This window comes from Schistocerca americana, chromosome 2 (assembly GCF_021461395.2).
Source record: "Schistocerca americana isolate TAMUIC-IGC-003095 chromosome 2, iqSchAmer2.1, whole genome shotgun sequence".
Classification (NCBI taxonomy): domain Eukaryota; kingdom Metazoa; phylum Arthropoda; class Insecta; order Orthoptera; family Acrididae; genus Schistocerca; species Schistocerca americana.
Window position 1 is genome coordinate 366,613,262 of NC_060120.1, and position 139,726 is coordinate 366,752,987.

The 139,726-nt window shown below is 43.1% G+C and overlaps 2 protein-coding genes across 2 annotated transcripts; both read right to left on the minus strand.

Annotated features, from left to right (window-relative positions):
• Positions 1-8,776: 8,776 nt before the first annotated feature.
• LOC124595684 (cuticle protein 19.8-like) lies at positions 8,777-12,152 on the minus strand. The gene is made up of 2 exons (XM_047134542.1): positions 12,116-12,152; positions 8,777-9,574 (listed from the first exon to the last, which is right to left on the minus strand). Exons 1-2 carry the CDS (start codon positions 12,125-12,127, stop codon positions 8,876-8,878), a joined length of 711 nt encoding a protein of 236 aa, XP_046990498.1. The 5' UTR covers positions 12,128-12,152; the 3' UTR covers positions 8,777-8,875.
• A 43,120-nt stretch (positions 12,153-55,272) lies between these two features.
• On the minus strand, positions 55,273-121,370 carry LOC124594017. The gene is made up of 7 exons (XM_047132369.1): positions 121,356-121,370; positions 119,988-120,489; positions 93,502-93,745; positions 91,314-91,544; positions 90,886-90,997; positions 55,582-56,160; positions 55,273-55,536 (listed from the first exon to the last, which is right to left on the minus strand). The coding sequence occupies exons 1-7, from the start codon at positions 121,368-121,370 to the stop codon at positions 55,381-55,383; spliced, it is 1,839 nt and encodes a 612-aa protein (XP_046988325.1). The 3' UTR covers positions 55,273-55,380.
• Positions 121,371-139,726: the final 18,356 nt, after the last annotated feature.

Genomic DNA, 139,726 nt, shown 5'->3' on the forward strand with positions numbered 1-139,726 from the left:
CGGTGTTCTTATTTCAATTTCCAGGAGTGTATTTGTTGCCATTGTGTTATCGTGCCAATTGACCTTCTGGTGTTCCTAGGCAGCTTCTTCTCGCATGAAAGTTATTTTAGGTACGCCGTGCTGTTGCCTTATAGGTCAGCTAATGTTTCTACAGTCCATGCATTCAATTATCCCAACCTGAGAAGGGTGAGCACACTGGCAGTACGATATTTCTGACCAGCATTTGTGATTCACTGCGCTGTTAGCTTGTTTGAAGAAGCTCTATAGCACAGTGACTGTGCTTAAGTTAAGCTTTATCCTCACTGGTTCGCGTCGGCCTAGATCTTTTCAGAATTTGCAACTTTTTGTCTTTTAGCTTGGATCCCTTTTGGTAAAATGCCCTTTCTGTATCAAGTTTTCCGTAGTCACCTGGATGATTTTATGGCCCTTGTACTGCGTATATTTGTCAGCTCTCTGAAAGGATCATGAAAAATTTTGGCTTGTAATTTAAAAAATTCTTTTGGCTTTGATATTTAAACTTGTTTAAACAATTCACCCATTACTAAATTTTTGATAGTCGTCGTTACAATTGACCTTCAAAATTTGGTCTCTAATTTAAAAACCATTCTGTTAACTTGGGACATTTAAATTTGTTTAAACATTTTAGCTGTCACTAAATTTGTGTTAGTCATTGTTAGATTGACTCCTCAAAAATTTAGCTTTAAATTTTTCAGGTCTCTTAAAAGACCGTGTTGAATCTTAAGTATGCAATTTAAAACATTGTGTGAGACTAGTGTACCTGTGGTATGGATGTTAAATAAGTTACGCCGTTGTGCTCCTTTGAATTCAAAACATTCCACTTATTGTTTTAAGAACTGCTGATTTCTAAAAGATTATTTCATTCTGTTGTACTATTGCAATTTTGTTAAAAATTGTTTAATAAATATGAATCACTTGGAAAATAATAAATAATGTCATAACCTGGGGCCTAGATCTTCCAAGCATTCCTCTTAACCTGGCTTGTGGGACCTCAGTTGGTAGCAGAGAGTGTTTTGGATCCACAGACTTCTGGGTTAAGGGCCCAGGACATATCCCCGACTTACCATTTAACGAAGGTATTAAAGTTATATTGATTTAGGTATGGAACAAATTTGACAATACGTTTGATTGGACACAAGTGCAGAAACCCAAGGAATATGGCAGCAACGTCAGACTCCCATGGGGGAATGGAGTCATAACAAATTTATGTCAAACAGAAGCAATGTTACAGAAATATCAATAACCTGCTTGCAAGCAGTGGCTGGAATTCGAAAAATGCTATTGAGAAATTTTGGAAAATAGGGGTAATGTTAAAACTACTTGGAAAAAAGAAGATGGCAACATCCAAGCACACTCTACATAACTTCAGCCATTGATTTAGCCGACTTAAAGAAACTTGAAATAGGAAACTCAAGAGCGATAGAAAAAGTTAGTCTCACCTGCTCACTCAGATATTGCTCATGAGTTTCGAGATATTGCAGCTTGCAATGTTTATCAGTTTTTCATTGAGATGTCTGTTTGCACCTTCACATTGCTAGATTTGACAGTGTATCCTGAAGACTCCTGTACATTTTTGGAGAAGGATCTGATTGAAACATCAAGCCTACTGGCTTTGGAATCTGCTGGTGGACTTAATTGGTGGGTTGAGCTCAGAGCATGTCAGAGTCTGCAGCAACTCGCTATGTCTGGAGATGGGAATTGTTTGTTGCATGCTGCATCTCTTGTAATGTTATCCAGGCAGGCTCAGGGAGGATGAAAGGTCTTGTTACAGCCTCCTTTGACAACCCAGAATTTGAAGGTCTTATCTGGAAGACCCAGGGAAAATTAAGTGTCTTGTCACAACCTCCACTGACAGTTCAGAATTTGAAGAGCAATAATCATTGCAGTAGAATTGCCATAATGAGCAAAATTCCATTGATCCATCTTTCATAAGCTGTGAAATCTTGTGATACTCAACATAGTGCCATAGTTAATTGCATGAAGCCATCCAGCATACTCTGTCCATTAAGTACTGAGTGTGCATATTAATCAAGATTGTCCCCCATGTGCACCCAGAATACATGAACTGAACTTACAAAGGAAATAGATAACTAGTTATGTACATCTTAATACCATAATGATTTGTCCAGAAAAACATATAATTCCATCTGCATGTGCCTTATCCAAAATGCTTATGTGATATACAGTCAGTAGAAATGGTTATCCCCTAATGTGTAACGCTTCTCAGTAAAGTTATGGTCTCATTTCAATCAGTTGCTTAAACAAATAAATAGTTAATCGTAATTCTGGTAGCAATTGTCCATGTTACGTATCCATCCCGATCTTAAAGCACATCGCATAAATGAAAGATTTGTATCCAGTTTTCTAGTTACATCCATGTATCTGTCTGGCAAGAATGCTGTAACCACATATACCACATATTGCAGCATTATGAATAACCAAGATCACTACCATACTTATACTAACTACAATCACTTCCTATGAATGTTAATGAAAACAGAAAAATACCACTGACAGAATTCACTGAACAGATGCAAATCCAAGCTTATGAGAATATCAAAGAAATACCTACACTACAGTAAAGAAAGCGAAGTAGTACCTGCCATAAAACATCACCGTCTCCCTGACCACATAACACTTCAAGATTCAATAGACAAGATTACTTTAAATGGTGTATATCATTACCAATGGCAAAGATCAATGGCAAAAATCACTTATTCTAAGTACGATATAACACCTCAAATGCCTAAAAATGAAAGTCTCTCAGTTGCACTACACTCTACAAAATACTTGTTACAAGCCAGTATTCAGAATTGCAGAAAATACACAAAAATATATTCCTCCACAAGCAAACTTTAACTCTTCTCCAGAAAATTTTCTATATTGTTTGATTTTATGATAAACTGCATGAAAACTTACAAGACAGCACTTTTCTGAAATCTTTTACTTATATAAAGTCTCTGAACTGATAGTTTCACAAATACATTCCGACAATCACTGCACCTTACGGTGGACGTGAATATTGGCAATTAAATTTGTTGTCCTACGTTTGCGCAAGGAACGCTCGAAAAATCGTCTGTTCTGCAAGCTGTTACTATTAAGATAATAATGAAACTGTCAAAAATAAAATTATATTTACCGTACTTGTGATGTGCAATGCAAGTGGTATCTTATCAATTTTCAAAAAATGCTTCTACAGCACACAACTTTCGATGTACAGTGCTAGTATACAAACACACTGATAAAGGTAAAGACTGAAGAACGAGGAAATAAACTTAACGACTGATAAATGAGAACAAAGACTCCAAGTATAACTATGCTCCCTTAACAACAATTCACCCTTTCATGAAGTTCTCACAACTAGAACCGTTAGCAAAAATCTATCTTAATTGTTTTCCTGTATAAAATTACTTTCCTTGACACGTATTTCAATTATAAGACAAATCCATATGCTTCACTATAAAACTTTTTACAGTAAACTTTAACCATACGCAATGCTCTAACAACAAGAAACTACACAATTACGAATATATAAAAAAAAGCTGGATTATCTTAGAAAACTTCCCTTCTGACGTTCTTGCGTTCATATCATCTCATTTCCACAAAATTTTTCCTCAGAGTAAATTAATGCAAAATACTTTTCAAATAATGCCGCCTCCACTACACAGCAGGTCAGCTTCCATCCTTCTCAAAGCAAGTACATAGCAAGACTGTCTGGCGCACACTAACTGCTACTCCGACAAAGTAAAACTAACCTCCCTGACCAAGATCTATGACCCCAAGAACAGACTTACAAAGAATTTGGTTATATCGATATGACAGATGTTAGGTACATTTATTAGATTCGCAATTTCATTCACATTTATGGCCAAACTACCTGAAAATTGATATGGCAAATAGAACAGTATCCTTTTAACTTATACTGAGTCAGGGGGAAAACTAAATCTAACTGTCCGTAAAAACAGCGTGATAACGACGGTGACGGTTGCACAATTGTAGCAAATCATTTCCAGCCTCTGTTCGTAGTATTCGTTAACGGCTACAGTGGAGGTGGTTATCGGTATCCAGGGAAAGGAGGCTTTCTTCAGGTTGGGGATGATGTGCTGGTCTTTCCCTGATCGAAAAGTGTAGAGTGTGGGAATGCTAGGCTGATTTCAAGAGCGAGTAATTTTTCTTGACGACCGAAGTTTTCCAGCACCTGGTGGAAATAACTTCTGAAGGTCTTGGCAGGAATTAGAACATTATAGCGACGATCTATCAGCGGGAGTAGGAATTCACTAACGTTGGTCCACAACTGAAACCCCTGAAGATCACAGCAGTTTTGTGAAGCAGACTGTAGGTTGCGAAATCGGGGAAACGACTGGCAGCCCTCGTCTAATGTGCGAGTATAAGACGTGAAACCTGCGGGGAGATGCTGGTGTTTTGCTGTTGTACTTCTGAACTGAGGAAGTGCTGATTCTTCATGATCAATCAAGCTATTTCTTGCAGTTTCAAAACCTGTGAAAATCCGAGAATGCGTTCGCGCACGCAGGCGTGAATTTGTGGATGAGTCGTATCAGTTTTTTATAGGTAAGTGCTGCTGTTTAGGGAATGAGTTCATGCTCAGTAGACGGAGTCCTTGAACTATGTTGAGAAGACAAACAACTAGCTGGACCGAGCTGTTCAGTGAGCAAGATGCACTTTAGTTGAAGAAACCATATTCGTTTCCATAGCAATTTGAGCACGCTGTTTTTGTGTGATTTGTAGTGGCAACTTCTGCCACCGAATGTAACAGCAGCACCAAATGTAGTGGGAAGAGGTAGAAGGCTCCATATTAAAATTTGTCAGAGGTTTCCAAGTGATTTATTGTTTCCAACTACAGTGCCACTTTCCGCTCTGTCTGTGTTACCGGGACCCGCAATGCTGAGGACACAACTTTGCTGACTCCAAAACGGCTTGGCATGGAATGACTGCCTCAGCGACCCATGCACACACTGCTGTGTGTCGCCTTGTACATCCTCGACGTCAGGATGTGCCAACAGTCGACTCAGCGGTCTTCGCCCCTGCTGCCTCAGCGCCGCTCGCTGGGAGCCGCAACTGGTTCACTGCACGCTTCTTTGCCGTCATGGTTCAGATCACGGGCGACAACAAGTGCCTATGATCCAGGGTCCGAATCTGCGGCCCTCGCCCTGGATGTCTCCAGTGCAGGTTGGGAGCCAACAAGTCTGCCCGCAGTAGCGAGCAGTGGAGTGGCCTGTCGCTGGCTGGCTACGGACCCTGCGTCAGCCTCAGAGGGCTGAACCAGCGACCCACCAGGGACTGGAATGCTGGCGCCCCATCTGCTGCAGCGTGTAGCCGGTGGTGAGACACGCCCCGCCATCCAGGAGAGCTGCCACGCTTGAATGCCTTGTTAGAAAACCAGCACCTATTTACACGCAGCTGTGCACCTCTGTTTTGCTAACGCACCACTTCGAGTCACGTACTTACAAAACCTGTGTTGCACCAGTGGGCCCCTTCTGCCTGTAACTTGCGACATGCAAACTGCTGTGTTTACTCTTTTCAGTGGTTTGACGGCCCTGTGGCCTCCATTCTGCTTCGCAATCGCTGGTCAGTGTAACTTACTGTCAACAGGCCCGCACCTGGCTGTAACTTGTGTGCTCAGAAACGTTGCACCAAATCTAACTTTCCTATCTTATACTGTGGTGCCACTACAGATTTTTCCCAATTGCCTTTAAGTTGTATTTTACGGACTTTTTTGTGGAATTAGCGAGCAGAAGTTGCTACGACTCAACTGGAGTAGGTTTATGACCTGATAGCGATATACATACAGCATTCCATTCCAGTGGTCGGATTTCGGAATCTTCCTTAGAGCTGTTAGACAGCTCTAGGGCTTCAACTATTGACGTTGGAGTATTGAGAAGTGTCACCCTTCTCGTGCGTCAAAACGAGTTTGGCGACCCTTATTTAAATTGGCTATAATGGTATAGTAGTACAGAGAATAAATGCAAGTCCACCGATAATTTTTTCCGCTTAAATCAGTGGAGTAGTACATGGCATAACTTGTCCTGCGCGCTGCACATACTCGTACATAGGGGGTCAAAACTTAAGGACGGAAGTAACTTTCACATGATGTCTCAAATGAAGTGTGACACATCTCAATGAAACTTGTGCCATACACAGAAAGAACTGCTGCAGTATAGCACGGAATGTAGCCAAAAGAAATACGCAGTGAGACAAACAGAAATGCCACTTTTATTCAAAGACGGTAACTACACTGGTCATCACGGTTTATGATGGCTCCCAGAGACATGGTTCTCATGGTGGCCCCCTGATACATGGTTCTTAATAAGGTGCATGATCATCACGGATGGCAGTGCATGTTCTGCAATTTGCTCCCTTGTCGGACACAAGGCTGATAAGGAGTTCTTATTGTGGGGTGTTGTGTTATGTCACCAGTGCGGTTGACAACTGCTGGATGGTTCGTAGTGCATGTGGACGTTCTGCAATACGGCTCCCCAACTTCTCGGTGGGATTTAAGTCCAGGGAACGATCAGGCCTGTCCATTCGCCAAATATCCTCTCGTTCTAAGAGCTTCTTCACCTGCACAATTCGATATCGTCGCGCATTGTCGCCCATAACATGAAGTCAGGGCCAAATGTACCACTCAGAAGACACTTGTGGGAAAGCAGTACAGTATTATAACAGCGTTGACCGATGAATGTTCCTTGTTAATAGATTTGGAGATCAGTACGTCTCTGCAACATTATGTATCTCCACACTGTTTCACCTAGAACGTCAAAGCGATCATGTTCGAAAATGAATCTGGATACCTTATGTGTTCCCACCTCTCGCCATACGAGGGTACTTCGAGAATCACAACTCAGACAATCTGCTCTCATCCGAGAAGAAGACACGACTCTACTCCTCATTGGTTCAGAGCCTATGATGTTGGCACCATTTGCAAACGGTGCCGCATGGGCGTCCACGGAACACAATGCACTGGTCACCAGGCAAAGAGACCATACCCGCTGCTTGTCACTTTGGAGCGTGGGATTGCGTGTCTTGCAATCTTGTTAAATGTGGTTCCAATTGCACCCTCTGTTTGACGTAGATCCCGTCTTGTCTGTTGCACAATGTTGTGGTCATATGCCAGTGTAGTTTATTGTGGTCGATCACATCTCGGGCAACAGTGCCTGTGGTTCTTAACGCCTGCCATAGATGTGGAAAAATGCTGTGAGCAATACCAAAGTCCTACGCTAACCTTCGTCCTTTTTCCAGTTACCCGCTGATGTTTCCCCTTGCGAAGTCATCCAAATGTTGTCTCCGGACCATGTTGTAACGGAGAACACCACCGCAGTGCGTCGAAACTTCTCACTGATTGACACATGCTGTCTTTTCCGACTTCTTCATCTGCCTCGCGTTGCGCCATTTGGCGCTATAGTAACCATAACGTCATGCCACGTGACGTCCAGCTTTCTGTGCACGACTGGGAGACCTCTGGCAACATTCTCTCGCGCTTTTAGTCATTTTTAACGAATAGTTGATATGTTATGGTACTTTATCTAATAAATACTTAAATCTTGCAGAGCAGTGTAGGTATGAGTGTGTAGATTCTAGATGCCGTTGCGTATAGGTATTCGCGTGACGCCACAGAAGCTCCGAGGAAAAATGAACAGAACGTTTCACAGTCTCATTACTTTTTCGAGACACTTTCCATATTGACACTCATATGATAGAACATTCAGTGTCGTGTATTCTCGCCAGTGGAAATGACGGTTCATTCCATTTGTAAATTGTAAAATATATGCTGCTGCTGTGGCTGTAACTGCATCGGATTTTTTTATTGTGCAATATCTTTACTTGTTATGAGTAAATACTGATAGTGCTCGCCCGGTTGACCGTGCGGTCTAACGCACGGCTTTCCGGACTGGGAAGGAGCGCCTTGACCCCGGCACGAATCCGCCCGGCGGGTTTGTGTCGAGGTCCGGTGAACCGGCCAGTCTGTGGATGGTTTTTAGGCGGTTTTCCATTTGCCTCGACGAATGCGGGTTCCCCTTATTCCGCCTCAGCTACACTATGTCGGCGATTGCTGCGCAAACAAGTTCTCCACGTACACGTACACCACCATTACCCTACCACGCAAACATAGGGGTTACACTCGTCTGGTGTGAGACGTTCTCTGGGGGGGGCACCGGGGACCGAACCGCACAATAACCATGGGTTCGGTGTGGGGTGGCGGAGGGGTGAAGTGGACTGCGGTAGTCGTCGTGGGGTTGTGGACCACTGCGGCTGCGGCGCGTACGCAGCCTCTCGGTCGCTCCTAGGTCCCCGGTAACATACAATATAAATACTGACAGTAAGAGATAGTTCTATTTCGGATTAGGTACCAAGCATAGTTGGATTATAAAATATTGACCAAAGTACCTACTGTAAAAGACGAGATTCAAATTATAAACGTTTTATGGTAGGTAACACAACCATTATATTCGGCTGCCATAGCATGGTACTGAAGAAGTGGTGAGAGAAAACTGAACCTCTGTTTCCCGTCTCCACCGTTGCCACATCGTTTACACAAACAGATCGCTGACCTTCCAGAAGGAGAGTGGTTTCACATTTGACAAAGGATATTGACGTTTTAAACCTGAAACCACTTCGCATTGTGTGGTATAATATATATTCTGGTTACTAAAATGAATATAAAACAGACGTAAGCTGGTCACTGGTAAAGGAGTTTGTGAATAGGACTGAGGACAATTACCAATGCTGTACACAAGTAAAATATGAGTCAACGCCTTTATTTACACGACATAAATACAGATATGGCCAGCAGATTTCCACAGAAGCAGCTACAATATGTGATTGATAGCCATAAAATGATTTAGCGGAGGTAAGTTCTAGCATAGGGGTAGATAGGAGCAGCGTATGCAGCCCTGGCGAAGGGGGCGGCGGCGTAGGTGGCGTAGGCGGGGACTGCGATGGCTGGCCTGGCGATGGGGGCTGCTGCGATGGCGGGGGCGGCGACGGCGGTCCTAACCACAGGGGCGGTTGCCACGGCGGGGGCGGCAATGGCAGCCCTTGCTACGGTGGGGGCGACCACGGCGACGGGAGCGGGCGCGGGGGCGGCGACTGGCGGGTGGACTCCGCCCTCCTTGTGCACGACGGCGTTGAAGCCGTTGACGGGGTCTGCGGTGTAGTCGACGGTGCGCACGGAGCCGTCAGGCTCGACCAGGCTGTAGCTGCCCTGGACGACGTCTCCGTCGCGGCTCTCCTGGTGGGTCTTGGAGTCGCCGGTGAGCGCGTCGGACACGCTGTAGCCGTAGCTGTACTGCGGGTGCGGGTCGTACTCGGCGGCGGCCACGGCTGCGGGGGCGGCGGCAGCTACCGGCACTGCGGCGGTTCTCACGGCGGGGGCGGCGACGGCCACAGGGGCAGCGCGGACGGCGGGGGCGGCGACGACGGCGGGGGCGGCGGCGTAAGCGGGAGCGGTGTAAGCGCGGGCGGCGTACGGGGCGTACACCGCGGGAGCGTCCAGGTAGATGGCGCGGGCCACAGCCACCACCGCCGCGAAGATGATCACCTGCACAGTAATTTGGCAGTTGGTGTATGCTACTTAATCCGCTTGTAGAGAACATTGCTGTTTATTCTAAGTGATATCATACATCCATTGCATTTTACTGAAAGTAAGATCTTCAAATTTTCTTTCAAATCGTAATTAAAGTCTAAAACTATTGTTTTTGGCAAGTGTGACGATCGTTTGCGTGAAAGGGTGAAAAGTGAAGCCCATCACAAGGGCGACAAGTGTAGTTGTAAAAGCAACAGGCCTTCCCATATGGTCAGAAATTGTGAAAAAACAACTTATCAGCAAGTGGCCCTGTCATGCTTCACATAGGTCAACCAATGAAGAAAGTAGTTGGCTATGGTTGTTATGATACGATATCTATGTTTATGGTTGAGACATGGAGATATACCATTGTTGAAAATATGTGCCAGCTCCAGAGAGTTTTCCCACATCCATCAACAGTAGGATGCACCCAGTGTCCACCCATTAAGAATACTGTTTCATGTCGCATAGTTCTCCCTCAGTCGAAGTAATGACTCTACATGTACTGTTAAGGTAGGGGTGTATTATAACAGCTGTAATACGCCCACATACTATTTATCGATTTATGTTTGGTCATTCCTTACTATAGTGAGGCTGGTTACAAAGTTAGGCATCGGGCAATCATAAGTAGCCAGTTTTTGAGGGCGAACGTACTCCTAACATGCGCCGGTAACTGAAGTTCTGACAGAGAGCCTACAGCACATGCCCTATATATTCTTCCACATTCTTCTATGATTCATTCGCTTCCAAATTGTCGTAGTAATAAAGAGGTTGTAATACGCTAACACTTTTGTATGACACAGTTCCAATTTAAATTCAAGTATCAAGTCCCTACTTGTTCTGATCGCACTCACACTACAATTACAGCCACATCTATCACCAGCTTATATGAGTTTACTATCGCTGCTTCATTACTGTACGATTGCCCGACACGAAATTAATCCTGAGCTTCAAAATTCCCAAATTTCTCACACACATAAGTGTCCTACTCGCGTGATGGCTCTGATGCGATTGAGTATAACCTTTCCTTCAGATACTTAACTTTTCTACGAAATCCCGAAACTTTTCTACGAGATCACGGAAAGCGCGGGCATTTGAGATCCGCCCTGCAAGTATGTTCTAGCTCGACTGAGTCACTCCTTCCCGCCAAACGATCTCCAAGAGTCTATTTGACCTGCTAGAACCATGGGGCATCTCCACCAGCGACACTGCTGCGCTATAGCAAAGTAAGGTAAGTTGTAGATTCGATCCTTCAAGTGTAGGATCAGTATTTCTACCCGTACGCTGGTTGGACGGTTCAATATTAACGGGCACACTAAGCGACGTCCTATCCTTGTGCGCATCAGAGGTAGTTTTTTAACTGAACCTATAGTGCGGTCTCGAACGGTCGTTAGTATGACAATATTGTACATAAGTTTGAAAATTCTTTACTGTTTTTCGTCCTCTACTATGCAGTTTTAGTCGTTGTCTTCTTGATTGTAAAAGAGAAACAGTGGGTTACAAATCACTGGCAATATCAAGAAATCAGTCAGAGACCCAAATGTTGAAAGATGTTTAAAATAGCTTATACCATTCTAAGGCGAGAGCATGAACGAACAGAGCGGTAGAGAAGCAATTATATGGAGATAGGTAAGGAATCTAGTATGTAAGCCAGCTAGGTGGCCGAGCGGCTCTAGGCGCTACAGTCTGCAACCGCGCGACCTCTACGGTCGCAGGTTCGAATCCTGCCTCGGGCAGGATGTGTGTGATGTCCTTAGGTTAGTTAGGTTTAAGTAGTTCGAAGTTCTGTGGGACTGATGACGTCAGAAGTTAAGTCCCATAGGGCGCAGAGCCATTTAAACCATCTAGTGTGTAAAGGTAGACTTACTGTGTGCAAGAGAAGTCTAGATTCTAAGAAATCATTGCTCAGTAACGTGGAAGATACAAGAGCTGATACAATTCACAGACTATTTCTGACCTGTCCAAGAGAGGCAGTGGGACAGATTGCGATTTACAGGTAAATATATAATAAAGACTGTAATCTCCTTGAACTTCAAATGCAAATCACCATACATTTTGAACACTGACTGACACAGACATAGACATAATTGTGAAATGTAAAGTGACACCGCATACGGCTCCTTTTCGATACAACAGCGTACGAGCACCAGAGAACTATCTAAGTTGTTTTCCTCTAGCTTTCACTTCCAAACATGCGAGGACTAAAAATTCAAAAATATTTGATTTGACTCTAGCGTCACTAGTGATGGAAAATGAAGCACTAATATGCCATTTGAGTTTCCATGAATAATGACCTAAGTGTTGGCGTATGCGCACTAATATAGTCGGCCCAAGCACGTTAGACGGTTACGGACACGTATTGATGCTAATGGATGCCAACCGCATGATTAAAAATTAACAGTCACTGTAAACAGTGAGAAGTACCGCCGCTGCTTCCTCGGTTTGGTGCATCACACAGCACTTAAGTTTTCGAACCACAGAAGATGGATTTGCAGAGCCACTGATGCGCTGGCCTACCTTGCAAGCCATGTCGTTGTCCAGACGCTCGACGAACTCTGCTGCTGTGTCCTCGACGGCTGGCTTTTATAGCGCGCACCGCTCGAACAGATGGCCGAGTAGCCTGCCTCCTTAAATTTTCCATCAGGCACCTGCCACGGTACACAGCCGCCTGTGCCATAACTTCAGAGGACGACCAGCTAGTGCGCCTTATGGTCGTAACACGCCCATTGTGGTTGCAATACTCACTTCAGCATCTGCAGGCTTCGATGCAGCTACAGCAGTGGAAGTCAGTTTAAAGGGAGGATTCCAACAAAAGTAGTTAACACTGTCTGAAAAAGACGTATCGAATTTATTATGAAAGTAGTAGATAGATATAAGACATATACAATCAATATATATTTACATAGATTCTTTCGTATCATGAGTAACAAAATAAGAAGTTCGCATTTCCCGGATGAATTTCCATCCATAAACACACTGACTGTCCTGCTGTGTTACTGCATTGTTAAGTAAGTACTTTTTCCAATCTCCATGTTTCCTAATTACATCAAAAATTCTTTTTGGCATTGATTTTGTTATTGTTGTTGTTGTGGCTTTCAGTCTTGAGACTGGTTTGATGCAGCTCTCCATGCTACTCTATCCTGTGCAAGCTGCTTCATCTCCCAGTATCTACTGCAGCCTACATCATCCTGAATCTGCTTAGTGTATTCATCTCTTGGTCTCCCTCTACGATTTTTACCCTCTACGCTGCCCTCCAATACTAAATTGGTGATCCTTTGATGCCTCAGAACATGTCCTACCAACCGATCCCTTCTTCTAGTCAAGTTGTGCCACAAACTCCTCTTCTCCCCAATTCTATTCAACACATCCTCATTAGTTATGTGATCTACCCATCTAATCTTCAGCATTCTTCTGTAGCACCACATTTCGAATGCTTCTATTCTCTTCATTTCCAAATTATTTATCGTCCATGTTTCACTTCCATACATGGCTACACTCCATACAAATACTTTCAGAAACGACTTCCTGATACTTAAATCTATACTCGATGTTAACAAATTTCTCACCTTCAGAAGAGTCTGCATTTCATATCCTCTCTACTTCGACCATCATCAGTTATTTTGCTCCCCAAATAGCAAAACTCCTTTACTACTTCAAGTGTCCCATTTCCTAATCTAATTCCTTCAGCGTCACCCGACTTAATTCGACTACATTCCATTATCCTCGTTTTGCTTGTGTTGATGTTCATCTTATATCCTTCTTTCAAGACACTGTCCATTCCGATCAACTGCTCTTCCAAGTCCTTTGCTGTCTCTGACAGAATTACAATGTCATCATACAGTGCATTTTGTTACGGTTTGTAATTCTTGCAGGGAAACTGTCGCCCACTCTTCTCATATCGCTCTTTGCAGCTCACATACAGCCTCAGATTGCCTTCCATTGTGATAAACATGCCAAAGGTTTTCCCAGTGTATCAAATCCGGGCTACGTGCAGTCAAGAGAAATACATGTATATCTTTATCTTCAAACCACTTTTGGTCGAAACAGAGTCATATACAAATGCATTTTCTTGTTGAAACATTTAGCTTTCGTTCCCTAGATCCTAGTTCTGTATCTAGCACTTCAATGAACATGTTAAGAGTTCATTCTAGTGTTCAGGCAAACAATGGGTGATTTATCTTTAGTGCAGAAGGCTGCCAAAATCATAACTCTTCCACGACAAAAATTTCTACTCATTCTTACCTGCTGTTCTGTTCTTGGATTCATGCCAGTCTCACTGAAATCCACACAGTCCATCTAAATTAAACTTCTTTTCATCACTGACAATCATTTCATCCCATTCCGAACTCCTTGAGATATGTTTTTCAGCAAAATGTTTATGCTTGGTTGTTAGAGCAGATATTTGTCATGTTAAAAAATTTGTCGTACATGTCTGGCAGTTACTGGCAACTGTAAATCAGCAACAAATCGAGAAGAACAAGTTGTATCCCTTGTTTTGTCCAAAAGTAACCATTTCTATGCGTCAGATGATTTTCTACTTTGCCCGTACTTTCCGTTCAGCACAGAATAACTAAATTATCAATCAATGTACTTGAATGGTTCAAATTCTTTGCGATTTGACAATTAGAGTTTACATTTAGTTTTAAGCAATGATTTTTGGTTTTTCTGCAAATGACGAACGTTTTCCGTTTGGCATGTCACAGTCGTGGTTTATGTACACAACACACACTGTCACTATTAGTGCGTTTCCTATATGCAGTAAAGGCAAGTAATCACCCACTAACACCACACGCAGACGACTGCCTTATACCAACTTCTACCCTCTACCACCTGAATCGCTGAGTCTTGTTGTATACTGTAGTGCTGATACCAAATACAATTTGTCTGAATTGTCGATATACTGGTTCTCATACTGCTGCAGATACTTCGTAAACTGTGCACAAGTATTCCAACCAACAACGCTATTTTTTCTACAAATACCCATGCCTCTATACTGATTCCCTGTACTGTACAGTGCAACGCTTCCCGTTACTTTTTGATAACACCCTTACATGCCTTGTGCCTCAGACATTCCAGTAATACGTGTTCTTCATTCAGTTAAATCTGTTAGGCATACCTGTACATTGATATTTTGCGGATTCGCATTCTCCCATAGTTCATAACGCCAATGCAAATGTGAAATTTTTCCGAAATATAGTACTGTTTTAAAGACTATGTGCTTTTCTTTAAAGAAATCGATAGGGACTTCATTTGCAAAAAGCAATGAGGACTTGCTTAAAGGCATTATTTAATTTTTCTTCTTCTAGTGTTATACACCTGGTGCCCCAGAAGGAATGCTCAACACACAGGGATATGACAGGAACGGCCATTCGAAGAAAAAATCTGGTTAACATGGGCTCTAAAATCGGTACCTTAAAAGCTACGAGCACTTCTCTATCGTCGATACTGTGAAATAAACCTCTTCTACTGCAAGCTCTTTGTTTTCTACATTTTCGGAGACGGTAGTATGGATCAAAATAGGAAATAATGTACTGAATATGGTCTCTAAAATCCCTACCCTAAGAATTATGAACGCTTGTTCAGTAGTATATATGTGCTTCACAGAAGCGAAGATGAACAAGTGCTCATAGATCGTAAGGTACGCATTTTAAAGCCCTCGTTTTCTAGAATTTTTTCTTCGAGTGACCGTTCCTGTCATGTCCCTAAATATTGACCTTTCCGCTTAGTACAGTCTGTACTGGGACTGACAATATTACTCGGGTCATCTTTCAGAATCATTAGCTATTTTCGCTTGAAGTGTCATTAACATACAACAGAAATAAGATAACTTCAGAGGTGAGACAGTTAGCGCTCTGCAAGATAAAAATCTTCAGGATTTTACGAACTGTCTCTCCCCTGACCGAAAAGTCTCTCCTTTCTGTTCCAATACGTAGCAAAACTGTTTGTAAAAACGTTTCTCTATGCTTAACTGTGAACCAAAAATCTAGCTACTTCCTGTGGAAAAAGAAACTGCACTTCATTATTTGGAGGTACTGTTTCCAGGAAAAAGGTAAAAATAAAAGCTTTGGTTTTGTATTTGCTAGCACACTTACTTCATTTCTTGTCAGCTGATGGCAACCTGACGTGTCAAATAGAATTTTTTGCGCTTTATCTATCGTTGACAGAGGTAGTCTCTTTCACGTAGTGTAAAAAATGGACTGAACTTACTTAGAACTTTATAATGAGATGGTAATCACCTTGTAGCAAAAATAAAACAAATCCTCTGTGCTTTTCTACATAAGCATAATGAAGAAATTACATGAAATATCATTAATGCCAACTACAGTAAAAAATATCAATAATGTTAAACGAAACAGTAGCACTAAAGCAGAGAAAAAGTAACGGCTTAAGCAAGAATGGAAAAGCTGAAAGTTATATATTATAATAGGAAAACAATAATGAGATTAATGAGTCGCTTTTAAAACTGACACGTTCTTAAGGCGTGTAGTTCAGTCTTATGGAAACTTCGAGATAGTTGATTTCATATGACTACAGTGGATAAAAATTCCATGTATTTCTTGATTCTACTAACAGTTAGAATACCAAACTTATATTATTCTTCACTGTTACAGCCATGGCACGTAAACACATAGAAGGATACACAGTGGCATGTTGGTCAGCAAACCAGTAATAAAGCGCTTGTCGTAGTCACATCGCATGTCTCTTAGTCTTGGATGCAATGAAACTTACGAGGCTTCAACATAGTCCTATAGTTGCAAGTTGCGCAAATGAATTGCTGTCCAAAATTAAAGCAGCGAACCGCAATTTCTCCGTCTTGTGTCTAATTCATTGTATAATCACACAAACTGTCAACATATGTCCATAAAATCGTGTTCTGCATGGAAAATGGCATTCCGGTCAACGGACAACCACATGAACGGTGACGTCAGGGCACTTATCAAACGGGATAGTGTTTACCAGGTAGTCCCACATCCACAATCGCTGTGTATACAGTCACCGACGATGCAGTGTGGCACAAAGAAGACGCCCACCAGACTCTTTGCCGTGGAGGCCGATAAGCAGAATGGAAGCAGGATAGTTGAAAACTGATGAGGCCCAATGGCTCAACTGAATCGTTCTGTTGTTTCTAGCATGTGGCAACAGTTTATAGAGACCGAAACAGTACGCCAGAGACCAGGACAGGGCCCACCACGTGTGATATCAGAAACAGAGGACCGTTATTTGGATGTAAGGGCACCACAGCACAGCCTTAGTACTGCACGGCAGTTGGCATCTCTTCTCGCAGCGTCCACTGAACGTGTTGTATCCAGACAGACGGTGTACAGAAGATATCGGCAGAGTGGCCTTTATTGTTGCAGACCAGCTGTATGTGTACCTCACATGAGTCTTCACAGATGGGAACGTCTAGATTGGAGTCGTCAACATGCCACCTGGGCGGCCGAACTTTGGGCCAGTGTTCTTTTGACAGATGAGTCTCGATTTGGTCTGGAGAGTGATTCTCGACGCATTCGTATCTGGAGGGAACGTGGAACACGATTTCGGGACCCAAACATTATGGAAAGAGAACGATATCGAGAAGGATTCCTAATGTTGTGGCCAGCGATTACGTTGACGACATCAACATCTCCTCATAAAATTGTGTAGGTGAATCGTCAAGATTTATCTATTGTCAGGTATCGTGACGAGATCTTGGGACCTCATGTGCGCTTTTGCGAGGTGGTGAAGGCCCATACTTCGTACTGATGGACGACAATGACCGACCTCATAGAGCAAGAACGGTTGGTGTTTTCTTTGAAACGGAAGATATTGCACACACCGTGTGGCCTGCTCGCTCTCCCGATTTGAATCCCACAGAGCATGTCTAGGGTGCACTAGGGAGATAGGTTATATCACGTCAGCATCCACCAACCATTCTCCAAGATTTGAGAGAATGGGCGTTATTACCTCAACATGAGATTGACGATATCATTCACAGCATGCCCCGTCGTTGTCAGACCTTGGGTGCAGCCAGAGGTGGTCACACCCTGTACTGCGCACTTTAACCAGTTGTAGGAATGTGTGTGCAAATACGTCAAGTTGGAAAAAACGAAAAAAATTTGTCATTTTTAGGCAAATTGCAGTTGTCTCTGTTCTATATTCGTTATATTGTTTCTACTTGACTATCCCCTGTTTATAGTGTTTTGTGTCAAAACAAACACAACCCTGCAAAATTTCCGTTTGTTGCTTTAATTTTGGACACCAGTGTATCTTATGTGAGCTGGGTTGGTAAGAAATTTCTAGTAGTTGTGACTTAAATCATAGCAGTAACATTTGGATCAGATGATGTTTCCATGGATTTAACATCAGTGTTGTATCATATCAAGAGTATCGCGAGTTATATGGTCTTATCTTCAATTTTATTGTTTATTTTATTTGGTTCAGTAGAGGTAGGGGTGGCAAAAAGTGATAGGAGGTTGGAGTTCAGGAGAATGATGTCTGATTTGTTTGTGAATGAAATACTGCTTAATATTTTCTTGGGTTCAGTTTAAAGCCCAGATTCTGCACTCACCCGGGTACTGTACATACTCTATCAGTTATGCGTGTAGCGCCAGAGGTGTTCTATGTACGTTTGGTGCTTGAACAACGCTGATGATCGTCGGCAAAGAAGATAATTATAGGAGGACAAAGGAAACAGGATAATACCCTTCACAGAATCCCAACATGTCAGAGCCCTATGACATTCCTGAAATATCTCGATTTCTACAATATCCTTCGAATCCACTGTAACATATTCCAAGCTCGGTGAGAACAAACCTTAAAACAGCACTCTGCATGGAATTTTTGTGCCAGTCACTCGAGAAAAGTTACCCCGTAATGTGGTCGAACAATTAAGCAGGATCATTCGTAGCTGGGATTTTATATTGTTCTTCAATAGTTAGATGAGCTTCGGATTTCTAATGTTTTTCATTGTGGGATGCAGGTAGGCTCCAATTACTTTGTGAGTGGTCCTGCAGGAATTATTGGGTTAGCTTGTTTGTCCAAGAATATTGCAGTACTTCAAGAGGATATTATGAATATTAATATCATAAATGATAGGGTAAGAATAAATCTTGAAGGTAACAACCTGCAGAGAGCTCCAGTTAATGGATGAGGGGGCTTTAATCAATGGGGATGTCACTGATTCACGTAAATTCCAATAAAGCTGCGTTTACTACACTGATTGGTTGAAAGGAAAGAATTGTAAACGTTTTAGTGGCGTGGATCTGGTCTAAATTTGGTTTATATTCGAGCGCGAGTTTCCAGAGATGAACTGTGAGTTTCTGGGCGTGTAAAGGGAGACCTGCAGTGAGAGTATTGACTTTAATGTGGTATTTAAGAGTCGTAGTCGTCGTTCAATCTGGAAGAAGTACGATCCAAGTATGTAGAGGGAGCGTGAAGTTGTTTTTACGATTCCTTTTGCGGATGCCTAATGTGGAATCGGCATCCAGAGTGATTGCTCGTGCCTAGCGTAAAGGTGCGGGACGTTTTATTGACAGACACTAATAGTACGTTGCTAATCAGCTTGAAGAAGCTACAGTCGAAAACAGTGGACTTGACAAGATTGAGCTGAAGTGAATGAAATATGCTGTCTCTATGGAAACAAATTATTGTTTCGACATGACCGACTTGTTCAGATATGTTTTAACTATTTCTAAAACGTCACCTCCAGAAGTTTGAAGACCATTTTACGGGACACGATTAGGTGGCTAGGTGCAGCTGGTAAGAGGCCTTATATCTTAACGTCCGATAGTCGGATCTGAGGGTTTTATGGAGAGCAATTGGTGTGCTACAGGATATTTCCCAGTAGACAACGAGTTGTGGTCTGTAACCCCAACCTCGCGAATCAAAGCGTGGCGGGCGAGACTTCTAAAAACCGTTTCACAAATTGAGAGCTGATCTACGTCTGTCAATCATTATTTGGTTCACAGACAGAGATGTAATTACGGCATGCGTCCCTTCCGCAGCAGCGGAGAAACGTTGCTTGTCGAGAAATTTTTACGAGTGACTGAAAAAAGCAGGATGTCAGACTTTATTAAACACTTTGCCAGCATCAATGCTGCATTTATCTAGACAGCGCAATTTGCAACTCTTTTTTCTTTTGGGGGGGAGGGAGAAGTAGTTGTGTTATGGCTTTCAGGAAACCTGATTTGTTTTCGCTAGCAGAAAAGTGTCCGAAATCGAAGTGCACCAAGTTGAAAAAGCATTTTATAAACGTGACGTATTATCTGAGTCACAGATCCCATGAATTCTGGGTGTCATTAATTGCACAATTTACCAAATTCTACGAGAGAATCAACTATAGCACAGAATATTGGAAATAATTGTTATTTACATTATTTTTATCTAGAAAGCCAGTGTTGTTTTCAGAATGTGACCAGTTGTTAATGAGAAACTTCATATGCTGTTGTCAAATCCTCGTGGTTAATATGATGTTCAAATGGACTTATTTTCGTTGAGACATTGCGATCATTAGGCAGGTCTTTATGTACCTTGTATCGCCAGTCACTCAGAACAATGGAAAGGCTTCATGCAAAGGGCATGGACGACGACTCAACGGTTTGGTTTCCTCGATATAGGATCTTCCCCCTGACTTAATAGATGATAGCTCGCAGGCGACATAAGATTAATTACAGGGCAAAGAAGCTTTTTGGTATTTTTTTCTTAATGCCCAATCTTCGCACAAATATAAAAATCCGTACCAGCTATCCTGAGTTGCAGCCTACAGGACGGCGTTTGGAGTTAATGTTCCTGGCCCTTAAACTGAGCGTCCAATGTCTCTACGAATGCCAGCTGTCTTTCTTCTTCTGTTCTGGTGATGAAGTTTCTCAGGATGAAATGAAAAAAAGTTATCCTTTACTGTTTTAGCCTGTTAATCGTGAACTAGGAAAAACAGTGAGAAAATCTATGGTACCTTGCTTTGCTCTGTTGTATGTAAAAGTCACGACAGACACCTCTTCGTATCCCTGTGTTTCTGTTCGACGTCAGAGTATCGCTATCCAGTGAATATTTTCCTTAAAATGTTATTAAAGCGTTCTTTGAAGGCATTTGTCTATAGGGGTTGGTAGGTGTCACTCTGTGGACGCTGTTGCATCGTGAAATTACTCCAGGCATCGGCCGCGATGGAAACAGTTTATTACGACTAGAGATCATTAAACTTTGGAGCTATATATTTCAAAACTGTGTCTACTACAAGATACGTGCCGACTTCCAGAACTTTGTAGTCGGTACAGTTCTGAGGTGTGGGGTTGATCTGTTATTCTGCGCAACGGATTTATCTGAGATGTACTCTTTACCCTGTGGCTCCTGCAAGATGGAATTTCCACCCCCACACTATACAGAAGTCAGACAGACGCTCCTAACGTTCTAAAGAGAAATGCCTGAAAAACTTTCAGCAATAAATATCTTCTGGAGTCGTCTGCTGTCAGGAAATGACACAAAAATTCACAAAATTTCTTACGTAACTAGTGGGATACTTGGGTACTGGAGTAGTGCTAGTTAGTGTAAGAAAAACATGAAACTAACGAAAGTTATTATTTATTTTGCAAAAATTCTGAGAAATCACAATGGTACTTTTAGTTATGAAGTGAACAAGTTATATCCTGGTTCTTTTCGTAATGTGAAGTTATCTCTCAAGGATAGGATTCGCTAATGAAATTTCTATACAAAGTTTCAGATGGTTGTTGACTTGGCAAAATGGTTGAGAGGCACGCCTACTCAACTTGAATAATTATCCTTTAGAATGTTGCTAGGTACTGTTGAGGCTGTCGCGTGTGAAATGCAGTGAAGTGTACTGTTGTGGAGGAAATATGAGGCTCGCAATAGCTGTAGCTCACAATACCGTAAGCTGCGATGACTGCTGTCTGCGCCGCTCGTTGCTGACAAATAAGGTAACTCTCATTCTATCTGGATTGATCTTCGCCAATCAAACTCTCCCTATGCTTTGATGAAGTCAAGGATTCCTATTCGCCCTTAGTCTAACTATTGGCGTGGTACACCGGTCAGATAACCAGTCCACCGTGATGCCACTCAGAACTCGCTCACAGGCATTTAACTATAACTCTGTCCGTTCACACTGCACAATAAGTGTGTCGGCCAACACAGTGAACAACGCTTAATCGCAAGGACTCAATATAGACTAGCACTTCGATTCGCTCTCGACAGAGGTGCTCTCCCAGTGAAGTACTGAGGAGAGACTTGTTCCTCGCTCGTCAAGTACACGTACGAGCGCACACGCTCTCGTTACGTGTTCTCGCTCCAAGAGCGACAACAGAACGGCCTCTCCACGCTAGACGTGAAGGGGTATATCTTTTGGTCTCTTCCATTATTCCTTCAGCTCAAGGCGTCAGAAATATCGTCTGCCAATCAGCATTGATCTTCTAAAACGGGAGAATGACGTTTCGTTCAAGGCGACCAATCTGGAAACCTGTAGCATTGGCGTTTGGCGTTTGCTGTCTCCCTGTGAAAATCTCTGAAACTGCGTCCTATGTGTAAAGAATGCATAGGCTGGCCGCTCCCACACAATGTAGCGGAATTTGCTTTTAAGCCGAACACGGGGTTGTTCCCTCCTTTCACTCGGGCCCACACTGTCTGCTACACGGGCGGTCAAGAAGCATGAAGAAGGTTGTATACATGGAAGAGGCTTGGAGATACTGTATGGTTTCAGATAGATTATATAATGGTAAGACAGAGACTCATGAACCAGGTTTTAAATTGTAATCCATGTCCAGGGGCAGATGTGGACTCTGACCACAATCTATTGGTTATGAACTGTAGATTAAAACTGAAGAAACTGCGAAAAGGTGGGAATTTAAGGAGATGGGACCTGGATAATCTGACAGAACCAGAGGTTGTAGAGTTTCAGGGAGAGCATAAGGGAACAATTGATAAGAATTGGGGAAAGAAATATAGTAGAAGAAGAATGGGTAGCTTCGAGGGATGAAATACTAAAGGCAGCAGAGGATCAAGTAGTTAAAAAGACGAGGGCTAGTAAAAATCCTCGGGTAGCAGAAGAAAAATTGAATTTAACTGATGAAAGGAGACAATATAAAAATGCATAAAATGCAGCAAATGAAGCAGGCAAAAAGGAATACAAACGTCTCAAAAGTGATATCGACAGGAACTGCAAAATGGCTAACCAGGAATGGCTAGAGGACAAATGTAAGGATGCAGAGGCATATCTCATTAGGGTAAGATAGAGCCTGCCTACAGGAAAATTAAAGGGACCTTTGGAGAAAAGAGAAGCACTTGTATGAATATGAAGAGCTCAGATGGAAACCCAGTTCTAAGTAAAGAAGGCAAAGCAGAAAGGTGGAAGGAGTATATAGAGAGTCTATACAAGGGCGATGTACTTTAGGACAATATTATAGAAATTGAAGAGGATCCTAAGTCGAAACAAGTCCCCAGGAGTAGACAACATTCCTTTAGAACTACTGACAGCCTTGGGAGAGCCAGCTCTGACAAAACTCTACCATCTGGTGAGCAAGATGTGTGAGACAGGCGAAATACCGTCAGACTTCAAGAAGAATATAATAATTCCAATCCGAAAGAAAGCAAGGGTTGACAGATGTGAAAATTGCCGAACTATCAGTTTAATAAGTCACGGCTCCAAAATACTAACGTGAATTCTTTACAGACGAATGGAAAAACTGGTAGAAGCAGACCGAGGCAATACAGACCCTACGACTTGTCTTAGAAGATAGATTAAGGAAGTAAAACCTACGTTTCTAGCATTTTTAGACTTACAAGGGGAGGCCACGACGCTTGGAACGCGGATTTACTGCAAACTTCGTATACTCGTAGTACTCCATGAGGACAACAAAATGTGTAAGCAATAGCGCGTACTTCTCAAGCGTTATTGAGAAAATCGCAAGATAATTTCGGTCGTCAAATATGCATCTGTACGTGGCCATTTTTACCATGAAGCGGCGACAGCCGAGTGGCTGTCGGCACGGTAGCTCAGCGTGTTCGGTCAGAGGGTTTAGTTACCCTCTGTAATAAAAAATTAAGTAGAAGGATCAACAAACGAACTTGAATGGACGCCATGTACCGTCCACAATGACCAAACGCAACGATCAGCAATTAACAAAATGGAAAAAAAGTGGTTAGCGTTCAATCCCTGTAATCGCTGGATCGAGTCTTGTTCGTCAGTTTTTCTTTCATTTTCACCACAGTCATTTTCTTTGCTATTTATATTAAAATTGATATTATGGGAAAAATACGTGTAATCGGATGAACTTCTATTAAATTTACGATGTTATTTGGTAGTCTACAATTTTTTTATCACAAATAATATCGATTAGTAAACGACCAAACGCATAAAGTGATACTGAAAATGTGTGCTTGTCCGTGTCTTCAAAATTGTTCGTATTGAATCGCAAGAGAACGAGAAACTGCTTCTCGTGAAGACGCTATTAAAAAACACTCGATACCGCATGATCAATTATCAGCGCCGATATTTAAGGAAATACTGCGTTATGCATGGTTTGCTTTCAAATTATCGGCTGAAAGAGAGGTTTTTGAAAATGTTCAAAATGGTTCAAATGGCTCTGAGCACTATGGGACTTAACTGCTGTGGTCATCAGTCCCCTAGAACTTAGAACTACTTAAACCTAACTAACCTAAGGACATCACACACATCCATGCCCGAGGCAGGATTCGAACCTGCGACCGTAGCGGTCACGCGGCTCCAGACTGTAGCGCCCAGAACCGCACGGCCACTCCGGCCGGCTTTGAAAATGTTAACGAGGTTTGTTTTTCCAAGGAAAACCTCAAAAGACCTTGCGTATGCGGAAACATAGCATTTATTCAATGCAGCTGGTGCCGTTTAACTTTATGTTTTTCATGTTTTTACGAAAAATCCACCCTGAAAATTGTACCCGTAATGTGGATAGCGACGATTAATTGTACATCTTAGAAAGCCGTCTGTTGCGGTCAAAACTTGCAGGTAACAAGTAGTTTCGGGCTCCTTCCGGACATAAGGGATTTCTCAAATCACGGAAAAGCATACATTTTCAGTATCACTTGATGCGTTTGGTCGCTTATTAGTCGATAGTTATGAATATTATATTATTTGTGGTAATAAAAATTTGTAGACTGCCAAATAACATTGTAAATTTAATAAAAGTTCATCCGATTACACGTATTTCTCCCATTATATCAATTGTAATATAAATAGTAAAGAAAATGACTGTGTTGAAAATGAAAGAAAAAAAAAACTAACGAATGGAACTCGATCCAGTGATTACGGGACTTGAATGCTAACCTCTTTTTTTTGTTGTTCATCTCATTCGTGGCGGACGTCCGATGACACTCGCTCAGGTTGCTCGTTGATCCGTTCACTCAGTTTTTTATTACAGAGGGTAGCTAAACCCTCCGACCGAACACGCCGAGCTACCGTGCCGGCAGCCACTCGGCTGTCGCCGCTTCATGGTAAAAGTAGCCACGCGCAGGTATATATTTGACGACCGAAAGTATCTTGCGATTTTCTCAATAACGCTTGAGAACTACGCGCTACTGCTTACACATTTTGTTGTCCTCATGGAGTACTACGAGTGTAAGAAATATACAGTAAATCCGCGTCCCCAAACGTTGTGGCCTCCCCTTGTCAGAGAAAGCTTTTGACAATGATGACTGGAATACTCTCTTCCAAATTCTGAGGGTGACAGGAGTATAATACAGGGAGCGAAAGGCTATTTACAATTTGTACAGAAACCAGAAGGCAGTTATAAGAGTCGAGGGGAATGAAAGGGAAGCAGTGGTTGGGAAGGGAGTGAGACAGGGATCGGTATATTGAGCAAGCATTAATGGAAACAAAAGAAAAAATCGGAGTAGATATTAAAATCTATGGAGAAGAAATAAAAACTTTGAGGTTTGCCAATGACATTGTCATTCTGTCAGAGACAGCAAAGGACTTGGAAGAGCAGTTGAACAGAATGGACAGAGTCTTGGAAGGACAATATAAGATGAACATCAACAAAAGCAAAACGAGGATAATGGAATGTAGTCGAATTAAGTCGGGTGATGCTGAAGGAATTAGATTAGGAAATGGAACACTTAAAGTAGTAAAGGAGTTTTGCTATTTGGGGAGCAAAATAACTGATGATGGTCGAAGTACAGAAGATATAAAATGTAGACTGGCAATGGCAAGGAAAGCGTTTCTGAAGAAGAGATATTTGTTAACATCGAGTATAGATTTAAGTGTCAGGAAGTCGTTTCTGAAAGTTTTTGTATGGAGTGTAGCCATGTATGGAAGTGAAACATGGACGATAAATAGTATGGACAAGAAGAGAATAGAAGCTTTCAAAATGTGGTGCTACAGAAATAAAAACTTTGAGGTTCACCAAGATCGCTGAAGATTAGATGGGTAAATCACATAACTAATGAGAAGGTACTGAATAGAATTGGGGAGAACAGAAATTTGTGGCACAACTTGACTAGAAGAAGGGATCGGTTGGTAGGACATGTTCTAAGGCATCAAGGGCTCACCAATTTAGTTCACATGGTTCAAATGGCTCTGAGCACTATGGGACTTAACTGCTGTGGTCATCAGTCCTCTAGAACTCACAACTACTTAAACCTAACTAACCTAAGGACATCACACACATCCATGCCCGAGGCAGGATTCGAACCTGGGACCGTAGCGGTCGCTCGGTTCCAGACTGTAGCGCCTAGAACCGCTCGGCCACTCCAGCGGGCACCAATTTTGTATTGGAGGGCAGCGTGAAGGGTAAAAATCTTTAAAAAAATGGTTCAAACGGCTCTGAGCACTATGGGACTTACCATCTATTGTCATCAGTCCCCTAGAACTTAGAACTACTTAAACCTAACTAACCTAAGGATAGCACACAACACCCAGTCATCACGAGGCAGAGAAAATCCCTGACCCTGCCGGGAATCGAACCCGGGAACCCGGGCGTAGGAAGCGAGAACGCGACCGCAAGACCACGAGCTGCGGACTAAAATTCTTAGAGGGAGACTAAGAGATGAATACACTAAGCAGATTCAGGAGGATGCATTTTGCAGTAGGTACTGGGAGATGAAGAAGCTTGCACAAGATAGAGTAGCATGGAGAACTGCATTAAACCAGTCTCTGGACTGAAGACCACAACACATATTACTAAAATATTTCATAAACAAGAAAGTCCCAGAAACTTGAAAAAACCATACATGATAATCTTTAAATAATTCTAGGATGCGGGAATGGAAACGGTGAGCCAGACGTCGCCTGCCAGTGACTATAATAGTTATAACAAGAGCGATACACCTAGCATGCGGCAAGATATAATCACCTGTGCGCAATGCATCTCTTATATTTAAATGGAAAATTGCGTTATTTTATTAGTCATTTTGCACTAAAAGAAAGTTAGATACAAACATCTATCTATTAAACGGGGAACAAAACTTTTAAAAGCATATCCTAAGACACAAAAAACGATACACCACGAAGGAATTATCCGAAAGGGACGGAAATCGTTAGACGTGATGTACATGTACAGACTAATAAATGGCCCCTTACGGCACAGCGGCATGTCGACGACATTCTACACCAGATTTTGTTGCTCTTCATGTCACCGCTAGCTGAGTGGACAGTGCTGTGCTGCGAGGCGGCCACGCGCCAGAGCGCTGCAGCCGAGGCGCGCAGCGTGTGTTTGTGTTTACTTCGGCCGCTGTAAGTGCTGTTTCTCTTCTAGACCACCATGGCGCACAAGTATCGCAAAAAGACATTACCTTTCAACTTTTGTTTAGACTTCTCCCGACCCAAGGCAGTGGAGGTAGAATGATTTACTGGCGATGAAGATGAAATACCACCAACGGATCTAATTGGTATCCACTTGTCATAGTTAGCAGTACCGTATACGCCAAAATGATCAACGATACGGCCTGCGACAAGGTGCTTCAAGAGGCAAAACGTGGACTGCGCCTCTGTCATTCCGACGACAACGTCCGACCCGTTACTGTCGATCACGCAGGTCTCGGCTCACGAACGATAAGCATCTTCGAACTGCCGTTCGCACTACCTACAGACGTCGTCATCGCGGCGCTCCGTACCTGTGGCAACGTTCTGGAGCATGTCGCTGAACGATGGGTACAATTTCAAACCCATCCCGTTTTAAACTGTGTCAGACAGGTCCGCATCGAGTTGCAGAAACACGTGCCTTCCTATCTACGTATCGGAGGCTGCCGTGCCATTATAATGTACGACGGCCAATATCGGACCTGTTCAGGTTGCGGGAAAGAAGGTCATCTACGGTCTGAATGCATTCAACGACGTGCCGCGCAGCTCCCGTTGTCGGAAGCGTCCGTCACACCCACGATGACCGCCCTACCGGTCACTTACACAGCGGCTCTTGCCACGTCTACAGTTTCGTCCAGTCGGTCGCCCGGTCTCTCCAATCGGCACGTCCCACCGTCCCAGACACCTACGGACGGTGCAGACGTCCCACCTGACAACCTTGCCACCGAACAGGCTCCCGCACCGGACGCTGAGACCAGTACTTCTTCACAACACCTGTTTGACAATTTCATTGTACCCACCGACGCCTTCGAACCAGGTCGACGCTCCTCCTTGCCGTCGTCCGACACTGGGGAACACGTGCGCAAACAAGCTCTCAAACAAGCTCTCACCGCGTCGCTACCAAAGACGACGAAGACGACACCCAACCAGCCGACATTTCCACCCAGAGGTCGGCGAACAGCTTTCACGATGAACAAGACGTTTGGCAGGACGGGACCACCATGCAGGTCGCCACGCACAATGAAACGATCGGTGTGCAGGTTGAGACGCCTGTCTCCTCGCCGATAGCTCCAGGTCTCTCTGACCACGATGCAATTCCCATGGACGTTGGACAGACCTACAGCACAGGAGCATGGGTCGACGACGTTGAGGAAGGTACGCCCCCTCCTCCGGATGAGTTACCTCCCCCGGACGAGGCTGCCTGTTAACATCAAAAGCGAGGCACTGCAGCAGATGGGACAGGGCTTCCTGTCGGTGCCCTCCTCATACTTCCCTTGGTGATGGTAGATGCGCGTCCACAACCACTGAAACAAACGTACCGCTTCGCCACACTGAACATCAACATGATAGGCACTGCACCCAAGCTGCAGCTCCTATGTCAAATGCTTCGGACCGCTGACGTCGACGTCGCCCTTCTTCAGGAAGTACGCGTTGCCACGCTACCACCGGTCTACGCTACGACTCATACACTTCCACATGTGGTCAATCAGGGCGTGGAGTGGCTTTCTATACATGCGAAGGAATCCCACTCACGGACACGACAACCCTTCCCTCTGGTAGGGACATGGCTGTTACCATCTTCGACACGCGCGTCATCAATACCTACACTCCGTCTGGCTCCACGAACCGTCGGCAGCGGTCTACTTTTTTCGGACATGACGTGGCCGCCCTATTTTCTGGGCACTATGATCACCTTATCATGGGAGGCGATTTCAACTGCGTCCTCCATCCGCAGGACCAAATGCCTGGTTATTCGCCAAGCCCGGCGGTGACTTAATCGAAAATTTTCATCTAATGGACGTTTGGGAGAACATTCATGGCAATACCCCAGGTTTTACCCATTATACAGTACATTCTGCGAGCAGACTGGACCCGTTTTATGTCTCTGCCCACATTGGCAACAAAGTCTCCCAAGCAGAACGATGGCCCCTTGCATTTTCGGACCATTGCGCCGTCATTTGCTCCCTGGCTTTGCCACCTCAGTCAGTATGGCGCATCAGAGGTTACTGGAACCTTAATACCTCCCTCCTTAATGATCCACACTGCCGACAATGTATTGCCACTACATGGGCGTCTTGCGAAAGACGATTCCCGCAGTACACATCCACGTTCCATTGGTGGCTCAAATGTGCCAAAGCTGCGATCAGAAAGGCGTTCATGCAGTGTGGCAAGGAAGCAGCAGCATGGCATCGAGACACCACAAATTTTCACTACGCCGTCCTCCGTAAACTCGATGCGCGCCCTCCATCACCTGAAACCCATAGTGAACGACAGCGTACTAAAGCTCGTCTCCACCCTCTCCAACGTGTACGACTGTATGGTGTCGTGGTGCCTTCCCGACGACAGGACTTCCTCCACGACGAAACCCCATCCACAATCCATGCCGTATCCGACTGTCGTCGTCGACGTCGACTTTTCGACCCCAGCATCACGACCTCCGACGGTGTTCACCACACAACACAGGCGACAGTGGTGTCTGCCTTTGCTGAACATAAGCGCCAATTTTATGACGACGAACGGATGGCAACGCCAATTCCTGATGACCTTCGTCCTTCCCCTGATCGGACCCTCACCGTCGCTGAGTCAACGTCCATGATGTCTGCAATCACCGCAGATGAGGTGGTAGATGCGATCAACAAGGGGGCCAAGAACTTACCACCAGGACCGGATGGTCTCCCTGTGGAGTTTTACCGGGCGTTCACCACGTTAATGCTTCCTCGCTGGACGGAAATGATCCAGGAACACCTTACTCCGTCCTTCCCATTTCCCCCTGAATTCGTCTCTGGCAGACCTCTGCCTGTGCCTAAACCGAAGGGAGGGTCTCATGTCTCTGCGTATCGCCCCCTTACATTAATGAATACAGACTATAAAATCTATGCACGCCTCTTAGCGGCGCGCATACGCATCGTCTTACCTACGGTCCTTTCACCAGAGCAAACTGCAAACAGCCCTAGGAGAATGCCGTGACCTCATCACATTGGCGGCAGTTTGTCGTCGCTTTCGTGCAGCACTGGTATCCATCGATTTCACGAGTGCTTTTGATCGCGTTCGACACCCATTCCTCATGGTGGCGACACGTATGGGGTTCCCATTACTCTTTGTCGATGCCATTCGCCGGTTACTACTTCCCGCGGACTCGATGGAACAAGACAATGGGAGGCTTGTAGGACCGATTCCTATACGCCGCTCTGTGCGTCAAGGATGCCCTATGTCTACTTTATGCCATTGCACTGGTCTTACCTCTAGACTGCAGGGTCTCACTTTACGTGACTGCACCTTTCACTGCAGGGCGTATGCGGACGACCTCCTCTTTCTCACCTACTCCTCCACGGAACTCTGTGACGCCATTCAATGGATCCACCAGTATGGACGTCTTTCTGGTAGCATTCTTAATGTCCGTAAATCGACTATGATGCACATTGGGCGTTATGGTGCCGACCCCGCTCCCTGTCAGTACCACCCTTCATTTTAAGAGCTCCACACACCGCACAGTGGCCCTCGCTTACCGGCTACTTTTGCAGTCGATTAGGCACCATATCCGCGGTCAAGTGCACCGTAACTTAAACCAATTCCATCGTGTGTCCTATGTCAACATGTATGTCGCCCCTAAACGTTGCCCAGATCCAATGCCGTTCCTCCTTGGCCGCCGCATCCAGTCAGCCTTTGGATATTTCGTGTCAGCAGGGGCACTTTTCAAAGTCCGCTACAACACTCTAACACTGCTTCCTGCAAAAGGTGGCCTCGGACTCGTCAACGTGCGGGTACGATCTTGTGCACTCTTTGTCCATATCATGTTGCGGCACTGGCGGGGGCCGGTCCCGTCCTTAAAACGCAGTCTCTTAGATATTCTCCTACCAGCTTCTCTCGATCCACCTGTCAATGTGGCACCTATTTCTCCATTATTTTACCATGTCGCCAATTGTTTCATAGAACTCAGCTACGTTCGGGCCCATCTTCCAGTCACCCGTCCTCCCCGTACAAAAGACTACTATCGTTTGTTCATGCTGTCCAACCCTTGCGACCCCATGGTGCTACAGCACCCTGGCATTAACTGGAAAACGGTTTGGGGGTGTGTGCATGCACCCTTTTTACCGTCGTCTGTGTCTGCACTCTGGTATGTTTTAGTCTATGGCAAATTCCCGACTAATAGTCGACTTTATCGCGTAGGACTTCCCACCTCCCCAGTCTGCCCTGACTGTCCGCTCGAAGACACCGACGAGCACCGTCTTACGTGCCCCCTCAAACGAAACGTTTGGCTCCTCATCCAACGAATCGTGGGCTTTTACCTTAGTGCCCCGCCAACGACGGTAACCCCAGATTTCTTGTCGTTGCCCCAAATATTTCACTACCCTCTTGCTAAGCACCATATACTCATCTGGTTTCGAGGACAGGCTTTAGAATACCTCTTTCAGAGTGGTCAGCATACAGTCCTCGACTTCTGGTACAAAGTTGTGACCGCGCATAGCACCCTCACCCGAAAACCATCTTACCGACAAACTTTTGCCGGTTATCTCCGCAGCATCTTCCTTGACCCCCCTCAAAGTTGGGGTGTGCGATGCCTATCCGTCACGTAATGAAACACCCTTATCCACGTTCTCATGCATCTAAAAAAAAAGCAAGAAGACAGAATATGTTATATTTTGTTGTATTTAATGTTTTCCTAATATTTTTGTTCAACTTATCATTTGTATATGTTTAAATGGTACCTTGAAGGACTGTTGCATTATATATATATATATATATATATATATATATATATATATATATATATATATTTGTGTGTGTGTGTGTGTGTGTGTGTGTGAGGTGTGTGTGTGTGTGTGTGTGTGTGTGTACTGTTAGTATTTTTCAATAAAGACTACAGAAAAAAAAAGCGGTCAGAATGACGGATGGCTGTCCTACGAGCCCGGATTCCATCCCGGCTGGGTCGGGGATTTTCTCCACTCAGGGACTGGGTGTTGGGTTGTCTTCATCATCATTTCATCCCCATCCGGTGCGCAGGTCGCCCAATGCGGCGTCGAATGTAACAAGACCTGCACCAAGGCGGCCGGAACCGCTCCGTGAAGGGCCTCCCGGCCAATGACGCCAAACGCTCATTTCCATTTCTTCCATGGCAAGCAATGCTATGCTTCATTTCAACAATATAATGCCCCTCTGCACACGGAGAGAGTTTCTACCACTTGCCAAGCCCTTCCTTGGCTAGCAAGGTCGCCGGATCTCTCCCCAGTTCAGGGCATTTGGAGCATTATGGGCAGGGCCCTCCAAGAAGCTCGGGATTTTGAAGATCTAAAGCGCCAATTGCGCAGAATTTGGCACGATGTCCCTGAGGAGGACATCCAACAATTCTGTCAGGATAACTGCCTGTTTTAAGTGGAGGTACCGGTGAAATTTCAACCCGGTCGTAATAAAATCGCAAGAGGCTGAAAATTTATTTCATAATGTGTTTTGGCATGCTGAATTAAATAAGTAAATCCAATTTTCGGAACGAAATTGTTTTCATCACTTTCGAAGTTTTAGTTATCGAGAAATTTTTTTATTGTGACCATTTTGTCTTAAAAATCTTAAGAATATTTAGTTTTCTATCACTAGGTAGATATGTACAGTGCAGAAATTTAATTGAAACATTAATGTTACGTATGTCAGTATACAGGGTGAGTCACCTAACGTTAGCGCTGGATATATTTCGTAGACCACATCAAATACTGACGAACCGATTCCACAGACCGAACGTGAGGAGAGAGGCTAGTGTAATTGGTTAATACAAACCATACAAAAATGCACGGAAGTATGTTTTTTAACACAAACCTTCGTTTTTTAAAATGGAACCACGTTAGTTTTGTTAGCACATCTGAACATATAAACAAATACGTAATCAGTGCCGTTTGTTGCATTGTAAAATGTTAATTACATCCGGAGATAATGTAACCCAAAGTTGACGCTTGAAACCTCCGACGTTCAGTTGCGTGTTGTAACAAACACGGGCCACGGTCGGCGAGCAGCATCTGCAGGGACATGTTTACGATGACGACCGTGTTTACGAGTGTGGCTGTAGTGCACTGTTGTGGTTTGGTCTACCTGTCGCAGTGTCCGCATGTAGCGCTTGCTGCTATTGTTATTCTGCATTCGTCTCCGCACGCAGACCAACTGTAGTACACCGTGTTACCAGACGTCTGTGATAGTGTAGTGTTGTAGGAACTGTGACCATGGTGTATTCGAACTCTGAAAAGGCGGAGATGATACTCATCTATGGCGAGTGTCGACGCAATGCAGCTGAAGCCTGCAGGGTGTATGCAGTACCCGGACAGAGAGCATCCAACGTGCCGCACATTGCAAAACATCTACCGCCAACTGTATGCAACAGGTATGGTCGTAGCACGCAAACGGGTCCGTAACAGGCCCGTCATAGGAGAAGCCGTCGGGGTCAGGGATTTTCTCTGCCTCGTGATGACTGGGTGTTGTGTGGTGTCCTTAGGTTAGTTAGGTTTAAGTAGTTCTAAGTTCTAGGGGACTGATGACCATAGATGTTAAGTCCCATAGTGCTCAGAGCAATTTGAACCATTTTTGAACAGGAGAAGCGGGTGCAGTTGGTGTGTTAGCTGCTGTTGCCATGAACCCACACATGAGTACACGGGACACTGCGAGAGCCGGTGGACTGAGTCAAAGTAGTGTCATGCGCATACTGCATCGTCACCGTTTTCACCAGTTTCATGTGTCGCTACATCAGCAATTACATGGTGATGACTTTAATCATCGAGTGCGATTCTGTCAATGGGCATTAACAGAGAATGCGTTGCAGTTCTACCTGTTTACCGATGAAGCGGGTTTCACGAACCACGGGGCAGTGAATCTACGGAACATGCATTACTGGTCCGTGGACAATCCTCGCTGGCTCAGACAGATAGAGCGACAGCGACCGTGGACTGTAAATGTATGGTGCGGAATCATTGGCGACCACCTCATTGGTCCTCACTTCATTGCAGGGGCCCAAACAGCTGCAACATATATCGCGTTTCTACAGAATGATCTGCCAACGTTGCTCGAAAATGTCCCACTGGAAACGCGTCGACGTATGTGGTATCAGCATGATTGTGCACCTGCACATTCCGCAATTAACACTAGGCTGACCCTTGACAGGATGTTCGACGGGCGTTTCATAGGACGTGGAGGACACATAAATTGGCCAGCCCGTTCACCTGATCTTACATCTCTGGACTTCTTTCTGTGGGGTACGTTAAAGGAGAATGTGTACCGTGATGTGCCTACAACCCAGAGGATATGAAACAACGTATTCTGGCAGCCTGCGGCGACATTACACCAGATGTACTGCGGCGTGTACGACATTCATTACGCCAGAGATTGCAATTGTGTGCAGCAAATGATGGCGACCACATTGAACATCTATTGGCCTGACATGTCGGGACACACTCTATTCCACTCCGTAATTGAAAACGGAAACCACGTGTGTACGTGTGCCTCACCCCTCATGGTAATGTACATGTGCGTCAGTGAAAAAGACCAATAAAAAGGTGTTAGCATGCGGACGTAATGTGCTGTTCCAGTCTCTTCTGTACCTAAGGTCCATCACCGTTCACTTTGGATCCCTTAGTAATTCGGTGCTCTCCGATACACACGATCGAACATCGGAGGAGTGGTACTCAAGCGTCAACTTTAGGTTACAAAATCTCCGGATGTAATTAACGTTTTACAATGCAACAAACGTCACTGATTGCGTATTTGTTTATATGTTCAGATGTGCTAACAAAACTAGCGGGGTTCTATTTTTAAAAGAACGTAGGTTTGTGTTAAAAAACATACTTCCGTGCATTTTTTTTGTGGTTTGTGTTAACCAATTACACTAGCCCCTCTCCTCACATTTGGTCTGTGGAATCGATTCGTCAGTATTTGATGTGGTTTACGAAATATATCCAGCGGTAATGTTAGGTGACCCACTCTGTATATGCGTTAACTGTACGAACATCCGTAATCGTTTGTGTATATGTGCCTAATGTATATTTACATCCGAAATCAACTTAAATAAATAAGTGTAAGTATAGTTTACCTTTTTCTTTTTGTAATTTCCAGACTCGCGATTTACGTTCCCGGGGGATTCAGTTGTGAACTGGAAAGTAAATATTTACAAAGGTTTCTGGTCCAGAATGGAGGCAGCAGGGTGTGAGGTTTATAGGTGACTGAAGTTCTAACACAGAGCAGTTACTCTACATAATTCCATTCATATCACGATACAAACATACATACAATCTGGCAGTAACGCCCCTGCAGTCTACCTACTCTACTCTGGGTGGCCAGCTTTACCGCAGGTGACGTCCCGCCGATGTCGACACAGCGGAAGCGGAAATGTGTGATGTAATACGTCAACTGAAAGTGAAGAATACAATTTTCAGATGTATCAAATTTTCTTTTATTTATTTTGCCTTCACACTGGTCCAAAAGTTGTATAATGTAGTAGTAATCCTATTTTATGCTAAATTCTTGACACACAACATAAACGAAAAATTTTTGAAATTGATTTAACTTTTCGTATGAATATACTGTCAAAAAGGCAATTGTACTTCAATTTCTTTGAAAAAATAGAAATGATCGAAACGGAAAAATGCTACTCCTCGCCGGCCGGAGTGGCCGTGCGGTTCTAGGCGCTACAGTCTGGAACCGAGCGACCCCTACGTCGCAGGTTCGAATCCTGCCTCGGGCATGGATGTGTGTGATGTCCTTAGGTTAGTTAGGTTTAATTAGTTCTAAGTTCTAGGCGACTGATGACCTCAGAAGTTAAGTCGCATAGTGCTCAGAGCCATTTGAACCATTTTTTTCCTACTCCTCTGGCAGTTTAAAAAAAAAATTAGCTCGAAGCATTGTTGTGAATACATTCTGTGATAAACAAAAACTACACGTATGGCTTTGTAAAAATGATTTTTTCAAAATTCAAAAATTGAAAAGTGACGAAAAAATTTTGCTTAGGGAATTGGATTTACCAAATGAATTCAGCACGTCAATGTAAGTTGTGAATTAAATTTTCAGTCCCCTGCGATTTATTAATTTTTTTTCTACAGGGATGAAATTTCACCGTTAGCTCCCCTTAAGGGCCACAGGTGGACCAATGTGCTATTTACTTGCTCAATTTGTGAGGGTCTTCGTCTTGAACAAATTGGACATCTTTTCTGAAACTGCCTGCCGTTGTGGCCGAGCGGTTCTAGGTGCTTCAATCCGGAACTGCGCTGCTACGACGCTCGCAGATTCGAGTCCTGTCTCGGGCATGGATGTGTGTGATATCCTTAGGTTAGTTAGGTTTAAGAGTTCTAAGTCTAGGGGACTGATGACTTCAGATGTTAAGTCCCATAGTGATTGGAGCCTTTTTTTTCTGAAACTGTAATCATTTGTTTGTCTGTATATGCATGTTACATCTATCGATTTCCGTCACATTCTGATAATTTCATCGTGGTGCGTTATTTCCTTATGTCTTGAAGCGTATCTAATTATGAACTGTGAGTCCACCTACCGAAAACTGACAAATAATTTTAATGAAATTGTCATTTCACATTCCTTCTGGTGGACTCGTTAATAATAGTTGTGTAATCAGCAAAGAGAATTTTTTCTTCTTTACTAGTGTAAGATAACACGTCATTTACAGGGTGTATCACAATTACTGGCGCAATCAAGTACATTTAGAAGTAAAATACATCCCTTAAACGCTATAACCACATCCTCATCTTCGAAGCTGTGAAACAAATCTCTTTTATTGTAAGCTCTTTGCTTTCCATTGATAGGTGATAGTACGGACTAAAACGGGAAGAAAAATCCAGTAGATATGGGTTCTAAAGTGCATGCCTTAAGAGCAGTGTGCGCTCGTTCAGTAAAAGATATGTGTTCACAATAGCGAATATGAACAAGTGCTCATAGCTCTTAAGGTGTACACTTTAGAGCTAATGTTTAATAGACATTTTTTCTTGTTTTGGTCAATACTACCGCTTCTCAAAATATGGAAAGCAAAGAGGCTGCAGTAGTAGAGTTTTGTTTCACCGCATCGAAGACGAAGTGCCCAAAGCTTGAAACGTCCCGTTAGAATTATTAGTGAATTACTGTGGTGATAAACCTCTTACGTTATTTGATTTTCAAATAGCTGAGCAAAACTGAACCTACTCAGACATTTCTCTCTTTTCTTACTCTGATCATCACTAAACTGACATACAACATTTTTTAGCGCAACGAAATCTGATTTTCAATCTCCCTACAAAAGAATGGCCCTGACTAACAATAACCCATACCTTCCATGAATCACTTACCTCACAAAAATCTTCGTTACTCGAACTACTGCAATACAGTGAGCGCCACTACTGCCAGCTAAATAAATGATTCTAACTACTTAAGGCACTAACTACTGATAGACATAGATAGCAAATGAAAGATTTTGATAAAGAACAAAAAATGTATTTACCTTAATAATGTTCAAACTTCGTAATATATATATATATATATCAGTTCATGACATACAGTCTTACAAATTTACTGTCTCTGATGGACACACGTCCAGATCATCCGCTCTCAAAACTCCACCATCTCACTTCCCCACATCCACCACTGCTGGCGGCTCACCTCCAACTGCGCGACGCTACGCGCTGTTCACATCCAACTGCCCAACACTACAATAGCAAATTGCAACAATGCAAACCAGCCACAGACTGCACATAGCACAGTCAGTGATTTTCATATAGAGCGCTACGTGGCGTTACCAACATAAAAACCTAAACAGCCTACTCTCATAGCCCCCATGCTCCCCACAAAAATGTTACAAATTGTTTTGGACACTGGCCCATACATATTTGTTAAGAAATTTTTAATTTAACGCTAACAAATATATCAAATGCACACACTTATCGATACAATGTTGGTCAAAAGCTAAAATTTTCTCACAGTCCATAAAGACAGTTCTGATCATTAATCACAGTATGAATTACAATTTTATGCACAAATTCTGTGCAGTAAAAGAAAATGCACACGGAAGTAGTGGATTTCTAAGCAGTCTTTAAGAAGTAGTGTTGTCCTTCCAACAGAAAGATAATACTGACTCGTGGCATGCAGACAGGTAATGGTCCACAGCAGAGCAAACCCACAGCAAAGTCAGTCGAAGTTGAAGAATATTGGTAGGCAGGTCATCACAGAGCAGACCCACTGTAGCCCTGGTATAGATTATGGTATTGGTGGGCCATCAAAGATGCAGACCCACTGTAGTCCTTGTAGTGATGGCCAGCAGCCATCTGTTGCGACTGTACGGGTGCACAGACACCATTAAAGAGTCGTGCAGACAATATAGCAAGTCCTTAAACCACCACTTGTACACTCACAAAATTTTGGAATTGTCCTTATGCTCGGTTTACACTAGCAAGTTATTGCAGCAACTTACTTGCGCGGAGGAACTTGGCGCGTGATTTGCGAGTGCAAACATATCGCCAAGTCGACTTGCGACCGTAGCAATTTATTGCGGAAGTGACTTGCTGCACGTTTTCCGCTTCCAGTGTGAACAGCACGCAAGAAGTATCTGCAAGTAACTTGCAGCTTTTAGGATTTATTTCTATTTCCTGCAAGTAGGAAGCCCAAGTTATAGTAAGTATGTCGTCTGCATAACACTCATATTGTAAGTAGGCTGTTTAGGTTTTTTTATTGGTAACGCCACCTCTGTATGAAAATCACTGGCTGTGCTGTGTGCAGTCTGTGGCTGCTTTGCATTGTTGTAATACTCGCCATTGTAGTGTTAGGCAGCTGGCTGCGAACAGCGCGTAGCGTTGCGCAGTTGGAGGTGAGCCGCCAGCAGTGGTGGATGTGGGGAGAGAGATGGCGGAGTTTTGAAATTTGTCATGAACTGCTATATTTATATATGATGATATCAAGATAAATACATTGTTTGTTCTCTATTAATATCTTTCATTTGCTAACTATCCCTATCAGTAGTTAGTGCCTTCCATAGTTTGAATCTTTTATTTAGCTGGCAGTAGTGGCGCTTGCTGTATTGCAGTAGCTTGAGCAGCGAAGATTTTTGTGAGGTAAGTGATTTGTGTAAGGTATAGTTTAATGTTAGTCAGGGCCATTCTTTTGTAGGGAATTTTGAAAGTCAGATTGCGTTGCGCTAACAAAATATTGTGTGTCAGTTTAAGGACAGTCATGTATAAATTGTTCAAAGGGGACGTTTCAATATTTAACATTTTACTTAATGTGGTGACTTAATTTTATGCTAGCATCTTACATATTATATGCAAACCAATTTCAGAAATGGAGGAGAAACAGGAGTGGATGAGGCAGGATACAGAACATTTTATTGAAGCGGGGGAGAGCTACCCCGAAATACGGAACGCGCATAACCGAGACTTTAACGATAGAGTGAAGAAGATGGGCGTATTAAATGAAATCCCGTCGATATTCGACACATCTATAAAAGAAGTACATAGAAAGTAGCATAACTTGAAGACACAACTCCTTTGCCACCTGCATCCACCCGCTTCTTGTTTTAGGAGTCTAGAAAAAGACGATGTGTATTTATTACATGTTCTATTTACTTAGCTTGTCACTTTCCATTTTACGAGCATTAGAAAAAAAAAAACATTTTTATAAGCATATCATTTTGTAAAATGCAGTTTATTTCAATAAAAATTTAATTTCATTGTTGTTTTTTCACATATCTTAAAATAATTTTCCCATTTGAAGACGTTAAAAATGGCTCTACATACATCGGATACGATCAGAGAAATCGTGCTGACAGGAATATGAAACAAGTACATTAGGGATTTGTATGAGTCTCCTACAAAGAAAAGATTTCAAAATTCAAACTTTTTTTGGTTGTATGTTTCACATAAATAAATGAATGGCCTATTTTATTCGTAGCTAACAGGTAGCTATAAATCAGAGTGACTAGTAAACGTTCCTTTGATGAAATGGCAGTACCGAAGTTTGTGTCTCGTTTTGATATGACGGGCGCTATTAACATCAACAAATTTGAGAGTATTCTGCAAAAGTTTTCAAAAGTATCCATGCTCTCGATACTAAGTTCTTGCAAAAGATTATTACAGGCACCATTTTGCGATCTTCTCATTATCTACTCTCTAACCCAAATACTTCTCTTTTTCTTTTTCACGTTTTGCATTACAATTACAAGAGCTGCAGCATATCTCACCCGCCTACTTGTCATTTTACACTTTGGCTGACACTCGTAGTGGTACTGAAAGCATATGTAAACAGTATCAGCAAGTTGTTGACGCAAGTTTCTTGCCAAAGAACTTGCGGAAGAATCTTGCTTAATTCTGGCGCTGCTGTGTAAACACAGCTGCAAGCGAGCAATAACTTCTGCAAGCGACTTGCTAGTGTAAAACCAGCTTTAGAACCAGCAATGCTGTTAACCAGTCCCTTACTGAATTATTAACACACGTGCAAACACTAACAGCCCCAACTTCTCACATATTGTGCATATACTATGACCAACAGAAATGTGTGCAGTGAAATGAAACTTAATTTGAAGAACTGGTGTCTATACAATTATAAATTTACAATATAAGAATACAATTACAAAGGTGCAAAATACATCATTAAAGAACACAACAATACAGATAACATATGTAGTGGTACAAGCTTTACAAAAGAATATAAATAAACATATACATCAGTGTTACAGGAATTATGACTTAAGTAAATAAATGAACTAAATATAAACATTAATTTCACACATGAGCATTAAAACCGAACAGAATAAATAATGTCCAAACATCTTTACAAAGTAAATAACGTAGTATTAATGTAAATTATATTTGAGGAAACAGTACTCCTCATCATAGTGAATGTAGCTTAGTATTAGAAGAGAAAAAAATTCTATGAAACAGTACACAGAGACAGGAAGAACACAAGGGTACACAAACACATAGCGGGATAACACAAAAGGAAAGGACATGGTTTGTTTTTCTGCAGTGTTTTGCAAACAAAACTTTCTTTACTTCTTGGAGATCCCCCTTCGTTCATCATTATTCCAAAAAAGCCCTATCTATACCTGCTTTCTGTAATCTATTCGTATCCTCTTCCAAAATAATTATACTTCATTAAAAAAAAACTTTTTTCGTCATGGTTTGAGAGCCAATCTTCAAATTTCAAAGCAATTGACTTATCTTCCTTCTCTAAACTTATTTCAGCATCGTGAAAGTTTAAGATTGCTTTGTATTCATTCAAAAAGTCTACTCCCAGTATAATTTCTGTTGACAATAATGGAACGATAAGGAAGTTCATAGAGAAACTGTGGCTTTGACAAAAGAATTCTAAGTTGGTTATTGGACGTACATCTACACTTTTCCAACGATTTCACCTTGTAATTTAATCTTACGTAACGGAAGTGTGGGGCAATCGTTCGATTTGTTGCATTTGCTAAAGGCTCTATCACTAATTACTGAAATGGGACTGCCAGAGTCAAGTACTGCCGTAAATTTTACGTCAGTTACTGTAATGTGAATTACAGGATATGCAATGTTGTTATGTTTTACGTCGTGTTCCTGGAGTAAGATGTCCCTAATGTCTTCCATTTTTACGTAATTACTAGCCACGGCAGCTACGTCGTCAGCTTCATAAGTACGTTTTGTGGCTGCCAGAGGTGTGCGTCATTGCCTACTGTCTCTTTGTTGGCGCACATCGTTATTGGGATTAGGTGCCCTAACTTCTACAAACTCACCTTGCCGAGAGGGTCCTGCCCTGTCTGAATCCCTCCAGTTCTGATGAAATTCAGGTCTGTCGTTTTGTCGGTAGTTTCCATAGTTTCTTGCTTGTCGGTCATGTGGTGGAGAATTTCTCCCGGAATCGTAACTGTGCGGTGGCCCGTTGCATCTGAAGTTATTCTGTCTCCCTTGATAATAATTATTTTGGTTCCCATATTGTCTGTTTCTCTGATTGTCTCTGTCATAGTCATTAATGCGGAGAGGTGTTCTTTCTCTGTAGTTATTACTACTCTGCCAACGGTTGTCATACGTGTGGTGTCTGTTTTGGTCACGATTTACGTTGTAAGAATAGCCTTGTCGTGTCCAGTTATTATTTCTGTCATCGCGGAATTGTGATGGATGTGACCTTTAATTGATGTGCTCCTGTTTTCGCGTTCCGCGATTGTCAGTGTCAATTTCCAATTCTTCCAACAGTCCCTGAAAAGCTTCAATGTCGTCTTTACAACGTCCTGCCAAAATAATATGTCGTAAATGTTCAGGCAATTTGATTAAGCAAATGTGGATAAGTTCTGTGGGGCTGTATGGGTTTGACAGGTACTGATTCTTGTGCAACATGTCTTCAAAATATTTCACAAGACTGGAAAATTCAGATTGTTCGAAATGTTTCATCATTATGATGCTATGTTTTACTCGGTCTTGTGTAGCTTGAGACCAATATGCTGAGATGAGGCACGATAAAATTCTATTTCACTGTGACAATTGTGAATGACCGATCGCATTCTTACAGCTGGTTCATTCTCTAAGTAGCCACACATAAATTCTAACCCTGTGGTCCAATGACCAGTTGGGAGGAAAACAATGAGAGAATTGATGAAGCCACACTTGTGGATGAATGTTGAAAGGTGGCTACACTGAGCCACTGCGCCAGAGATTGCGCCAAAGAGTATTATTAAGCCGCCTCCACAGTGCTTGTTAAGAACTCGTAGTAGTCAGTGCTTGTCGAGAGCTCGTAGAAGTCAGTGCTTGTCGAGAGCTCGTAGGAGTCAGTGCGTGGGCAGAGCTCGTAGAAGACAGTTCGTGTTGAGATGTGCTAGTGGGCAAGGCTTGTCTAGATGTTGTAGTAAGGAGTGTTTGTTCCATGTTTTATCCAGTTATTTGATGTGAGAGATAGCAGATGTTATTGTAATGATCAGAGTGCATTTCGTCAATATATATGAAGGTAAAAACCACAATGTTCTTTTATTATTTGTGTGTCTGAAATAATGCGCCATTACAGGTTCAGTCAACAAAGCATCTGGCTTGTGTTCTTGTATTAGAGTGAATTCTGGTTTTCTTGCGTAATTATAGTTTTTCTAATTTTCTATTATCACGTCAGTATAATTGGTATTTAAATTTCTTGTCTTGTTGGAGAAGAACCGTGCCAGATGTGTACGTTGAGTCACACTCCCACATACAGGACAGTTACTCTTGTGCTTATTGGTTTTGTAGGTTTTATAGTTGCTGGGGACTTAATTAATTAACTGTGTTTACGAAAATTTTCTTTCATTGTTTGTTGCAGTCAGATTGCGTAATAATTATAGTCAGGGCCAACCGTTTACGAGACTTGCGTAATCGGACAGACAGCGACTAAAAACTAAAAATATTTTCAATCATATTTAATTAAGCCCCCATGCACATGGATGTATGTCATTCTTAGAGTTGCGGAAGATCTTAAATTTCCGAACAGTCAAAAAGTGTTTATAGTCAAAACTCTCGCCTCGTGGCGACAAAGACCTACCGCGTCTGTCCCAGTCCGAATGTCGATTATTGTAAAGTTCGCGCGCCTGGCGCTCTCTTGTTGCATCCCGTAAATGAAACAAATTATTTTCTTCAAACCCCTCTGCTACCTGTGATTCTAAATTTCTTCTGCTATCTTTTCCTACAATTTCGCCTTCGATCTGTTTGACTTGCTTTCGTAATGCCTCAACTTCCCTTTTAACGCGTTCATTAAATTTTCCCTGATTTTCAACATGTTTATTTATGCTCTGGTACTCTTCGGTTTCTGCGAATGGTAATGGAGCTGTATCATCCGAATCTCTGTCCCCATGTAAACTAAGATTTGTCAATTTATCTGAAATTTCCTCAACTCTTTCCGATAAGTCACCTATTTTTTCTTTCTGTTTGTTTACGTCTTCCGTAAGTGTTGCGACTCGGGTTTCAGTATTGACACATTTGGTAGTTAACTGTTCATATTGTCGTGTTAGATTATTTATTCTGTCATTTGGTTCGGAATCCTCGATTCTTTCAAATATTTCTTTCTTATCGTTTGCACGTTGTAAATTTAACCCTGAAAATTTTTGTACTATCACGCGATCTCTTTCTTCCTGTTCTCTATCCTGTTCCCTTTGTCTAATTTCTACTGCAATTAATCTATTATTGTGAGAATTCAAAATCGGTTGTACTTCTTCTCTGATTTCTTTCTTTAACTCATCTTTCATATTTTTGAAACATGTCCCTATTCGTGAGTCTAACCGTGTTTCCATTGTTTCCATTTGTGTTTTCAATTCAGATCGAAACTGTGTTTCCATTGTTCCCATATCAGTTTTTAATTCAGATCCCAAAGTTTCCATTCATGTTTCCATTGTTCCCATGTCATTTTTTATTTCAGATCCCAAAGTTTCCATTCGTGTTTCCATTGTTCCCATGTCATTTTTTATTTCAGATCCCATTGTTTCCATTCGTGTTTCCATTGTCCCCATTCTTGATCCCACTGTTTTTAATTCAGATCCAAACCGTGTTTCCATTTTTAATATAGCACTCATCAACTGCCCCATGGTAACTGATTCGAAACTCCTTTCGCCCCTAACATTTCCCGCAAAACCAGTTTCCTTCGTCATAGCTGTAAAGCTATCTGTGTTCGATACTATTTCAGAATCTTCTATCGTTAATCTCGTATCCTGTGAATTTTCTTATTGAGAAAAATTTTGAAATGGTTCCGGACTATTTTCCCGACTTATTACATTGTTTTCCACTTCATTATTCATCGCACTGTTTTCCTCTGTTGGCGAGTTCGCCATGTTAACAATTTCGTCATTCTCACTATTCATCATTTTTGCCTTTTTCATTGATCGCGTAATCATTTACAAAACATAAAAAAAAAATTCGTCACTGTACTAAAATTACACACAATGACTCCTTATCTCCAACAATACCATTCACATGAAATGTTTCCCTCAAACACGATTAACAAACAATTGACATAATTGCACTAGATAGTCAAACGCGTAAACAAGACAACAAATCAAATTCTGAGAAAAAAAAATACCATTAGAAGAATGACAATCACCAAATCTACACATGCAAAATAGACTACAATTACTAACTACAAATTACTACAACAATACTACCATCTACTATTTTTACAAGCAGTAGGATCCAAGGGACGATCCTGGCAGGGCCGCCACGTGCATGGGGGCTTAATTAAATATGATTGAAAATATTTTTAGTTTTTAGTCGCTGTCTGTCCGATTACGCAAGTCTCGTAAACGGTTGGCCCTGACTATAATTATTACGCAATCTGACTGCAACAAACAATGAAAGAAAATTTTCGTAAACACAGTTAATTAATTAAGTCCCCAGCAACTATAAAACCTACAAAACCAATAAGCACAAGAGTAACTGTTCTGTATGTGGGAGTGTGACTCAACGTACACATCTGGCACGGTTCTTCTCCAACAAGACAAGAAATTTAAATACCAATTATACTGACGTGATAAAAGAAAATTAGAAAAACTATAATTACGCAAGAAAACCAGAATTCACTCTAATACAAGAACACAAGCCAGATGCTTTGTTGACTGAACCTGTGATGACGCATTATTTCAGACACACAAATAATAAAAGAACATTGTGGTTTTTACCTTCATATATATTGACGAAATGCACTCTGATCATTACAATAACATCTGCTATCTCTCACATCAAATAACTGGATAAAACATGGAACAAACACTCCTTACTACAACATCTAGACAAGCCTTGCCCACTAGCACATCTCAACACGAACTGTCTACTACGAGCTCTGCCCACGCACTGACTCCTACGAGCTCTCGACAAGCACTGACTTCTACGTGCTCTCGACAAGCACTGACTACTACGAGTTCTTAACAAGCACTGTGGAGGCGGCTTAATAATACTCTTTGGCGCAATCTCTGGCGCAGTGGCTCAGTGTAGCCACCTTTCAATGTCGTTGCCAGAATTCTTAAATGTTTTGAATTTACGTGTACTAATGAACAGCTTATAGTCAAAGTCATCGTGTCGGCGAGTAGCATATCGGTAATTGTTACGTCTTGTCGGCGGTTCCATCTCAAAATTCGGTGCACCTTGCCAATTTATTTGATAATTCCCGAAATGCCCTGTGTTATTATTTTGTGGCTTTTCCGTATTTCTAAGTCCCTCTTCCCGTGTTGGAGCGCGAGTCTCCTCTGAAATATGTAATTCTTGTATTACAAGTGCCAACTGATCTTGTACTTCCCGGATTTCTCTTTTGTGTTGCGTATTAATTTGATTCTGATTTTGTTTGAATTTCCTAATTCGTTCGTATTTTTCTGTGTCATTAAATACTACCGGTCTTGTATCATTCAGATTATCATCTACCTTCGTAGATAAATTATTTAGCTGATCCGAAAGCTCGACTACTTTCTCTGATAATGAACTAATTTCTTCCATGTGTCTTTCTGAACCAATTTTCAGAGTATCTGCTGTGTCCATTAAGTTTTCCTGAGTTTTTGCAAGTTACGTAACCTTATCGGTAGATGGAACTGAGTCAGTTTTAGCCCGCAAGGTCTCGTGATTTTCATGAACAATGGTTTGCAGTTCTTTTATGGCTGCTTCATGATTCTGAAATGCATTTTCATGACGCGAAAAAATAGGTTGAAAATGCTCACAAATTTGTGTTTTTACGTCATTACAGACTTTTTGACAATTCGATTCGATTTTAAGTAACTCAGCAGTTAAACCTTCACGTGTTTGTTCAAGCGTTTGTTCCATTGAGTCTAACTTTCGAAGCTGTTGCTGTGTTTGTTTTTGATTTTGTTCCATTGCGGCTAACTGTTGCTGTGTTTGTCTCTGGTGTTGTTTCACTGTGTCTAACTTTTGAAGATTTTGTTCTATTGTGTCTAACTGTTGGTGTGTTTGTCTCTGATTTTGTTTCATTTGTTGCATTACTTGCAATAATAATGTATTAGTGTCTGGAATCTGTTCCTCTATGCTTTTCGGCAGTGCATTTGCACCGGCAACATTCACATTTTGACAAGCAGAAAATGTGTCTTGACTTATTTGAGAAAACTGTGAGGACCCAAAACCTGAATCTATAGTATTTGCAAGATTGTGTCCTGTCATTTCGGATTCCTGAGGCGAGTTATTGCCGACCGATCGATCGATAATGCTTCCCTGTTCACTAATTGTTTCACTGTGTACGCCATTATTTGCCGCCCGCTCCATTTCCCTATGCACAATTACGGAATTACTACTTCGAATGTCTGTTAATTCATTACACAGTGGTGCTGATAAGCTACAATCGTCGTCACTATCATTTCTCAATTTACTTTGGAGCCTAGTGTTACGTTTTTCACATGCCATAATTATCACGTATTTCACACGATAACAAGAAAAGCACAATTTGAAGAGCAAAAATAAGAAAACACATGAACATAGCACTGAAAATAATATCTCGTTAATTGCAAGCGCAGCTGCGAAATACTTGGTGCAAATCTACATGCATGCGACAACTGTTTTACTGCACAACAATGAAAAACTACAACTACAAAGGAATTTCTCTCTATAATTACGCGCTAGCACTAAACAATATCTACACTAATTACACAAACTACAAGAAAAAAATCAGAAGATTCCAGTGGGGTATCCTTGGCTATGGGTTGACGTATGAAACGTCCCCTTAGAAAAATTAGTGAAGTACTGTGCTGATAAACGTCTTACGTTATTTGATTTTCAAACAGCTGAGCAAAACTGAACCTACTCAGACATTTCTCTCTTTGCTTATTCTGATCATCACTAAACTGACATATAATATTTTTTAGCGCAACACAATCTGACTTTCAATCATCCCTACAAAAGAACCTTTCATGAACCACTTACCTCACAAAAAATCTTCGTTACTCGAACTACTGCAATACAGCGAGCGCCACTACTGCCAGCTAAATAAACGATTCTAACTACTGAAGGCACTAACTACTGATAGGCATAGATAGCAAATGAAAGATTTTGATAAAGAACAAACAATGTATTTACCTTATTATTGTTAAAGGTCATAATATATATGTATATCAGTTCATGACATCCAGTCTTACAAATTTACTGTCTCTAATGGACACACGTCCAGATCATCCGCTCTCAAAACTCCGCCATCTCTCTCCCCACATCCACCACTGCTGGCGGCTCACCTCGAATTGCGTAACGCTACGCGCTGTTAACAGACAACTGCCCAACACTACAATGGCAAATTCCAACAATGCAAACCAGCCACAGACTGCACACAGCACCGTCAGTGATATTCATATAGAGTGCTACGTGGCGTTACCAACATAAAAACCTAAACAGCCTACTTACAAGTTCTTCAGGTATACGTTTAAGAGCGATGCTTACTAGAATTTTTGCTTCCAGTACCGCGCACTTTCAACTGTAAGCGTTCATGCCATTAATTACGATATACCATGTATTTGCAATTAGGTGGGGCGCCTCTTTTTGAACCACTTAATATTTCAAGAAACACTAATTCTACCTGTACACCATGAAAGTGAGTGTAGCCTACAGTGATATGATTTACACACAGTTCCATGTTCGTCTAAGAGGAACAACACAGTAAGGAGCCAGCGCTCTTTTTTGTTTCTTTTCTCATGTTGTGTGACTAATTACGACAATGAATAGTCCACTTCCTCTTGCAACAACAATAATCAAAGGCAACTTGTTTAATTTTCCGTACGTAATTTCCCACCCTTTTTTTATCCTGAGGAGTTGAAGTTAAATGTGACCATTGCAACTGTACTAGTGGAAGCTAGTGTGGATTTGCGTGTCACTATTAAATTGTTTTAATGTTTAATAGCAATTTATATTTTTCAGACGCACACACAAGCCGAAACTGTTCAGTCACTTTGGCTTGAGCAGAGAATCAGTGCGTTTTAAGAAAGAGAGGTATTCAATCAAGATGCGTGTGAAACAGTTATTTACATGCAATCCGTTAATAATGCAATGCTTAAGTCAGAGATGTCATTGAATTAAGATGAGCATTTTCTCAGTTACGACAAACTGATAACTGTTCCTCACGAAATATAGGGGTAAGCAAATAAAATAAAGATTTCATTAACTTCTTTTTATAAAATTAAGCCAAATATCAACAGACATCAGTTATAGAGGACAGAACTGAGTTTCCATCTGAGCTCTTGATATACATACAAGTGGTTCTCTTTCCTCCAAAGGTCTCTTTAATTTTCCTGTAGGCAGTATCTATCTTTCCCCTAGTGAGATAAGCCTCTACATCCTTACATTTGTTCTCTAGCCTTCCCTGCTTAGCCATTTTGCACATCCTGTCAATCTCATTTTTGAGACATTTGTATTCCTTTTTGCCTACTTCATTTACTGCATTTTTATACTTTCTCCTTTCATCAGTTACATTCAATATTTCTTCTGTTACGCAAGGATTTGTACTAGCACTCGTCTTTTTACCTACTTGATCCTCTGCTGCCTTCACTACTTCATCCCTCACAGCTACCCATTCTTCTTCTACTGTATTTCTTTCCTCCATTCCTGCCAATTGTTCCCTTATGCTCTCCCTGAAACTCTGTACAACCTCTGGTTTAGTGAGTTTATCCAGGTCCCATCTTCTTAAATTCTCACCTTTTTACAGTTTCTTCAGTTTTAATTTACAGTTCATAACCAATAGATTGTGGCCACAGTCCACATCTGCCCCTGGAAACGTCTTACAATTTAAAACCTGGTTCCTAAATCTCTGTCTTACCATTATATAATATATCTGATAACTTCTAGTATCTCCAGGCTTCTTCCATGTATACAACCTTCTTTCGTGATTCTTGAACCAAGTCTTAGCTATGACTAAGTTATGCTCTGTGCAAAATTCTACCAGGCGGGTTCCTCTTTCATTCCTTACCCCCAATCCATAATCACCTTCTACGTTTCCTTCTCTTCCTTTCCGTACTGTCGAATTCCAGTCACCCATCACTATTAAATTCTCGTTTCCCATCACTATCTAAATAATTTCCTTTATCTCATCAATTTCTTCGTCATCTACGGAGCTAGTTGGCATATAAACCTGTACTAATGTAGTAGGCGTGGGCTTCGTGTCTATCTTGACCACAATAATGCATTCACTATGCTATTTGTTGTAGCTTACCCGCACTCCTAATTTTTTTATTCATTATTAAACCTACTCCTCCATTACCCCTATTTGATTTTGTATTTATAACCCTGTATTCACTTGACCAAAAGTCTTGTTCCTCCTGCCACCGAACTTCACTAATTCCCACTATATCTAACTTAAACATATCCATTTCCCTTTTTAAATTTTCTAACCTACCTGCCCGATTAAGGGATCTGACATTCTACACTCCGATCCGTAGAACGACAGTTTTCTTTCTCCTGATAACGACGTCCTCTTGAGGAGCCCCACCCGGAGATCCGAATGGGAGACTATTTTACCTCCGGAATATTTTACCCAAGGGGACGCCATCATCATTTAACCATACAGTAAAGCTGCATGCCCTCGGGAAAAATTAAGGCCTTAGTTTCCCCTTCCTTTCAGCCGTTCGCAGTACCAGCACAGCAAGGCCGTTTTGCTTAGTGTTACAAGGCCAGATCAGTCTATTATCCAGACAGTTGCCCCAGCGACTACTGAAAAGGCTACTGCCCCTCTTCAGGAAACACAAGTTTGTCTGGCCTCTCAACAGATACCCCTCCGTTGTGGTTTCACCTACGGTACGACTATCTGTATCGTTGAGGCGCGCAACGGCAAGGTCCATGGTTCAGAGGGGGGAGGAGGGGGATAAGAGTACTAACAACAACTATTCAATACATCAGCCTTTTATTTTGAAACAATGTCACATTCACAAATGCTTTCAAGGCAGTGAATAGTGATGTTAAAATTCTTATTAGAAGTCTTAGTTCTGCAAGAACTTATGTGGTAATTCATATCCATATCCCACACTGTTTCCCTCCATATGAACATGAATGAATGAAACTGTGGGCAATACAGGAACAGATCTCTCACAGATTGATTACCCAGTGAAGCGGTGTAGTGGCTAAGATTGCAGTGTAGGAATTTGGAGCAACTTAGGTCATACCGCAGTCCTGTTCCCGTGTTTCTGTGGACTACAATATTTTTCCCTGACTATTTCTGAAGAGCTGTTAGTATCTCTCTCTAATGACTCGCACGCCACTGAGTCATTATACGCTGTCAAGTGACATTAAGTGGCCATCTGGCAAACAAGGGAGTCAATGAGTATCTGGAAAGTGTTAACAGGAATATGGAGCCAAGACAACACAATAGTCATGGTCCGCTGCGCTTGGTTTTCCCGTTGAAGATCAACGGTGCGAACTGCCCGATCGAGGTGGTCTCACAGGTTCTCTATTGGGTTTAAATCCGGGGAATTTGGTGGCCAAGTGACTACGCTAAACTCCTCCCTGTGCTCTTCCAACCACGCACGTACACTACGAGCTGTGTGACGATTTACATTGTCCTACAGGTAGATGATGAGGAAAACAAACTATACTACTGGCCATTGAAATTGCTACACCAAGAAGAAATGCAGCTGATTAACGGGTATTCATTGGACAAATATATCATACTAGAACTGACATGTGATTACATTTTCACGTAATTTGGGTGCATAGATCCTGAGAAATCAGTACCCAGAACAACCACCTCTGGCCGTAATAATGACCTTGATACGCCTGGGCATTGAGTCAAACAGAGCTTGGATGGCGTGTACGGGTACAGCTGCCCATGCAACTTCAACACGATACCACAATTCATCAAGAGTAGTGACTGGCGTATTGTGACGAGCAAGTTGCTCAACCACCATTGACCAGACGTTTTCAGTTGGTGGGAGATCTGGAGAATGTGCTGGCCAGGGCAGCAGTCGAACATTTTCTGCATCCAGAAAGGCCCGTACAGGACCTGCAACATGCGGTCGTGCATTATCCTGCTGAAATGTAGGGTTTCGCAGGGATCGAGTGAAGGGTAGAAAATGGTTCAAATGGCTCTGCGCACTATGCAACTTAACTTCACATCTGTTGACTCAGGGATCGAGATGTGGCTGCACGATCCGTTACAGCCATGCAGATAAGATGCCTGTCATCTCGACTACTATTAATACGGGGCCGTTGGGATCGAGCACGGCGTTCCGTATTACCCTCCTGAACCCACCGATTCCATATTCTGCTAAAAGTCATCGGATCTCAACCAACGCGAGCAGCAATGTCGCGATACGATAAACCCCAATCGCGATAGGCTACAATGCGACCTTTATCAAAGTCGAAAACGTGGAGGTACGCATTTCTCCTCCTTACACGAGGCATCACAACGACGTTTCACCAGGCAACGCCGGTCAATTGCTGTTTGTGTATGAGAAATCGGTTGGAAACTTCCCTCATGTCAGCACGTTGCAGGCGTCTCCACCGGCGCCAACCTTGTGTGAGTGCTCTGAAAAGCTAATCATTTGCATATCACAGCATCTTCTTCCCGTCGGTTAAATTTCGCGTCTGTAGCACGTCATCTTCGTGGTGTAGCAATTTTAATGGCCAGTAGTGTACATGGTCCCCAAGGATAGATTCATATGTCTGTTGATCAGTTGTTCCTTTGAGAATGACGAGATCACCCAGGTAATTCTAAGAAAAAGGTTCCTCAGACCATTACGCTCCTTACTCCGGCCTGGGCCGTCCGGACGACTGTTGTACGTTTTTGTTTGCAGACGATTCGCGTCTATTGAGCATAAAACGTGATTCATCAGAAAAGACCAAATTTCACTACTCAGTGGACGTTCAGTTGCGCTATTGGTGTGCTAATTGAAGCCTTCGTCGTAGAATGAACAGTCAGTGTGGGGGCATGGTCCAGGCACGTGCGGCAACGTTCGGTGAACGGTCGCTGAGGAGACATTGTTGGTAGCCCTCGGTTCATCTGGACGCTCAGCTAGTTAACATGTGCACGTCTATTCGCACGTAAACATCTCCGCAGTCGTCACTTACCGCCCGTGCTGCACCAAAGTTGCCCAGGCGCTGTCTTCGCATAGAGCCATTTGGCATATAACGTTAACGACGGGGCGGCACGCGAACAGTTTACAGACTTCAGGGTTTCGGAAGTACTTCCACTCTTGGTCCTAAATCCATTGATCTTGACCTATTGAAAGCTACGTAAACTGCTCCATTTAGGCATCACGACAACGGCTGGAGTGTTTTCCGCGTAACCCGGACACGTTTTATGTACCCTCCACTGCTAGTGCTACCATCTGCCGTCTGTCAATGGTTATTGCACGCTGACATCGAACATAGGTGGTGATCATATTTATGTGATTGAACCGTGTACAAGAAATCCCTGAAATAAATAAGGTATAAGAAATAGACTGAGTGTAGACATCTGTGATCATGTCGGAAACATTTTTACTTGTTTGCTACTGCTAGATCCCTAAGCCAAATAGTATATGTATGTGTATTTTGAGGTTATAGAATGTTTGGTTACAATAATCTTAGAATGCAGTGTTACAATTTTTTTTCAGCACAGCAATGCTAGTGCTTGTTCTGTAAGTGATTATAATAAATACACTTATACCATTTGAAGTTGAGGAACAATGCATTCCCAACTCTATGGTTTTTATGTGTATTACTGTTAATTTGTAAATTAACAATGAGAATATTACGCACCAGTCGTCTAAAGTGCGTAATTTATTTACCAAAACATGTTTCGGGACTACATAATTTCCGTAGCAAGTTCTATGACACATGGAAATACAAATCATTGCTTGCATTACTAGACATACTGACACACATGCAGATTTATCTACTTTGGTCTATAGCATCCCATACATAAAGTTAATATGCCATTCGTCACCATGAAAAGTAGAAAGCAAGTAGTAAATATGCAACGTCAAGCATATAAAACTTTTTCTTGCACATCTCATATTGGCGCATAACACTCCAACAAAAACACGTTCTTGTGTTATGGATTACACTATCATTTTGTGTATAGATCGTACCCCCCACAACTATACTGCTGTCTACAGTTAATTTATGTCTGAAGGCATAGCTAATTCTGAAAAACAATGTTTCACCTATTTCGCATTGTCAGCATCCACTGAGGATAACCAACAACTTAACGGCTGCTAGGGAGATTAGGTTGGTGGCTGGTTCTCACGATGACGTCACTGCAGTGGGCTCAAAAATGCCCCTTGGACACTCCTGTATCTTCTAATGGGCAAAATAATCTCTGTTTCCCCAAATTTAACAGTGAACCATCTTTTCTCCCGCGTACCATAAATTGATACTGTCTGTGACGGTTCCCAACAAATCGTGATCAATCTTGAGGTACTTTGCTACCATCGATGAACCATTATCTTTATTATTATGCTCTTCAAACCAACAAAGCAATGTAAATCCACAGAAATATAGAGTCATGCCATATTGGGTAATTATCTCATTTAAAACGGCAAGATTGTTCAACAACAAAGGTGTTGAAATTGCATTCCAGACGGACAACGAAATGAAGCAGAAGATGAAGTGTAAGACTGACATAGGTGTCAGGATTGTGAGATGAAGTATGTGGTCAAGTACGAAGAGTCTTTAAAATAAAATTTAAATCTTCATTGCAAAAAACAGATGACTAAGAAATTATCATTACCAAAAACATTTAATGTGTACCATCACTATAATAGCATGTGTAATGGAGTATTAAGGTGATAAATACAAGCTTGAGACTGAATACTGCTTCATTGTTACCGTTTGGTTGGCTGTGCTGCATGACGGTGGCATAGAGGCAATCTTTGCTAAGGGCTTAACGCTGCTGTTATACTTCTCTCTCTCTCTCTCTGTCTCTCTCCATCTATCTATCTATCTATCTGTCTTTCTCTCTCTGTCTTCTCCCTATCACTCAGTCTCGCTCTCTCTCACTAGGGACGGCCAGATCTGATTCTCTGATCAAGCAGGAAGGATGATCTCCTAGGAATGAAACTATATTATGAGTCAGCGCCTTTATTTACATGGCATAAATACACAGATGATCAGCGAATTCCAGGGCAAGAGTTTATGTAATAGTCATACGTCAGTGGATGTCTAAAAAAGGTTCAGCGGAGGTAAGCTCTACCGTACGGGTAGAGAGGGGCAGCGTAAGCAGCCCTGGCGAAGGGTGCGGCGGCGTAGGTGGCGTAGGCTGGAGCTGCGATGGCTGCCCTGGCGATGGGGGCGGCTGCGATGGCGGGGGCGGCGACGGCGGTCCTCACCACAGGGGCGGCGGCCACAGCAGGGGCGGCGATGGCTGTCCTAACCACAGGGGCGGCGGCCACAGCAGGGGCGGCGATGGCTGTCCTAACCACAGGGGCGGCGGCCACAGCTGGGGCGGCGATGGCAGCCCTGGCTACGGCGGGGGCGGCCACGGCCACAGGGGCGGGGGCGGCGACCGGCGGGTGGACTCCACCCTCCTTGTGAACGACGGCGTTGAAGCCGTTGACGGGGTCTGCGGTGTAGTCGACGGTGCGCACGGAGCCGTCAGGCTCGACCAGGCTGTAGCTGCCCTGGACGACGTCTCCGTCGCGGCTCTCCTGATGGGTCTTGGAGTCGCCGGTGAGGGCGTCGGACACGCTGTAGCCGTAGCTGTACTGCGGGTGCGGGTCGTACTCGGCGGCGGCCACGGCTGCGGGGGCGGCGGCAGCTACCGGCACTGCGGCGGCTCTCACGGCGGGGGCGGCGACGGCCACAGGGGCAGCGCGGACGGCGGGGGCGGCGACGACAGTCGGGGCGGCGTAAGCGGGAGCAGCATAGGCGCGGGCGGCGTACGGGGAGTACACCGCGGGGGCGTCCAGGTAGATGGCGCGAGCCACAGCCACTACCGCCGCGAAGATGATCACCTGGATGGAGAATAAGAATAAGTATCATTGTTGACAGAATAAGTATCATTGATGTCTCCTATAAACACTGGTTTGGGGTAACTAATCCGGCATATGGAATGAAACTTCTTTTACGTTGTGGCTACTAGAATACTCTGATCATATTATAGTTTCTATCACTGCTTGAATGTGCACTAGGAAAAAAAATGGCTCTGAGCACTATGGGACTCAACTGCTGAGGTCATTAGTCCCCTAGAACTTAGAACTAGTTAAACCTAACTAACCTAAGGACATCACACATATCCATGCCCGAGACAGGATTCGAACCTGCGACCGTAGCGGTCTCGCGGCTCCAGACTGCAGCGCCAGAACCGCGCGGCCACTTCGGCCGGCCGGGCACTAGGACATTTAAAAATGATCTACCTAGGGGATACTAGAGTGCGAGTGCCGCATTACTAGCAGTCATAGCTTTACATACGAAAAACATCACTAAGTAGTATGTGGCTGTGTCCAATCAATACATGGACTCCTCTTCGACGAAATATGTTAGCTGTGTGGCTAATGACGCTGTATGTCTTAGGAGGGGGAACGTGGAAATAGTGATAGAAGGGGACCACTCTGGATATTTTCCAACTAATTCCCTATAGTCACGGGCTTAAAAGTGAGCTCAGTTACTGGCTCTTTGTTTCCTGTGCAACGCCAGCTGAGATTTGATGAATATTTGATAGCATCTGGTGGTAGGATGACATCGATGCTCACCAATGAGCGTTCGTGACATTTATCGTCACTGAATGAAGTATTTTAAGCCCCTGGCATAAAATGTGATTGCTCTTAAGGAATGTAAGTTAACTGTATATACCAGGCGAGGTGGCGCATTAATTAAGACACTGGATTCGTGGTTCAAATCCCCGTCTTGTCCCAATATTAGTTTGTACTTCTCCTCTAATGACTTCGTAGCCCACGGAACGTTAAGCTCCTATGTTCTTTTTTCAACTCTTTGTAAAAGAAAGTAATAATCCTCGTAAACATGCATGTAGTGAGAGGGAGCGGATCTGGGTGGTAGAAACATGGAGGGCATCTCGAACCAATGACATGAAAGTGTTACTAGTTGCAGAATGATAGCAGAGTCCTCCATCCATCAACCCACGAAGCTGATGAAAATGGTACGCACTGAAACACAGAAAAAAAGCATGTCGACGAGGTGTTTATTACTGTCAGGTGAAGAATCAAAATTCTTGTCTCATAGCAAAAGTCCATTTTTTGTGAACATTTGTGAAGTTTTAGCTATAAAAATAGCCAAACGTGACACCTAAGGAAGGAGTGATAGTTTTGTTTGTGAATGGAAAGTGACGACAAAAGATAGGAATTGTTTTATTCTGTAAATGAAATAAGCTTAGATTCGTAGAGTATAGGTTTAGATAGTGAGACGAAAACATCGTCTGACTGAGTATTCTTTTCACAACTAACTGTAAGTTTTACAGCATTCATTCGTCAGATTTTAATGATAATTTATATGCTTCTAGTTCCCCTTTGTGTTCCATAATTTTAACAAGCAGGAAAGAAATCAGTGGTTGATAAATTTTGGGCTTCCTGCATTCCACATATTTGAAATTATAACCAGGAATTAAGCTAGTGATTTCGATCGAACATAGAACAAAGTCAGTTAAATGAAAGACAAATTAACAGACGCTCGGAACGTAAACCAATACACAGTACACGTGCCACCACAAGCTTCAATTTATTTTTGTCTTTTGTGGCTCTCATTCACTCTGTCGTCACTGATAAGCTAAAAAAAAGCCATTTCTTCGTAGTAAAGCTAAACGTAAAGTGATATAGGCGATGATGGTAACGCTCTATTTCTCTCGCGGTTTCAGGAACACTGATAATGAATCATGTTTCTCTTACAATGATATTGGCATTGAAACGTCCCCTTAGAAAAGTTTATGAATTACTGTGCTGATAAACCCCTTACGTTATTTGATTTTCGAACAGCTGAAAAAACTGAACGTACTCAGACATTTCTCTCTTTACTTATTCTGATCACCACCAAACTGACACACAATATTTTTTGCGCAACGCAATCTGACTTTCAACAATCCCTACAAAAGAATGGCCCTGACTAACAATGACTTATAACTTTCATGAATCACTTACCTCACAAAAATCTTCGTTACTCCAACTACTGCAATACAAACAGCGCCAATACTGGTAGCTAAATAAAAGATTCTAACTACTGAAGGCCGTAACTACTGATAGGCATAGTTAGCGAATGAAAGATTTTGATAGAGAACAAACAATGTATTTACCTTAATAGTGTTCAAAAGTCATAATACATATATCAGTTCATGACATACAGTCTTACAAATTTACTCTCTCTGATGGACACACGTCCAGATCATCCGCTCTCAAAACTCCGCCATCTCACTCCCCACATCCGCCACTGCTGGCGGCTCACCTCCAACTGCGCAACGCTACGCGCTGTTTACATCCAACTGCCCAACACTACAGTAGAGAATATTTCAACAATGCCAACCAGCCACAGACTGCACACAGCACAGTCAGTGATTTTCATATAGAGCGCTACGTGGCGTTATCAACATAAAAACCTTAACAGCCTACTTACAGTATCATTGTAAAATTGTTCGAGTACCATCCTGTTAGGTCCACTATGCTCCACTATGGGAAACAAAACTCCCTGCTATTTCATGTTCAAAACAGATTATTGCTTAGGTCAAAACAGAGTATTGCTTACGGCTGGAAACACCTCTGTTCTCAGACAACGAACAGTGGAGGTAAGTCCTAGCAACAGCTTCCCGAATTCGTAGAAAAAGAATACGCCTGTTTCCTCGAGACACAGAAGGTGGGTGCAGTGAAGAGACAAAGCGCGCGCTCGCCTACCTTGTAAGCCATGCTGCTGCCCGGATGCTTTGCGAACTGTGCTGGGCTCCCCTCGCCGACTGGCTTTTATAGCGCTCAGTGCGGGAACAGATGGCCGGGCACCCAAATTCTACATCATGCACCTGACACGTTACAGAATCGACTGTGCAGCAGCGCCGTAACTTCAAAGTCGAGCCAGATATCCTTCTGTGTTGTTCGTAACGTTGTCCATTGTGGGTGCTAGAGTCACTATAGGAGCTAGGAGTTCAGAACAAAGAAATGGCGCAAGTTTGGGCGCGTCTTTTTCACGAATGCATTACGAGACTAGTGCTTCAGACTCTTCAACAGCTGTTAGCTATCTTCCAGTAAGGTACGTTGGAAGTCGATTTTTGTCTTCCTCTGAGGGACGCTCGGGCAATAGCAATACATTGAAAATAAACACGGCCAAGGAATCTCCAAAAGGTAGAAATTATTGTACTTAATATCAATTTAGGAAGTCAATAACGTAGCAAAACTTTAGACTGTTTTGCACTTCTAAAACACCGCAAGACAGATTGTCCCGTTGGTTTTTCTAGCTTGTAAGGCATTCATTAACATTTTAAAAAATCAGTTTTATGTCTTCGTTTACTGTTTTTGTCTGCATGCTGAGTGAATAAGTTTTCGTAACACAATAATGGTTAAAGTCTAAAGTCTCTTTCTTTCTTCTGTCAAACCGAATAAATGTTGTAAAACTGACATCAAATAACTGTTTCAATAATTAAAAGTACGACATGCGTCGTCGTTCAGAATCTCGTTGATAAGTTTTGATAAACGGATCGCCGTACAAAGGGTTGTCATTTTTTTTTTGAGGTTCATATACTTATGACCCTTATTCGTCAGTTACGAGGTGCATTTGTAATGATATACAATGAACGACAGCTCTATGGCAGTTATTTTATTTTTTGTTTTGCCACTTCTATATTTTATATGTGTTAATGTGTCACATTTCTTTCAATTTATTTATATTTATGTGTGGTTAAAAAACAAAATAAAATTAGTAGTGTACTAATGATTTGTACGAGGCTCTTAGGCAGTTTTCTATGTTGTAGGAGGTTCTGTAAGAGGTTCTTATACCATTCGTATTTAAAATGGCAATAACTGAGTTAAGTCATGGAAGTATAATTAGACAGTGCCTTGTGTATTTCGTGTCTTTCAGCTTTGTTAGCTAGTGTGCAGCAAAAAGCGTATCCCATTTCTTCAAGAGTCTTGGAGCCGTCCTTGTAAATTTGGACGTAATTCGTGCAGCCGTGTTTCATAAGGGTAATTTTGCACTAACTGTCGATGAGGACATACAATATAAAATGATATCCGAGAAACTTGCTCGCTGTTTTACTGCTGAACTGCAAGTGACGTAGTTCGGATCGGATGCTGTTTGTTTTTAGAAGAGTCGTCTATAAACATGACTCTTGGTTTTGTGGCGCATAAGTACATGTAACAACCGTATCGTACTGACCATCACCCTGTTCGAATTTCTTTGTCTATGTAGTATGAAAGTCTTTGCTAACAACTGTTGTCATCCGTAGATTTTTTTTTTCTGCAACGCGTTAGTCGGTTATTTATCATTACGCTCAAAAATATTCACAGTACACAGTAGTGTAGCTTTCACAAGTTTTCTAGTAAATAAAACTGAGTGTCTCTGAACTATATGCTCCCGTAATCCATTACAGAACATATTAATTAGAGCTAGAAAGGGATCCCGTTTCCCATCAAGTGTGTAAGAGAGATCGAAGGGTCGAAGGATATTGTACGGCTTCATTAACTTTCAATGTGGCCTATTCGAAATGTGGATGCCATTATAATCTGTAGGTCAGATGTATTCTTAGGAAGCTGACTGAGGATTTATTAGGAAAAAAGAAGGGAGATGAGGGTTTCACGTCCCTTCTATGACGAATGAGGTAAAACAAAAGCTCTGTCTGAGGACGATTAGGAAAGAAAATCAGTCGTGCCCTTTCAAAGCAACAGTCCCGGCATCTGTCTTACGCGCTTTAGGGAACCACAGAAAAAGTAAATGCGAATCTTATCACTGTGCCGCTTCGCTCAGTATTTTTAATTGTTAAAAGTATAACTTATTTTGTCATTAACACATTTTTACCACTTAGGATGCAAGAGTATTATGACAACTCTGAAGCATATCTTCTTCTTGTTTTCGTTACCGCTTACCTTGTCTTAGGTGCCCGCTCCATTGTTCTTAAGTTTAGGCTGTTTTATTTTTTGTTTTATTTAACTTTGTGGTCTGATGCTCTTCTTGTCGCCACAGTCGTCAGTCATCTGGGGGAGCGAAGTCGTGTTCGCCTCCTGTCTGAGAATTTTGCGAACTTTGACTATGTGTCATCGTATCTTAAGTGTTAGAGCAACGTCCTGTCTGAGGCGGAAAGTGGAGACCAGTACAACATTTGCCTAAACGAGCGTGCGAAACCACCTCAAACCACAATAACGCTGGCTGGTGCTGTAGCCACTGTCGTCAATCCGCCGCGCGGATTCTATCCCGGTGTGGGTCACCTTGGCGTCCCGTAAGCACGCACACTGCACACTGCGCTACACGAGGAATTATTCTGAAGCACTTGTGTACTAAATGATTTCGACTGGTTTCCGGGCAGGTCAAAAGTCGGTGTAACATTACTAACTATTACATTCAAAGTCTGTCTATATACTTTAAGAAAAATAACGATGTACCGCGAACGAAATATGCGAATGGGATGGAAATCGGTAGAAGTGACGTGCATGTACAGACGAACAAATGATTAAAATTTCGGAGATATTCGATGATTCGTTCAAGAGAAAGAGCATTAGAAATTGAGCAAGTCAAAAACGCGTTAGTCTAGCTCTGGCCCTTATACAAGCAGTTATTCGGCTTGGCACTGATTGACAGAATTGTTGGATGTCCCTCTGAAGGCCGGCCGTTGTGGCCGAGCAGTTCTAGGCGCTTCAGTCTGGAACCGCGCTGCTGCTACGGTCGCAGGTTCGAATCCTGCCTCGGGCACGGATGTGTGTGATGTCCTTAGGTTAGCTACTTTCAAGTAGTTTCTAAGTCTAGGGGATTGATGACCTCAGATGTCAAGTCCCATAGTGTTTAGAGCCATTTGAACCATTTTTCCCCCTGAAGGATATCATGCAAAATCCCCAGCTGCCTCGAGAGCCCTGCCCCATAATACCCCATACCTTCTCAGTTGAGGAGAAATGAGCAAACATGCTGGCTAAGATATGGTTTGGCAAACGCGAAGACAAGCAATAGACACTCTCATCGTGTGCGGGCGAGAATTACCTTGCTGAAATGTAAACCTAGAATTGCTGCAAAACAGATAGTGGAATATCGTGAAATAACACTGTGTTGTAAGAGTAACTCAAGTAGAATTCAGTGATAAGTCCCGCTTCGAATTAAGCCCCGATGACCAACGAAGACATGTGTGAAGACGTCCCAGAAAGCGGTAGGATACGTAACGCATTGTCGCCCACCACACAGCCCGACAATCAAGAGTGGTGGTCTGGGGTGCCGTTTATTTTCATAACAGAACCTCTTTGGTAATCATCCGGGGCACCCTTACATCACAGCGCTACGTCAACGATAATCTACTCCCAGTTTTCTTGCTCTTCGTGGTAAACCATCATGGGCTTATACACTGGTGTCCAAAACTAAAGCAGCAAACAGAAATTTTGCAAAATTGCGTTTATTTTGCTACAAAACTGTAAAAACAGGGATAGTAAAATGAAAACGATCTAAAGAATACAGAACATAAATAACTGCAATATGCATAACGGTAGACAAAGATGTTTTTCGGTTTTTCCAACTTATAAGATTTGCACACACATCCCGACAACTGGTTGATCTGCTCAGTATAGAGTGTGACCGCCTCTGGCAGCAATACAGGCTTGACAACGATGTAGAATGCAGTGAATGATGTCATTAATCTCATGTTGAGGCAATAACACCCATTCTTCCTGCAGAGCTGATCTTAAGTCTTGGAGAGTGGCTGATGGGTGCTGACTTATGCAACCCGTCTCCCTAATGCGTCCCAGACACGCTCTATGGGATTCAAATCAGGAGAGCGAGTAAGCCACATCTTGCGTGCAATATTTTCCGTTTCCAAGAAAACGAGCATTATCGTCCATCGATACGAAATGCTGAGCGGTTGCTCCCGCGGAGGTTCGAGTCCTCCCTCGGGCATGGGTGTGTGTGTGTTTGTCCTTAGGACAATTTAGGTTAAGTAGTGTGTAAGCTTAGGGACTGATGAACTTAGCAGTTAAGTCCCATAAGATTTCACACACATTTTTTTGATACTAAATGTGGGCCAACAGCACCTCGTAAAACCCCCCATGAGGTCCTAAGATCTCGTCCCGATATCTGAGAGCAGTTAAACCTTGCCGAGTCACCTGTACAGTTTCATGAATAGGTGTTCGAGTGGTAAAAATAATCCCTGCCCATAACGTTAGGGATGCTCCTCTATATCGGTCTCTTTCCATAGCGTTTGAGTCCACAAATAGTGTTCCATGTTCCCTCGAGATACGAATCCGTGAAGAATCACTCTCCAGCCCGAATCGGGTCTCAAGAACAATGCCCACAGTTCGACCGTGCAGGTGTCATGTTGACGACTCCACGCTACACGTTCCCTTCTGTGAAGACGCGTCAGAGATACACATACAACAGGTCTCCCACAACAAAGGCTACTCTGCCAAAGCCTTCTTTCACCGTTTGCCTCGATACAGCACATCCAGTGCATGTTGCCAGGTGAGATGCCAGTTGCCGTGCTGTACTAAGGCGGTACTGTCGTGCTCTTGCAGCCAAATAACGGTCCTCCCTTTCTAGTGACACACGTGGTGGACCCTGCTCTGGTTTCTTGGATACAGTTTCTATCTTTACAAACTGTCGCCACATCCGCGAAACAACAAAGTGGTTCACTTAAGCCGTCGGGTCACATCAGTTTGCGTCTCTCCTGCTTCCATTCTTCCTATGGCTCTCCACTGCAGAGACACTGGTAGACGTCTTCTTTGTACCATAATGCACCGTCTGTGACTGCGTCTACAGCGATTGTGGATGTAGAACTACCCGGCGAAGACTACCTCGTTTTAGAGATACTGTGACGTCATCGCTGGCGTGGGTGTCCGTTGACTGGAATGCCATCTTCCGTGTAGAACACGATTGTACGGATATCTGTTGAGAGTTTGTATGATTATATCGTGAAGTGGACACAGGACTGGGAAATTGCGATTTGTTCAAAATGGCTCTGAGTACTATGGGACTTAACTGCTGTGGTCATCAGTCCCCCAGAACTTAGAACAACTTAAACGTAACTAACCTAAGGACACCACATACATCCATGCCCGAGGCAGGATTCGAACCTGCGACCGTAGCAGTCGCGCGGTTCCAGACAGTAGCGCCTAGAACCGCTCGGCCACTCCGGACGCCTGCGGTTTGTTGCTTTAATTTTGTTCACCAGTGTATTTCAGCAACATAATGCCGCCCGCACATGGTGAAAGTTTCTCCTACTTGTCTTCGTGCTTGCTAAACCCTACCTTGGCTAGCAAGGTCGCCGCATCTCTCTCCGACTGAGAAAGTCTGGAGTATCTTGGGCAGGGTCCTCTACCAACTCGGGATTTTGACGATACAAATCGCCAACTTGCACGACAATCCTCATCACGACATCCAACAACACTATCAATCAAAGCCAAGCCGAATAACTGCTTGTGTAAGGGCCAGAGGTGGACCAACGCGCCGGCCTGTGTGGCCGTGCGGTTCTAGGCGCTACAGTCTGGAACCGAGCAACCTCTACGGTCACAGGTTCGAATCCTGCCTTGGGCATGGATGTGTGTAATGTCCTTAGGTTAGTTAGGTTTAATTAGTTCTAAGTTCTAGGCGACTGATGGCCTCAGAAGTTAAGTCGCATAGTGCTGAGAGCCATTTGAACCATTTGGACCAACGCGTTGTTCTCAAGTTGTGAAGCATTTTCTCTTGAATAAATCAGCCATTTTTTCTGAAATTGTGGTCATTTGTTTGTCTGTACATGTACATCAAATGTGCCGATTGCTGAACTATTCGCATAGTTCCTTCGTGGTGCGTCGTTTATCTCTGTCTTTTTCTTTTTTTTTTTCAGAGTGTACAAGGTTTACTAGTGGTGTATGTTTCTCAATATTTCTACGGTCATATCGAAAACGCTGCACGTTTTAATTCCTGTCTGTGTCTGTGTGAGTTCCATGACGCGAGTTGTAGGCCGCTACCGTAGTAAATAAACAAGGTAGTTTTGTTAGCATTCAAACATTTTTTACACTGATTGCAGTCCGCAGCGCCAACTGCATCTAGACGCGTGGAGAACAAATCATAAATAATTACTGCATTCTATAACTGGAGAAATACACTCCTGGAAATTGAAATAAGAACACCATGAATTCATTGTCCCAGGAAGGGGAAACTTTATTGACACATTCCTGGGGTCAGATACATCACATGATCACACTGACAGAACCACAGGCACATAGACAGGCAACAGAGCATGCACAATGTCGGCACTAGTACAGTGTATATCCACCTTTCGCAGCAGTGCGGGCTGCTATTCTCCCATGGAGACGATCGTAGAGATGCTGGATGTAGTCCTGTGGAACGGCTTGCCATGCCATTTCCACCTGGCGCCTCAGTTGGACCAGCGTTCGTGCTGGACGTGCAGACCGCGTGAGACGACGCTTCATCCAGTCCCAAACATGCTCAATGGGGGACAGATCCGGAGATCTTGCTAACCAGGGTAGTTGACTTACACCTTCTAGAGCACGTTGGGTGGCACGAGATACATGCGGACGTGCATTGTCCTGTTGGAACAGCAAGTTCCCTTGCCGGTCTAGGAATGGTAGAACGATGGGTTCGATGACGGTTTGGATGTACCGTGCACTATTCAGTGTCCCCTCGACGATCACCAGTGGTGTACAGCCAGTGTAGGAGATCGCTCCCCACACCGTGATGCCGGGTGTTGGCCCTGTGTGCCTCGGTCGTATGCAGTCCTGATTGTGGCGCTCACTGCACGGCGCCAAACACGCATACGACCATCATTGGCACCAAGGCAGAAGCGACTCTCATCGCTGAAGACGACACGTCTCCATTCGTCCCTCCATTCACGCCTGTCGCGACACCACTGGAGGCGGGCTGCACGATGTTGGGGCGTGAGCGGAAGACGGCCTAACGGTGTGCGGGACCGTAGCCCAGCTTCATTGAGACGGTTGCGAATGGTCCTCGCCGATACCCCAGGAGCAACAGTGTACCTAATTTGCTGGGAAGTGGCGGTGCGGTCCCTTACGGCACTGCGTAGGATCCTACGGTCTTGGCGTGCATCCGTGCGTCGCTGCGGTCCGGTCCCAGGTCGACGGGCACGTGCACCTTACGCCGACCACTGGCGACAACATCGATGTACTGTGGAGACCTCACGCCCCACGTGTTGAGCAATTTGGCGGTACGTCCACCCGGCCTCCCGCATGCCCACTATACGCCCTCGCTCAAAGTCCGTCAACTGCACATACGGTTCACGTCCACGCTGTCGCGGCATGCTACCAGTGTTAAAGACTGCGATGGAGCTCCGTATGCCACGGCAAACTGGCTGACACTGACGGCGGCGGTGCACAAATGCTGCGCAGCTAGCGCCATTCGACGGCCAACACCGCGGTTCCTGGTGTGTCCGCTGTGCCGTGCGTGTGATCATTGCTTGTACAGCCCTCTCGCAGTGTCCGGAGCAAGTATGGTGGGTCTGACACACCGGTGTCAATGTGTTCTTTTTTCCATTTCCAGGAGTGTATATAGCTTTATTAGGTACCTCGTGCCCAAGACAGCAACGTAGTAGGACGGTATATGTGTCTCACATGCAATCAAAGAGGCCACTAACTTCACAACTCTTCCTGGTTTTCTAGCAGCTCTTCGCGTGAATAACGCTTATGTTCAAATGTGTGTGAATTCCCAAGAGACCAAACTGCTGAAGTCAACTAGACTTACACACTACTTAAACTAACTTGAACTAACTTATGCTAAGAACAACACACACATCCATGCCCGAGGGAGGACTCGACCTCCGGTGGGAGGGGCCGCGCAATCCGTGACATGGCGCCTTTAATTGTGCGGCCACTGCGAGCGCCAGCTCCGTGTGGCAGTAACGCTAATCACATTTCTTTAGTTCCATATATATTTCTTTGGCTTTGTATTCACTTACTTATTTGATAGAGCTGTGAGAACGTTATATACGTCCTACAATTCTGTAGCAAGACACTGCAGTCATACAGATCCATCTTTTTGTGTTTAATTATACACGGTTGAGTCACATTAATGTGACCAGCGCCTATATTCGACGTCAGTGTGCAATAACTACTCAGAACGGCAGGTGGAAGCACAGTGAATGGTATATAAAGCGTGTCGTGGCGGTGGAGGCGGGCAGGCGCGGGGAGGGGGGGGGGGTTGTGGTAAACGGTGCAATCATTGTCACAGTGCAGCAATGCAGAAACGGAGCAATTTATCTGACGTTCAGTAGCCCATGATCATTGGTTCTCGAGCCGTGGGTGAAATGATTTCTGAAATGGCTCAGTATGCAAATTGTTCGAGTGCCATAGTGGTTAAAGTACATCGGACACGCCCAAATGGCGCTATCCAAATCCGGCGGCGAGGCAACTGAGGAGCACCATGAGCTGCAAATATCAGAGTGAACGATGGCTGCGGAGATGTGTACTGGTGAATAGACGTGCAACTGCTGAATTATGTTTAAAGCCGGCGGCAGGCATAAAACATCATCCGAAATTGTACTGAATGCTTTCTCATAAAATTATTTTGAACAATTAGATCATGAGTCCTCTCGAAGCGTAAATCGTTGCGAAAGCATACTTGACCTTTTAGCAACAAATAATCCTGGACAAATAGTGAGTGTTGTTACGAATACAGGGATTAGCGACCACAAGGCAGTTGCTGCTAGGCTGAATGCCGTAACACCTACAACCATCAAAAAGAAACGCAAAGCACATCTATTTAAAAAAAGCTGATAAAAATGCTCTTAATGCCTTTTTAAGAGACAGTCTTCCCTCCTTCCGATCTGATCATGTAAATGTAGAAAAGTTGAGTTTTGCAGAAGTTCGAAATATAGCGCGTATTCAATGCGAGATGCTTTTAATAATTTCCACAGCGAAATTCTGACTCGAAATCTGGCAGAAAACCCAAAGAGATTCTGGTCATACATGAAGCACACCAGTGACAAGACGCAATCAATACCTTCACTGCGTGATAACAACGCTGAAGTCACTGATGATGCTACTAAAGCAGAGTTATTAAACACGGTTTTCTGAAACTCCTTCACCAAAGAAGACGAAGTAAATATTCCTGAATTCCATTCAAGGACAACTGCCGAGATGAGAAACATAGAAGTAGATATCCTCGGTGTAACAAAGCAGCTTAAATCACTTAATAAAGGCAAGGCCACCGATCCAGATTGTATACCAGTCCGGTTCCTCTCAGAGTAAATAATTCCATATTTAGCAATTATACACAACCACTCGCTCACAGAAAGATCCGTACCTAAAGACTGGAAAAGTCACACCAATATCCAAAAAGGAAAGTAGGAGTAATCCGCTGAATTACAGGCCTATATTACTAACATCGATTTGCAATAGGGTTTTAGAACATACACTGTATTCGAATATTAGGAAGTACCTCGAAGAAAACGATTTATTGACATATAGTCAGCACGGATTCAGAAAATATCGTTCTTGTGAAACACAACTAGCTCTTTATTCTCATGAAGTAATAAGTGCTATCGACAGGGGATGTCAAATTGATTCCATATTTTTAGATTTCCAGAAGGCTTTCGACACCGTCCCTCACAAGCGTCTTCTAACCAAACTGCATGCCTACGGAGTATCACCTCAGCTGTGCGACTGGATTCGTGATTTCCTGTCACAGTTCGTAGTAATAGACGAAAAGTCATCGAGTGAAACAGAAGTAATATCCGGCGTTCCCCAAGAAATTACAATTACAAATAACCTAAATTGGAACGATCACATAGATAATATTGTGGATAGAGCAAACCAAAGACTGCGATTCATTGGCAGAACACTTAGAAGGTGCAACAGGTCTACTAAAGAGACTGCTTACACCAGGCTTGTCCGCCCTATTCTGGAGTACAGCTGTGCGGTGTGGGATCCGCATCAGGTGGGACTGACGAATGACATCGAAAAAGTACAAAGAAGGCAGCTCGTTTTGTATTATCGCGAAATAGGGGAGATAGTTTCACAGACATGATACGTGAGTTGGAGTGCCAATCATTAAAACAAAGGCGTTTTTCGTTGCGACGAGATCTTCTCATGAAATTTCAATCACCAGTTTTCTCCTCCGATTGCGAAAACATTCTGTTGGCACCCACCTACGTAGGGAGAAATGATCATCACGATAAAATAAGAGAAATCAGGGCTCGCATAGAAAAATTTAAGTGCTCGTTTTTCCCGCGTGCCGTTCGAGAGTGGAACGGTAGAGAGATAGCTTGTAGGTGGTTCATTTAACCCAGGCACTTTATTGTGAACAGCAGAGTAATCACGTAGATGTAGATGGAGATGAAAACTGATCGCCCAGGTAAACCAAGGGGTAACAACACTGTCTCCTCGACGACTGTTCAGTGAACGTTCCTGCGTATGGGTGTCCACAGCAGGTGTCTGGTTCTCGCAGCATTGCTGACTGCTGTTCATCGGAGACGAAGGTTGAAATTTGCACGCAAGTATCGAAACTGTCAGTCCACAGGGCAGCAGTTGGTGGCCTTTTCATATGAATCACAGTTTATGCTCCATCGGACCGACGGCCGTTGGCGTGTACGTCGTTAAACGTCTGAAAGCGAACACCCTGCGACAGTTGTCGGAAGACACTAGGCCACAGGAGGGAGCGTTGTGCTCTGGGGAATACAGGGTGATTCAAAAAGAATACCACAACTTTAAAAATGTGTATTTAATGAAAGAAACATAATATAACCTTCTGTTATACATCATTACAAAGAGTATTTAAAAAGGCTTTTTTTCACTCAAAAACAAGTTCAGAGATGTTCAATATGGCCCCCTCCAGACACTCGAGCAATATCAACCCGATACTCCAACTCGTTCCACACTCTCTGTAGCATATCAGGCGTAACAGTTTGGATAGCTGCTGTTATTTCTCGTTTCAAATCATCAATGGTGGCTGGGAGAGGTGGCCGAAACACCATATCCTTAGCATACCCCCATAAGAAAAAATCGCAGGGGGTAAGATCAGGGCTTCTTGGAGGCCAGTGATGAAGTGCTCTGTCACGGGCTGCCTGGCGGCCGATCCATCGCCTCGGGTAGTTGACGTTCAGGTAGTTACGGACAGATAAGTGCCAATGTGGTGGCGCTCCATCCTGCTGAAATATGAATTGTTGTGCTTCTTGTTCGAGCTGAGGGAACAGCCAATTCTCTAACATCTCCAGATACTGTAGCCCAGTTACAGTAGCACCTTCGAAGAAAAAGGGACCAAAAACCTTATTGGTTGAAATGGCACAGAAAACTGTTTATACCAACGTTTAATACACCACCTATCAGGAGGTTTAACACCATACTTCGTTCGAAATGCACGCTGAACAACTGTCGTCGATTCACTTCTGCCGTACTCAATAAGACAAAAAGCTTTCTGTTGAGCGGTCGCCATCTTAGCATCAACTGACGCTGACGCCTAGTCAACAGCGCCTCAAGCGAACAAATGTACAACTAAATGAAACTTTATAGCTCCCTTAATTCGCCGACAGATAGTGCTTAGCTCTGCCTTTTGTCGTTGCAGAGTTTTAAATTCCTAAAGTTGTGGTATTCTTTTTGAATCACCCTGTATATTGGTGTCACTCGTTGGGTGATCTCATCATTCTGGAAGGCACACTGCATCAACACAGGTAAGCGTCTATCCGTGGGGATTATATTCAAGCTTATGAAAGGTGGTCACATTAATATGGCTGGACAGTGTAGATAACCCTGTTTGAATGACTGCTGCTGTCGCTGGTTTCATCTGAACTCTAATTCTCTTACCCTTACCATTTATATTCTTTCTAAGATGGGCGCTGTACGGATACATCTATCTGCCGGTGCTTTTAGGGTGTAAACAGCTGCTACTTTTATCGAAAAATTAAATAAATTGCTCAAGTTCCGTTCTGCTATTTATTTCCACACGCAAAATTATTCTTAGAAGAGGTTGGTAGTCTCTGAACTGATTGTTCACTCCATGATTTGCAGCTTTACTGAGCTACTCTCTCCAGTATGTGAAAATATTGTCTGTACCACGTCAACGACCACTTGAAATCATGTGTTCGATTCAGCAGAAAGACGTTTGTCATGTGATCCATATTCTCTTGCTACGTGATAGTTGTTATAGTTGAATTTACATTTCTCAATAAGCTATTTGACTTCCTGATGTTCACATGCATTGTGTTTCAAAATATTTGCGACAAACGTCGAGGAGTAATAAATCACCTCGTGGGGAACAACTTCTGTTCGAGACAAAATATTCGCTGACATTTCCCAGCGGTACTAGGTGTCCTATAGTATTCGTCGATCCTGGGACGACGACATTTCACAGAAGTAGTAGGATCCACTAACCAGCTGCGCAACATACTACCTACTTCAGTAAACTGATAGTTTATTTTGAACAAGAAAAAGGTAAGAATGACTGCCTCTAAGCGGAGGAAGACGTTTTAGAAACGAATAAGGAACTCCAATTTTGTGCGGCCTACCGCATTCCACACGGAACAAATGACTTGAGTGACAGGAAACAGACAATGCGCCACAGAGTGCCTATGCGCTGCCACCTCTCAGTAGATCAGTCAACTAAGTCCAGGAATGATCGCATAGGGGGAAAAATACTGTAGTCGCTAACTTTGTTGCTTTGGTAGGAATGAGTGACATGAACAAAAACTAAAAACCGCCACCGGTGGGATGTGAGCGTGGGGAGGGAGGGCGGTTTAAGGTCACAAGATTCAGAAAACTATGGGTTTCGGATTCTAGATGTAGATAACCGAATAATTCTTTCAATAAATGCAGAAGTACGACTATTAACAAGAGCATCAGACGTTCTTCGCTCATGAGCAGTACCTGCTTTAGGGGTTAAAATTGACATCACACCAGGTCGACTAAATCAAGGAACATTTAGAATACACCTGCTCAGAAATTTGTGGAGCAAACCGCAGATTTATACCAATTGAAATTGAAAGAACTTCAGTAAATTTATTTATCAAGTGATTATCTAAGATAATCTAAGGAGTTAGTTAAAATGTATAACATTAGAGTGTCAATCTAAAATAACTATGGTCGTATTATTATTAATTACAATAATTGTAGGTTATGCCGTAAGTTATATATTATTTATTGCCTATACAAACCGAAACATACTTCATGGACATTTAATTGAAACCATCTGAACAGCATTACCAGTAATTACCCTAATTTTTATTGCTCTCCCATACAAATGATCGCATAGGAGGGAAAATACTGTTGTCGCTAACTTTGTTACTTTGGTAGGAAAGAGTGACATCAACAACAACTAAAAATCGCCACCGGCGGGATGTGACCGCGGGGAGGGAGGGCGGGTTAAGGTCACATTTGTATGTTTTTTTTGGATAACTCGCAAACCGCTGCTTATAGAAAAAGCGTTTCCAAGTTCGAAATTGAACTACATTTAAATTTCGTGTAAGAAATGTCATATTCATTTTTGTCAAGGACTTATAATTTCCCTGTTACAGGGGATAGAAAAATTGCAGATTATCAAAAATAATGTTTTAATCGTATAAAATTAATGTTACCCGTTAAATGAAGTGGGTTAAGAACAAATGTGTGTACTCAAAAATGGTTCAAATGGCTCTGAGCACTATGGGACTTAACATCTGAGGTCATCAGTCCCCTAGAACTTAGAACTACGTAAACCTAACTAACCTAAGGACATCACACACAACCATCCCCGGGGCAGGATTCGAACCTCCGACCGTAGCGGTCGCGCGGTTCCAGACTGAAGCGCATAGAACCGCTCGGCCACTGTGTGTACCCTTCTCATTGTTTATAGGAACGTATTATACTTAAAAGCTCACTTAATAACTTGAAATAAGTACTCATTTAATAAGCTGAAAATAACTCCACTGTATAAACATGAGCTCAGTCATTTGGTCTATTCACATACGAGAATTGGTCATGAAATGCTAGAGAGGTATAGCTTCTCTGCAAAATAAAAGGCAAGCAGCACTCGCATTGAAGAAAATCTCCTTCCCTGAACGGATGTTAGAGTTGCCGTACGGGGAGACTAAGAATCAGTCTCTCTCCCTAGCAGTGTACAACAGTGGGCAGAGATTTACGTAGAGTCTGTCCATACGCGTTTCTTGTGTTCGTATTATTAGTAACTCGTATCTGTACTCCACCTAGTGTTAACGCACTCTGTGGAAAATACACAACATCCGGCCATGTCTAACCATTGTATCGTCAGTGATTCCTAAGGCGCCCTGCAGAGGGTGGCTGTAACTTCGTGGAACGCCCTGTAGTTGCTTCGTGTGACATATTAAGTTAGGTCGAGTGGAGAATACCTGCTCACTTTGCAGTTTGCAGATATTTGAAGCAGGGAACTGCATGACCACACTCTGACGACCTACCTTTCCTGGCAATTCATGGTCCAACTGCCCTGCCCTCTCCACGCAGTCAGACCCGAGAGCACAGTTTATCTTTTAACACGGGTCTGTAACACTTAGACGTGATACACACATTTAATTTTGTATTAGTCCACTTATTGAGCAATAAACTCTAATTTTATACCACTACAACCCTATTTTTATTGATCTGTGATTTTTCCACCCCGTGCCACGCGCAAACGAGTAGACCTACAGAAAAAATGAATACGATCATTTTTGTAGAAAATATTATGTAGTTTATTTTTGTACTGGGAAACATTTTCGTTGGAAGTCGTGGTTTTTGAGCTATTCAGTAAAAACATACAAAACGGGCCCTTAAACGTTGACCCCCCCCCCCCCACCCCCGCCCATACACTCACGCTCACACCCCAACTGCGGGGCATTTTATTATCTTGTACATGACACTTCCTCCTACCATTGTACAAAAATTTGCAATTACAGGAATTTTCTCCTGAGTTCATTTGTCTTTTTTCACTTTTCTGCTGTTTTCATTTCATAATGTTGCAGCAGAACACTGAAAAAGATAGATGAACTCGTAGCACAAATATAAGACTTACACATCCCAGAGCTGGGTGTTGTGTGCTGTCCTTAGGTTAGTTAGGTTTAAGTAGTTCTAAGTTCTAGGGGACTTATGACCACAGCAGTTGAGTCCCATAGTGCTCAGAGCCATTTGAACCATACACATCCCAGAAACCTCATCACTCATCTTTTTCGACATAGAGAACATGTACACCTCCGTACTCACTGCAGGCACAATAAAACTAATTGAAGAAAACTAACAGACGTACAACAAACTACCTGCAGACAATATTAATGAAATAACTAAAACCCTTGAAGCAATCACATCCCAAAATTACTTCAAATTTGAAAAGGAATTTTATTTACAAGAAGATGGGCTTCCAGTGGGATCCCCAATATCAGGAACACTGGAAAACATGTTCTGTCTTTAATTGCATAGACTGAACATACTTCCATGAGCTATCTATCTACGGGTGGCAAGAGACCGCGACAGGACAGGTGTTTCGCATATTTTGTGTATAAAGATACTGCTCATCGGGACATTTCATGTGCTTTCACGTCGCTAAAAATTGCTGTCGACGTGGAACAACGATTGGGATGGATTTCATGACGAGCAAGAATATGAGCGCAAATGTTAACCAGTAGTATCAAAAAGGGCGGAAGTGTCAGACCATTGCAGAAGCCAAGAAGTTGTGGTGTTGCTCCTAACTTACCAGTCAGCTCCTCTAACGAGTGAAACGAAGGAAACAAACCGTCTTCCGTGTGGGCTCGGAAACAACGCGTTTGATTGTGAATCGAGCAGTGAATGATGCGCTGATTAATTAAGGGAATATGAGTGACCTGGAACGACCGTACCACAGTAGTAATAGCGGAAAGAAGCCAAATTTTACTCGACGAATAAAATGTTTTGTGCAGTTAATTAAGCAAACAAATAACTGATGTGAATTCATAGTGTTACCAAGTCTCTAGCACAGGTTTTCCCAAATTGTGTCCCGCGTAACACTGGTGTTCCGCAGGAAGTGAATAAGAGCTCTGCGAAAACTATTAATAACGTGCCGATTTTTTCCGACATTTTGACGATACTAATTGTTTTTAAAGATTTTATTATGATTTCTGCGTTATTAGTTATAATTTGAAATTGAATTAATCAGAAGCTAAAACAATTTTTTCAAATTTTTTAAAATTTTCTTAACCTTTAAAATAAACAAGCAGTTCGTTCAGATCACAGATGCAGTACCAGGATTCTCAGACTATTCAGTCAGAGAAAAAGTGAGGGAACCCCTGCCCCACCTTACAATAGAGAAAATCATGAAGATACTTCAGACCTCATGAACGGTAAATGTTACTATCTGTATTAGGTGCACTTAGTATTCCTGTATGTACGTCTGCTCTCAGTACAATTTACTCGCCAAAAAGACACTTAGGAAGGGGTCCAGTGCGGTGGACACTAACAACCCGATGTAGACGTTAGAATTCAGAAGAATGTCAGAAGAGTGACAGAACGGAGACCTTGCTAGGACTCATTAAAGGAACCTGTCTCAGCAAGAAAACACGATTTTACGGCGTTTGACACTAGTTTCTACTAATACAAGATAACATTAGAATCCAGTAAGCTGCCTCACAGCTTAAAATCCAGCAATGACAAATTTTTGAACCTAGATTTAAATGCTTTTAAGAACAACACCCCCAATAAAGCTGCCCTAATTAACGGTGCATGACATGCTTTGAAAACACAGATAATAATCTAACATTGCTTCGTAAACTAAAAAATGGACACAAATTGCACCTCTATGAAGAATTTGAAATTTTTATTCACAAGTGAAAATAGACAGAACACGCTCAATGACAAAGTTGAGAAAGTGGCAGAGAAGGTTTTTATAAGCTTCTCAAGCATACTAGACGATACACAATAACTTTTGTAACTATATATTTTTGAATGTCCTAAATCATAAATCACTCCCAAATTCCCAAACCGAAGTAAATAAATTTCATATTCTTATTTTTTGCGACAGTCGTTTTCTTAAGATAAAAGGTAGGAAAGAATTAAACACTTATATATTTGTTACTGGTGCCTTTGACTCTCAATATATGCTAGTAATGAGTACCCTTTGAGGTACAAGGCACTGTATGTCTACATCTGTACAATCTCTGGGCTGTTGATTTTCTTGTTTCGTGCATTTGTGACATCTAAAGTTGAAAATCTATATTCATGACGAATCTCAAGGTTTTAGTAGCGAAATGATACTCAAAAGAGACAATTGGCTACGTCCAGCAAACAAAAATGTGATGTAATCCATTTATCCACTTGAAGATGAATGTGTAAGACCTTGAAGCGCGCCTTGGTAGAAAATAAAAAGTGATTGACTCATATAATTGTTTTAAGTTACCTGTTGTTGTCGTAAACAGTAGCAGTTTCCTAAGAAAAGTTCAAAATGGATGACATAAGGTAATTTTCTACTGCCATCTTGAAAGAGCGTTCCTGGAAATAACTAGTTAACTTTCACAAGAGCATTCTGAGGGAACTCCGCTGATTTGTTACATTGCAGTTATCTGGCTGGTAAAACCGCTAAGGCTCCCGAGATTATTAAAGGTACTTAAATTTTGTCCTTGATGTTTACAGCGCCATTACCGATATTATACGGAAAAAATGATCTCATTCTTTGTCACGTTATGAGGACTCCAAAACCAGGTTATCGAGAAAAAACACAGGGAAAATTTGGAACATGACGCAACAAGTGGGGCGGATAAAGGAAATCAGGGAGGATACGAAAGAGCTAGAATTAGCCATGGGCGATTTGCAAAACAAAACATACAATTTATAGGAGCTGAAAACATCGAAATGTAATTTATACCAAAAGCAGACAAATGTCAAACAAAAGAATGTTTACAGATGAGGAACGACAAAAACAAAAATGTGACATAAGAATCGAGTACTTGATATGCAAAACAGCAGTGTATTTTGTTGATTAGATTATCGCTCTCAGAAATAAACAAGATCTAGAACATGAACAAATAGGAATAGAGATGGATGAGTAATACCAACTGTTAGAGAATCAGTGATTAGTAGTAAAAAAAATAGATTCAATGAGGCAGATAAATGTGGTACTTTTAAAAATAGAAATCAAAAACATTTGCAAAACGTGATAAAAGTTCAGAGTAATGAAATGAGAAAAGAAACTGGAATTTGAAGGGACTACGGCACAGACTAAAATTAGGACAGGATCACGTGCATGCAGCACTCAGAGACTTTCATCCAATAAAAAATCTGATAATGAAGAGTTCGTGCACCCCACTGTTTCGCCTGATTTGTGCTTCAATCCGTTCCGCGACGAATGTACGGTGCCAAAATGATCACAGCTCCCTGGCTGCTGAAGTGGTACAGCCTAGGCAACAACGCGTCGCTTCACAAAATGAAAATGTCATGTAGAGCGTGAGTTACTATTAATTAAAAACTGTCAGATCTTAATGCTGAATCCTGTATTATTCAAATTCCTCTTGCATTAGTTACTCCCAAACAAAATGTATAACGTAAAATCTTTCACGTTGTGACATACATTAAATGATTTTTGCTCTCTGTTCGCACATTCCGACTAGAGTAGTTCTAGCTGTCTGATTTCTAAAACTCCTGTCATTGTGAATCTGTTTGTGAGTCACCCAAAGATGGAAATTTTGTGCTGCTGTCACCGATATTCAAGAAAGGTAGTAGGAGTAATCCACCGAATTACTGGCCCCTATCATTAACGTCGATTTGCGGCAGGATTTTGGAACAAATATTGTGTTCGAACGTAATGAATTACCTCGAAGAGAACTGTCTATTGACACACAGTCAACACCGATTTAGAAAACAGCGCTCTTGTCACATATAACTGGCTCCTTACTCACACGAGGTGATGAGTGCTATTGACAAGGGATTTTATATTGAATCTGTATTTATAGATTTCCAGAAGGCTTTTGATGCTGTACCAGGCAAGCGATTTATAGTGAAATTGCCTGCTTATGGAGTATCGTCTCAGTTATGTGGCTGGATCCGCGATTTCCCGTCAGAGAGGTCATTGTTTGTAGTAACTGACGGATAGACACCGAGTAAAACAGAAGTTATTTCTAGTATTCCCCAAGGTAGTGTTACAAGTCCTTTGCTTTTCCTTATCTATCTAAACAATTTACGAGACAATCTGAGCAGCCGTCTTAGGTTTTTTGCAGATGATTCTGTCGTTTATCGTCTAGTGAAGTCATCAGAAGATCAAAACAAATTTGCAAAACGATTTAGAAACGGTGTCTTCATGGTGCGAAAATTTGAAATTGACCCTAAGTAGTGAAAAATGTGCGGTCATCCAAACGTGTGCTAAAAGGAATCCGTTATACTTTGGTTACACGATAAATCAGTCAATTAAATGGACGTAAATTCAACTAAATACCTAGGAATTACAATTTCGAACATCGTAAACTGGGAAGAACACATAAAAAAAATGTTGTGGGGAAGGCGAACGAAAGACTGCGTTTTATTGGTGGAAGATGCAACCGATCTACTTCAGAGACTGCCCACACTACGCTTGCCCGTCCTCTTTTATAATTCTACTGCGACTCCTTACCTGATAGGATTAACAGAGTACATCGAGAAAGTTAAAAAAAAAAGCAGCACATTTTGTATTAGCGAGAAATAGGGCAGAGAACGTCACTGACATGATACAGGAACAATCAAAACAAAGGCGTTTTTCGTTGAGACGGAATCTTCTCACGAAATTCCAACCACCAACTTTTTCCTCTGTATGCGGAAATATTTTGTTGACGCCGACATACATGGGAAGGAACGATCATAATAATAAAATAAGGGAAATCAGAGATCGCACGGAAAGATATAGGTGTTCGTTTGTTCTGTGCGCGGTCCGAGATTGGATTACTAGAGAGTTATCGTTAAGGGGGTTCGATGAACCCTCTGCCAGGCACTAAAATATGATTCGCAGAGTATCCATGTGGATGTGAATTTGCTGTAGCACTACGGCATTTTCACGTGTAAATTTTCACGTAGTGTATGCTTTTAGCTTTTGATCAGTCGCACTTTTCTCGAGTCTTTAATATTAATTTCCCACGAATACATTACATTGTGCTCACATGTAGAGCAATAATTACAATCAAAATAATATTTTCACTCAATTACGTTTAGATATAGTATAGATATAGTTAAATTATACTATAATTCTACCTTTCTGCCTTACAGTCAAGGACAAGTTTCCTCATCCCTATGGTCATATCTGTGCACAATCCGAACATTCTGTATCCCACAGATAAATTAATTGACTTACTTCCATCCATTGTTTCCAGAATGAGATTTTCACTCTGCAGCGGAGTATGCGCTGATGTGAAACTTCCTGGCAGATTAAAACTGTGTGCCGGACCGAGACTCGAACTCGGGACCTTTGCCTTTCGCGGGCAAGTGCTCTACCAACTAAGCTACCCAAGCACGACTCACGCCCCGTCCTCGCAGCTTTACATCTGCCGGTACCTCGTATCCTACCTTCCAAACTTTACAGAAGCTCTCCTGCGAACCTTGCAGAACTAGCACTCCTGAAAGAAAGGATGTTGCGGAGACATGGCTTAGCCACAGCCTAGGGGATATTTCCAGAATGAGATTTTCACTCTGCAGCGGAGTGTGCGCTGATATGAAACTTCCTGGCAGATTAAAACTGTGTGCCGGACCGAGACTCAAACTCGGGAGAGCTTCTGTAAAGTTTGGAAGGTAGGAGACGAGGTACTGGCAGATGTAAAGCTGTGAGGACGGGGCGTGACTCGTGCTTGGGTAGCTCAGTTGGTAGAGCACTTGTCCGCGAAAGGCAAAGGTCACGAGTTCGAGTCTCGGTCCGGCACACAGTTTTAATCTGCCAGGAAGTTTGCATCCATTGTATTTAACTACGGAGCATTCATAAGTTCAGCATATGAGACTACATACCACAGAGATCAAGAAGAATAGAAACAATTACCATTCGCGACGGTGAATAAAACTTTTTCACCACAATTGTCAACACGTCGCTCCTGGAGGCTTTTCATTATCTCGCTGCATCCATATGAGGATTCAATAGTACGTTTTGTTATTGTGTATTATTATGTGTCGTATAATGATGTGTGACATAAACATTTTCTTGTATGTTTCAAGTGTTTTCACCAAGAGCAGCTGAGACAGTTTGAGACAACGACTTATATTCACTTCATTTTATAATCTTCTCATAAAATTGTATAAGATTCATGTATACGGGTGTAATCGCATTCATGCATATGAGGAGGTACGTAGAGTTTGAGTACATTTGTAGCTGACATGGTGTTTTGTGTTCCTTCAAGGCTAAGGTAAAACATTCTTCCTTCCGCTCCCAACAGCCGTATACCAAGTTCCCGTATGGAACTAATTATTACTCTTTGATGTACCGATTCGTCTAGCAAATGTCCGAAACAGTACTGAGACATGGCATTGTCGATGTGTTGAGTGTTTTCAGCAAGTGTAGCTGAGACAGTCTGGGACAACGACTTATATTCACTTCATTTTACAACTTCTTCTCATAAAATTGTATAAGATTCATGTTCGTGGGTGTAATCGCATTCGTGCATATGTGGAGGTACGTAGAGTTTGAGTACATTAGTAACTGACGTAGTGTTTTGTGTTCCTTCAAGGCTAAGGTAAAATATTCTTCCTTCCTCTCCCAGCAGCCGTATTTGTTTTTCCTGCGCGAATCATCATTTCTATCGCCTTTATCATATATAATATCAGTTAGTTAGTAATCAGTTAGTTAGATTCTGGTTCCCACTGATCTACCAGGTTGTTCATACATTCATACTCATTTACACAAATGGTTCCTAACGAAGAATATCTACCAACAAACTAACATGTAGATATTTTTATACTTTCGGATTACAGGTATTTCAATTAAGTTTATACTTCTTTCCTGTTGTCGACTCAGCGTAACTTTGCTGTCTGATGTTTTTCTCCTCCTTTCCTTGGAAGTAGTTCGTTTTTAGTATCATACGGTATACTAGATAATAGCTTTAGGTTTAATATTTACTTCAGTTTTAGTGTAGATGTTAGCTTAGACTTAGTGTACATATGTATTTAACTAGACATGGTTAGTTTGTAGATCGTTGCGTTGTTATAGCTGTATACACTGATAAGCCCCGCGACGCTGGAAGCCGCCTGGTGAATAGATGGTGATCTGTGCCATCTCTGCCGAAAGAGCACAATGCTGGTGCACGCACAAGTGTTCAGGAGCACACCGTTCATCGCACATTGTTGAACATGGAGCTCCGCAGCAGACCACTCCTACGTGTGCACATGTTGACCCAACGACATCGACAACTGCGATTGCAGTGGGCACGGGACCATCAGGATTCGACCGTCGATCAATGGAAACGTATCGGCTCTTTGGGTGAATCACATTTTTGCTACACTAGGTCGATGGGCGTCTCCAAAAACGCCATCATCGAAATAAACAGCGGCTCGAAGCGTGCAGTTCGCCTTGGACGCTGGCTGGTGGGAGCAGTATTATGTTAAAGGAGAAATTCTCCTGCGCTTTCATGGGACCTGTGGTAGTAAAAATGGTTCAAATTGCTCTGAGCACAATGGGACTTAACATCTGAGGTCATCAATCCCCTAGAACTTAGAACTACTTAAACCTAACTAACCTAAGGACATCACACACATCCATGCCCGAGGCAGGATTTAAACCTGCGACCTTAGCGGTCGCGCGGTCCCAGACTGAAGCGCCTAGAGCCGCTCGGCCACAACGGCCGGCCCTGTGGTAGTTATCGAAGACGTGCTGGAAGTTGCGAACTACCCTTCATGCTCGATGTCTTCCCCGACACTGATGTCATCTTTCAGCAGTGTAATTGTGGTGTCACCGCCAGACAGCACACTTGCTAGGTGGTAGCCTTTAAATCGGCCGCGGTCCGTTAGTATACGTCGGACCCGCGTGTCGCCACTGTCAGTGATTGCAGACCGAACGCCGCCACATGGTAGGTCTAGAGAGACGTCCTAGCACTCGCCACAGTTGTACAGCCGACTTTGTTAGGAAAGGTTCACTGACAAAATACGCTCTCATTTGCCGAGACGATAGTTAGCATAGCCTTCAGCTACGTCATTTGCTACGACCTAGCAAGGCGCCATTACCAGTTTATATTGAGATTGTTATTAATGTATCAACAAGAGCGATGTTCTCCAATTATGGATTAAAGTTAAGTACTACATCAACTACGTACTTTATTTGCTACTATAAATTCCCTTAACTGTTCTAGACCTCACGCCAGTCTGCGTGAGCTTAACGCGTGCCTTTCGGCATCCTCGCATAGTGACTTGGCTGTCTTGCCAAGTCACAACAGTAATTGTCCATAACTCGCAGCCAGAACCGTACTTCGATGGTTTGAGGAGCATTATATGAATTCTCGTTAATGTATCGGTGACCAAATTCGCTTAATGTAAGTCCTATGGTTCCCACCTGGGTCGCTTTCTGGTGCCACCACTAAGTACGCAATCAGCGGCCCACTATATGATCTGTGCGTAGTCATCTAATGCCACATACCTCCACAAAACTACCAACAAACTGTTGGATCCATGATACGCAGAATCAGTGATGTATTTCGTTCCAAAGACGGACAAACAAGCTATTAAGCAGGCGGTTATAATGTTTTGGGGGTTCTCAGTGTATATTCACGTATACTTACACATATCTTTTAGCTTAACATATGTGGTTCCACTGTATCATATGCCAAAAATATGCCACACAATTTATGTGCATCGATTGTCCTCCATAAAATATTCAAAACTCTCTTACGTACGTCATTTTCAGGTGTCTTCCCAAGTAGAGAGGCAAAATGGATCTTTATCCATGTGCCTTCCTGCAGGACAATGCTCATAATTTAAACTTATTACTAACTATATTTTAACTTATTACTATTTATATATTTACACCATCCGACCTTTTATCCTGTGTTCGTATGTTTACCGAATAAACTTCTTCATATCTTTGTGTGCATACAGTCGTTTCATCTTTCCGAATTTGGGATAAGGTAACAAATAGCATCGTTTATGTGGAATGTTACCAGGAAAGGTTCTGAATATAGTATTTTCCACTTCTTGTTTGCCTTTTAACTCTACTAGATTTCTGATGTATTCATAACACAAGGTCTTCTATCAAGAGGGTACAGATCTAGCTTAAATTCCTGTCATGTTGGGTTTCTTTTTGTGCCTGTTCACTCAGAATAATTGCAGCTTATATTATTTTCTCTTTGAGTGAAGGTTCTTGTACTGGTATACATGGCAAATGTTTTGACCACTTGTAAAGTTAGTTTTTCCGTATCATTAATTCAGTACGAATAAATCCTATAGATGGATGTGGTAAATTATTAACTGTGTGTTGAAAGAGAGCAATGTGCTCTACCCATATCGTTTACTTACTTGGTATATAAATCCTATCAAAGCTATTACACTCTTTAAATATACGTTTAACTGGACTTGCTTCTTCGTGAAATCGGGCTACTAAAATGTGTTTTACTTGTTCTTTGAGAAAGATTTTCCATTTAGGATTTGTAAAATATGATTCATTGTAAGTTAATATAGCCTTAGGTTTACCTGTTCTAGGAAAATATTCCTCTACTATCCTCCTCATAATTGTACTAGTTACAATGGTTCTCATAGCATACATAGGTGACAGTTATTGAACTACATGAAAAAAAGAAACGTAAATTAGTTACAAACTACCGCGAGCATACACTTTATTCAACATGTAAACGTCGCTACAGATATTCGGATTTAGGTTATGACATGTTCGACTGGGCGATGATGTAGCGCAGACGAATAGCGAAATTTTTATGACTCGCTGAAGTGTCGGAACATCGATGCTGTCGATGACCTCGTAAATGGCTGTTTTCAGCTCAGTAATGGCTTGGCGATTATTTCTGTACACCTTGTCTTTAATACAGCCCCACAAACAGGAGTCGCATGTATACAGATCCGGAGAATATGGTGGCTAATCGAAGCCCATACAAGTGGCCTCTGGGCACCCCAGAGCCAGAATGCGATCCCCAAAGTGTTCCTCCAGGACATCACTCTCCTGCTTCGATGGGGTCGGGCTCCGTCTTGCAAGAACCACATCTTGTCGAAACCTAGGTCACTTTGGATAATGGGGATTAGATCATCTTCCAGAATCTTCATGTACGGTTCGGTAGTCACTGTGCCATCAAGGAATATCGCATCGACTTTTCCGTGACTGGACACTTCACACCACAGTCACCTGCTGAGGGTGAAGGGACTTCTCGATCGCGAAATGTGGATTCTCAGTCCCCCAAATGCGCCATCTTTATTTATTGACAAACCCATCCCAATGAAAGTGGATTTCGTAGCTAAACCAAACCATATTCACATCAAAGTCCTATTCGTCAATTCTGTGAACAATCGTGTTGGCGAAACACAACCGCTGTTCCACGGCCCTGGGGCTTAGTGGCTGATCGGTCTGAATTTTATGTGGGAAGAGATGCAGGTCTTCAACGACAATTTGTCGCAGTCTCTTCCAGTTGATTCCCATCTGTTGTGCAGCTCGTCTGATCGATTTCATACGGCAAGCTTTCATCGTTTTTGGACGACCGACATTGCCAACACTGTAATCGTGAAAACTACCCATTCTCTCAAACATGCGAATCAAATGCCTGATTGTTAGCATACTTGGACCGGTTGTCTTCAGCTTGAACTCGGTCGTAAACTTCCTTTGAGCCGCAGTTGGGCAATTATTGCTCGCATAGTAGGCCTTCAAAAGCGCTATATGCTCAGGCATTTTCATGTGCAAATGGCTGACAGCAACAAGGTGCGTGCGCATGTGCATACTAATTCCTATCACTCCCCGCGGCAAACAGTGCAATTCGAACGTTCTAACGCAAATCGTTCAGAAGTTATAACGATTTTACTTCATGTAGTTCAATAACGGTCTCCCTGTACATACGTATTTTATAAGACATTGTACGCAGCACCTCTTCTTCTCCAAGGAAATGGTCCAGCAGTGTTAAGTAAGGCCATTTCTAGTGCTTTCGTTGTAATGATAAGATGTAATTCATTCATGCAGAACAGATTCGAATGTCAGGCCTTCTGACATATGATACACATTTTTATTACTCTTTGCACCTTGCGTAGCAAATTTGGACAGTAACAATACGACATAAATTTCTCACTACACTTCTTTAGTCCACAATGACACCACGTGTGGTGTGTAAACCTAACAACATCAGTTACGTAGTCTTCACGTATTCAGACGCACCAGTAGTTTAATTCCGGCGCTCGTCCATTAAATAGCACACCCCTTTGTAAATTATGTAATACGTACATACCTAGATTTTCAACTTTCTTTTTATTAAGTTTCTCTTTTACCTTCCTTCAAGGAGGGTCCCTTTCTCCTAATTTCCCAGTTCCTGACACAGTTTTAAGTAACAAAGTGTAATTTTTATTTTGCATTAATAAGATTTTAAAATCTGAAATCTGTTCATTTAGTTCTGTAAATTCCTTTAATACTTGTGGGAATCTCGAATGTGCTATATGTTTTGTACCCCTTTCATATGTATTACTTCAGAATTGATTTCTTGTAAAAATAAGGACCAACTTGTGTAACAACTTACAAGTAAACAAAAAAGATAAAGCTTGGCGGACACAATAAACTTTAGTGTCTTTTCCCCACAAATAGTATTGAAACTTCCGAAAGGTCCACACTGTGGTTAATGTTTTGAGTGCGGTAGCCGAGTGTGATCTTTCTCACTCGGTGAGTGTTCAGCTAGCAAAACTAATTACACGACTTGTGCTCTTTCTGTCTGTTTCTCTAATCTGAAACAGACAAGCACCGAGACCCTGTAAAGATGGACCTGTGCTTAAACAAAAATCTTGTGTCATGTCTGGATGGTGTCAAATATTTTCATTAACTAAAATTTCCTTTATGGCCCCGAAGTCTCTTTGACATTCTTCAGTCCATACCCAGGTATTACTTTTTCTTAACAGGTTCAGGAGCGGATCACTATTTAACAGTTGTTTAGGTACAAACTTTCTAAGTAACGTAGGTAGTCGTAGAAAAGCGTTTGTTTCCTGTTCTGTGATGTAGAAATGTTTTTGAAGCCGCATTCTTGCCGGGATCAGGTAAAATATCTGTGAGAGAGATAAAGTGGTCAAAAATTTTATTTTTTCTTCCAAATTTGAATGAACAGTAGCAAAATATTCAAGAGTTTTCTTAAGTACCTTCTCATATATGAGGTAAAAGGCATCAATGACGGATAGAAAATACTCTAAATGTTTTTCTGGTATAGTGACTAATTTCTCCTTGATGTGTACAGGTAGCCTTTAAAATTATAAGAACATTTACATGTGGCATAGGTTTACTCCAATAACGAGTAGTACTCAGATATTTCTCAAAATACTTCCTTAGTGATTTTGTCTATTATTAAATGGTTCCGGGTCAAAACCTTATCGTCTTAGTTGTTCTTGTACTCCATGTGACCAAAAATTAGCAAGACAAGCCTGTTCAAATTGATTATAAGCTTCAGAATCCTCAGCAGCTAATAACAAAGCGTCCCGTTGTGTGTATTGCATTACGTAACGAATCTTCTGCTGTTCATTCCAACAATGCGATATAATATTTCTAAAAGATCTAAGGAGTACTATGACATGTACATTCTTTGTTTCAGTGAAAATACCTGAAATTATGTTTTAATAGGCTTTCGTCAGTCAAGATTGTCGACAGGGAAGATATATTACCATGTGTAGGCCTACAGCTGGCGGCGTCACGTATCGATAATTTCCTAGCTGTACACAATGTACTGATCACTTTTGTCTTTTCGTTATTAATGACAAAAGGTTCACTTGAACCCAAGATTCCTCCGCCTGTTTCATTACATATTTGTTTAATGGCAGTCTTCAGTCGCTATCGAGTTTGTTAACAATCTTATCCTCGTGATTCTTGAGTTTCTCCCGGCGTATTTGATAATCAAAATATCCACGGGTGTGCTGCCGGTCTACTGGTATAGTGTCCAACGGGCACAATATTTCGGCGATCATACATGTCGCCATCATCAGGTGAACTGACGGACTGAGCTCCTGTGAACGTGCCGGCACGGAGATCCGTACGTTATGGCTGCTCAGAGGGAACTGGGTTCGGTCGCGGAGGCGGCCGATTTAAATACCCTCCGCCCGCGGCGCGCTCCCTCCGCCGTCCGCGCCCCGCGCCACGGTCGCGCGGTGGAACAGATTGCGACGGCGTCTGAGATGACGTCGGTGTGATGGCTCTGTCCGCCGTGGTCGTCACAACTATACGTTTGCTCGATTTACTCTTGTTAACCCAATCGCTGGTTCCCAAGCCTTGCTAAGATTATAGCCACAGTCACGGTTTATGAGGTCGTCATTGGTGCGAATTTCGATGGCCTCTCTAACAACGCTGTCCCAGTATCTCGACATCTGTACCAGAATCCTCGTGCGGTCATACTCCATGGCGTGATTTTCCGACAAACAATGTTCAGCGACCGCCGACTTGCTCGGATACATCAGTCGAGTGTGCCTCTGGTGTTCACGGCATCGATCCTCGACGGTACGCATCGTCTGACCGATATACGACTTGCCACATTGACACGGAATCTGGTACACGCCGGCCTTCCTCAAACCGAGGTCATCTTTGGCGCTCCCCACCAGTGCACGAGTTTTATTTGGAGGACAAAACACAGTTCCGACCCGGTGTTTCTTCAGAATGCGGGCGATTTTCCCCGAGAGTGCGCCTGTGTATGGAATAAATGCTGTGCCTACCTCCTCCCTCGCGACTTCATCCATCTCAACAGGTTGTGCTGCAGTGGTTGGGCGGAGAGCACGTTGAATCTGCCACTCTGAGTACCCATTTTTTCGAAATACAGTTCTCAGATGTTCCAATTCCTGGGGTAGACTCTCTGCGTCAGATATAGTGCGCGCCCTATGTACTAGAGTTTTAAGTACCCCATTCCTCTGTGAAGGGTGGTGGCAGCTGTCTGCGTGCAAATACAGATCAGTGTGCGTAGTCTTCCGATACACCCCATGACCTAGGGTGCCGTCAGCCCTTCTCTTGACCAAGACGTCAAGGAAAGGTAATTTACCCTCCATTTCAGTCTCCATAGTGAATTTGACGTTGGGGTGTATGGAGTTTAGAGGTGTAAGGAAGTCAAGGAGTTTATCCATACCATGTGGCCAGATGACGAACGTGTCGTCCACGTAACGGAAAAAGCAAGTAGGTTTCCATACGGATGACGACAGGGCTTCCTCCTCGAAGTTCTCCATGTACAAATTCGCTACCACCGGTGAGAGTGGGCTACCCATGGCGACTCCCTCCGTTTGTTCGTAGTATTCTCCATTAAAAAGAAAATACGTAGAAGTCAAGACATGCCTAAAAAGTTCAGTGGTCTTCTCGTCAAACTTCTGACTAATCAATTCTAGTGACTCTCGCAGGGGTACCCTCGTAAACAAGGAAACGACGTCAGAACTCACCATGATATCTGACTCATCCAACCTGAAGCTCTCAAGGCGTTTACCCACATAAGGACTTAATATTCCCGTCAGGTATTTGGCCAACAAATATGTAGGTGCCCTGATGTTGCCGACAATGGGGCGTAATGGTACCTCCTCCTTGAGAACCTTCCACCCTACAAAGAAGGTGGAGAACAAGACGAGGGCGCTTCTCAAGGACGCAGATTTACCGGAGGGTGACGCTAAGAAATTGTTACCCCAAGGTCCTGTACCGCCTAGACTATATGGACTCCCGAAGGTTCACAAAGAGGGGGTACCATTACGCCGCTTGGTCACCGCGACCGGCAACTTTTTAGGCATGTCTTGACATCTACGTATTTTCTTTTTAATGGAGAATACTACGAACAAACGGAGGGAGTCGCCATGGGTAGCCCACTCTCACCGGTGGTAGCGAATTTGTACATGGAGAACTTCGAGGAGGAAGCCCTGTCGTCATCTGTATGGAAACCTACTTGCTTTTTCCGTTACGTGGACGATACGTTCGTCATCTGGCCACATGGTATGGACTTCCTTACACATCTAAACTCCATACACCCCAGCATCAAATTCACTATGGAGACTGAAATGGAGGATAAATTACCTTTCCTTGACGTCTTGGTCAAGAGAAGGGCTGACGGCACCCTAGGTCATGGGGTGTATCGGAAGACTACGCACACTGATCTGTATTTGCACGCAGACAGCTGCCACCACCCTTCACAGAGGAATGGGGTACTTAAAACTCTAGTACATAGGGCGCGCACTATATCTGACGCAGAGAGTCTACCCCAGGAATTGGAACATCTGAGAACTGTATTTCGAAAAAATGGGTACTCAGAGTGGCAGATTCAACGTGCTCTCCGCCCAACCACTGCAGCACAACCTGTTGAGATGGATGAAGTCACGAGGGAGGAGGTAGGCACTGCATTTATTCCATACACAGGCGCACTCTCGGGGAAAATCGCCCGCATTCTGAAGAAACACCGGGGTGGAACTGTGTTTTGTCCTCCAAAGAAAACTCGTGCACTGGTGGGGAGCGCCAAAGATGACCTCGGTTTGAGGAAGGCCGGCGTGTACCAGATTCCGTGTCAATGTGGCAAGTCGTATATCGGTCAGACGATGCGTACCGTCGAGGATCGATGCCGTGAACACCAGAGGCACACTCGACTGATGTATCCGAGCAAGTCGGCGGTCGCTGAACATTGTTTGTCGGAAAATCACGCCATGGAGTATGACCGCACGAGGATTCTGGTACAGACGTCGAGATACTGGGACAGCGTTGTTAGAGAGGCCATCGAAATTCGCACCAATGACGACCTCATAAACCGTGACTGTGGCTATAATCTTAGCAAGGCTTGGAAACCAGCGGTTGGGTTAATCAAGAGTAAATCGAGCGAACGTATAGTAGTGACGACCACGGCGGACAGAGCCATCACACCGACGTCATCTCAGACGCCGTCGCAATCTGTTCCACCGCGCGACCGTGGCGCGGGGCGCGGACGGCGGAGGGAGCGCGCCGCGGGCGGAGGGTATTTAAATTGGCCGCCGCCGCGACCGAACCCATTCCGAGCTGCAATGTCACTTGCGACTGATGTGTGTTCTGGAGCTGAGGGTGTGGCGGATCGCCGCCTGGCAGAGTTAGCTTCGTCAGCGGCCCCATCCGGCCCCCCACCAACGACAACCCGGCCTATTCAACCGGACTCTGAGATGGCTCGTTCTTTGGACTCTGCACCTTCGCCTGAGAGTGCTGCCTCTTCCGCTGGCGGCTTGCCGCCGACGCCGACCTCTTCTGCTGATTCTTCTGGGCGATGTGGCATCGATTCAGGAATCGATGCCGCCGCCCTCAGGCGGTTAGATAGGGCACATGGCGCGTCAGGGCCCCCTTCACGTGGGACCAGCCCGCGCGCGCCGAGGCAAAGGCAGGATTCCACTTTCCTTCGTCCCTCGTCCGCCCTAGACATGCCGGACATTTCCGACGCTGTCAATGTGTCCGAGCATTCGGACTGCGACTCGCTCGGCGGCTACATGGACGACAGCGACATCGCGGAGGGCCTGGAGGAACACCTCACCGCTCTCCGTGACGCTGCAGAGGAGGGAGAGTACCCGTTTGACCCCGCTTTGGGAGCTCGGCGGTTTCTTTACCCTCATGCCGCTGCCGCCGACAATGCAGACGACACCATGCAGGTCGAGCAGGAGTCTCGCAAGAGGAAGCCTGCTGCGGCCTCCTCCGACTCTGAAGCCACCCCCACCGCCGCTGCACGGGGAAAGAAGCAGAAGGCAGCATCTGACGCGGAGGGATTCACCATCCCCTGCGAGACGGCGCCTCGCCGCCACCTTACCGTGTCGCCGACAGTCCCGGTGCACAATCAGTTCGCGCCGATTTCTGACGGCACGGCAGACACTCCTCCCCCCCCCCATCCAGCCCTCCCACCCCAAACCTCCGCCGCCCCCTCCCATTCTGGTGGAATATACAGAACCTTACACTAATCTCCGAAAACTCCTGGACCACATCACTGACTCCGACTACCGTGTGAGGCAGACAGGTGAAGACCTCTACCGCCTCTACCTACAATCCCCTGCCGACCTCTAGAAGGTAATTCATGTTTTTGGAGAACAGAACATCGGCTGCTCCACCTCCCCAGAGAGGCCGAGGCGGCTCCGGGTTGTTGTCCGCGGCCTCCCTTTTAAATATGCCGCCGACGACCTCCGGGAGGCGCTGCTTGCCCTCAACATCACCTCTGCTGTTATCTCCCGTGTCGTCTCTCCCCGCACCAAACTCCCCACCCCCCTTTACTTTGTCTCTGCCGACGACACACCAGAAAATAGAGTCCTCCTGACTCTACCTGCCATCGACCGATGTTCGGTCACCATCGAGAAGCCCCATTCCCGGCGCCTCATTCTCATTTGCTACCGGTGCCAGGGCCTAGCGCACTATGCGAGTGACTGCACTCGTGCGGTGCGGTGTGTCAAGTGCGCCGGTGGACACGAATCCACCTCCTGCTCTAAACCTCGGGAAGTCCCCCCCACCTGTGCTCGCTGTGGTGGCGCCCACACAGGTAACTACCAGGGCTGTCCCAAAATTAAGTCGTTTCGCGCCCATCAGCGACGCTCTGCGGCCCCTTCCCTCGTGGAGCGCCACGAGGTTGGCTCTGCGGGTCCCCCTGCATGGTCACGTCCACCTGACCCATCTTCCCTCCCGCCCTCCCGCCCCCCACCATCTCCTGCAACCTTCCCATCCCTCCCCACCCCCCTCCTCACCACCCCCATTCCCCCTCCTGACCACCTCCCACACTCCCCCTACCCCCAGCCAGCCCCATTCACCCCAGCTCCCCCCCAGCCCCCTCCCCTCCTTCCCCGTTACCATCCTGGTCCTTCCCCCCACCCTCTCCCCTCCTCCCCTGTCCCCCCGGTCTTTGGAGACCTTATCTCCAGTGTCGTGGACGCTTTGACATCTGCGATCACTGGGGCCCTTGACGCTCTCCTACATTCCATTCCCCAACAAATTGCAGCCGCCCTTTCGCACTCCCTCTCCCCCATCACCACCACCCTCCCCACCCACCGTCATGGCTGTTAGACTCCATGGCCTCACCGTCCTCATCTGGAATGCCAATGGCATCCACCACCAGCAAGGGGAATTCCGGCAGTTTCTGCTTGACGAAGGGATCGATATCTGCCTCCTCACTGAGTCCCATCTTAAGCCGGGGGTCAGTGTCCGGGTCCCCAATTTCTGCTGCTACCAGACCGATCGGCTAACCGCCTTTGGCGGGACCGCAGTGTATGTCCACGCATCCCTCCGCCACCACCCGATTACTCTCCCCGCCCTTGCCACCCTTGAGGCCACTGGCGTCGTCGTGCACACTGTGCAAGGCCCTATAACATTTGTGGCCCTTTACGGTCGGCCCCGTGGCCTCCTCCATGCCCCTGACTTCGCCACAGTCCTATGTTTAGGCGGCGACCTCTTCTTTGGGGGCGACTGCAACGCCAAGCATACTGCCTGGCACAGCCGCCTCACAAACACCCATGGCCGTCGCCTCCTTCGCGTGGTCGAGGCACATGGTGCCCGCGTCGTCAGCCCATTCGACCCCACCATCTTCCCCCATCGTGTCCCTCCGGATGTCCTCGACATCGCCCTCGTAAAAGGTCTCCCCCTCCCTATCGACGCCACCACTCGTGCCACCCTAGCCTCTGACCACGTCCCTGTCATCTACTCCATCGACCTTGTCGGGTCCCTGGAGCCACCCCGTGCCTCCTTGGACTTGCAGGGCATAGACTGGGACTCCTATTGGCGGCGCGTCGAGGCGGCTATGCCTACAATCCCCGACGCTGCTAGGGTGGGGGCTGACCTCACCCTCGCGCGCTTCACGGATGCTGCCGTAGCTGCTGCTGTTGCTGCCACCCCTCCCCATCCCCCTCATCCTCCCTCCCACTTGCGTCCTCTACCCCCGACCATCCGTGCCCTCATCACGACTAAGAACCGGGCCATCCGTGACTGGCAACGCACCCGCGACCCTGCCACCAAGCGGCATGTGAATCGAATGCAGCGCGACATACGGGCCACTATTCAAGCCCATCGCAATGCAGCCTGGGAGGCAAAGCTCTCCACTCTCAATCTCCAAGAAGCATCTGCCTGGCGCCTGGTCTCCCAGTTCCTCCGGAAGTGTCCCCATCTTCCCCCCCTCCTGGTTGGTGCTGAGGCTGTGTGCGATCCTGACGCTAAGGCCAACGCCTTGGCTGACGTTTTCGCGCGCAGCTTCACACCGGTCGATGATCCCATTGACCCCGCCCATGTCCACCTGGTCACGGCTCATGTCCACCGGTTCCTCGGCACCCATGACCCTGACGACTTCATCACCCCCATCACGGATGAGGAGGTCACCCGGGAGCTTCAGTACCTCCATCCTCGGAAAGCTGGCGGCCCTGACACCTTGACCAAACAGCTTCTCAAATAGCTTCCCCCACCCTCCGTCGCCATCCTTACCTCCACCTTCAATTCCGTCCTCTCCTCTGGGCAATTCCCTTCCGCTTGGAAACATGCGGAGGTGATTGTCATCCCTAAACCTGGTAAAGACCCTCGCTCTCCTTCCAGCTATCGTCCCATCAGCCTCCTTCCCGCCCTCTCCAAGCTGTTTGAGAGGCTGTACCTCAAGCGAGTCCTAATACACGTCGCCCGGGAGCGCGTGCTCCCCAACGTTCAATTTGGCTTCCGCCGTGGCCATGCCACCATGCACCAGCTCCTCCGCCTCGTTGAGGAGGCACTGGACGCCATCGAGCGTCGGGAGTACTTCGGGGCCATCTTCCTCGACGTCTCCCGGGCCTTCGACTCAGTCTGGCATGAGGGTCTGCTGTTTAAGCTTTTTCAGCATGGCTTCTCCACCTCCCATGTCCGTCTCATCGCCACCTACCTAGAAGGCTGCACTTTCCATGTTCGAATCCTGGGCGGTACCTCCACCAGGCGGTGCATCAGGGCAGGTGTTCCGCAGGGGAGTGTGCTCGGCCCTGTCCTCTACAGCCTTTTCACGGCCGACACGCCCACCACTCAGCGGGTTGATCTCGCCCTGTATGCTGACGATACGGCCGTTTATGCTCGCTCCCGGAGCAAGGCCCTCCTCCGACAGCATCTCCAATCAGCCATCGAAACTCTCATGGAGTATGCCAAAAAATGGCGCCTGGCATTTAACGCTGCCAAAACGCAGGCTCTCATCATGTGTCGGCGCCGGTGGCCCATCCACTATCCCCCCGTCACTGTCCTTGGCACCCCTGCCCCATGGGCAGGGACCGCCAAATATCTGGGGGTCACCCTGGACAGGGCCGTCACCTGGCGTCCCCACATCGAGGACATAAGGCGCAAGGCCTTGGGGCGCCTAGGTCAGCTCTATCCTTTCATTAACCCGTCTTCCTCCCTTCCTCGACATTTTGGCGTCCTCCTCTACACATCCCTGATCCGCCCCATCCTCGAGTATGCTTCCGTTGTGTGGGGTAATGCCGCCCCTACACACCTCCACCGTCTCCAGACAGTACAGAACCGTGCTCTCCGCCTTGCCCTCCACCTCCCGTACAGTTTCCCCACCCGTGAACTTCATTTTCTTGCTGGAATCCCCCTCCTTCACGAACGCGTCTGCTCCTCTGCCATTTCCTTCTATCACCACCCCCGCCATTCTGCCAATCCTCTTATCCTTTCCCTCAGCACTCGCCTCCACCGTCTGGCCACCACCCGATGGCCTGACCTCCTTGCCGCCTGATCACGGGTCGCCCCCTTTTCCCAATCCCTCCTCACCACCCATGTTCCCTTCCTTTCTTCCTCCCCCCTTCCCTGCCAATTGCTCCATGCCTCCGACCCCTCAATCTAAGAGTGTCTGCCTCGCCGTCAGAGTCGCCGACCAGCTCTCTTGGTATTAGTTTTCCTAATCTTCATCTCTCATTCTTTCTTCTGCTTCTTCTCCTCAATCTCATCAATGACCGGCTTGTCAATTGAGCCTTTCGTCTTCCTACTTCTCTTACTGTCCCTTCTACTGTCCTTTTCTCTTCCAAAAAAAAAAAAAAAAAAAAAAAAAGTTACCCACACCGGGCCAGCCACATGAGGCCTTTCGTTTTCCTCCACTTCTACTGTCTCTCTCTCACTCTCCTGTCTTCTTTGGGTAAAAAAAAAATAAAAAAATAAAAAAAAGCAACATGCACACCGCCAAGCCATTCTCTACCGCCAAGACTCCACTCACCACACCGCCATGAGGAAGGCGAAGCGCTCCAGCGCTAGAACTTCCGTCTCAAGCCGAGGGTCCACCGTCACCTGTGCAGCGTCAGCGCGACCGAACCCAGTTCCCTCTGAGCAGCCATAACGTACGGATCTCCGTGCCGGCACGTTCACAGGAGCTCAGTCCGTCAGTTCACCTGATGATGGTGACATGTATGATCGCCGAAATATTGTGCCCGTTGGACACTATACCTGTAGACCGGCAGCACACCCGTGGATATTTTGATAATCTTATCCTCCATTCCTGTTACCATCCTTTCGACTTCCGCAACTCGTAAGTGCTATGTTGCTCTGCCACCTTTTCTACAAGTGTAGTATATCCCAACATCAGTACGATTGTTTAATTTTTGCACATCGTTACCGACGCGTTTTTGTTCTATTTTAAGAAATCCCGTATCCTTCGACATTTTTTGCATTTCATCTGGAAAATCACCGCATGTGTTGTGTAAATCTGACATGCTAATTTGCACCACAGATAATGCATTTGCTAAGCTATCATGTACTGTATGTAAACTATTTAAGACAATCTCATCTAACCGTTGAGTGTTTTTCTTCTGTTCACTTATAAGTTCAGAAAAATTTTGAGCAAACTTGTGTTCTAACTTACGCTCAAAACTCGAAAATCTTGTTTTTAAAAACGAAAATTCTGTTTTAAACTCGGAAGTTTCCGGTCAAATCTAGATGACATTTGATCCAACTGCGCCGGCCGCGGTGGTCTAGCGGTTCTAGGCGCTCAGTCAGGAACCGAGCGACTGCTACGGTCGCAGGTTCGAATCCTGCCTCGGACATGGATGTGTGTGATGTCCTTAGGTTAGTTAAGTATAAGTAGTTCTAAGTTCTAGGGGACTTATGACCACAGATGTTGAGTCCCATAGTGCTCAGAGCCATTTGAACCATTTTGATCCAACTGCTTAGACTGTTCAGACTACTTAGACATCTGTTCCAGATACTGTAGTATAAGACTGTCACCCCTAGATGGCGGTAAGACGGGATTTCCTACTCTTTGGTGTTGTTTCTTTTCAGTGGGTATTTCCTGTTCCACTATTTGCAGACTAGTAAAGATATGTAATTCACGTAAATCATCACGTTAAAAACTATCGCGCGCGAATGCGCTTGTGAGCGTCGATCGAGACGGCCACTTCTCTTAAGTTATCATTGTGGGTCATCTATTTTTGACAAACCATTCTTTGTTATTTTTACTGTTTAAAATACGGTTATCAATTGCCCTACTTCCATTGCTTTCTTGTGTTGCCGCAGTTTCCATTGTCGACTCGTTATCAATTTCTGGTACATTCATGTCGTCGGACTGCACTATTTCGTCCGGTTTTCCAGTAATATTATTCACTTCTATAGTAAAATTCTATCAGTGATTTCTATATTTACTAAGAGATACTACTTGTTACTGTGTTTATGACTAGTTCACTGGCAGGATGTTTTCCATCTACACCTAGAATGTAACAACTATACAAACGGCTACGCCATTGGCCACTTCTGTAAGACACTATTTCAGTAAGAGAAATTATCTGTACGAAAGAAAGAAAGAAAAACTATTTTCCTAGAAATACTAAGACTAGATTTCCATAAAAATTGTACAGTTGTTGTTGTGGTCTTCAGACCAGAGACTGGTTTGATTCAGCTCTCCATGCTACTCTATCCTGTGCAAGCTTTTTCATCTCCCAGTACGTACTGCAGCCTACATCCTTCTGAATCTGTTTAGTGTACTCATCCCTTGGTCTCCCTCTACGATTTTTACCCTCCACGATGCCCTCCAATACTAAATTGGTGATCCCTCGATGCCTCAGAATATGCCCTACCAACCGATCCCTTCTTCTAGTCAAGTTGTGCCACAAAATTCTCTTCTCTCCAATTCTATTCAATACCTCCTCATTAGTTATGTGATCTACCCATCTAATCTTCAGCATTCTTTTGTAGCACCACATTTCGAAAGCTACTATTATCTTCTTGTCTAAACTATTTATCGTCCACGTTCCACTTCCGTACATGACTATACTCCATACAAATACTTTCAGAAACAACTTCCTGACACTTAAATCTATACTCGATGTTAACAAATTTCTCTTCTTTAGAAGAGTCTACATTTTATATCCTCTCTACTTCGACCATCATCAGTTATTTTGCTCCCCAAATAGCAAAACTCCTTTACTTCTTTAAGTGTTCCATTTCCTAATCTAATTCCTTCAGCGTCACCCGACTTAATTCGACTACATGCCATTAACCTCGGTTTGCTTTTGTTGGTGTTCATCTTATATCCTCCTTTCAAGACATTGTCCATTCCGTTAAGAGTTGTACAAGTGGATGCAAATGTGCCTAGTATGATTCAACTGATACTATTAACTGAATTTTTACTCATGTATTCCAAACTGTCGTTGCCTGTAATACTTATGCTTTCTTCGATAATTACATTCTTTAATTATTGTTACTTTTCCAAGATTCTTATTATCACGTGAATAAATTCCGTTTCCGATTATATATCGGAAAGTTTCATCATACTTACTTACACTGGCCACACAAACTGCAGCCGGTCCGTAGCCTCACTCAGTCCAGCCATCCACACTTCAGCACCTTCATCTCCCAGACCAGTAATTGCATGTCTCCCATGGTATTATCCTTCCACTCATTCTCGGCCGTCCTAGTGGTCTCTATCCTTCAGCTTCTCCATCCATTACAGCCTTTATTACCGTGTTCTTTCCTCTCCTCCTCACATGTACGTACCATCTTAAATGGTTCAAATGGCTCTGAGCACTATGTGACATAACATCTGAGGTCTTCAGTCCCCTAGAACTTAGCACTACTTAAACCTAACTAACCTAAGGACATCGCACACATCCATGCCCGAGGCCGGATTCGAACCTGCGACCGTAGCGGTCGCGCGGTTCCAGACTGTAGCGCCTAGAACCGCTCGGTCACAGCGGCCGGCACGTACCATCTTAGTCTCTTAATTTTCACACTCTCTAAGACGTCAGGCAGTGTGTATAACTGAGTTCTCTGTTTTTCCTTATTCTCCACTGTTCATTTTCTTTCACTGGTCCATATGTTTTTCTCAGTACTTTATTTTCAAAAGTGATGAGTTTTTCCTCTGTTTTCTTTGTCAGGGTCCATGTCTCCCTTGCATAGCACACTATTGGCTTGATGACGGTCTGATATAATCTTATTTTTGCCTGCTTAGATAGTAACTTAGATCTTATGATGTTGTGCTTAGCTCCTAGACATCTCAGCCCAGCTTGAATTCTTGTTACTATCGCTTGTTCTATAAGGCTTTATTGGTTGATGTTGACACTGAGGTACGTGAATGAAGTTTCTTCATTAAATGGAAAATTGTAGGCATTAGTACGTTCATATTCGAACTATTCTGGAAAATCGTACTCAAACAGTTTTAATGCTTCTGTTTATACGAGATCAAAACTCTCTCGTGATTCGAATAAAAGGCACATAATTAGAATTTTATACAGGTCCTGCCACGCATAGACGCCATTATATTGTAATTTATACAGTATAGTCGATGTAATGGTGACGATACAACAGTGTGACTGATCTCGGAATGTTACATATGTGTTACAAAATTCATTACAATTGAGTCCCGATACAAGTTTGGAATCTGCGTATTTCATTTAATGTGTATGCAGTTTCTTGCATTTTCTTATCAAGCCGTTGTGCAGTGATTTTATTTCGTGCGTGAGAAAAATTCTTCCGATGTCTTTTATAGCCACGATGTTGTATCTTTTCATTCTTGACCGTACCGCCTAGATTTTGAAACAATGAACCTTTACTTCTGAGGATGGCTTATGAGAAGGGTCAAAATAAATTTTCTTTCTTTTGCAGCTGTACAGGTGATGCACGTACAGCAGCGGTACACTATAACTGATATACTTTTTCACATCACTGATAAATTCGCTTCTATTTATTATATAGCAACGGAAGCAGAAGCTCAAATAGTATAATGTTCGTAAAACTTCGTATGATACCACGTCTTCTAATGTGGAGTAAGCTACAGGGGTTGGAACTTTATAGTGGCAACTATTAATTTACAGCTCGTGCAAAATATATACGTGTTTCAAAGTTTAACTGACCTTTAAAGTAGTCATCAGCATTTGTATAACCCGTTGCCAGCGATGTGAAAGTTGTAGGATACTCTTAGCAGAGCCAGTTGTGTTGACAGTTCGAGCGGCGCGGTCTATTGCCCGACGAATTTTGAGCCGTTCTGAAGCGAATGCCGTGAAGTGTTTCTTTCAGTTTAGAAATCGAGTTGAACTCACGAGGGCTTAATTCAGGGGAGTGCAGTAAGTAGTATAGCACTTAGCAGCCCCATCAGTCAAATAATTCAGTAACAGCTTGCACTGTACGTGCTTGAGCATTGTCCTGCAAAATGATGGTCAGGTCCTGCAGAAAGTGTCATCACTTCTGTCTCTAAGCTGTTCACTTTTGGAACACAATCTACGACCAGCTACACTCCCCTGACTTAAGCCCTCGAAAGTTCAACTCGATTTCTAAACTGAAGGAAATACTTAACGGCATTCGCTTCAAATTCAAATGGCTCTGAGCACTATGGGACTTAACATCTGTGGTCATCAGTCCCCTAGAACTTAGAACTACGTAAACCTAACTAACCTAAGGACATCACACACATCCATGCCCGAGGCAGGATTCGAACCTGCGGCCGTAGCAGTCCCGCGGTTCCGGACTAAGCGCCTAGAACCGCTAGACCACCGCGGCCGGCCATTCGCTTCAGATCTGCTCCAATTTCGTCGGGCAGTAGACCGCGCCGCTCGAACTGTCACAACTGGCACTGCTAAGGTGAAATGGTCGTCATACCGAAAACAAGGGGTCGACCTGATTTTGAGTCACTTAGTCCGATTACTTTCCTAAACTTCGAGTATAAAACCGTCGCTCGAGCTAGAAACATGCGTCTCTCTTAGTTGCTCGACAAGAGCATTACCGTTCACTAAAGTTGTGCGCCTAGACGCACGATACTGACTCCTGTCATCGAATGCCGAGATGTTGTTCGGTGGCTGTGGCCACTAATATCTCCAAGACCTTGCATTTCCTCGACCTACACAAGACATTTGACTGTGTCAGTCACAGTTCCTTTAATTAGTGTGTTAACCGCTTTGGGCTTAACTCACGGCACATGCAGGTGCTAGCCAATTTTAAACCGGTATCCACGCCTTAGTGGTTGTGAACGCTCACCTTAACCCCCTTCCTAGGGATTTCGATCGGGTGTGGTCTATCCGAGGGAAGCAAGCCCCTTATCCATGTCACTCTTTACTCTTTGCTTTGTTCTTAAAACCCTTGCTTTGGCGTATTGCCACGCGACTAAGTTGCTGGACTATACTGGGAGAACGATTCTCAATCCTCACTTAGGCCGATGACGTCATGGTTTAACTACGAAATGCCCACCACATTTCCTGGCTCGAGGATGCCTCGAATTGCTTTCGTTGCCTTGCTGGTGGTCACATTAATGATCGCAAATGCATGTTCCTGTCGTTACGGGCTTTAACTAAGTGGTAATTCCTATGGCGACTGTGGTCGATCGCCACAAGACTTTAGGGATCATAACTTATCGCAACACGACCAAAATGACGGCTTTCAACTGGCAGGAGGTTACGTCTCTTGTTTAAGGAGTGATTCTTGAACACGAACGCCGTTCCCTTAACCTCCATCCCTAAGAGCAGCTCTTAGACACATGCATTTTCAGTAAACTGTATTACATTGCTCAGTTAGCCCTTCTTCTCGAGATGATGGCCCGCAGACTCAAGCAACTATTCTTATTGATTCTTGTGGCGACGACACATCTTTCTAGCTCAGTGTGAAGCGGTGGCAGGCCCCTCAAGCTCTGAGGGTTAGGTCATCCCGATACTAAAGTAAAGGCGTCCATCTTGTTTGTACTTCACAGTGTCACATGTACATGGGCGCCATATTCCGTTCCATCTCTTTTATTTTCCTGTCTCCTGCCTGTCAGTCGGGCTCCGCCCGTAGATACTGGACGTGTTACCCGTACATTGCGACGTATCGGCGAATATTTCACAGTCGTCAGATTCTTAGGTGCTGATATCCTTTCAAAGACGCTCTAGACTACCGGCGACTTATTAACCAGTTCGGATCAACTACTTTTTTCTCTTCCCTATTGAAATAGCTTCCCCGTCAACATACTGGAAAACTGTCTGGCCTCATCCTAGTCTTCTCATATTATCTATGGAGACTGCTTCGCCATGATATTGGGTCGTTCATCGTACGATACCGATTGGCGACGGTCTTTTTCGCACAGGCCTTCACCCGACTGGGCAGTGTGACAAATATCACTACACTGATACCTTACTTCACTGGCGGGATCATTAGCTCTGGATTCGTCGACAGTTGGCATTTCTTTCCCCAGAACTTGAATCCGCTTTTTCCCATGAATTTCTTATTCGTTCGGACGTATCCTTTTTTCCTCAGACGAAAACAAACACGGTGGTCTGGCTCCTGGGTCTCTACGTTGTTGATGGATGGAACAACCCTGATCCCCATCTCTTTCACCATTATCTGGAGGCCGCGCACCGGAAGTGGCTATGGTTCCCATGTTATCCAGCGTTTTTGCAAATGTGCTTGTTTTTAATCAACATGATGTTGGTTGAGTACCCCTGTGGTCTTTGATTCCTCCATCTTTCTGGTACAAGTCACGCAGAGCATTGTTTTCATCACTTTTCTTCCTTATACACATGAAAAATTTACAAAAATGTAACACAAAATAAAAAAATCACAAATAAATTAATGTATTGAAAACAAGCAATAGGCCGTGGGTTACTTTTCTGGTTGCTTAGGCTCTTTTTCTCTCTTTTGGTTGCTAATAATTATCTGTTTTCTTAATTTTTAGCTCATATTACTTGACGATTTTTACTATGCTCGTCTGAATTTCCATGAACCTAACAAGTGAATCTGATAATAAAAAATTTGAGAATGAGTGGCAGGTGCCCAATTGAAATATCGTTGAGTATAACTGTGGACTACAGGCAGAAATCTCTAAATTTATTTGAACAGTCGAAACATTGTTGCATCTAGAGTACTAAACTTTATAATAATTTTGTTTTCATAATGATCCAAATTATCAGCGAATTTTAGAAAAGAAAACGTTGTCCTTTATGGGCTGTACAATTTTCAGTTTATAAACTGAAGGAACAGTGTTTGCTTTTCTATACTTTATAAGTTTGCAATACAGCACATTTTACTTTTTAGTATTCGCAGCAATAAAAACAATAAATTTCAAGGCAATCTGCACATTTCAGCGCCTGCAATCGCGAGTACAGTCGTTTCTGCTTACCGGTTATTGGATCGATGGTAAAAACCCGAAGCAGTGGGTACGGTACTTAATTCTTTCCACTTAGTAAAAGCAAGATACGAACGCTCATGTCACTTGACCTTTTAATTGTATACGCTACTTAGGTAGGTACTAGTCACAAAATTTGATTTTACTCTCAGATGAATAGACTCATTATTCGAGAACAGTGTTTTTTTTATTAGTATGTTAATGGAACTGATAAAAGTCAACTGTGATGGGTATTTTGAGTGATGTTGATAAAACAAAATTTTACTAGATGTTACCCTCACATAGAGAGACCTCCGCTGTTAACGATGGTAAAGGACAGACGATGAGAAATAGATTTATGGCTCCTGAAACATGGATAACTATGCACTTTATTCATATAAGTTGACAGTTCCACGATGAGACGAGATATGGCTCCTCTATCTCAGATTTCAGGTTCTCACTAATGGCAGCTTTGTCAGGATGGGTGCACCTAAACAGTGGTAAGTAGCAAAATATAGCCAAGGGACGATTTTACGAACCTGAGAATGATGCAGATGATTACGATTCGGATAAAGACCCTGAATATTTTTCTGAGAGGAAATGCCCTTCAAAAGTTGTTGCTAGTCATGTAAATGAGAATATTTATTTAAGCATGTAAACGATACGGTGTCCCTTACCATAGTTTAAGGTCGGCCGGTGTGGTCGAGCGGTTCTAGGCTCTTCAGTCTGGAACCGCACGACAGCTACGGTCGCAGGTTCGAATCCTGCCTCGGGCATGGATGTGTGTGATATCCTTAGGTTAGTCAGGTTTAAGTAGTTCTAAGCTCTAGAGGACTGATGACCTCAGATCTTAACTCCTATAGTGCTCAGAGCCATTTGAACCATAGTTTAAGTGAATTTACATGACTGGGTGATGGTAGTAATGTTAAGTGTCTTCGTGCATATTAATTTTATATGGGTGCTGAAACATACATTCTTGAGATTGTTACACAAAATTACTGCAAAAATTGCTAATGGAAATCTTAGTATCTAACACTGAAACGATTCGGACTTTTTAAATCTGAATATTTGAGACGTTTGGCAGCAAAGTTTCGTTATCTCGCCCAGAATGATAGGTGGCATTCAACCGCAGTGCTCATGTACGTACCTCTTCATGGAGTTGGATATTTTAAGTGCACCATCACAATGCATATATTCGCTAAAGAAATTCCATGACAGTTTAAGAATAGTAGCAAGTCAACGCCAACCGGTGTTAAATGCATTCAGTTTTGCAAGTAGAGGAAGTACCAACTGATGTATTTTTAAGAATAAAATTTTGTGTAAAATTTTGAATTTAAAAATGTCATTAACGTAGATATCTTGGAAAACAATGATTTATCTGAATTTAAAAAATCGCATTGCATGTGCACGTACGCATTTGAAATGTTTTATTTATGATATCTGATTGAAACTTTACTGTGCAGTTTCTTAAAACAACCAACTTTTCCCTTGTGACTGTTTACAGCCGGGACCTTCATATCATATGCAGTGATACTGTCACCAGTCCAAATATCGATCTCAACAACATGGTGCTTCACTAGACTTTTGTTCTTTTAGAGATGGTGTACGTTACCTTTACCAGATCAACGAACTTAATTCCCCAGGCAATGATAGAAAGACCGTCAGTTTAACACGGATTCCGAACCATGGGGCAACTCAGCAATTTTCATATCAACAAACACTGGCAGATGGGAAAGAAGCAAAAATAACAGTCACATATTATACGGAAGTACAATAATACATTTAACAATAATGCGTATATGTTGTTTAATAAAGACCCCCTCATTTTATCAGTACTCGGGCCCAAGGCGAACTTAAACCGGACCTGGCTCAAGTGTGCGGCTGTAACACATGTACTACCGAGGAAATTCAGAATCAAATACCAACTTCCAGATTAACATTCCTGCACCAGTAAGACAATGAACGCTGCGTTATGATTCAGTTCTCGGCCTTCCTACAAGCAGGGTTTTCTTACAGAAGCAAATTCCCCCCAAAGATGGAGCAAGGACGTATGAGAGACAACCTGCTTTTGTCCACCGAGTGCAAGGGCGTCGGCGGCCTTGGGCGAAGAGAACGGCGCGACAGATGGCTGGCGTCGCCGTGCAGATGACGCTGACTAGGAGGTCGGCCGACCATCAATTTGGCGTCATGGCGACGGCCTCGATACCGTTACTGCTCGCCGGACCTTATGCAGGAATTCAAGCGCCTGGCAATGGTCGCTGGGAGGGCAGTGAAAAGGGCTGACCGTGAGGTATCCTGCTACAAAGAAACGACAAGCTTCCAGCGTGGGTAGGACGAGTCGAGGTGCCCACAAAGAATCCAGACTCTATGAGGGCACTAAATGTTAGATTATTTCTAAGCGGGACTATGTTCTTAGTCACAAAAATCGAATCTGCGGCTCTTAGCTAAGATTATATTCCTCTCTCTCTCTCTCTCTCTCTCTCTCTCTCTCTCTCACTCACTCACTCTCTCTCTCTCGCTTTCTCATTTTCTCTCTCTCTTTTCCTGTTTTTGATATTCCTCATTCTGGATTTAGCAGATTTTACATTTCTGTAATGGGATGTTATTCACTTATCTGATACGCGCGAGTAGTCTCTGTATGCGTAATTCTCTGAATGCTGTTTAATAGAGAGATGAAGGTAAGATATTTGCGACTGTATGTATATGTAGGTAACCCCTTATAGTGAAAGGCTCTGAGCGAAGAAATATCTTAAAAAATAAAAGCAATAAGTCAGAAGGTACTCCTTTAGTTTGTGTTTCAAAATCCAAAACTCACTGTACACATATTTCAGTCTCATTAGAAGCACATTGAAAATTCAGTATGCAGAATAGTCCACATTTCTCTTCGATGATTTTGAGAATGGGCTGTACAAATGCAAATCTTTCTCTGTTCACCATGAATTAATGCAGCAGTTCTTTTCAGATAGATCATTTTAAAACTCATATGGCATCAAAGCTTTGCGTTAAGATGCAAGAGTTACAATTCGAAGAGGTAGTAATAATGATCCATACGAAGTTCGCTAACTGCCTCGCAGACAGATCCGTTCGCTCTTCGTTGGGTTGAGAATATTCTTTGTCAGTTCTCAAGGTTGTTCCAGAATCTGCTACTATAGTACACCACCATCAGCAGCAGTATCATCCACAGTTTCACAACCATAGGTGAATAACGTCTTTCTCCCGACTTCTAGATTTATTAAGATCTTCATCCAGACAGATGAAAATATGCAACTCTTTAGCCTCTTCATAAGACAGGTGACAAGAGAGATTTAAATAACTATCATCCAGTTTCACTACTGACATCTTCTTTCAAAAAATCGAAAAACTATGGTGCTTAAGGCTACTCTCAACGTAGTACAAACAATTTACTTAATATACCAGTGTTGGCTTCCAGAAAGCTTACCCAACTGAGTTTGCTATTTACACATTCAACCACCAAATATTGCAGCCTTAAATAACAAAATATCGCCATATATCATTACGTGACCTGTCGAAGGAGTTTGACTGTATAGATCATGTTACACTCTTAGAAAAACTGAAGTGTTATGCTTTACACACAACTGGTTTGAATCATACTTAAATAACCAAATGCAAAAATGTGTGCTGCATAATTCACACAATATTGGAAAAATAGAAAATTTTGGGAGGAATCACAAAGGGATTAGGTCCACTCCCCATTCCTCTCACATGTGAATGGCCTTCCACTTAATATTTAATAACCAGAACTGGTATTTTTTGCAAAAGATACTAGTGTTATATAAATCCCATTGGAGAAAAAGCAATAGAAAACATTGTTAATCCCGCTTTAAAAAGAATTATTCAGTGATTTTTTGAAAACGGACAACTTGTAAATTCTGTAAAACAAACAGTCACACCAACTACTGATGTAGCACATGAACAGGAGTCAATAAATAGGGCAGAATGCTCAAAATTATTGGATGTATGCAATTCCTGATGACAACTTGAAATGGAAGAAGCATATTACTGAAGTTCTCAAAGAACTGAGGTCAGCTAGTTTTTCTCTCAGTGTATTTGCTAACCTTGGAATAAACAGATCAATCTCCTGACATATATTGCATATTTCAGATTAGTAATGTCTTATGGAATGATTTCCCATGGTAAATCTTCACTCAGAAAGAAAGTATTGATTGCATAAAAGCGAGTGGTAGGAATAATAGGTGGCATTCAGCCACAGTGCTCATGTACGTACTTCTTCATGGAGTTGGATAATTTAACTGCACCATCACAATGAATATATTCGCTAAAGAAATTTCATGACAATTTAAGAAGAATAGTATTATATCCATACTTACAAAACGACCTTTATTAGCCATTATTAAATATGTTAGTGGCTCAGAAAATAGTTCAACATGCAACAACGAAAGATTTTGATCACCTGCTCAATATCATAAAATGTCATACAGACATCAAAGCAAGTTTTAAGTCTAACCTAAAATCATTTCCCCTGGACAACGCTTAATTCCATGGACAGATTTCTGTTTAAAAACTGATAGCCTGCAACATAATATCGTTGGCTCATATTTGAACTATCTACGCTTTGCCGATAACGTTGTGTCGTAAGTGCAGATTCTGAAGGACTAAAGCTTGGCTCTGCAAAGACTGCCTTCATATTAACATCAGAAAAACAAACCTTCTAAATAAAGACAACCACACACTTGTAGTCGGATACCAATCTACAGAGACTGTTCATGAACACAACTGCCTTTCTCACAAGAGTAAACTAAGGAAAAACACTCAAAATTCAGAAATTCCTCGCAAAATAAGATCGACAGGAATTAAAAGTCATCCTCAAGGATGGCCTAAATAACGAGAAGGTCTATAATATGTGCATACTGCCAGTTACAACCTAAGGTCTAGTAACTACGACTGTGCCTAAGGCAAGTGCTCGTAAACTAGATAGGATTCAATCAGGGATCGGATACGTACCTCCACAAGATTAGAGCAAGTGGAATTGTTCACTGGAAGTCACAGGACCACAAGAGAGTTAGCGGAAGACACCAAAAGAAATGGCGTGATGGTGCGAAGCTGCAACGCGATGGTATTAGTTGGTTCAAAAACGAAGACAATAGAAACAAATGGGGAAGTCTTATATCCAGCAATGGACTGACATGGTCTAGTAAGGTCTTGTAGGTATTAAGCTGTACAAGAAAATAGTAAGCTACACACATTTTTAAATATGATGCTATCGCAGAATATTAAAAATTATTCAGATACTTAAAGTATGAAATAAATGAAATGATCGTATGGCATTATTGGCCGGGAGAACCCGTCCGGGTTCGGCAGCCTTGTTGTAAGTCTTATTTCATGTGACGCCACATTCGGCGATTTGCGCGTCGATGATGACAGGATTGAGAGGACAACACAACACCCAGTCCACGGGCGGAGAAAATTTCCAACCCGGCCGGGAATCGAATTCGGGCCCGCTGTAAGGGAGACAAACACGTTACCACTCAGCTAAGCAGGCCGACAAAGTACGAAATGAAGAGGTACTAAAAGAGCAACTGAGAACAAAAGTGTGTGGAAAACATTTACCAGAAGAAGGGACGAATCACTAGGACTTCTACTATAGTATTCAGGAACTGTTAATGTGACACTGGAAGGAGCAGTAATTGGAATAAGCCTAAAAGGTTATACAGGATTTTGGATGTGTGGGAGAGTTGCCAAAACTGTTTCACTTTAAGGATTTTATTTATAACATAAATAGTAAGTCACAACAAAATTATTTAAACAATACTTTTTTCAACTGCAGGACGTTTTTCTTGGTGTCTGATTTATTTCTGTGGAGGCTTCCCCACAGAGGCTCCATTTTTCTTTTACACGTCTTGCTCTTCACCTCAGACGCTCCTCACCGACGCCCTGATTAGGTGAAATTTCTTGCGTGGACAATTTCAGCCCACATTCTATCTACCATGACTTCTTGTGCATTGAAATTGTGGGGAAATCCATTTTGTTCTGCAATGTCGAAAGCAAATTTTCTTAAGTCCAACATTCTTAAAACGAACACTCGTCTTCAAATGTGGAAGTATGCTTTTTCACTTCGTTTTTAACTCCGTTGGAAAATATTTTACTGCGGCCAAACTTTTTATGTACTCGTGTGTATTTCTGTTTTTATTTTCAGCATTCCTCTTAATCTTCTTTGTATATAAAACGAAATGTCCTGACTGGTTCACTGACTTATCATCGGACAACTCAAGCCGCTAAGGATAGAAACTTGAAAGTTGGAGGGGGTTTTCACCTTACACTATAGACATCGTTTAACAAGTGACTTTTTAAAATACCACGCCTAAAAGAGTGAAATAGGAGATGAAAGATTTTTTTTGAAAATACGTCGATATTAAGGAAATTTTGAAGCTAAAAACAGGAAAACTTTTATTTCGTTTCTCGGTCAGAAATGAAAAAAGAATACGTGTTTCAGCATTTGTGGGAATTTAATCCCAAAGGAAGTGAAATAGCAGATGAAATTTGTTTCTAAATAAATTATTATTATAGTACGACTAAAGAAGTTTTAAAATCACGTCTAAGAAAATTCGTATTTCACTCTCTGTCGGAAATAAAGAAATAAGTGTTTCATTGTTTTAGGAAATTCAGCCCCTAACGGGTGAAGTAGGAGAATAAAATTTTAGGAAAATATTTCATTAAGAAAGCATTTTTAAAGCTTAAATCTACGAAAATTTGCCTTTGGCTTCTCGATTAGAAACAAAAGGAAAAATATGTGTCTCAGAGTTTTTTCAGATTCAGCACCTAGTAGGGTGAAACAGGGAACGAAAATTCTGTATGAAACTTTCCGTTACATTAAAACATATTTAAAGCTAAATCTACGAATATTGGTATTTGACGTTTTGGATGGATATAATGGAATATATGTTGGGGATTAAAGTATCTAGGGCAATAACACTAAAAGAACTCAAAAGGCAGGATTAACGGACACCTCCGACTCGAGCTGCCAGAATCGCTTTCGGTCAGACGTACATTCGGAAAAGGCCTTGCTTCCATGGCCTTACTTAGCGTGAAAAGGGTGTAATTTGCGAACTGAACGAAAGAAAGCTATTTAACAGTCACCGCAGAAAATAGGCTTTGTCAGAATTGCATAGAAAAAACTGAATCTTTAGTACATAATTTTTTCAGATAGCCTAATATATGTCTATGAAATTTTTCTCTTTGTAATAACAATACAAACTAATCACCGACGATTACAAAATAGATACCACTTTTACATGCGATTCCATGTACAGGAATATCTGTCAGAGGGAGAGAATTCAGCACTGGTTTTAAGATTTACTAGAATAACTACAGAACCACTTATCCTATTTTAACTATAGAACCACTTATCCTATTTATAGAGGGTCTATACAAGGGCGATGTACTTGAGGACAATATTATGGAAATGGAAGAGGATGCAGATGAAGATGAAATGGGAGATACGATATTGCGTGAAGAGTTTGACAGAGCACTGAAAGACCTGAGTCGAAACAAGGCCCCGGGAGTAGACAACATTCCATTGGAGCTACTGACGGACTTGGGAGAGCCAGTCCTGACAAAACTCTATCATCTGGTGAGCAAGATGTATGAGACAGGTGAAATACCATGAGACATCAAGAAGAATATAATAATTCCAATCCCAAAGAAAGCAGGTGTTGACAGATGTGAAAATTAGCTAACTACCAGTTTAATAAGTCACAGCTGCAAAATACTAACGCGAATTCCTTACAGACGAATGGAAAAACTGGTAGAAGCCGACCTCGGGGAAGATCAGTTTGGATTCCGTAGAAATGTTGGAACACGCGAGGCAATACTGACCCTACGACTTATCTTAGAAAATAGATTAAGGAAAGGCAAACCTACGTTTCTAGCATTTGTAGACTTAGAGAAAGCTTTTGACAATGTTGACTGGAATACTCTCTTTCAAATTCTGAAGGTGGCAGGGGTAAAATACAGGGAGCGAAAGGCTATTTGCAATTTGGCAGTTATAAGAGTCGAGGGGCATGAAAGGGAAGCAGTGGTTGGGAAGGGAGTGAGACAGGGTTGTAGCCTCTCCCCGATGCTATTCAATCTGTATATTGAGCAAGCAGTAAAGGAAACAAAAGAAAAATTCGGAGTAGGTATTAAAATGCATGGAGAAGAAATAAAAACTTTGAGGTTCGCCGATGACATTGTAATTCTGTCAGAGACAGCACAGGACTTGGAAGAGCAGTTGAACGGAATGGACAGTGTCTTGAAAGGAGGATATAAGATGAACATCAACAAAAGCAAAACGAGGATAAAGGAATTTGGTCGAATTAAGTCGGGTGATGCTGAGGGAATTAGATTAGGAAATGAGACACTTAAAGTAGTAAAGGAGTTTTGCTATTTGGGGAGCAAAATAACTGATGATGGTTGAAGTAGAGAGGACATAAAATGTAGACTGGCAATGGCAAGGAAAGCGTTTTTGAAGTGGAACGTGGACGATAAATATTTTAGACAAGATGGGAATAGAAGCTTTCGAAATGTGGTGCTACAGAAGAATGCTGAAGATTAGATGGGTAGATCACATAACTAACGAGGATGTATTGAATAGGATTGGGGAGAAGAGGAGTTTATGGCACAACTTGACAAGAAGAAGGGACCGGTTGGTAGGACATGTTCTGAGGCATCAAGGGATCACAAATTTAGCATTGGAGTGCAGCGTGGAGGGTAAAAATCGTAGAGGGCGACCAAGAGATGAATACACTAAACAGATTGAGAAGGATGTAGGTTGCAGTAAGTACTGGGAGATGAAGAAACTTGCACAGGATAGAGTAGCATGGAGAGCTGTATCAAACCAGTCCCAGGACTGAAGACCACAACAACAACAACATCCTATTTATATCTTCCTTTTTCTTTAACGCACTACGTGAAATTAAATTAAAGCCGTTGGAACACTTTAATTACGCGATTCCCTCTTAAAGTCTGCATTGCAGTGACGATAAATAAATCTCAGGGCCAATCATCAAAGGTGGCAGACATTGACTGGAGGAGGATTCCTTCCCTCGTGGGCAATGCTATGTCGCCTGTACAAGACCCAGATCCAGCAGCAACCTGATATTTTTGCAGCAAACAGTACAACCACCAATGGTATACAGAAAGAAATACTTCAATAAATTCCAAACTCCTGTCTGCGGCTTTGTTTGTGTAGACCAGACTATTGATTTGTGTGTGAACAGTGTGCGTAAGAATATATTCAATTAAATTAAAAGAAATACAAATCTTATACGAGGAATTCTTTTATTAAATTTTAATACCCTCTCTTGAACTTTGTCTACGTCGACGAGATACGCTGTCTGCATAATGTGTACATTTACACATGACCAATTGGCGTACAAAACACGAATTCGGCTAAAGAAAAACATAAATAAATAAATAAATAAATTTATGCATCCCATACAGTCTGCACGAACAAAACAGAGGGCGCTGAGCTAGTTGCTTTATATGCGTTCGTATTATTAAATCCATTATGCCCATTTAGAGATGCTGTTACATCTAAATGCAGTTTATCCGTGCTCCACTTCCCACGACGCCTTTCTGTTGCGATACTGTTAAACAAAATAGCCATATAATAAATAACTTATAGTAAAGAAAGCATCAGAGAAATGGCTGTATCATTTGTAATCATTACGTTGCACTAATAATGATATACGAATATTTTGAATTTCACTACAAGAGCAAGTTTCTTAAATTGTAGTGGTACTACAGGCAACGTCGCCATTTTCTCTCTGTCAGTTTCCCACAAACGAACCACGACGAATACTGGTTCACGACTGCCTGAAAACTAACGATAACTAGAGCGCTCCATCATAGCAGTTAAAGCGATAAATTTAGCAGAATGTTGCCCCAAAAATATTTTGGTGCTTATAGCCATTTTCTGGATGTGCTGCTTATGATGATGAAGTTATATCCACTTGATTAACCTAAGTTCCTTATTAGAAAGAGAATTCGTCTGTAAGAACTGATGAGCAAAAAATACATTGCGCAAACCAACATTATCTTGAGTGATCTCTTACATAATGGACCCATTGTTCGATGGTAGTGTATGAGTTACCAAGCTGCAGAGAGCTGTAGACTGGCAGTTCGTCATTGAGATTAGCAGAGCTGTTGATAGACAGTATCGAACGACGGAATGCGGCAACAAGAAGTCTCTCGCATGGGATTTCAGGCACAGGGTCAGCCAATAATTAAATCGCTGAAGACTAAGGACTCTCATGGATATGATGGAGTGCCTAGCAGAAATTAAAGTACTGTGCTGCACATGTTAGCCCTGTATTTAGCCATGTTTGTAATTTTTCCTTTAGGAATTGTCAGTTTCAAAAATGGTTCAAATGGCTCTGAGCACTATGGGACTTAACATCGGAGGTCATCAGTCCCCTAGAACTTATAACTACTTAAACCTAACTAACCCAAGAACATCACACACATCCATGCCCGAGGCAGGATTCGAACCTGCGACCGTTTGCAGTCGCACGGCTCCGGACTGAAGCGCCTAGAACCGCTCTGTCACCGCGGCCGGCTGGTCAGTTTCCTGAACGAGTAAAGTACTCAGTAGTATGGCCGCTTTATAAAAAGGGAGAAAGAGGTAATAAAGACAATTTTAGACCTATTTCTATGCCATCAGTGTTTGCCAAAGGTGTTGTGTATGTAAGGATAATTGATCATTTTATATCACACGATATGCTATCAAATGTTTTGTTCTGCTTTAGAAGTCGTTTAACAACTGAAAATGTTATATTCTCTTTTCTCTGTGGGGTACTGGATTGGTTAAACAAAAGCTTTCAAATGCTATGCATATTTTTTGATTTAACTAAGGCGTTTGAGTGTTCATCACAAAATGTTGACCCAAAAGTTGGACCATTACAGAATACGGGGAGTAGCTCCCAATTGGTTCACCTCTTACTTTAGCAACAGACAGCAAAAGGTAATTATTCGCAATGTCCATAATGGTTATGATGTGAGGTCTGAGTGGGGTACAGTCAAGTGGGGTGTGCCCCAGGGATCAGTTTTGGGGCCACTCCTGTTCTTTATTTATTTAAATGATATGCCCTCTACTATTACAGGTAACTCTAATATTTCTTTTGCAGATGACACTAGATTGGTAGTAAGGGATTTTGTGTGGAACATTGACTCGGTATCAAACAATACAGTTCATGACATAAATTCATGGCTTGCTGAAAATAAATTAACGCTAAATCACAGTAAGACTCAGTTTTTACAGTTTCTAACACAGAATTCAACAAAACCAGACGTTTTAATTTCATAGAATGGGAATATGATTAATGAATCTGAAGAGTTCAAATTTCTAGGTGTTCAAATAGATAGTAAACTGCCGTGGAAAGCCCACATTCAGGATCTTGTTCAAAGACTTAATGCTGCAATTTTTACTATTCGAACGGTATCTGAAGTGAGTGATCGTTCGACATGAAAATTAGGTCGCTTATCTTCATTCCTTATGTCTTATGGTATTATATTTTGGGGTAACTTCCCATTATAAAAGGATGTTTTTGGCTCAGAAACGGGCGGTTCGGGCAATAAGTGGTGTAAGTTCACGAACCTTTTGTCGATCCCTGTTCACGAGTCTGGGAATTTTGACATTGGCCTCTCAATATATATATTCCTTCCTGCCATTTCTTGTTAATAATATTAGCTGATTCGCAAGAATAAGCAGCTTTCACTCAGTTCATACTCGGCAGAAATAAAATCTGCATTTGGATCGTACTTCCTTTACTCTTGTGCCGAAAGGTGTGCAGTATACTGGTGCACCAATTTTCAATAAGCTACCACTAGAATTCAAAAATCTTAGCAGTAATCCACGCGCTTTCAAATCGAAACGGAAGAGTTTTCTCATGGGTCACTCCTATTCTGTCGAGGAGTTGTTGTATTGTTGATTGCGTTTACTTCAACTTATGGTTTTACTTTCTTCGCGATCATAAATATTTTTAAAAAATGGTTCAAATGGCTCTGAGCACTATGGGACTTAACTTCTGAGGTCATCAGTCCCCTAGAACTTAGAACTGCTTAAACCTAACTAGCCTAAGGACATCACACACATCCATGCCCGAGGCAGGATTCGAACCTGCGACCGTAGCGGTCGCGCGGTTCCAGACTGTAGCGCCTAGAACCGTTCGGCCACTCCGGCCGGCATAGTGCACAAGATTTTAATTGAGACTAATATACAAGTAAAAGAATACTATGAGAGCCAACGTATGACGAATATTTTGCTTGTTTTAAAACCAACGAAACCGGACGGGTGCGAATAGAACTCTCACTCTGAAGGTACCGTACAAACTTAATTATGTATGTAGATAGTTCCGAGTCTCAAAATGCGTGACATAAATGCCGGTAGCTTTTGATTGCACTGACTTAGAAGCTTAAATGTTTTACACTATCAAGGGACTGTAGACTTTACTATTTGCATAAATTTCAACTTGATACCTCTATCCGTAACTGAGAAAAAGGGGTCTTAATAGACGGCCAGACAGACGGACGATAATGTGACACTATAATGATTCTGTTTTTACTGACTGACGTATAGAACCGTAGAAAATGTGGAATTTGTTTCTCAGATCTAAGCAAGAATGCAGATCCATGGGACTAACGAAGCAATAGCGATATTAACAGTCATTTAAGATGTTAATTTTCGTTATTGTATTTACTTGGGACAAGATTAAGCCAGACGAGCATTTACGATTCTTATTGTAAGAAAGATCAATTCACCAAAGTTGTTGTCTTACAATAAACTACGAACTTCAGGAGTGAATCAACAAGTGTTATCCATAGTGCAGTTCGAAAGCCTCTGTAACGAACAACTATGATTAATTGTGCCTTGGCTGATCAACAAAAACGGAGACTTGCTTTATTTTTCAAACACTTTTTGCTTTTCGCGTACTACCAAACTTACGAAAAGCTGTAGCAAGTTTGCGGTGAAGATGCAACAGTGTTTAGGTGGCTGAAGAACTTCAAAGAATGCCGACTTCACTGTGTTAAGCCAGGCGACCTGCTGTTTAGAGATAGGGGATCCGCTCCTGAACTAATTCATAGAGTTGAATCTTTCAAAGGAGTGAACAATCAGTGATTCAGAAAAAAAGAACGGTAGCTCCAAACGTTTCCCACAGCAGAGAGAGAGAGAGAGAGAGAGACGGAGCATATCAGTGGGGCCTCTGCTGGTCAGAGCACAGTCCACGCCACACAACACAGCCAGCGCCGGCCTCTGCCCTGCTTCTGCCTTGGCTGCCTGCATTGTGCAGTGCCCCATTGGATTTTGTGTTTCACATATGCCGTGCCCTCTCTGTGCTTCCTCTGCCGCGTACAGTGTCTGGCGCAGCTTAACTTAGCTAGCACTCCGTCGGCGATCGTTTCAGTCGCACGTCCTGCCCTCTGTGCAGTTGATGCGAGCAACAGGACAGAGAGCCTCCTAGCGGAGAACATAAGAACTACTTGCAACAACCTGCTCGCAAGAGAACGGACGATTCGTCTCGGAGCGGGTGAGTGGTGGCCGTTCACCGCTCCCCCCACCCTCGGAACTCGCCCGCTCAACGCCCACCCCACCGTTCTCGACTCTAGCCAGAGCGTTGAGCAAAGCAACTCAGGTGTCACTCTGGTCTCTGCGCTCTCAACTCACGCAGTAATACAGCTCGCGGCTCGACCTGCTTGACTCAGTGCCTCTGCATCGGAGCTCGTCTTTACTGGATATTGTTCTTCGTAGTAATACCGATTTGTATATTACATAATTATGTTGTGTATATATCATTTGTTTTTATTTTATTTTTATTTGTTTAAACTGATCAGATGAGGTTCCTGATGGCTCCTCTTACTATAGAATTTTTTATTATGGACACTCGAATTTACACTTTAATTACGAGCGAACCAATAAACGTATCGCAAAATGTGATACACCAATATTTTCCTTGTTTTATTCTGAGTAAGGCTATATGCAGCACTTTGGTCTTACAGTCAAATTTATATTTTTTTTCTAATTGTAGTACAGATTTTGCGATTTTGGGCGTCTTCAGAAGGAAACGTTCACTTTAAAAATATATGGCTTGGGATGTATTTGTATGAGGTTAATGAAATTTTAATACATTATAGCAAAATACATTGTTAATGTAAATCTCAATTTACAACATTTTCCAGTCACCCAAAAAACCACGATAGTGCAAAATAAATCGATAGTCAAAAACTTTGTCATATCGTGGAAATTTCAATAAACAATACAAAATTCTTACTCATTATCTGTGTTACTTCAAAATAGTAGCAAATAAGATCAAAATACAGCTATAGTACTGGAATAAACCAAGTTTAAAGGGCAATGTGCCTTCCATTTATTTTCTACTGTAAATGAGTCGTGAGTCATGAAAAAGACCAAGTTCATTTCAGGGAGTGAACAGTTCTGATCCAATCTCTGAAAAGAACAGTTTTGCCCATCTCTACTGCTGTTCCGGCATCTGCTGTGGCTGAAGACATTAACACAGCTGCTGCGATTGTCCGTGAGGGTCGGCAGATAACATTACGCGACTTCTGTGAAGTATTGAGAATTTTGTACGGTACTGTCTTTACGATTGTGCATGATCATCTCTATATGGTTCTTGTTTGTGTCCTTTCGGGTGCCATGTCTGTTGACTCCCGAACAAAAGGCTGGGCGAAAGGAGACAAGCTGTCCGATGCTGCGCCTTTTTGCTCATGGAGAGGATGCGTTTCTGGAATCGATTTTGACCGGTAATAACTCATGGCTCCATCATTAAGATCCTGAAGGAAAGCGAGCTAGCACAGTGTAGAAATCGGTAGGTTCTCCAGCTCCAAAAAGGCGAAAGCTTTTCCGTCTCCAAGGAACGTGATGGTGATCACATTTTTTTTACTGTTATGGAATGATTTACCAAGCCAGCATTTCCTCAAATGGTTCAAATGGCTCTGAGCACTATGGGACTTAACATCTATGGTCATCAGTCCCCTAGAACTTAGAACTAGTTAAACCTAACTAACCTAAGGACAGCACACAACACCCAGTAATCACGAGGCAGAGAAAATCTCTGACCCCGCCGGGAATCGAGCCCGGGAACCCGGGCGTGGGAAGCGAGAACGCTACCGCACGACCGCGAGCTGCGGACAGCATTTCCTCATCACACTACTTTTACAGCAGCATATTGCATGTCAGTATTGACTGAAATGAGGAAGCACATTGCAAGAACTTTCTCGGACTTGGTGGTGACTTCATCATGACAATGCTCAGCTTCACGTCACAGATGAAATGATGCAGTTACTGCATCAATTCACCATTACCTGTGAACCGTATCTGCCTTATAGTCCCGAACTTGCACCCTGTGATTTTTTTAATTATTCCCATCATTAAAGGCAAAGCTTTGGGGCAATCAATTTGAGAAGTCTGAACCAGTGTTTAAGAAAAGTGAGGCGATTCTCAACGATCTGACAAAGAATGGTCTGTACCATGTGTTTGGGGACTAGCAGAGACGCTATAAACTGTGGGGGCGTACTCTGAAGACTATCACATAAACATTGAAAGGGAGTAATGGATATTGCAAAAGATATCAACCGTCATAGTGACTGTTCGTGGGATACACTAGCAGAACTAATACACTACTGGCCATTAAAATTGCTACACCACGAAGATGACGTGATACAGATGCGAAATTTAACCGACAGGAAGAAGATGCTGTGATATGCAAATTATTAGCTTTTCAGAGGATTCACACAAGGTTGCCACCGGTGGCGACACCTACAACGTCCTGACATGAGGAAAGTTTCCAACTGATTTCTCATACACAAACAGCAGTTGACCGGCGTTGCCTGCTTAAACGTTGTTGTGATGCCTCGTGTAAGGAGGAGAAATGCGTACGATCACGTTTCCGACTTTAATAATGTCGGATTGTAGCCTATCGCGATTGCGGTTTATCGTATCACGAATTGCTGCTCGCATTGGTCGAGATCCAATAACCATTAGCAGAATATGGAATCGGTGGGTTCAGGAGGGCAATATGGAAGGCCGTTCTGGATCCCAACGGCCTCGTATCATTAGCAGTCGAGATGACAGGCATCTTATCCGCATGGTTGTAACGGACCGTGCAGCCACGTCTCGATCCATGAGTCAACAGACGGCGATGTTTGCAACAACCATCTCCACGAAGAGTTCGACGACGTTTACAGAAGCATGGACTATCAGCTCGGAGACCAAACCTGGGAGAACGAATGGCAAAACGTTATTTTTCGGATGAATCCAGGTTCTGTTTACAGCATCATGATGGTAGACTCCGTGTTTGGCAACATCGCGGTGAACGCACATTGGAAGCGTGTATTCGTCATCGCCATACTGGCCTATCACCCGGCGTGATGGTATGGGGTGCCATTGGTTACACGTCTCGGGCACCTCTTGTTCCCACTGATGGCACTTTGAACAGTGGGCGTTACATTTCAGATGTGTTACGACCCGTGGCTCTACCCTTCATTCGATCCCTACATTTAAGCAGTATGATGCACGACCGCATGTTCTAGGTCCTGTACGGGTCTTTCTGGATACAGAGAATTTTCGGCCGCTGCCCTGGCCAGCACATTCTCCAGATCTCTCACAAACTGAAAACGTCTGATCAATGGTGACCGAGCAACTGGCTCGTCACAGTACGCCAGTCACTACTCTTGATGAACTGTGGTATCGTGTTGAAGCTGCATGGGCAGCTGTACCTGTACACGCCATCCAAGCTCTGTTTGACTCAATGCCCGGGCGTATCAAGGCCGTTATTACGACCAGAGGTGGTTGTTCTGGGTACTGACTTCTCAGGATCTATGCACCCAAATTGCGTGAAAATGTAATCACACGTCAGTTCTAGTATAATATATTTGTCCAATCAATACCCGTTTATCATCTGCATTTCCTCTTGGTGCAGCAATTTTAATGGCCAGTAGTGTATATCACTGCGAAATTACATTTCAGTTTTCGGCAGCAGATAATGTCGGAACTCCTGTTGTATACAAAAACTGCAACTGCAAGCGTAAGAACTTTTCCATACTGCAATGAATAAAACTACTGACACAGGTTTTACTCGTTTATTCTTAACGATAAAGCCCGAAAGGGTATAAATAATATTTACAGAGTCACAGTGGGAGAAATGAGCAGAGTTGGAGTTTAGCCGTGGTAGGCCTTGCCGTAAGCCAGAGCAGGGGCGGCAGCGATGGCGGGGGCGGCGGCGACGACGGGGGCGGGGTGGGCGCCAGCCTCCTTGTGCACGACGGCGTTGAAGCCGTTGACGGGGTCAGCCGTGTAGTCCACGGTGCGGATGGAACCGTCGGGCTCGACCAGGCTGTAGCTGCCCTGGACGACGTCACCGCTGCGGCTCTCGTGCTGGGTCTTGGAATCACCGGTGAGGGCATCCTGCACGTTGTACGCGTAACTGTACTGGGGGTTGGGGTCGTACTCGGCAGCGACGGCGGCAGGGGCGGCGGCGACGGCGACGGGGGCGGCCCTCACGGCGGGGGCGGCGACAGCCACAGGGGCAGCGCGGAGAGCGGGGGCGGCGTACGCCACGGGAGCAGCGTAGGCGCGGGCGGCCAGTGGAGCGCCGGGGGCGTAGACGGCAGGGGCGCCCAGGTAGCCGGCGCGGGCCACGGCCACGAGGGCGGCGAGGACGACGATCTGTGGGGCGGAAGACGCTTTCACACATCTGCTGCGCTGATCTGCTCTGGTGAACTCCTTCAGACATTCAACTCCCAAGTCTTATCATACATAACATCATATATTTGCGTCTAACTGTTGGAGACTTTCTATAGATTGTTTTTTACTGACAGTAGACATGAAAGTCCTCATGTTATTAAATAACTGAAGTCAGGAAATACCTCCACGTGTACAATCTGAGATCACTTTTACTCAAAGAGAGAAGCGTATAGAATTTACGTTTTTTCTTAGGTTTCCGAGACGTATTTAAATATGAAACTTCCTGCCGGATTAAAACCGTGTACTGGACCGAAACTCCAAGTCTGGATCTTTGCCTTTCTTGGGCAAGTACTCTACTAACTGAATCACGCAAGTACGACTCCGAAACCGTCCTCACAGCTTTATAGCAGTGAGGACGGGACGGGATTCATTGCACGCGGAAGACAAAAGTCCCGAGTTCGAGTCTCGGCCGGCACACAGTTTTAACCTACCAGGAAGTTTCACATCAGCGCACACTCCTCTGCAGAACGAAAATTTCGTACTGGACACAGATTTAAATACATTATGGTACCCTAGTTTTGACATGCTGCTGCTTGTGGATATGATCGGATACATTCTGAGATAAGCGTCTAAAGCGAGATCCCCAGGATGGCTTCTTGATATAGCCCCCATTATTTGCAAACGATAATAACTTTATATAAACATATATGTAGTGTTATATAACGTGCATTGTTATGGTACATGTAATTTGTCAAAGGAATTAGGTTTATAACTTTGTTTCCGCCGTTTTGCAGTAGATGGCAGTAGCCGCAAGTCATGGTGCAGGCAGTAGATCGTATGCGCCATACAATAAGCTTAGACATTTGCAAACATAACGCTATCAAAATGTTAGTAGATTTGTGATTGTATCATTAAATTATTATCTAATTAATATGTCAATTACGAGTCCAATTCTTGTCATTTGAGGGAAGTTTTAATTTTCTGCTGTAATATGAAGAAATCTGCGGCTGAGGCTCATAAAATGCTGGGTAAGAATTATGATGAGGCTCTTATTAGTGAAGGAAAGTGCAGAGAATGGTTTTAACGCACTAAGAATGGTGATTTTGACGTAGAAACCGGCATGTTGGTGGAAGAGAGAAGGTTCTCGAAGCTATTGAAACCAATGGAAACAATCAGAGGACATCGTTGTCGAAAGCAGTTCATGCGTTTCAGCCGAGCATTGAAAGACAAACGGCCACAACACAGCGATAGGCATGAAAGAGCAAATTTTGCAGCATAACAATGCTAGACATCCATGTCGCAAAAAAAAATGTAGTTGGAAACGTTGAAATGGAAAGTCTTACCTGACCCACCGTATTCTCTAGAGATTGCTCCCTCTGACTAACACCTTTTTCGATGACAGGCACACGGTCTGGCTGACCAGCACTTCAGATCGTATGAACAAGGGCAAAATTGGATCGACTCATGTTTCTCCTCAAAAAACTCCTAGTTCTTCCCCTCGGAATTCTCACGCTGCCCGAAAAGTAGTGGCTGGCGATGGCCCATTTTGTATCGTAATTTTTTTTAAAGTTTTTCACAATGAAGCCTCTAACTCCGAGAAAGGACGGAGGAAGCGAAGTTGTAGGCCTAATATGACTTGTTTTAGAGATTCAAGGTAAGGTCTACAACTTATTGTGTATCAACCAATTGAATTGCATTTAGCCTTCAACAATTCTCTCCCGTTTTTCTTTACCTACATTGTATTTTCACCTAACGCTACAAGAAACAATAATTCGAGCTTTTAAAATATCTCTACTTTTGTAAATATTTGTGTGTATATTTGTCATATCTAGAAAAATTTTTGTTGCTGCCATTTGCATGATGCAGCTACGCGTCAAGCAAATTCCCAATAATAATCCACTCTCCAACGGTTGTAAACAGAACTCATGTCTAACACTCGGTGGTGGATCTAAACGTAACACAAAACACTGCTAATTTATTCGTTGCTATTTACATACGACCTTCGACCTAGGGGCAAAGACAAGTCAGATTTATCTCTGTTTTGCAATTGGACATGTATTAGTTAAAATCATGTAACTAATAAACCAGTTGCATCAACCAACAATGTGAACTTCGCCCTGTTTATTCTCTGAAATTCTAACATCACTGAACATTAAACAATAAATAGTTAGTCTTTAGCTAATGCAATGCTATGCTTCGTTGTCACCTATAACCTGAACTACCAGTACAATAATGAGCTAAGACTCGCAGCCCTGGAGAAGATGTCGAAACGGGGGTGAATTCATCTATCAGATTAACCACAGTTCGTCTGCTACGTCCTTCCAAGCTGATTGAAGTTTACAGACAGTTTATTATCGCACTTGTGCCAGTGACGAATTGATCTCCTCTTTCAAACTGCAGTGTATAACGTACACGCAGCTGAAATAACAGAACCCAAATAAGGAGATGCGTAACTTAGTCAGTCGTTTTTCCTTCGCTAGTTTAGCTTAAGACGAATTTGTTGCTGCTACAGAAAGGGCAATCTGCCGTTTAAATGTTATGTAATCGTGCTGAAAGCTGGCTAGGCTGTGTGTTTGTTTAATGAACCAAATTTAATGGTTCCAGCAATATTTTATATAGTGAATTATTGATCATTCATTGTCGAGTATTAAGTCAATCTCCTTACCCCTGTTGAAGTAAAATGGCTCATAACTGTGCGAAGAACATTTTTATGTACCACTTACATCTTACGGAGATTTCTGCACGTCTTTGTATCAACTACGACAAACCATTTAGATTTAAACGCGCAACGACACTGTGAGTTATCCTTGGTCGTGGAAGAATAACTAAACAATATTTTGTTTTTAACATTAAAATCTATTAGATCATTTTTGCATTTTGTGAAAGAAATTGCACACCTGGCAAACCGCGAAGGAGAGATCGTGGCCTGTCTTGCCACCGCTGATAAAAAAAATCATTAAAGTTTGTTAAAACGCCTGTGTTCAAGCAAATAAAATAACGTTATGATAAGTATCACAAACGACAAGAACCGAGTCTGGGCAATGTTGTTTCAAGATTGTTAAGGCTTTCGTGACCACTTGTTGGCAAAATGCCTATTGGCTTCTGTCTCGGGTTCTTTGCGAGTAAAATCAACAGATGAACGTCGGCCGAAGAACTCGAGACAGAAGCCAATAGGCAGTTTGTCGTTGTTTCAATAAATTCACAACACTGCCCTCCTCCCCCCCCCCCCCCCCTCTATCCACACCGCAGCCTGCATCAAATTATCTATCTCATAGTCCTGTATGACCCTAAGAAAGCTCAGTCTATGACCCATAAATCTTTCGTTGGTAAAAATACCTCTTTAATTCAGCTCAAAACATTTTCTAACTCACTGACCGGCATCATATGCAAGACGTTTTTGCAGTTCACTACTAACGGTACGAAAGTGTGGGCGCCTCACCTTGTAAGCCATGCTGCTGTGAGAAATCGCTGTGTTCTGCCCCAGGTGTCGGTGACCGGCGCTTATATACGCTAATGTACTGCGCTGTCTGGCGAACTGGATCTGAAAGGTGCTTAGCATTCCTGGTACGAAATCTGACCTGCTCAACGTGTGGTGTCGCAAATGGGACAGGTGGGGGCTATGAGTCGGCCCACAGAGCAAACTTTGCGGCCAAATGACACGATGCAAAAAAAAGTCAAATGACCGTTTAACGCAGCCATTTACCTGCCTTAGTGGCAGCGCAGTCGGCGTGTACGAGAATTTGCATATCACTTTCTCTGTCACAAGAAATAGTGTGTTGCTTTGGCTGCTGCTGATGAAACGGAGCATACTGCCAATTCTTTGAAAACAATCAACTTTGAATACTGAATTCTTTCATACGAATTATTAAGTAATTGTATCTAAAGGCGTCGCTAAAATTAAGTAGTTACTAAGCGCTAATTATGTTCATGAATACAGCGAAACATCCTCGTCTGGTGCTCTCTACACTCGAAACTCGCCAGTTTCCAGTTGTGAACTATACCACGGGCATTTGAGCACAAACGACATACCAGAGGCCAACAAGCGGGAAATACAGCTGGGATTATTACAATATTACATATACAAAGAAATAGAGCCTATGATGAAGACATGCGTTGTAATGGTGGACAAATGAATTCTATATAGCTACAATTTTGGAGAGATGGAACTACTGCCTTCTTCATGACAGCACAGCTTATCCTGTTTCCTGGACGTGACGTCACTGGACCAGACAGGGCCGGCGAAAGAGACAGTTGCAAACAGGATGGGTAAAACAATAGAACTAAGGGCATTTTATCTCGACCACCAAATTAGTCCTAGACATGAGGTAATGAAGATACCGGACGAGCCACTGTGTCAAGGGTCCATAACAGTTATACGTATCTGGTTCAAACTGCCGCAGTTTCTGTAAAACTGTCCTTTTCTGGGACACTAAACTATCCAGACTCACTGTGTAGTGCAAATGCTGCCTTATAAAAAGGAAATTTAAATACCCAAACAATACCAATAATTTTTAAGTTGGATCTATTTATCACTCAGATACTATAAATTATGTTAAGTACCATCAAATACTTTACCTACAGTTAAGCTGGAATTTCTAAATTTGGTTGATTTAAAAGGCACACAGTCAATCCAACTTTCAGCACGAACACCCAATATTTAAACGACAGTTCCCGTAGGAGCAACAACGCCATCTTAACATAAACTACTGAGAAGGGAAAGCTACTGACTAAATTATGCACTCCACCTACCCTATTTGTGTTCACATATTCGTTGAAGGTAAACATTCTTCCCTACAATCAATTGTGCCGTAGTCTCATGATAAAATTATACATAAATACATTAATGACAATTACTTTCGAAATATTGTGGAACAAATTGTTTAAAACCAACTACGTTGATAAAAGAGTAGATCTCTTTTGAAAACAATATTAACTGTTAGCACTGGAAAAAACATTGCCGGCCGGAGTGGCCGTGCGGTTCTAGGTGCTACAGTCTGGAACCGAGCGACCGCTACGGTCGCAGGTTCGAATCCTGCCTCGGGCATGGATGTGTGTGATGTCCTTAGGTTAGTTAGGTTTAAGTAATTCTAAGTTCTAGGGGATTGATGACCTAAGATGTTAAGTCCCACAATGCTCAGAGCCATCTGAACCATTGGAAAGAACAGTTATTCAAGGTGAACCAAAATTTTCTATTCTCAGTTAATAAACGTCTAACTAGGTCTTTCGGTTAAGATGTTTTTCTACGTGCAACTGGGCCAAGGAAGTCTGCCGATGGCAAAATAACGGCTCAGAAGATGTGATACACTAATTAAGAAGTTTGAGCCGAAAACAGGGTATTGGAAGTCTTGTCTCTCTTTTGGCATCTTGTTTCAGATTTATCATAGTTTTCTCAAATCAGAAACATAGTGGAACCATCTCTCGAGTACTGCGTTGGACAATACTTCCATATATCCCTGAGGGACTTAACTAGTCTTGAATTTTATGGTGACAGACAACAAAACTTTAATAGCCTTCTCTGTTTCGCATGATATTTATTTTGTGTTTATTGTTCACTTAGGCAAAAAATTGTACTGAATTGTTGTATATATAAAACAGATCGTATGCGCAGCATGTAAGTATACATGTATGCGTGTATGTCCATCATCTCCTAAATCACCTTATCGATTTTCGCTAAATTTGACGCACATTCTGCTTGCTTTATGAGAATCAGCACTGTGGGTGTTACAATCTCCTAGCTACTGTAGGACTGGACAAACAGACAGAAAAGGGTTTCCTACTTCTGACATGTAGGCTGCTGGGTTAGTATCATATGCCTTGAAAGGGCTGCACATGCCGATGGGAATAGCTGAAGAAAGAGTGAGGGAGGAGGTGAATAATGACAGAGGACAGAGGCTGAGAAGGTGGGGGAAAGGAGAGGTGAAGTGATGGACAAAGAGAGGGAGGGGGAGCTGGTGATGCAAAGAGAGAAGGGGAGGAGAGTTTGGCCAGAGAGGCAAAGAGGAGGAAGATGAGATGGACAGAAGGAGTGAGGTGTTAGGAAAAGATGGGAGCAGTAGAGGGGAGAGTCTGGAAGAGGAGATGGATGTAGAGAGGGGGCAGGGAAGATGGACACAGAGAGAGGGATGAGGAGGGGACAGCCACAGAGAGGGGAGGATGAGATGGGCAGGAAGACATGGAGGAGAGGGAGATGCAGGAGGCAGATGGAAGGTATAGAGGGATAGTGGACAGGAGGAAAAGAGGGGGAGGAGAATATGGACAGACAGGATGAGGAGGATAAGGACAAAAGGAGATGGGAGGAAGATATGAGGGAGAAAGGGACAGAGGAGATGGACAGAGGGGGGAGAGGGAGATAAAGAGACAGAGAGAGCATGGAAGAGGGGATAGACTAATAGATATGGGAGGATGAGGTGGTCATAGAGGTGAGAAGAGGAGGTGAACAGAGAAATAGGGGGAGTAAGAGATGGACACCGAGGAGAGACATGTGTGCAACAATGTATGTGGAACATACACACAGGGGAAGACATGTAATAAATGGGGTAGTGGCTACTCTGTCTCTCTCTCTCTCTCTCTCTCTATATATATATATATATATATATATATATATATATATATATATATATATATATTATGAAACGTCGCCTTAGAAAAATTTATACATGACTGTGCTTAAAACTGACACACAATATTTTTAGCGCAACGCAATCTGACTTTCAATAATCCCTACAAAAGAATGGCCCTGACTAACATTAACCTATACCTTTCACAAATCACTTACCTCACAAAAATCTTCGTTACTCGAACTACTGCAATACAGCGAGCGCCACTACTGCCAGCTAAATACAAGATTCAAACTATGGAAGGCACTAACTACTGATAGGAATAGTTAGCAAATGAAAGATTTTAATAGAGAACAAACAATGTATTTACCTTAATAGTCATAATATATATATATACCAGTTCATGACATCCAGTCTTATAAATTTCAAAACTCCGCCATCTCTCTCCCCACATCCACCACTGCTGGCGGCTCACCTCCAACTGCGCAACGCTACGCTACGCGCTGTTAACAGCCCAGCTGCCCAACACTACAATGGCAGACAACAATGCAAACTAGCCACAGACTGCACACAGCACAGTCAGTGATTCTCACACAGAGTGCTACGTGGCGTTACTAATAAGAAAACCTAAACAGCCTACTTACAATATATATATATATATATATATATATATATATATATATGTATGTATGTATATGTGTGTGTGTGTGTAGCAATTCCTCCAAAGTCATTAGATTGATTCCAACCAAACTTGGTTCACATCCTAACTGCTATCTGGGCATCAGGACTTAGGGGTTAGAAACTCACGGCACACATGTGTGGGCAGAACAGGTTCTTCATCCCCTGACATCTAAGTTGCACTGCACAACATATGCGTGCTGTGAGCAATTTTGGCATGCATTGCAGGGGCTACTCATGCATATGGGTGTGTCTAAGCAGAGGGCTTGGAGGGAGGAGATGGATAGTGAGAGGAAAGGATGAGATGGACATAGCAAGGGGTAAGAGGATATGGATTGGACAGAGAGGCAGAAGCAGGAGATGGACCTAGAGAGAGGGGGAGGAGGAGATGGAGAGACAGAGAGAGTGGAAGGAGGCGATGGAAAGATGCAGATGAAAGGGTGAGGTATACAGAGGAGGGGAGGGGAGAATTTGGACAGAGAGAGGGGAGATGAACAAATAGAGAGAGGGTAGGAAGAGATGGATCCAGGCACGCGAGAGAAGGAGATGGGCAGAGAGTGAAGGGATGGGGAGTACGCCTGTGATACTGGGGAGTGGGAAATGGACAGATAGAGGGGAAAGGAGGAGATGGAGGATTATGTGGTCCCAGAGAGGGAGTATGAGATGGGCAGAGATATGGGAGATGGACACAGAGAAGTGTGGTGGATGACATATACAGAGAGATGGTGGAGTGGGAGATGGTCAGAGAGAGGGGGGTGAACGAGATGTACAGTCGTTTGGTACACGTTTTAAATGGACGGTGGATACATATACAGTGGCAACAAGATACTCCAATAGTCGATACAGCGTAAGTAATGTCCTCATAAGTTTCAATTTTGAAGCATAATCAACTACAAAACCAAAACGATAGCTGTCAGTATGGCATCAGCAGCACTGAGGCGTTAACATACAGACGTTCACAAATTCGCCTTCCCACGAATAACTTCCGGAGACTGCAATTTTCCATGCGACTTTCACTTTCGATTGCAATAAATAAGGCACAGGGGCAGTCTATTATATACTGCGGAGTAATTTGTCACCTCCGTGTTTCTCTCAGGGTCATTTATACGTTGCTTGCACAAGGGTGGACTAACCCCAGAAGTTATTCATCCTAGCGCCTTCAGGTGTAACGGAACATTGTGTACAATCAGATCTTGAGTTCAATAAATATTAGTCAACTGTGCATATTGCGTGCAACTTTCCTTGTTGTGGATGATGTTCATACAGATATGGTATTCCATTTCTTTAATCCTCTTTGTCAATATTTCTTAATTTCTACTCTGCAGTCTCGGTTACATGGAAATGACACATTCTCGATATGGCACTGCAAAGACAATGCACATTGTTTCATTTACAATTACAGATTGGAATGAATAAACACTTCACATCTCCCGCACAGAGTGAGGGAGGGGGTCGGGGAGGGGAGCGAGAGATAGTCATAGAAAGGGAATAGGAGGAGATGTATGTGGTTTATGTGTCGAACGCGTACACTGGTAAAGCCACGGGGGAAAAGGCTAGTAAATATATAACGGAATTCATTCAACATACAATTCTGTTTCACATAAGAAAGTACTTGGTTACATGAATGTTCAAATATATACATTTTGTAGGCTTTCGTTAAAGCAACTCTGAATGTGAGTTCAAACAAAAGCCTCATACCAAATTCTTGAAGTGTGAAATTTGTCTCAAAAGAATACTTGGTTTTTACAGAAAAGGGCGGCCGAAGTGGCCGCGCGGTTCTAGACGCTTCAGTCTGGAACCGCGCGACCGCTACGGTCGCAGTTTCGAATCCTGCCTCGGGCATGGATGTGTGTGATGTCCTTAGGTTAGTTAGGTTTAAGTAGTTCTAAGTTCTAGGGGACTGATGACCTCAGATGTTAACTCCCATAGTGCTCAGAGCCATTTGAACCATCTACATAAAACTGCCTTTTCCTGTTGCCACTTAATTTATTTACCCCTTACGCGGTTCGCCTTGTCTTGTTCTAAGGCACCATCAGTGGGATCTATAAAGATACAGTTTTGTTAGTTTTAGATCGTTAAACGGTTCACGTCGCGATATTTTTTGGAAAATACTAATTACTTACGAACTGCCGAGTTGCGTTTCCTCACATCTGGTCTGGAGGTCGCACTACCATTTTTATTACTGCCATATAAGAACAATTTTGCTTGGCCGAGCTTTTCTAGACGCTTCAGTCTGGAACCGCGCGACCGCTACGGTCGCAGTTTCGAATCCTGCCTCGGGCATGGATGTGTGTGATGTCCTTAGGTTAGTTAGGTTTAAGTAGTTCTAAGTTCTAGGGGACTGATGACCTCAGATGTTAACTCCCATAGTGCTCAGAGCCATTTGAACCATCTACATAAAACTGCCTTTTCCTGTTGCCACTTAATTTATTTACCCCTTACGCGGTTCGCCTTGTCTTGTTCTAAGGCACCATCAGTGGGATCTATAAAGATACAGTTTTGTTAGTTTTAGATCGTTAAACGGTTCACGTCGCGATATTTTTTGGAAAATACTAATTACTTACGAACTGCCGAGTTGCGTTTCCTCACATCTGGTCTGGAGGTCGCACTACCATTTTTATTACTGCCATATAAGAACAATTTTGCTTGGCCGAGCTTTTCTAGACGCTTCAGTCTGGAACCGCGCGACCGCTACGGTCGCAGTTTCGAATCCTGCCTCGGGCGTGGATGTGTGTGATGTCCTTAGGTTAGTTAGGTTTAAGTAGTTCTAAGTTCTAGGGGACTGATGACCTCAGAAGTTAAGTCCCATAGTGCTCAGAGCCATTTGAACCATTTTTGAACAACTTTGCTTTCTGACCTTCTCCACACTGTTCACCATGTATCTCAATCTTTTTGTGGTGTTCTATTGTTTTTTGCCACTCGATATATCTATTTCGCCGAACCCTGATTTTCACAGCGTAAATATCGCGACTCCATTACGTGTTTCCTCCTTTTTGGCGTGTTTACCCTTAAAGTCGCGTGCTCTTTCTTCTTATCTCGTGTTTTCTACTGAAAATCTCGTGCTTGTACTCTTGTTAACTTTACTATTACAGAGATCGCCTAAATTAACTCTATTTTTTTATTGGTCCTGTGCGCAACAAATAACTTACTTGGGCTTTCTGCTGCCACTGCTTGATCTGCTGCATTCCATTATTTAACAAAAACCTAAAAAAACCTATTATTCATGCTGAGTGCAATCCATGTTCTGTATGGCAGCTCCTGCTGTTGCTGCGGCTGCTGCTGCTTACTACAACTACATATAATTCAAGAGAAATGGTTTGGTCAAATCTAAACTCGATAAATGATAACCCAAACAATCCCTTCTTTTTTTTTCAAAAACTATATTCTGAAAGCGATTCTTTCTCGTTCAATTAACAAAACGCTAGAAGCTCTTTGAATAATCGCTTCGTATGTAAATCTGCCTCCAGTGGCATTAAAGCAACATTACAAATTAATCAAACTCTTGAGACAGGCTGAAATACTTCTCAATTAAATACATAGTGAAACAATTCCCTGACAATTACAAAAGAAATCAATGGCAAAAATCAATACTTAATCTATTCGCCTAACAATGGTTTCCCTTAAGAATTCTACTCCTATCATTGTCAAAATTACCGTGTGCTGCGACGCACATACACCTCACTACCAAATCCTGTGTCGCTGCTGGTGGACACAGTAGTACGGCAGCTCGGCGACGACCCCTCGCCCAACACACGTGCGCACCACAGCAGGCGGGCTCCTACACTGGCTTCAAAACTGCCACTAGCTAATTCGTGCGCTGCGAAGTGCGACAACAATATCTTAGATTCCAGAGCTTGTGTATGCGTGCTGTAGCCAACCTTTAAATCCTAAGAGAGTTTTGCCAACTCTCAACCCACTTATTGCCAACCTAACGAAGTATGAGGTATATTTTCAAGACTGATTTCTATTCATGATGTTTTCACAGTTTGTTTGTATAAAAGAGAGAGAGAGAGTGTGTGTGTGTTGACGAGTGCTTTTTTTTTTTTTTTTTTTTTTTTTTTTTTAGATTGGTGGTTTGAATTGTATGGTGCTGTACTAGTTGTTAGCGAGTGATTGAAAACTTTGGTGATAAGGGATCTGACTTCGTTTTAATATTCTGTGGTAGGTTTGATGGATAAGTGCGTGTAAAGATGTTGGGTGGTATTATTATTATATTGGGCAGTATTATTATATCAATCCTCTTTGGGAGCATTAGTCTATTATGTTACGTATTAGTGTAAATTATGAATTGCTTGGCATGCATACTTGGTCATTCAACAGGGTTTTCCTTTCTGCTTTGGTTTTCTGTATGTGGTAATTTTCTTGCAGGGTTAGGAGGTGTTTTTTTGTTGATTCTAATTATTTCCATGTCATCTTCTGTGGTGGTTGGTTTATGGTCATGTTCTCTTAAGTGATCTGCAAATGTGGAGTGGTTTGTCCCGTATTTCCAGGCTCTCATGTGTCTTTTGTATCTGGCATCAAATGTTCTACCTGTTAGTCCTATGCATCTGCCTTCACGAGTGTTGCACTGTACTTGATATATACCTGCTTTCTGATATATGTCTCTGTTTTTTGTCAGTTTTGGGGTGTATTGTTGTATAGAAATGCCTGTTGTGTGTGATATGTTTATTCTCTGTCTTTTGAAAACGTTGGTGATTTTATAAGTGAGTTTGAGTTTGTATGTCATTGTGTACCATCTTGTGTTTTCTTTCATCTTTTTCTGATTATCCTGTGTAGTTATTGTGGGACTGCATGTTTGTGTTTGGTTATGTTGTGTCGTTGTCTGTAGTTTGGTGCTTTCTGATTTCCTTTTAATTTTAATTTTTTGTTTGGGTTTGTGATTATCTTATTATTGTAACCATTATTTTGTGCTATCAGCATTCTTATGTCCAGTTCTTTTTGGTTGCTTTCTTTGGTGAGTAGTACTGTGTTGAGTCTATGGAGCACATGTCGAAGTGCTGTTTGCTTTTGTGGTTCGAGGATTGGGGAATGATAATGTCCGTTACCAGATTGAAATTTTCATTTTGCAGCGGAGTGTGCGTTGATATGAAACTTCCTGGCAAATTAAAGCTGTGTGCCTGACCGAGACTCGAACTCGGGAAAGGCAAGGTCCCGCTTATCGCTTTGTTTTTTGATTGTTGTATCCAGAAAGTTAAGTAGCAGCAAAAAAAGGCAGTTTTATTTACAAAACAAGAATTTATACGATTGCTGCGGAGGATGGCCACACAAACATACTTGTTTCTCTCTCCATGCACCAGTCTTGGCAGTATTATTCCGAGGTAAACAGTGCTATGAGCTCCGTGGATGCAAGACAGATCCTGTAATTGACAAAGGATGATTAAAGTCCGGAAAGACCAAAGCAAGCTCCATCATTTACAAGATATCCATGAATGAGACTTAACAGTATGTCTACGACTATGGTATCTACTCTTCTACGCAATCTTTCGGTAACTTCGGGTAAGTGCCAATTTTATGGCCTTCACGAGGAGCTTCTTTCACTACAGTAACAATATCTTCTGACAACGGACAGTATTATTCAACAGAAACATGGGGTGAACCAAAGGAAGCATTATAGGACTACTAATGTTCCAAATATAGATAAAAATTTCGCTGACAGACATCAGCACATACAGACTGTTCGCTGACTGTGCTGTTAAGTATATGATATTATAGTAGTGGGCAGACCGTAGGAAAATGCAGAAAGGCAAAATGTCCACTTGATGTAATGAATGGCAGCTCTCTATAAATGTAGATAAATGCAAGATAAATACTACAACAGGAAGGAAGCCGATAGTATCTGATTTCGAAACTAGGGCTGAATGTCTGGGTCCTGAAACATAATTTGAATAGATAAGGCAGGACTCAGTAAGAAAAGAAACAACAATCAAAATCTGCAGCAGAGTAAACAAGTGGTACATCTGTTAGAAGAGTTGTCAGAAAGTGCATCTGTAACGGGAGTCGCTTACGAGGCGCTAGTGTGACTAGTTCTGTAGTTTAGGTTCAGTGTTGAGAGTCCTTATCAACGATGCAAGACTCGAATATCTAACGAAATCAGAGACGCGCCGCTGGGATTGTGACAGGTCGATGTAGCCAATATGGAATTGCAACAGAAACTTTCGGGATTCTTAATGGGAAATATTTGAAAGAGAGCTAACATTATTCTGACTAAATCCTGCTATGTGAATTTTCTAACATTCTGCGTGGTGTCTGTTGTTCTATATCGTGTCTCCCTACCACTTTCGCGCAACGACGCTCTGAGCGTGTTTTTTAGGGAATTGACTAGTTTGAACCTGGGACCTGTTGCTGGTAAGGAGACGTCAGACCACACATGACATGTAGAGTTCAGAAGAGTTCAGTGAGACTAGCGATGATATAACCAAATACTTAATTATTTCAGCGTCAGCTCCACTGCACCATCTGCAAAAGAATCTTAATACTAACTAAATTTAGTGGAAGGGCTTCAAGACTTTCCTATTTTTAGTTAGCTGGCAAAATTACATCGAAAAAGGAATTAAGTTTACCATTGGAAATTTTATTCTACTCACAAAACATTGTTTATAAATTGCACTATTGATAAAAGGAAATGTTTTAATACAGGATGATAAAAAACCAACTGCGTTCAACAAAAACGAATATTCCCTGAATGGGTTTCCAAGTACTACAATGGATCGAAGGATGACCTATGCCATATCACATCTATAATCTAGGTTTAAATTAAGTTTCACAAGAGAGAAAACTATCAAAATGGTCTACAGTGACCCTCAATTACCTTTGATTACTTATCTAACTTGTCATAAATTACAGTGGCTGATGTGGCTTCTCAATAACTATATAACAGAATAATCATCGCGTTTCAGATTTTTACTTCAAGTGGTAAATGTGAAGACCATGAGCTTTAATTGACGATCGACACTAGTATTGCGCAAAAAGGGGGTGTAACAGATGAGACTTCTGCAGTTCTGAGTGAAGCTTTATGCGCTGTTATGCGGCATCGCGTGCGTTCATTACCTTGTCGGTGTTCGTCAGGGGGTGGCGGGCAGCACAGCTCTGCTCACCTCGCCGTCTCGGAAGCAACTCTTTCCTAACTTCTCCTTACTACAATTTACCGAAGTTGGTTTAAAAAAACTATCTGGCTGTGTTTTCATCTGACCAGTCAGGGTCTCAATGTTAACCTTAAGCTCTGCCTACAAAAATTCTGTCCATCCAATGACAAATGTTATACTTTTCGTGGTGGGGCAATGTTTTTAAAGTTTGTAACGTAACAGAGACGCGAAAAAGTCTCACGCTAAAACTTGCAGCTGGTGTGGTCCTTTTAGTGTTATCGTAAGATCTATACTGTTCTTCTGGAGGGCTCTAGCTTTTAACATGGGCTGGGATTGGTCCTAGCGGTTAGCTGGCGACGTGGGTGTCCGTCCCTTATCGTAGGGCCTTCCAGCTTAACACGGTTCTGCTCTCGGCTTCTGTTCTCGTTTCTCCCCTGCGTCTGTCTCACGGTGGGAAGGTATGACACGCATTTAGACATTCTTGTGTTAGTCTGTGGTATTCCATTTGCTCACTCGTTACTCGTATTACTTTCGTTAATTTAATGTCGCGATTTATTCGGAGCTATGTGACATACTACTGGATTTGCTTATCATGTCAGGGTTTTCATGGAAGGTGTTGATTTGCCTGACACCTTACAATTTAAGAAGCATAATTTGAGATAGGCCGTGGGGCAGTGCTGTAGCCACCACCGAATTTCTCGTGTGCTGATCGCGAGAAAGAGCTAAAGGAGAGTAAGACTTGTACATACACTTAAGGATAGCAATTTTTCAATCGCTTAATACACGATGCTAATATGTCATAAAATCATTACTATTGGTACACGGCTAGAATGTGAGTCTGTTGACTTCAGCCTGACCGTTGTTAATAAACTCATGAATTCTACCAACCGATAATCTTCCACTTGTGCTCTTTGTACATTATACCTCTACGCGGGTTTGCCGTTGGAGTAGAACATGACTGCTGGAATTTACAACTTTGCCAAAAATGAGGCGGAGTACTTCACCGAGCGAAATGGGAGGGGGGATGAATGAAATATTGGAACCAAATCAGCCTCAGCAAACAAATGTAGCCTGTGGATTAAATGTTCACGTACTGTGGCAAAAATTTCTCCAGAACTCCTAAAGTGATAACATAGTGGGATGTTTTGAGACAACAAACGGAGGACTGTTCCCTGATTGTTGGGTAAAGCATGCTAGCCACAGGGAGCTGATGAAATACATTTGATTAAAGGATTAAACAATATGAGAATTGCCTTAGCGGTAGTCAGATTATCGTGATCCTAACGTAACCGGCAGTAGAGGAAAAATAAATAAAGTAATATCTAAAATAAAATTTGAAACAGTGTAACATATCCAAAGCAGAAATTATTCATATAAACTACTGGCCATTAAAATTGTTACACCACGAAGATGACGTGCTACAGAAGCAAAATTTAACCGACAGGAAAAAGATACTGTGATATGCAAATGATTAGCTTTTCAGAGCATTCACACAAGGTTGGCGCCGGTGGCGACACCTAAAACGTGCTGACATGAGGAATGTTTCCAACCGATTTCTCATACACAAACAGCAGTTGACCGGCGTTGCCTGGTGAAACGTTGTTGTGATGTCTCGTGTAAGGAGGAGAAATGCCTACCATCACGTTTCCGTCTTTTATAAAGGTCGGATTATAGCCTATCGCGATTGCGGTTTGTACTGTCGCGACATTGCTGCTCGCCTTGGTCGAGATCCAATGACTGTTAGCAGAATATGGAATCGGTGGGCCGTGCTGGATCCCAACGGCCTCGTATCACTAGCAGTCGAGACGACAGGCACCTTATCCGCATGCCTGTAACGGATCTTGCAGCCACGTCTCGTTCCCTGAGTCAATAGATGGGGACGTTTGCAAGACAACAACCATCTGCACGAACAGTTCGACGACGTTTGCAGCAGCATGGACTATCAGCTTGGAGACCATGGCTGCGGTTACCCTTGACGCTGCATCACAGACAGGAGCGCCTGCGATGGTGTACTCAACGACGAACCTGAGTGCACGAATGGGAAAACGCCATTTTTTCGGATGAATCCAGGTTCTGTTTACAGCATCATGATGGTCGCATCCGTGTTTGGCGACATCGCAGTAAACGCACATTGGAAGTGTGTATTCGTCATGGCCATACTGGCGTATCACCCGGCGTGATGGTATGGGGTGCCATGAGTTACACGTCTCGGTCACCTCTTGTTCGCATTGACGGCACTTTGAACAGTGGATGTTACATTTCAGATGTGTTACAACCCGTGGCTCTACCCTTCATTCGATCCCTTCGAAACCCTACATTTCAGCAGGATAATGCACGACCGCATGTTGCAGGTCCTGTACGGGCCTTTCTGGATACAGAAAATGTTCGACTGCTGCCCTGGCCGGCACATTCTCCAGATCTCGCACCAATTGAAAACGTCTGGTCAATGATGGCCGAGCAACTGGTTCGTCACAATACGCCAGTCGCTACTCTTGATGCACCGTGGTATCGTGTTGAAGCTGCATGGAAAGCCGTATTGTACACGCCATCCAAGCTCTGTTTGACTCAATGCCCAGGCGTATCAACGCCGTTATTACGGCCAGAGGTGTTTTTCTGGGTACTGGTTTCTCAGGATCTATGCACCCAAATTGCGTGAAAATGTAATCACATGTCAGTTCTAGTATAATATATTTGTCCAATGAATGTTCGTGTATCATCTGCATTTCTTCTTGGTGTAGTAATTTTAATGGCCAGTAGTGTAAATTCCACTGCCTTTGCAACAAATACTCACAACAATAACTAAGAAGCAGTAATAATGAGAACACTAATATTGTATTATTTTCACTACTACTAATAGCAAATATAATGATAGGAATACGATACAGATCGTTCAGCCTGCCTCACATCACTTGCTACCTTTTTAACTGACGCACTCTGAACGTAGCAGTGGTGTCACATAGGTATACAAGCCTGCTTCAAAGACGCTCAATAAAAATCAGCTGTTTACTAACCTTAGTATGTGAACGTCATGTTACGTTGAGAAAAGCCAATAGAAAACGTCACCAGCGGTATCTCCAGACAGCAAGAACTCTGTATCTGGTGCTCAGGGAGAAGACAGGTTTGTCTGGTCACATCCCCGATGTGGGACAAGGCTTCCAGTTTTCGAACTTCTTTCGTTTGTGAGCTCGTACCGTATTGTTATTTCTGTTTTTAATTGGCGCGGGGAAGTCAGCAAGGAAACTAACGTGAGGCTTGCTAGTAGATTTGGAAACCTTTTAGAGAAACCATTCTATAAACCGCCCCGAAAAAAAAAAGGCAAGACTAGTAGACATCTCTTGTTTAGGTTATTTGCGGCCCATTGTGATAATGGAGACAGATGGGTATTGACATTCTGGATGGTCTCTTTCTCAATTTCATTGATATTGCTCTCTTGTCTAATTGAATATCGCCATTGTACATGTATTATCTGTAGTGAAACAGAAATGACGACAGGTTACAGATATTTTTTGATAAGAGCAATGAACTTAATACAAATTTGTGGTCGACATTGACACTACTTATTCCCTTTGCAGCTTTGTAGTTCCAGACATTTCGCACTGTTAGTGGAACGTCACGTTAGAGCGGAACAATTTAAGCTAGCCTAAGGTCGTCTATCACTTTTCTAAAGCATATACTTAGCTACGAACTTGCTGGAACACAGATTAGTATTCGACTGGTGGTTAATCTTCTTCGAATAGTCGGTTGTGGGCCAGATCTTCTAAGTACTTAGACAGCAGTAGAACAAGGCAGACAGGACGGAAGCCCTACTTGTGTAGTGATTTGACAAGTCCCTATCTCCATGCCGCCGGTAAAACGCTTGTGGTCAGTTAACGGTTGAAACTACTCGTTGCCGGAAATAGTGTGTCAATATTAAGCTTCATCATTTGTGCTGTAATTCCGTCGTATTCCGTAGTGGCTGATGCGACACCGACGATGGATTTTTTGACCGTGTTGTCGGTAACATACTTATGAAATAAATTTTCGCATCTACCATTATTTTTTCCCATTATATCAACCTTGTTGTTCAATGGTGCTAGTGAGTAAACTGAAGTACTGACTGCTCCGCAGGAGCAAGACGTTTAGCGTTAGCTTTTAATTTACTTGTCCATACAGTAAGCAGGCTTTCCCATTGAACAGATGGTTGGAATTTATTGTCAGTTAGTGTACGGCGTGTTTGAATTTTGCGCTCCTCTCAAATTGACTGATTCGGCTTGGCATTTGACGTTCAATTCCTGTGGAGTTCACACATCAGATGGTAAGGCTGCCTGGGCACTATCACACATCGTTGCATGTGCTGTATTGCTGATGGATGTACTTGAAACTACTCAGTTCTTCACTTGACAGTGATACTATAAGGTATACTGAACGTATCTATATGTGCTGTATTGTGCATTATGTTCCCATGTCGAGCAAAAATTATTTACCTGAAACTATGTTTTAATGTTACATTTATGCCATGTCTTTTGTTACAGAATTCAGCGAAGTTTTAGAACGTTAGTCCATAAATAATTGAGTAATAGGTATTTCTACGAGTTCTCTTGATTTATGGAATACCATTGTAGTTTATAAATGGAACTTCACCTATAAATTTGCCTCGAGAAGTGTCCTGGGTAAATATTGCATTATTTAGGTAATTTCCTTATACACGAGAGGCACCGAGTAAGGTGGCGCAGTGGTTAGCAAACTGGACTGGCATTCGGGAAGACGACTGCTCAAACCCGCGTCCGGCCATCCTGATTTAGGTTTTCCGTAATTCCCCAAAATCTCTTCGGGCAAATGCCGGGATGGTTCCTTTGAAAGAGAACGGCCGATTTCCTTCCCCATCCTTCCCTAATCCGATGGGACCGATGACCTCACTGTTTG

What these genes read in the sequence shown, in the direction of transcription:
- LOC124594017 (XM_047132369.1), bottom strand. An exon ending in GTCAATGGGATCATCGACCG is followed by an intron (nt 91,545 to 93,501) that starts GTGTGAAGCTGC and finishes TGTCGTCGGCAG; the next exon opens with AGACAAAGTAAAGGGGGGTG. An exon ending in CTAGAGGTCGGCAGGGGATT is followed by an intron (nt 90,998 to 91,313) that starts GTAGGTAGAGGC and finishes TTCCCCGTGCAG; the next exon opens with CGGCGGTGGGGGTGGCTTCA.